Raw genomic sequence first — 144,179 nt, 5'->3', positions numbered from 1 at the left:
TGTTTTTGTTTTTTGTTTTTTTTGTTTGGTATTGCAGTAATTTATTGCTGCTGTTTTTATACTTCTCTGTCGAGGGCTGTTACTGCTATAGTTCTGTCCTGTGTTTTTAAAAAGATAGAAAATAAAGCTTTATTAAAGCAATAGCTGTTTCTGTTTTATATTAAGGCCAGAGAGCACTGTTCATTCATATTATAACAATGGCTTCTTTGCCTGAGCCAATAAGATGATAAAAAACTATCAACTAATTTGACTATTGCTTTGAATAAAACTACACCAAGAAAGACATGTGATTATGGTTCTAGAGAAATCATATTTAGGGTTAAGATTAAATAAATATCAATTCTATAATATAGAGCTACTCTGTTCTCCCTATATGCATTGTAGCTGACAGGGTCCTGGGTGCCCAAGCACTCTGTCTGAATGAAACCAGTAAATTTTGAGATTTGTTGTATGAATCCTTTCAGTGATGGGCAGTTGCTTATGAGGTTCTACCCCTTTGAGAGATATCTCCCAGTCATCATATGGAGAAGCTGTGCACCCAGGCTAGAGAAGCAAACGCCACAGTATCCAACAAACCATATTAAAACCCATCCGGCTACACTCCTGTTTACATTTACAGGGTGAAATGATGCAGTTTAAAAATGTCATATAGTGATGGAAAAAATGCCTGCTTGGGAACAGAATGAAACCCTTTTCTTTTTTTATATTAGACCCAGTTCTTAAAGATCAGCCAAGTGTCAAGCCTATTTTTCCCACTGATGTGAAAGTATGCAAATAAGAACTTTAACCCATGGTATAGGAGTGTACAGTATGAAACATCAGATTATGAATACCAAGGATTAATTGTTAACCCCAGGTGATCAGGATCAGAGCATCTCCAAAACTGCAGCTTGTGGGGTGTTTCCGGTCTGTAGTGGTCAGTATCTATCAAAAGTGGTCCGAGGGAGGAAAAGTGGTAAACCGGCAACAGGGTCATGGACGGCCAAGGCTCATTGACGCACATGGGGAGCGAAAGCTGGCTTGTGTGGTCCGATCCAACAGACAAGCTACTGTTGCTCAAATTGCTGAAGAAGTTAATGCTTGCATTGTGCATTGCAGTTTGTTGCGTATGAGGATACATAGCCGCAGATCAGTCAGTGTGCCCATGCAACAATGGGCACGTGAACATCAGAACTGGAAGAAGGTGGCCTGGTCTGATGAATCACATTTAACTTTACATCATGTGGATGGCTGAGTGTGTGTGTCACTTACCTGGGTAACACATGGCATCAGGATGCACTATGGAAAGAATGCAAGTTGGTGGAGGCAGTGTCATGCTTTGGGCAATGTTCTTCAGGGAAACCTTGGGTCCTGCCATCCATGTGGATTTTACTTTGACACGTACCACCTACCTAAGCATTGTTGCAGACCATGTACATCCTTTCATGGAAATGGTATTCCCTGATGGCTGTGGCCTCTTTCAACAGGATAATGCAATAATAATAGGACAATTTCAATGTTATTTTTCTTGCTCTATGGATGGTGGTGTCATCAGCAAACTGATTACTGTGTTAATGTACTGTATATTTTTGGAGATCATACTGGAATTCCTTTTAAGTCTTTATGTCTTCAGAGGAAAACATTCTAGTCTGTATTTTCTGTGAAATCTAAAGTTTCTGACTGAGGTGTGAATTAAATGTTTTTTGGGCACACAGTTATTAACACAGCTTCAGTTATTAACATAGTTTCATCATGAAGTTTGTACTCCACCTTTGGTGAAAAATACTGTACTGTTCTTGTCGATGGTTCCTCTTCCTTAAAACTTTACCCATAAGCATAGACATTTAGAGTGTCCAGTAAACTTCTCTGTGTGGTGTGTAACAGTGAGTGTGTTGTCCCCCCTAGTTGGAAAGATGTGCTGGTGATATTTGGGGTACTTACTCCTAAAGTTGAAGTGATTAAAATTACCTGAGATGATAAGCAGACTGTCAGAATATACCTTTCCAAAGGGGACAAATACACTTGTACAGCTCTCTCATAGCATTGTTTGTGTTCACTTGTGGTGAAACTCCCTGAGCAAATAGAATGGCTTGCACTTGACCAATAAATACTCCAGATACAGAATACAGTTCTGTGAAATGATTTTCATGTTTGTATACCAAGTAATGCTGATCAGAAAGCAAACACCACCTCCATTTTTCTTCTCAGATGATTCGGTCCAATCAGAGTGGTAAAGTGCAAAGCCCTCCAGCTGAAGTATATGATCTGGTATACTTGGGGACAGACATGTTTCTGTGAAACAGAAAACACAACAGGACCTGTTCTGCTGAATTAATTTATGAAGCCTGTATCAGGATATGTTTTATATACTGAATTTAGTGTATTGTTTCATTCCCAGTCCACACCCTGTAACTAATACTTTGTTAAAGCACTTTGCTTGTAATACAACTCTCAGTCCGTTCAGGTAAAAGTCTACCAACTTAACACATTTTAATTTGCTTAATTTACTGTTTCTTTTCCTGGAACAAAATGCTCCAGATCTATCAAATTGCATGTATATCGTGCTACAGTACAGATCCTTTACTCTCTGTTTTCATGTCAAACCATTTCGTTTTGACCTCACCTAAATAACAACTAAGTCACATTTTCAGGAATTTTTACTCCGCTGAATAATATTTTTTATCAAACTGACTCAAAACAACTTCACCCTCTATGTGGATTACATTTTATGAAGTTTGTTGGGGGGCATTACTACATACAAATGAGCTGGGCTGAGAATGTGCTTTGCCCAACGTTTGCTCAACATGCACACATAAGTATGAAGAAAATAAGTGCTTCCAAACCTTCTGGCAGAAATTTTTGTTTGGTTTTGCTTGTGCAAAAATTAACACACAACTGTGCTAAAAGATTGTTAAATAAGACCTGCTGTTACAGCCAGGAGTGTGGTATCTGTTCCCAAATCTAGGCTAAATATAGCAAAGTACATGTGGACTTTTTTGGTACTGGCAAGTCAACTCATTGCGTATCCCAAAATGCACACAGGTTTGTTATCTTCAGCCAGGTTACCTCTGCCTGCGGTTTGACTCCTTGGAACTGCAACTGAAGGATGTAAAGCTGTCCAGAAACATTTCTAAATGCAAGGTAACCTAGTATAAGGGTCTTGTAAGCTTGAGACTTGAGAGTGACCTTGTGGTTAAAACCAGGGTTTACCCAATTTTATATACCAATCTATTGACCTTGCAGCATTCTGTGAAGCTATTTCTTTTGTGCCCGGTGCACAACTTACAAATGCCAGTAAAATGGCCTGAAAGCAGGCAGGACACCCAGCCATTTCTTTGACCTGCCACTCTAAAAAAAGTGTCTTCTCCTCATTGGCATTACTTGAGCTACCTTGACAGTTATTAAACACCTTAACCAGGATATATACGATTAACAGTTAAGAGATGAAATAGAACACCACATTCCCACCAGGGCTCCTTCTCATTTAGAACTAGCAGTGAGAAAGGAAAGGAAAAACATTCCTGAAAAAGGTGTAAAGCAATGGTATTTATAATAAATACTAGAGTGCATGTCACTTGTTGATTTAGGGTCTCAGTTATCAATAATTCATTATTGTGGGTAAACTAAAAATTTCAGAAATGCTGATGTGGAATGCCAAATAAATCACAAAGCATTTGTATGGCACAGCCATTTAGTGGCCTTCACAAAATACCATAAACGGCACATTTTACACAATAAAACAGCCAAAAAAAAGAGAAGACTTTCTCAAAGGTAGAATTTCAAGTTATTTTAACCCATGTCTACGGTACATGTCTCTTAACAGCATAACACACGCAAAAAGTGCAAAATCTGCAACAAAAAGGCAAATTTGATGTGAAACATAAATAAAGCAATATCTATTGTTCACAGGTGATTGTGGCCACCAAGCACATCACTCACACGGGCAACATGTGTTGAACTTGTACCAATTGGGGTCCACATGTGTGCTCCTGTACATGGGCACTTATGGGGCCCAGTTGGGCTGCCCAGAAAACATACATTGGATTAAAAAAAGTCTACAAACCCCTTTTAACACAGCAGGTTTTTGGTATAATGAAAAAACGGAAAATCATGATAACATACATCATGAAAGATAAATCATCACCCTCAATGTTATAAATTATAACATATAAAAGTGAAGTGAATCACATTAATTTTAGAAAAAAATAAAAAGTTACAATATCCTAGTTGCATAAGTGTGCATATCCGTTTATAATTTGGGGACGTGGCTATGTTCAAAATGAAACAATCACATTCAATCTCATGTTCAAAAGTTATTATACATACAGATTAAAATATTCTAACTAACCCCAAATAAAGATCAGCTATTTCAGTAGGATCTTCATCTGAGTACAGGAGCAGTAGTCCTCAAAGAGCTAAAAATGCATGCATGGTATCTATTTTGGTATTAATCATGAGAGGGGCATGAAAGAATTTCCAAAATTCTTATAATGTCACAAACATAAGGAAATATAGCTAAAGGGAAGCCCTAGCCCTAGAAAGTCTAAAATATACATTCAAAATAAAATATTGATTTAAACAAAAGATCAATGTTTGTAAAAAAACAAACAAAAAACAACAACTTTTTTTGTCTTAATTTCTTGATTTATTTTTTTTATTCAATGGATAAATATTCATTACATTTCTGTGTGTATAGAAACACATAAGCTATGTAAACTTGACAGCATAATAAATATTTAGAGTGCAGTAGAGTGAAGCCACTCAGTTGACAAAAGTTACTCTTCTTATGCCTACACGTGACATTCACTAAATGGCTCGTCAGAGCCCAAACATCCCTGTCTGTCAGGTTTCCAAGATGAGCTTTAAAATGTCCAATGCATTTATGCACAGTGATGTTAAAGACACTGATGAAGTCCATCCCACTTAATACTTTCTAACACTTTGTCCATCACATCACACACTGCCAATATGGAATACTGTTGCCATGAGGGGTGTACTTGGCCTACAACATGTTTAGGTAGGTTGTACATGTCAAAGTCCACATGAATGCCAGGAGACCCAAGGTTTCCAAATAGAACACTGCCCAGAGCATCACACTGACTCCATGAGCTTGGTTTTTTTTTTCATAGTGCATCCTGGTGACATCTCTTTCCCAAGTAAGTGGCGCACCCAGCTGTCCACATGATGCAGAAGAAAACGTGATTCATCAGACCATTTTCTTCCATTAGTCCATCGTCCAGTTTTGATGTAAATACTAAAAAATAACTACACAAGTTTTGGAGATGCTCTCATCACCAGTCACTCAGATCCTTAAGCATTTTTCTGTATTTCAAACACATCAACTTCAAGAACTGATTGTTCACATGCTTCCTAATACATCCAATCGCTTGACAAGTGCAACTGTAACATGATAATCAATGTTGTTCACTTAACCTGTAAGTGGTTTTAATGTTATGGCTGATCTTAGTAATTATGCAGTTGGAGATGCAACAAATCGTTATTTTAGCAGGAAAAATTTGTCCATTTTATTACTGAAAATAATATGTACCCTAATAATTTTTTTAATGTGTCTTGACGCTGTGACCCACAGCAACATTTCAAACTATTACAAAATCTAACTTTGATATTCTAACATTTATTTAACTTATGAAACAAAAAAATAATTAACTCTACCCAATTTGTAAATAAAGTGACCCCACCTGGAGTCACCACCACTAATTTAGGAACCCCTGATCTAGATGTTCATAAAGCAAAACCAGAGGAGGTGGATGTGGAATAATGAATATTGGCAGGTAGATGCCACTCAGATTTTTTTGTGTGGTGTGGTCATAATTATTTTCCTAAGTTGAAGTCACATGCTTAAATCAGTAAAGGACAGAAAAACCTAATAGCTAAAACAGATTTTTGGCAGAATTTGCCATCTGTTTACTTCATATCTTCTTATATTGCAAACACAGAAATTAAACTGACTTTTCCTGCTGATTGGCCATCATTGTGCTTAAACAAAACTGCATTTAATTTTTAGCATTTTATATACATTTAGTGTAATTCATGTGTGGCCCCACCTCCCATGTTATTAACTCTGAACTACAATTGACAGTCATTATGTTTTACACACATCATCAATGCTGTAAAGCCTATTAGCATATGTAACATACTCATTGTCACATGATCACAATAAAAAGAATAGTTCACATCTGATAAAACTTTTTGTATGCAGTAAAACACTAAATGGCAGTTACATGAGACAGCACTAAACCTAACTTTAATCCATTTTGTTAAACCAGAAACATATGCAAGCTGCCTGCTCAAAGTCAAGCTGGAAGGAGGAAAGTAGAGTGCACACGAACCGGACACTTACCTTCTTTTTGCTACTATCAACAAGCACCCCATCAGAAATGTGTACAAAATTCATCAACACAAGATGCAACATTCAATCATGAATGCATGTAAAAACACAAGCGTTGTGGAAGGTCCTCTGGCATTTTCCCCATTTTCTAGCACAAGGATTGCTCAGGTTGTTAGGTTACCTATAGCTGCCACTGTCAACCAATATAGTCTCACACATCCACAGCTCTGTTTAGGCTTTTGGAGCTTATTTACAATTATGCAATTTTCATAATTAAATTGTAGTTAATTATATTAATTATTTAAATGTACAATTAATAAATGCTTATATAAGGAGACATTTTCAAAGCTAATGAGAAACAATATATTCAGCATGTTTTTAATCTCCTGCACTTCACTACATTTCACTATTCAACTAGACAGCTGTCTGTCCAACATCCAGGCTCCGAATGGCTACATTTTAGATATAAAAACAACTTCACAAACGGACTGTCAGGAGTTTGGTTGCTGCCAGAGACTGTTCACTTTACTGATAAAATAGTGCCAATTTCTTCTGTTCTTATTTCATTATGCATATATGACCAAATATATAAATACATTAAGCAAACAGAGGGTCAACAGACATTTTATTTTTCAATGGCTCAAGAAATTGCTGCACATGTACAGAAGTTGACAATGGTTTATTTGTATGTTTATAATATATTTAACATCCAGTAAGGGGAAGGATACAACAGAAATGCAGAGACAGAAGCACCCTGCAAAAGAACACAGACATTAGAATTAGGATTTCTTTTCTACCCTCTTTTTGAGCAATATTCATATTGAATTGAACATTCAAGCTGCACACATGTACAAGAGATTTCAGAATTGCGCTATAACATTCTTTGAACAAGTCAAGAACACATGATAATACATCAAATTTCAATAGACTATATTTTGTGACAACAGGAGAATACTTACATCAATTTATTCACCAGAGGGCCTCACGCTCTCAAAAACCCCAGCCTCCTTCATACTGTTAAACTCCTTTATGGCATCATACTGCTTGTAAAAGTCAGCATAAGCCTGTTTCCGTGGCTCTGTGACTGTGAACTAGAGTTTAAAATGAAATGAGTTTAAAATCAAAGCATCAAAAAAAAAGGAAAAAAATCATCTTCCTACAAATATCCTGCATTTGTCTCTATTGTCAGTGAAAACATTTCATTCTGAAGGTGTCCTTCAAAAGCAAATGGCTAAAATTCAAATAATAATAATAAAAAAATTATTCATTGTTTTTATAAGTGAGCAGCTTTGACTACAAGGTTTTACCCAAACTACTAAAAATTAAATAACTAACTTCATTTTTTATTTAAAGGGAAATGATATGACTGTTTGCAGCCTATATTTCCTTTAATCAGTAGGTGGTGTCAACCATGTGTGTGGTGGGCCATTTTTAGCATATCAGTGACACCAGCATGGTAGTGGTATGATAGTGGTATGCATCATGTGCAAAAGCGTTATTAAAACCCCACATTATTTATAAAATATATGGCTAAACGTCTTTGGATTGTGTGTGTGTGTAATAAATGAGGTCAGACACTGATGTCAGGAAGGGAGGCCACACGAATCTTGGTAAACCACCATGTTACTATGGACCTCTCTTTGTGCATTGTCATGCTGGAACAGATTTGGGATTCTTAGTTCCAGTGAAGGGAATGTTTAAATCTACAGCATTTTAAAAAAATGCTATACAATTGTGGGCTTACAGATTTGTGGAAACAGTTTAGGGAAGGAAGATATATAGACAGAAACTTTCCACAAACTTCCAGTTACATAGGTGCCAATCACACTGGGCATTAACATGCATCTTGGTTGATCAGATCATGTTATGATTTAGCTTCTCAAACCATATTCGGCAGTGGTATGGGAATAAGGTCTCAACATAGTTGCAGTGTGAACGTAAATGTGCCCCGGACGGTAATGAAGGTCAAACTAATCAACTGCATAGGCAGAAAATATAACATCTGAAACCGTCCATAAAGGTACATGAGATATGGCATGCAGGGCAATTTCTGCCTAAAAACAAGTGCAGCAAGAAACAGCCATATAAATGCATATGACTGCATTTCTCCAGTGGAATTGTATGAAATCCAATCACAAGTGATCACCGAAGACGCATTCATAACGCCAAGAGTGAACAGCTATACCTCTTGGCTGTCCACTTCTTAATGCTAGGTGTGAACTGGGCCATAATGTATAAGCTACAGTCAGCAATTATATACCAACAAAGTGAGGTTTGTTCAGTTTATCGGTGCAACATCTACAACTAATCAACCAGTGACTTTTACGCTTTATCTATTAACATTTGCACCAAAAGACATTCCTACTGACCTTGAATGCAGCGGCTGCAAACAGAGCCAACCCGAAAGCAATGGGCAGATGAAACCTCAACCTTTTCGCAAGGAGACCTCTCATCTGAGGCTTTGGAAGAGACATGCTGAATAATCTGTAGATCACACAGAAAATCAGGAGGGGGTATTAGACATAGTGAAGGTTGAAACATGAAATATTTATACTGAAAATGAAATGTAAAGCACCCAAAGTAACATTATAATCAAACGAAATCACCAAGTTAACGTATGATCGCAGTATTTCATATAGCTTTTCAAGCTAATAAATATATCAGTAGCTGTTACTTTTATTTATACCCGTCTCCTAAAGCTCTTAAACTGCGACTTGGATTAAAATCTCAGCAGATAGAGAGAGAGACCCTACAGGAAATGCGGAGAGGAATTTTCCTGCTGTAGAAACAGATTAAGCATTACGCATACTTCTATTAACAATACTAAAGTATCGAAAATGTCATTTCTCTCGGGAGAACATTATATGAGAGCGAAGAAAACTAGTGCCGAATAAGCTTTAATATCATGCAGGTAAATAAACAAGACAAAAACAACACAACAAAAAAACCTTACACAGCCTGTACTAGGAAACCACTAGCTGTTTTAACTACTAGCTACTAAACCACTTTATATGCCTAAAAATAAACAAATGGAGACACAGATTAAGGGGTTGAAAACATCCTCTAATCGTTTTACAAAGTAAGAAACATTCATTAACGAAGCCTACAGTAAGCTCTCCATCAATATGATGAGAAAACGCACGGCTAACAAATTAGCTTGCTAGCTGCTAGCACAGGGTACAAGGTTTAGAGCAGGCACATTTCGTTAAATGTATGATCCAATGTAACAACATATAGATATATATATATAAATATGTGTGTGTATAATTCATATTAGAGTCCACATACATTACAATATTGGAAAAAAAACGTCAGTAAAAAGGAACTAAAATCAACCCAGGAAACGTCACCTTTCGCTGCACGACCTTCACAGAAAGCTTCCAATAATCGAGGCCAGAGCGCTGTGCTACGGAATACTACGGCACCTCGCAAGGGCCAAAAAACCCAAAATGCAAAGTATCACGGGAAGTGACAAGACCCGCCCAGTTCTTTAGTGTCATTTGCTCCAGAAATAAATACCCATTCTTCTTCTCCTCTTTCTTCAACTTGTGTCCATATTGCCACCTACTGTGCTGTATTACAATCAGATGAAGCCTGGTACTGCGATGGGGTACACAGGTTGGGGGCACAAAGGGTTTGGTGGAGCTCTTTTCTCATCAGGGAGGTGATCGTCAAAATAAGTGATCTAAAACACATCACATTTTAGAGCTCAATAAGGCTTTCTTTGTAATTCTGCCTGAAAACTAACATAAACCTCAGCCACACAATCTTCTGTTCCAGGCAAAAGTATTGGAACAACAAGAGCAATTTTTGGGGGTTTTGCTATACACTGAAGAAATTTGGGTATGAGATCAAAAGATGAACATGAAACTATAGATCAGAATTTTTAGTTTCAGTCTAGTCTGTGACCAATTAAGTTTTACCTAGATGTACAGCACTGGGTTATCCACTACCTGGGACAGAAAGGCCCCTAGCCCCTTGTTGGTCTGCAACACAAAAGAAAAAGTACCAAAAGAAGTCAAAATTTGTTGCAAAATGAAGCAGTTTTCCTTAGACATTGACGACAATGGAATGTACCAATAGCCCTTGGGCGAATCCAGGGTTGAAAAAAATGAGCTGTTCCCAGCTGATATAAGAGCTTTTCAGTAGGAGGCATTGAATAGGCATAAAATGTATGATAAAATGTAGAAATCATATTCACCTTTAAAAGTCCACACAGAAGCTGTTTGCCCTGTCTTCTCTGGGAACTAGCATGAGAACAAGTGTTCTAATAATCTCGTCTCCAGCATTTTCCCTAATTCCTCTTGAAACAATTTTTGTGTTCAGATAAGTGATATGGTTGGCTACATACAACCACGCTGAGAGGAGTCACTATGCAAATCTGTATGTGATGTTTCTGCAGCCAGGCAGGGGAGCGAACATGTCTGGAAATTCAGATTTCAACCTGGCAACCTCTGCCCTCTTCTAATAATGAAAGACTCAAACTAGGACCTGAGTCAGATCAATTGTTTTTGAACACTACAACCCCAACTCATGTGTTTCTGCCCCTACTGTCACCAGAATAAAGAGACTGCCTCCCTCCATTAATTTATAAGGGATAGATAGATAGATAGATAGATAGATAGATAGATAGATAGATAGATAGATAGATAGATAGATAGATAGATAGATAGATAGATAGATACAACTTTATTGTCATTGCAAAGTACAGGTACATAGCAACGATATGCCATTTAGCATCTACCAGAAGCACAAATAGTAGAAATTGTGCAAATGAACAAGTGCAGATAAATATGTAAATATGTGCATCAGTAAATAAGGCTATGTCAGTGTGTGCATAGAGAAGAATGTGAAAGTTGTATGTACAGCAGATAAAGTGTTAAGAAAAGAGTAATTATATATTTGTGCAAAATGTGTGCATTATATACATTGTATGTATGTATGTAAAGTGGCACAGTGGATATAAAGTGTTCACACCCCTGTTAAAATGTCAAGTTTCTGTTGTGTAAAATACATTTAACAAAGATAAATCATGTCAGAACCTTTTCCAACTTTTATGTGAAATTTCAACCAATGTATTAAAGTGAAAAACAATAAGAATCATTTGGCAGGGGGTTAAAAATAAAAGCTTGCACACCCTTTTATAATTAGGAATGTGGCACTGTTCAATCAACCAATCACATTCAAAATCATGTTAAATACTAATTTGTATATATCAGTTAAAGTGACTGATTAAACACAAATACAGCTGTTCCTATAGGATTTTACTGACATCTTCTTGGTAACATCTGACCAGAAAAGCCAATTACTTACAAAGCAAGTACAGGATCTCATTGATGGGGAAAATCAAATAGAGAGGATTACAAATAAAACAAGACATTGAAAATACCATGAAACACTGTAAAGACAATGATCAACAAGTGGAGAAAATATGGCACAACGGTGACATTACTAAGAACAGGACATCCCCCTAAAATTGATGAGAAAATCAGGAGATTTGTCAGGCAGGCTGCTAAGAGGCCTACAGCAACATTAAAAGAATTGCAGCAATTTCTGGCAAGTACTGGTTGCTCTCACCATGTGACAACAACCTCCTGAATTCTTCATATGTCTAGGCTACACTGAGAGGGTGGCAATACGAAAGTTTTTTTTGACAAAAATAATAATAATCCAACCCAAGCTTGGCTAAAGTTTGCAGAAAATAATAAAAATACATCTAATTACAAAAAACCATGTGGAGCTTAAACAAAAGTATAAGTTTTTTTTTTCTTTTAAGTTTTTATGTTTTTTTGCCCATAAACACACAGCACATAAGGAACACCATCCCCACATTAAAGCATGGTGGTGGCTGCATCATGTTTTCAGGCTAATTTTCTTCAGCTGGAAGTGGCTTTAATGAGGGTGGACAGAATAATGAATAGCTCCAGATACCAGTCAATTTTGGCAAAAAAACCTTAAGGTTTCTGCTAAAACACTTAAGATGAAGAGAAATCTCCCCTTCCAGCTTGACCCAAAAACCCAAAAGACCCAAAGCATACCCACAAATCAAGAAAGGAATGGCTTCACCAAAATAAGATCAATGTTTTGGAATGGCCCAGCCAGAGTCCAGTTCTAACTCCAACCGAAAATCTGGGTGGTGACCTAAAGAGGGCTGTGCACAGGAGATGCCCAACCAATTTGACCAAGTTAACATGTTTTTGGAGGATAGAATGGCAAAGTATTGGTAAGTCATGATGTGCCAAACTGATCGACTTTTAGCCAAAAAAGATTGAATGCTGTGATAAAATCTAGAGTTGCTTCAACTAAGTATTATTTTAGGGTTGTGCACACTTATGCAACCAGTTTATTGTACACTTTTTTTTATCTTTTTCCCCTTAAAATGATTCTTATTGTTTTCCACCTTAATATATAGCTTTCATTTTCACAGTAAAGGTGGAAAAGGTGGAAAAACTTTTCCCAATAATCTATTTGAAGAGATTTAAATGTCCTTAAATGTTTGATAAACATGCTCCATTAACCTATCTGTTTAAGGATGATAGACACTGGTGCAGATTGCTTTAGTCTCTATTCTAATTGTTTTAATAAAATTTTGTAAAGTCAAAGTGGATCTCAGTATGAGCAAGAGAATGCAATGGCATGTTTGGGATGGCTGGCAGATCCCCTAGCTGACATTTGCAGCAGGACACACAACACTTATAAACATCGAAGCAGATGCCTGGTTAGTAAAAGCAAGCCATTAACTGGACTACTGTTTTTCCATCCCAAGGTGCCCTGCCATGGGGTTATAATAAGACATGTAGAAAAGCATTCCCCTATGGCTTTTTGGTACCAACAATGTGGTCATTGTTTTGTCTGTTTGATCTCTAATAATAGTAGAGTGGGAAATGGTAAGCACTGCCCAAGCCTGAATCATTTCCATGTCAATCTCTGCCACCTGCTTGAATTCTCTCTGCTCGTTCATGGTCATGTGCTGTTCCCAGAAGTGCATTAGGTGCCAGGGCAGTGCAGACATCACATAATGCTACCCACCCAGTCTTTAATCTGTAGCTAATTCCTTAAACCAGGATTGTTATATTTTATCTGCAAAGGGTCGCTGTGGATGCAGGTTTCATTCCTACAAAGCAGACTGTTACAATCCAAATGCACATGCACAGAACTCAGATTTTTCCATTCAAGTTTTGACAAAGAACAAAGGTCAGCAGTATGTGTTATCAATGAGTCAATCTCATTTCGACATTGTTAAATTTATGCCCTGATAACGCTCTGATGAACTGACCAAATAGTGAATGTTGATTTAGAATTTGAAATTAATTGACCACCGATACAGCAAAAAATATACGTTGAGGATCAAATCAGCCATGAACTCAGATTTGGGTTTGTCCCAATTCTTCTTCTTCTTTCTTTCTTTTTTTTCTTGCATTTTATTTTTATTTTTAGTTTTTTTATAGAAGTTGGTAAGACTTTTTTATTTAAGCCCTGATCATTTTATTAATGACTGTACAAGCATGCATATAAGGTATCCTTTACATTTGAAATTTGGCAGGTTCCATAAGTAATAGCAAACAGGAAAATTGCTATTTTGATACTAGTAAGAGACGGGAAATGCAATTGTTGTTCTATTTGAAATTTGAAACTGTAATATATACGATTTGCATTTTCATTTGAATTACACTATATTGCCAAAGGTTTTGGGACACCCCTCCAAATCATTCAGGTGTTGGTTTTCAGGGGTTGGGCTTGGGACCTTAGTTCCAGGGAAAAGAACTCTTAATGCTTCAGCATACCAAGACATTTTGGACAGTTTCATGCTCTGAACTTTGTGGGAACAGTTTGGGGATGGCCCCTTCCTGTTCAAACATGACTGCACACCAGTGCACAAAGCAAGGTCTATAAAGACATGGATGAGCGAATTTGGTGTGGAGGAACTTGACTGTCCTGCACAGAAGGCCTGGCTCGCAGTCTCTGCTCTAATTCATCCCAAAGGTGTTCTATCGGGTTGAGGTCAGGACTCTGTACAGGCCAGTCAAGTTCCTCCACACCAAACTCACTCATCCATGTCTTTATGGACCTTGCTTTGTGCACTGGTGCACAGTCCTGTTGGAACAGGTAGGGGCCATCCCCAAACTGTCTCCACAAAGTTGGGAGAATGAAATTATCCAAAATGTTTTAATATGCTGAAGCATTAAGAGTTCCTTTCACTGAAACTAAGGGGCCAAGCCCAACCCCTAAAAAACAACATCTGAATTCAATGATTTGGAGGGGTGTTTCAAAACCTTTGGCAATATAGTGAATGTCACAGTTTATGTGTACACAAATATAAACGGCAATTTGCAAGTTGTTTTGTAATTTATCTGGAAAATACTTCCATACAACATAGACAAGCAGAGTTATATAAACAGAGAAATGTCCTATTGCTGTTATACTAAATATCAGCACTCTGCACCACATGTCCAATCATATCAGCAGAACTCTTGTATAAAACACTAATTTAGAGTTCAGGGGGACTTTACGTTTGAAACAGAAACAGCCTCACAAAAGACTGATTTTTCAGGCCTTTCTCATGTGTCTGCCACGTGATTGGACATAGTGATGACGTGATCATCGTGAGGTCAAGAGAAGAAACATTTTAGACATCTGATAAACTGCCTCTAGTGCAAATTGTTTATAGTTTCCCGAAATTAGGACAGATCTTGTGATCTGTACATATGTTATGCTGGAAGAAGTTCCGAAAAGAATAATTTATTAATATCTGCGAAACTGCGCAAACATAGCGTTAGTACTGTGCGTGAACACATCCATTATTTTGAAGCAGGCGGAAGTTGTAGCAGGATCAGTTTCAGCGTGTGAAAACATCCTAATACACATTTATTTCGTTTTTTTGGTGGAGAAAATGGGCTTGCTTTCAGGTGGCTTGAACTGACTGGAAACGTCGGGTAGGTGATCGTTTACACAGTTGCCAGGTTTGATCAGAGGCTCGTGTTTGTAGCTAGCTACTAAGCTATCGCTAGCTATTTTATTTGGCACTGGGGCGTCTGAGACACGGGCCTTTGTTACTCAGCGTGCAATAAACCAGGCGTTTTCAGATATTTTGTTAAGTTGTGTAAAATTGAACGAGGGAATATTTTGTTAATAACTCGGCTAACACCTGTGTGCAACAGTGACTTAGTTTAAGTTTAGTGTCGGGTTTAGTTTCATTTTAATTCGTATCAAACTCTTAAAACCCTCACTGAACCCATGATCTGGGATGCCAGGTCTAACAATTACACAGCAACTGTGTTATTACTGAAAACGATCATAAAAACTCTGCTTGTTTACTCTATTCTCTGTGAAAACTATTTAATTTCAATGAGTACATTCATAATTGTTTATCATAATCACAACTATCCAAACGTCAAAGATATCTACCTAATCTTAATTGGGGGAAAAAATATTTTGCATATTTAATTAATCTGTGAGATCACAGTCTGAATCAGGAAGTCTTTTAATATGCTTACACATGTTAGATGTCTAAATACAAGTTGCAGCAGTTAAAAGTATTGCATGGCCATTGCAACCAGGCAGAAATAAAATAACAGAATAGCAGCTGGAAATGGATTAATTAGCCCAGGTTCCAGTATAAATTTATACCACAACATGCTCAAACCCTGGAGATTGAATGCTTGAATCTGATTGGTCAGAAGGTGTGTGTTATTTTCTTATAACAGCACAAGGAGTTCCAGCTGTAGCATGAATGTTATTGACCGTTATTATTTTATTGAGTGTGTTTTTTTGTTCCTTACTCTGTATTGTTAAGATACTTTACATCAAAATGTTCATTAATAAATAAAATAAAAATAGAACATTGGCAAGTTGCTGTTGTATACACAGAATAACACTCCAGACTGCACTGTTGTACAAAAATAATGCAGATTTTTTTAAGAAATGCATTCAAGTGAATGAAAATGGCACTTTGACAAAATTGTATTTCAAAATTGAATACTCTGTATTCTGTATGATGCCTCAGTTTTCACGTGAGATATAATGCAATGTTTTACTTTCAGGGTGTAAAAATTTATTAATTATATTATGGATGTGAGAGAATATTTAGAGATTTTCAGTTGTTTACTTAAATGATTAATATTGTCAGTGCAAATAAGTGGGCTGTTCATTTGTTCAGCTTAATATTTGACATCAGCGGAGCTCCGTTTGTAAGTGTATTTAGAAGAAAATTTTGACTGAAAAGTCAAAAAGTCATGGCTATGATTAAAAAGGATTGCTATGGAACAGTGAGCTTACTTAAATGTTTGCCTTTATGCATTTTAATTATGTAATTTCTTTTGTTGTCTTTCTGCAGGTACCACACTGAATTTGCAGATTGCAACAGAAGTCTGATCTGAAAACCTTTTTAAAATCATCAGGCCTTGAACTATATTCAGGCCTGCCTTTTCTGGCCCACACATGAGCACAGGCTACCTTTTTGACTGTGCTGAGTGCCATGCCTGACCGGGATAGCACGTACCTGGTAGGTGGTGGCGGGGGCAGCAGTGGAGCTGGTGCTGGCACAGGTGTAGGAGAGGAAGTAGGTGCTGGGTCTGGCTTGACTGGGGGTGCAGACGGTCGAGGGGGAGTTGGGGGAAGCTCAGCTGTTGGTAACACGGGTTCTGGGGCCATGGGATGCAGCGGTGCCCTGGGAAATGGCCACACCTGCAGTGGAGCCAGTGGCAGTTTTGGCTCTGGCTCACCATCAGATGGTGTTTGCCGTGACTTCTTAAGGAATGTGTGTAAGCGTGGCAAGCGCTGTCGTTTCCGCCACCCGGACTTCAATGAAGTGCCTGACCTTGGTGCACAGAAGAATGAGTTTGTATTCTGTCATGACCATCAAAACAAAGAGTGTGTGCGTGCAAACTGTCGCTTTGTTCATGGCTCCAAGGAAGATGAAGACTACTACAAAAAAACTGGTGAGCTGCCACTTTGGCTACGGTGGAAAGTGGCAGCAGGCCTGGGCCTGTCGCTTACTGACCTGCCACAGAATCGTGGTGAGGCACCCATATGCAGAGACTTCTTGAAAGGGGAATGTCAGCGGGGTAACAAGTGCAAGTTTCGTCATGTGCGAAAGGACCATGAGCATGAGGCTTCACGGTTCAGTGCAGTGGGGATGATGGGTGTCTCAAGTGGGGTGGGTGGAATAGTGAATGCAAGCGGTGGAGGTGTGGCTTGTGGTGGGGTTTCGGGATTGGTTGGTGCAAATGGAGGGAGTCTGATAGGGATGGGAAGCCCCAACATTGGAGGGTGCAGGGATCAGGGATTGTGTGGAGGAGGAGGAGGAGGTTCCATGGGGAGTTGTCTATCCCTGGGGGCTGCTGGACAGCGACGCTATGACCGGGGTCCGTGCTCAGTTTATGAATCATTGTTTGAGAATGGACTGTTTGATCCTGGCCCACTGGAGAGCTCTGTTGACCATGCAGCTCTACAGCTGAAGAGAAGACGATTGGAAGGGCTTCGACTGGCTGATGGGACTGGAGGAGGACACTATGATTTAGGGGTGCAGGCTGCTCTTTCCACCAGGCCTCTGGAGTATCGATTATTAGAGGAGGAAAATGCTTTGCTGAGGAAACGAGTGGAAGAGCTAAAGAAACAGGTGAGGATAAGAAATTGTTCAGCTTTAATGTATCATCCTTTAAACCTGCAATATCCCTGCATTTACACACCCAGGTAGAGTTTGACCTCCAAATGAGCAGATGAATTAAGACAGGTATGCTGGAGTAAGAAAGACTTGTCTGGCATGCCGGGATAGTCTAGGATCAGACTCAGGAAAGACTGGTCTAATGGAAACTTACCAAGTTAATGGAGTTATGGAAGTTGGAAGTTACCACTGTCCTTAAAATATTTTCAACTGCTTCATGGGCTCTATTTATCAACTGTTCATACACACAGTTTTGTGCATAAACTATACATACACATATGTATTCTATGCTTTAACTAAGATTTAGCAAGTTTTGCTTATGCTTGAGAATGTGCACATACACTATATTGCCAAAAGTATTCGCTCACCCATCCAAATAATCAGAATCAGGTGTTCCAATCACTTCCATGGCCACAGGTGTATAAAATCAAGCACCTAGGCATGCAGACTGTTTTTACAAACATTTGTGAAAGAATGGGTCGCTCTCAGGAGCTCAGTGAATTCCAGTGTGGAACTGTGATAGGATGCCACCTGTGCAACAAATCCAGTCGTGAAATTTCCTCGCTCCTAAATATTCCACAGTCAACTGTCAGCTGTATTATAAGAACGTGGAAGTGTTTGGGAACGACAGCAACTCAGCCACGAAGTGGTAGGCCACGTAAACTGACGGAGCGGGGTCAGCGGATGCTGAGGCGCATAGTGCGAAGAGGTCGCCAACTTTCTGCAGAGTCAATCGCTACAGACCTCCAAACTTCATGTGGCCTTCAGATTAGCTCAAGAACAGTGTGCAGAGAGCTTCATGGAATGGGTTTCCATGGCCGAGCAGCTGCATCCAAGACATACATCACCAAGTGCAATGCAAAGCGTCGGATGCAGTGGTGTAAAGCACGCCGCCACTGGACTCTAGAGCAGTGGAGACGCATTCTCTGGAGTGACGAATTGCGCTTCTCCATCTGGCAATCTGATGGACGAGTCTGAGAACGGTACTTGTCTGACTGCATTGTGCCAAGTGTAAAGTTTGGTGGAGGGGGGATTATGGTGTGGGGTTGTTTTTCAGGAGCTGGGCTTGGCCCCTTAGTTCCAGTGAAAGGAACTCTGAATGCTTCAGCATACCAAGACATTTTGGACAATTCCATGCTCCCAACTTTGTGGGAACAGTTTGGAGCTGGCCCCTTCCTCTTCCAACATGACTGTGCACCAGTGCACAAAGCAAGGTCCATAAAGACATGGATGACAGAGTCTGGTGTGGATGAACTTGACTGGCCTGCACAGAGTCCTGACCTCAACCTGATAGAACACCTTTGGGATGAATTAGAGCGGAGACTGAGAGCCAGGCCTTCTCGTCCAACATCAGTGTGTGACCTCACAAATGCGCTTCTGGAAGAATGGTCAAAAATTCCCATAAACACTCTCCTAAACCTTGTGGACAGCCTTCCCAGAAGAGTTGAAGCTGTTATATCTGCAAAGGGTGGACCGACGTCATATTGAACCCTATGGATTAGGAATGGGATGTCACTTAAGTTCATATGCGAGTCAAGGCAGGTGAGCGAATACTTTTGGCAATAGAGTGTATTTCTACACACTTCTAACCTTGAGCATGCAAGAACCCCTAGTGGTTGAAAAGTGTTTATAGCAAGTAAACTGACTACACAGTGCTTCTATAGTGTAGCGAGTGCTCTCTATTATATCAACACAACAACACTGTGGTGGTGTACAGAGGCAGAATAATAATGGGCACAACTGTATGCTGGCATTTCTTTATGCAGTGGCTATGCACAAGCACCTCAGTTTATAATAAGTGGGACTGACAATGGCCATTGTTTACAACTAATTTCTCATGCATAGGGACAAGTCTTGCACACAGCTTTAGCTCTTGTTTTATGAATGCTTTGATTAAACGAGACCGCAGATTAGTTTATAATGTGTGAGATTTGATGATGGCTATTGTACAGCTGTGCATATGAATGCTTTTATGAATGCTTTGATAAATTAGACACCAGGTCTTTTTAAAAATTGCAGTATCGCTGATAGCAACTGGGTGGCACAGTTTTTCCCACTCAGTGTATTGTTGCCATGTGAACCAGAGGAGTGTGTGACCATTTGAATATCCACAACTCACTGATCTGGTGAACTACTTAACATTGCTTAGAAATATTTTTTAAAGGAAGCTAAAAAACACACCAATATAACATTAATTCAACAGTTGCTTTATTTATTTTGCAGAATTGTTGCAAGTCATGCAACATTTTTGTATTGCTGTTTTTCAGTTATCACTTTGTGTAAACCAATCCTTTTCTGGTTTTAGATTAAAAGAATTCTTTTTTTGTTGAATATTCTAATAAAATTGGTTGATTTAAGTTCAAGTAATCCAAATAATCTGAATCAGTTCAATCTTTGTTACATTCTGTCAAAAAGCATCATAAGGACTAATTTTAATTGAGCTCTGTGCGGTTTTCTAAGTAATGTCTGTTTATGCAAATAGTCATGACTAACTGTGAATATATTTTTTTCCCTTCATAATATGCTCCACTTCTTAGGTCTCCAATCTGATGGCAACCAATGAAGTCTTGCTGGAGCAAAATGCTCAGTTCCGCAGCCAGGCAAAGGTCATGACCTTGTCTTCAACACCTACACCATCAGAACAGAGTCTGGCTCCACCAGTCGGTTCAGTGAGCTCCTACAACCATGGCATTGCACAGACTCGCACAACTTTGAGCAGTGCTGGACTGCAGCCACGTGCTGTAACCCAGCAGGAACTGGTGGCACCTGCTGGTGCCCCTGCTGGTGCTCCTCCAGCCAATGCTGCACCCCCACCTGCTGCACCGCCTCCTCCTCCGCCCCATCTGAACCCTGAGATTGCTCCACTCTCAGCTGCACTTGCTCAGACTATTGCACAAGGTATGGCACCACCTGTTTCTATGGCATCTGTGGCAGCTTCTGTGGCCCCAGTGGCTGTCTCCATGGCACAGCCACTGCCAGGCATCACCATGAGTCACGCCACCACACCAATGGTGTCATACCCCATTGCCAGTCAAAGTATGAGGATTACTACCATGCCACATTAACAGAAACCAAAATACATGCAATAATTCCCGTAAACATTTTTTCTCACCCAAAGTTGGGGTGCAATTTTACAAATGAAGTACTGTATACAGTATTCACATAAACAGTTTCTCTGCTGAAACTTCAGAAATGGAGGAAATGGAAACTTCAGAAGACAACACCAGCAACTTGAAGAAACTTCAAGTACATATATATATATATATATTTTTTTTTTATTTAATCAGACTCATTGGTAATCTTGAACAGTTTCTTTTATTCCATTGAGTTGATTAAGTGCTAAGTGTTTGTGTTACAGGCACATATTTTGCTGGACAACATGGACTGTCAGGAAAAATGTGCATTGGCTTCTTAAAAGTTGTGACCCAGCTTTGGTCAGTTGTTTTATTGATTTTGCTCTGTGTGGTGTCATTCTTGATCTTTTTTCATAAATGGAATAAAGGATCAACTTGTTTAAAATTTGTGGTAATTGTTTTGTGTGGGGGTTTGTATATTGCATATATAGTTTCAGCACAAGCTTGGAATTTGTTTTAACTGCTGATCATATATGGACACCTGTTGGCCTTCCTCTAACTTGTTGCCACAAACTTGGGAGCACACAATTGTCTTGAGTGTCTTTTGTATTCTAAAAAATTTAGATTACCTTTCACTGTAACAAAAGCCCACACATGTTCTTGCAAAACCATGGCCCAGTGTTTTGTGAAGGATGGTGAAGGAAGGCCCTGTACAGAACCCTGATCTCAATTGCAACAAACACCTTTGTAAGAAATTGGAATTGCAGTACCTACGTTTTTGGAATAGGATGTTCAATACTCATGTGTCCACATACTTTTGGTCATATATCATATATAATGGATGAAGATACCTACACACACCTGTTAAAATAGTTAAAAATTACAATAATGCTTAATAATGTAGTTACATAAGTTTTGGCACCTGTGGCAGCTTGTGTGGCCTCAGTTGCTGTCTCCATGGCACAGCCATTGCCACTCTCCTAAACTAATACTTTTTGAAACACCTTTTGATTGCATTACACCACTTGGTCTTTTTGGGTGAGAGTGAACATGTCAGTTCTTTTTTCACCTTTAATGTGATTAATGTGACCTTTAACAAAAATAAAGTGGAAAAACAAATAAAAATGTTTTTGATAATAAGCTGTACATTTGACAATGTTATTGCAATTTATTCCATGCCAGATTTTGAGGGGATCTCCTGTGGTCAGCCTTCTTCAAGACATTTAACAGTTGTTTAACAGGATTTCGATCTGGGCTATTCTAAGTCAGTCCTTTGTTGACTTGGATTTATACTTTAGGGCTTATCGTGCTGTACTGTGAAAATTCTCCTTGTTTTCAGCTCTGTAATAGAGGCCTTCAGTTTGTGTGCTATAATAAGCTGTTTTTTAGATCAACTTATCTCTATATTGATTAGAGCCCCATAACATGAGACTACCACCACTGTGCTTCACCATTAAGCTGTCGTGATTTTACACCAAACTTAGAATTATGCCCCAAATTTCCTACTCTTGTCTCCTCTGACCATATTGCATTTTATTACATGATTTAGAGTGTTTTAGGCCTGGATGTTGAATGTTTTTCCTATGAGAACACATTTCCTTCTAACCACATTACTCCATAGCCCAGTCATGTGAAGAATACAAGAGATTTTTCTCATGACCTTCACCAGTATTTGTCAGTAATTCCTGCAAGTCCTTTAAGGTTATTCTCTTGGCATGCCATTAACAAGTTTTTCTTTTTGTCCTTTTGTCAATGTTTGAGGGATGTCCTGTTCTTGGTAATGTCACACTTTATATGTATACAATACAAAGCACCCTTATTTGCAATAAAAACCACACAGACATACTGGTATTTTGTTTCTTGAAGTATATTGTATTGTCTGAACGGTCTTTGTCTTGCACTGTTTGGAAAGGTGGCATACATACACTTTATAAGACTAATTTTTACTTTTTTAACCCTAGCTCTGTGTCTTTATGTAGCATCGGGGTCCTAGAGGAATGTTGTTTCATTTCACTCTGTACTGCATCAACTAAATATGAAAATCTTCTTGACTTCTTCACTGTGATGCCCCATTTTCTCAATTTCATAATGGCATTTATGGGTGTTCCATTGTAATCTAATATTTTGTAAAAAATTTTGTACTCCTCTCCTGATTGACAGCTTGATTACATACATGTTTTGTTAGTGCTTTGCAGACTATGATTTCAGCAGTCTAATGAATCCTAGAAAATCCTACTGAATCAACTAATCTATATTTCAGGTTAATCAGAATCACTTCACTGATGACAGGTGTATGATTGTTCAGGTGTGAGCACATTATAAACATGTGCCTTATGACCCATTATAAAAAGTGGAAAATGATATGACATTGTTTATTTTGGTTAATTTTTTGACATAAAAATCTCCTGTAATTTTAATAGTAATGTTTAGACATTTTATATCCAGCATATACTGTATATGTGCACTTCTCTTTTGGATCTTTTTCAGGGAATCACTTTTTTATGTGACTCATCATATCCTGATGACAGGGCACTTTGGAGAGGAGAAAATGCTAGCCTGGCTATTACTTCATATTAGTTCTGGTGGGCTATGTGGTGAGATATCACAAAGCTGTGCTTTTGAGGACGATTTCCATGAAAAGCATAAGGTAGTGTAATCTCCTTAGTTGGGAACCCAGTAGAGATCCAAGCTGACCAAGGCAGATTATTAGGGATTAAAGTAAACTACCCATCTGCAAATGGTCACATGTGGATGTGATTTAATGTGTTTTAAGTGTGATTTAACACTTAAGAACATGATTTGTAAGGTTTGTAAGTGAGCTTTATTATTTGCCTTCATGGGGTTTTCCCCTTTTCACTTATTACATGGGCAAAATGGGGAGGATGGTCTAATGGGCAATAAAAAATGAGATGCAAAATATAACTTTGAAACACAGATACATAAGACACTCGTTTTCTATCTGAAGTCATAGCCCATAGCCCATAGCCCATGGTAGTGACTGATTTTCCCTCCCATCAGGGGAAGTTGGTTGAAGATTCCAGCTTGCAGTGGGGGTACTGTGGCAGGTGGGGGCATATTTTAATGGGAGTCTACAATAGTAGTTGAGAAGAATAAGAATAATGCGGCACACCCATTTTTTATTTAATATGCTGCTCTCTCTCTCTTTCTCTTCCTCAATGAGCAAGTCTGATGTGTGTGTGTGTGTGTGTGTGAGAGAGAGAGAGTGAGAGAGAGCACAATTGAGCTGAACTGTACTGAACCAGTGGAATGCTGACAATTTTGTTTCGTTTTTGCTTTTTGCCTGCTCACCCTGACTCTGCTATGTACTTGAGTTACATTCTGTTAGACACAAATTGTCATTATTACACAAATGTGCAAATCTGGTTATTGCACATATTATAGTTATTGCACAGATTTTGTTATTACGCAAACTGCAATTATTGCAAAACCTCTGATATTTTACACTTACTGAGGACACACCCAAGACATTTTGCCACTGATATTGCTACAAAGACACTCTCAAAAGCCTCTCCACATGTTTATTCACATGTATATATTGCGGTAGTTTTGTGGTTCCAATTATTTTGGTGGTTAATGTCCATAGGAAGTCACTAGAATGCTCATGACATAATTCTCCTTAGTCAGCCAAGCATTTTGATATGTCTATGTATTAGTAGTGTCATCGTTACAGTCAGTTTTGTGCCTGTGATGCCATGTGACCCATAATGCAATTCAGCACATTGAGTCAAGGGTATTGTCAATGCAATTCTCCTTATCAAGCGAGTTTTGATGTATGACATTGCTGCAGTAATTTAGAGATTACACCCGTTGGGTCCTGCTACTGATTTCTTCAGGGGGGTAATATGATAAACAATTTCCCATGACACATACATGGGAATAGTAAGAAAAATTATTACACACAACTTATGTGAATTCCAAGTGATTGAAGTATGTCTGTGAGTCAAATGATGCAGGACTAGTTAGGCGCCAAGGATTCCCTATGTAGCAAGTGAATATAAATAGTGTGTCTATTTGCTCCTTTAGGTTCACTTTACATTAATTTTACATTTGTGGGTATTGTGAAACCGGCCAGTACATTTGATGTGACATGCAAGTGTTTAAGTTTGAGCTGTTGATGAGGGCTGTTTGGAAAGTCAGAATTCAAGCCCCAGCACTGCCATACTGCCACTATTGGACTCTTGAGCCAGGCCCTTACACCCTCTCGGCTTCAGGGAGGCTGGCCCTGTGCTCTGACCCCAACCTCCAAGCTGGAATATTTGAAGAAAAGAATTCCACTTTAATGTAACGTGTGGCAATAATAAAGGTTTTGTCTTCTTCAAATGGGATTTCATGATTCTCTGGAGCATGCCAAACACTCCATTCATGTCTGTGCCAATGACAGTGAAGGAAGTAGGGGTGTCCAGAATATCTGACTGTTGTAATGCCATTTTCTGGACCTGAAACTCAATGTATATATGCAAGGTCTACTCCACAAAATGTATAAGAGGATATGTGGTACTATAATGAATGAATTCCAAGTTGTGACATATAATTAATAATAATAATAATAATAATAATAATAATAATAATAAATTATTATTATTATTATTATTAGTGACAATAATAACAGTTATGCTCGCATTGTATAGTAAGCACCACCACCACTACCAATAATAATAATAATAATAATAATAATAATAATAATAAAAAATCTGAGTGGTGTTTGCCCTTTTATGCAGTTACAATGCCGTACAGTAGGTGGCGCTACATATTTGTGTGTGTGTGTGTGTGTGTGTGTGAGAGAGAGAGAGTGTATGTTGAAGTTTTTTAAGTCTAATTTGACATATCAGTAGCCAATACTGACTGTATATATTTTTATACAAATTATAAAGCCGCTCAGGGACTTCTAAGCTGGTTTCGATTCGTGGTAAATAGAGATTTTGGGCAATTATTCCCCAAGTGGCAGTCATGCACGAAAGCTTCTATGGAGAGAACACATTCTCACCATGTGCTAATGTGTTACCTGTTAGCCTTCTATGACTTACATCAGCAAAGATGGCTACTGTTAATAGCTCAGTTCTAGCATCATAAACAGTTACTTGATACATTATCATCAAATGTTAAATGTCAATGTCAGAAAATGTGTTTTTTTTTACGTTACTAAAATACGACGAGTTATATATATATATATATATACATATATATATATATATATATATATATATATATATATGTATATATATATATGTATATATATATACACCACACACACGCACACGCACGCTCAACTTTTTGGGCGTTTCCTTCATGCAGAAAGTTCTGCTTCTGCCTTTAGACCAGCGGAGGGCAGAGAGGGACACCAGCAGTCTCCACGAGCCCGTTTCAGGTTCCATTACCGAGTGAGGAGGGGAAAAAAAATCCCAATTTTTTCCAGCTGAGTCACGACTCAGTAAGATCCGCACTGCGACGCTGTTTTTCCTTAAACGCGAACATCGCAGGAGAACTTCACGCCAGATCCCGAACCAGGGCGGATGCAGCGTTTCAGCGCTAAATTGTTTCACTGCATTGCACGCTATCTGAAATCTAAAGCAACTATTTAAAAATCGCGCAAGTATGTCAGAAAAAGATACAGGGCCGAGTTCTTCATCAAAGGAGCAGCCAAGCGAGAACCAGAACCCAGTCCCTGCAGCCAGGGGTATCGATGCCGTTGGCATTCTGTGGACTTTTGGGAAATGTCTCACCGCGCTGCTGCCCGTTTACCTGGCTGGATATTACCGAGTGAGCAGCAGCCTGGTGGTGTTCGGACTCGCGCTTTACTCGGGATGGAAACACACTCGGGCAGTCAAAGAGGCGAGGTTGAGGTCCGCCATACAGCTACTGAACGAAGAGCATGAATCATCCAGTAGCGTGTTCAGAAGCCAGAAAGACTTACCAGCTTGGGTGAGAAACTTAAATAAAGCTGAACAAATACGAACAAACCAAAAAGTATTTCGCGACAGCTCTGCGTCTCCGAGTGACGTTGCAACACAAACTACTGCATTTTAGAGGAAAAAGAGAGAGCACTTAACCGTTATTTGGTGCAATTAGCCAGTAATTTATACTCTCTTCTGAAATATTCATCATAAAAAAATAACAACGCATAGGGTAGTATATATTTTGACTATTTAGTACAATAGTATGCGCTAATATTTTACATAACACAGCATTTACTATGGGAGTGTGTGCTAGAGGTATGCTAGTGGTGATTGTGTTAAATTGTCATTAAATTGTACTTTGGTAATGAATGCATGGACAACTTGTGTAAGAAATAATAGTCCTCTACCCGATCCTGTAAACAACGTTTACACTTTATCCTATAATTGCCCCTGTTCGGAGTAAATGACCTCACTGCCAGCTGTCCCTCACTATCTGTCTTGGTGACCCAGCCCCCATCTTTAGTGTATTTTATTGATCCTGTTTGGGCAGTTCTTGTTGTTCATTCGCAAATGTCCCAGCATGTGTTTCTATGAGGGCGGGTACAATTCCTTCTGAGCAGACTGGGGAATGTGCCGTTATTCTATCCATAAAAGGCATGTTTGTTTGTTATACCAATGAATGTTTTGGGTCTAAGTGGCTATGGAAGAGTGTATTTGCTACAACCACTTAATTTAATGCATCTATTCTGGTGCAGCCAAAGCAATATGACATGATCACCTTTTCCCCTATATCCCACAGGTCAATTTCCCAGATGTTGAGAAGGTTGAATGGCTTAATAAGGTATGTTACTTTATTCAGTTTTGTGTTTTCTGCCTGTAGCAGTTTTCAGCGGTTAAAAGGAACCACAGCTTATGCCCCACCTCTAACCCTCCCACCATGGCAGAAGAGAGAAATGTGCTACGACTCCTACCATCTCACGATCTTTTTTTTTGTTTATAAATATAGAGCCTCTTTATTTGTTTATTTAATTTTATTTTGTCATACATTACACCAACAGTGTTATAAGCCAACAAAATATAAGGTAAAAAAAAAAACAATAAAAAAACATGACAGGTTATTTTTTCTCCTCTCCTGTACAGTTTTGTAACCCTGCCTAAAGCTAAATGCTCAGGAATCGGGGCAGCTAGTTCTGTAAATGCAATCAATTTTGCTGCGCACACACACACACACACACACACACTCAGGCACACATACTTGGGCACACAGCCAGGCACACAACCACTTCCTGGCATAGATGTGTTTTGCTCAAGATATTTTTCAGTTGTAGTGTTCAAAACCAGCAACTGCCTGATTTTCCAAATTAGCATTATATGAAAAAGGGGAGCCAGGGAGAACACACACCATTCCCTTGGCCAGAAGCCAGGCTTGTGCTAAAAGAGAACAGACTAGCTGGAGTCAAATCTGAAATCAATGTGTAACATGAAATGCATGGTCAAACATTTTTAAGTTTGTCAAATAGTTGCCCTAGGCTCACACCCCTACCACACCCCATGAGTATGCTAACCTATGTTCTGTTCACTGCTTATAAATGTCTCATAAAAGCAATAAACTTCGCATTATCCTAGGCCATGTACCAACTTTTCTGATTTTATACCAATACTAGTGTAAGCCTTTTAAAACATATTCAGACTCTTGGTTTTTGCATTTTTGCAGTTTTTTTGTCTTATGGACTTCATATAAGATAGGTTAAATTGGTCTTTTGCCATATATATTGCATATACACTATATTGCCAAAAGTATTCGCTCACCAATCCAAATAATCAGAATCAGGTATTCCAATCACTTCCATGGCCACAGGTGTATAAAATCAAGCACCTAGGCATGCAGACTGTTTTTACAAACATTTGTGAAAGAATGGGTTGCTCTCAGGAGCTCAGTGAATTCCAGCGTGGAACTGTGATAGGATGCCACCTGTGCAACAAATCCAGTCGTGAAATTTCCTCGCTCCTAAATATTCCACAGTCAACTGTCAGCTGTATTATAAGAATGTGGAAGTGTTTGGGAACGACAGCAACTCAGCCACGAAGTGGTAGGCCACGTAAACTGACGGAGCGGGGTCAGCGGATGCTGAAGCGCATAGTGCGAAGAGGTCGCCAACTTTCTGCAGAGTCAATCGCTACAGACCTCCAAACTTCATGTGGCCTTCAGATTAGCTCAAGAACAGTGCGCAGAGAGCTTCATGGAATGGGTTTCCATGGCCGAGCAGCTGCATCCAAGCCATACATCACCAAGTGCAATGCAAAGCGTCGGATGCAGTGGTGTAAAGCACGCCACCACTGGACTCTAGAGCAGTGGAGACGCGTTCTCTGGAGTGACGAATCGCGCTTCTCCATCTGGCAATCTGATGGATGAGTCTGGGTTTGGCGGTTGCCAGGAGAACGGTACTTGTCTGACTGCATTGTGCCAAGTTTGGTGGAGGGGGGATTATGGTGTGGGGTTGTTTTTCAGGAGCTGGGCTTGGCCCCTTAGTTCCAGTGAAAGGAACTCTGAATGCTTCAGCATACCAAGACATTTTGGACAATTCCATGCTCCCAACTTTGTGGGAACAGTTTGGAGCTGGCCCCTTCCTCTTCCAACATGACTGTGCACCAGTGCACAAAGCAAGGTCCATAAAGACATGGATGACAGATTCTGGTATGGATGAACTTCACTGGCCTGCACAGAGTCCTGACCTCAACCCGATAGAACACCTTTGGGATGAATTAGAGCGGAGACTGAGAGCCAGGCCTTCTCGTCCAACATCAGTGTGTGACCTCACAAATGCGCTTCTGGAAGAATGGTCAAAAATTCCCATAAACACACTCCTAAACCTTGTGGACAGCCTTCCCAGAAGAGTTGAAGCTGTTATAGCTGCAAAGGGTGGACCGACGTCATATTGAACCCTATGGATTAGGAATGGGATGTCACCTAAATTCATATGCGATTCAAGGCAGGTGAGCGAATACTTTTGGCAATATAGTGTATATATTGTATGTGTGTGTATATATATATATATATATATATATGTGTGTGTGTATATATATATATATATATATATATATATATATATGTGTGTGTGTGTGTATATATATATATATGTGTGTATATATATATATATATATATATATATATATATATATATATATATATATATATATATATATATATATACACACACACATTTATTTAATGAATATATTTATATATTCACAAAATGAAAATAGGTTTTGGGCAAGTTTATTATTACTTATTTATATAAGACAAGCAAGCCTGGGTAGTTTCTCCCATTCCTCCTGGCAGATCATTTCAAGCTAAGTCATATTGCAACTATGAACTGCCATCTTCAGGTCTCTTCACAGATATTCTGTAGTGTACAAGCCTGGGCATTGTTTGAGACACTCAAAGAGATTGAGAGGCTTGTCTAGAAGCCACTCCAATCTGGTCATGGCCACCTTTGCCTCAGTCTGGAGTTGAGTACATTCGGGAGCAGGGTTTCTTCAAGGACCTCTCTGTATGTGGGTGTATTCTTCCTTCCCTCAGTTTCTGACATATCTACTCATCTCTCTTGAGGACAAAAAAAAGACAAAACTGACTATGAAAAGTTATGAGGACATTCCAGACCAACTGCATATATATATTTGTATTGGCTAAAAGAATCTGAGTATTAAGTGATATATCTGATATTAAGTGAGTAATAAGTCCAATAAAGGGCAACATTAAGTAAAGGTGTCAATCAATTAAAAATAACTAATTGCACAATTTGTTGAGATTAATCACAATTAATCTTTTAAAATAATTAATTTTTGGAACATGTAATAATGGATATTTATGTAAAATCACAATTAAGGGAGAATCAACTACTACACATGTTTTAATACTCAAAATATATGTCAAATACTATTGTTTAATAGAAACTTGTAAAACAGATTCTCTTCTGTGAACAACAGAATTCCAATAAAACCAGCAAGGTCCTCAAAATGGACTGTTAGTTTGAAAGGTATATTCATTTTATGCTTTAAGAGAAATGATCACAAAACCCAAGCCTATACACACATTTTATTATCATGTGCAACATGATATAAAAAAATTAGGACATGATATAGACATGCAGACCTGAACGTATAATAACTATTAATTATATAAATAAAATAAGCTTATACACTCAACTTGTTTAGAAATATAAACATTTCTGCAAATAGTCTTTCAACCTATAGATGGATGGAGCTGTCCTGCCCTGATATACCCTGTGTTTTTGTGGTAAAATTGTTTTCTCTCTGCCTGCCTGCCTAAGTTTCCTGTTAGCAATAATGACATATCAGAATTATTACAGAAAAGTAACCTACATTTTTACATTGGAAAATTTTTAATTGTTCAATCTTTGATTTTTTTAATTGTTTTAATCTTTGAATCATGCTTAGAGCATTTTTACTTAAGTTTGTTGTCTATTAAAATCTCATTTAAAAATATGATAAAAATCACCTTGTACAGGAACCTTCTGTGGTTGGTTGTTACCACACTCACACATAATAAATATAGGAGTGCATTGCTGTGGCAACAAAACAAACACATTTGACAGGGTTATATTATCTCTGTGTTTTTAACAGTGTGAGGATGAGAGAGACAGAAATGCTTTGGCTAATTAGTTAAGTTTACATCAGTTCATTTGATAATAATAGCGACAGTGACAGAGAATGGGAGAGAGGAATGTACAGGGGATAAGATATACAAGAGAGATGTCTAAGTTTGGACATGTGGATGTATGTTACAGACAGTTACACATCACACCTCCACCCAACTGTTTGACTGTTGAAAACAACTGTTTGTGAGCACATGATGTTTTTACATTTAACTCCTAAAGTCTGAGGTCATCATAAAGACTTTTTGCACAGATCAGACTATCAATGTCATGTGTTAATGCTAACAGCAACAGTATATGTTTTTTTTTATCGTTTTCATAATTTAATGGCAGGATTTCTTGCTAATGCTTTTGTCTTAATTGTTTAATTAATGGAATTATAAATAATAGACACCTCAATAAACTTTTTGTTAATAAAGACATCAAATAAATACAGTTATTTTTAGCGTTATTCAAACTTTTTTGCTGTACATTTGTTTTGTTTTGTATGTCAGTTTTGTAATGTTACATTTACCGGAGAACAGTGTATGCCTAAATGTTGTTGCATGTTTGGGAAGGCTCAGGCAAAGAGGAAACTGGAGGCAGGTTTGGGATAACTCACAGTGTGCTTTTATTTATTAGTTTCCCTTCAGTGCTTCTAGTATCGACACACACACACGTGCACACACAGACATGCGTGCACGGCTCTGTGTGTTCGTCTCTCTCTTGGCTCTCGGCTTTCCCTCTTTTATCCCTGCTGGCTCACGGCAACAGAGAGCAGTCATTAATATAATTAGGCACAGGTGTCTGATCCTTGCCATTCACAAACCAGTGCTCAAACATGGCCTTGCTTCCACAAATGTCAAATAAATTTCTGTAGCAGGAGAATAGAAATATGTAATAAGAAATAAGTTGAATAAATAAGTTGCTCAAGAGCTCGGGATTACAGACTCGCACTCTGCAATGTACAGTTGTAGAAAGGAAATTACTAATCATCACACTCTCGAGTGTCAGATGAGGATGTGTTCCCTTTTGAGTCTGGTTCCTCTCAAAGTTTCTTCCTTTTATTGTCACCCTCACCTCTAGCTTGCTCATTAGGTATAAATATAAATTAAAATTTAAAACTTTATCATTTTTATTATGATTTTTTAATTATTTCTGTAAAGCTGCCTTGCAACAGTGTCCATTGTTAAAAATGCCTTACAAATTGAAGTTAATTTAATTATTAAGTTAAAAAGTTAATTGAAATTAATTGTCAACTGAATTGTCCAAAATCACATTAGTTATTTAATAGATGTTTACTACACTGAAATATTCTCTCTCTCTTTCTCTCTCTCTCTCTCTCTCTCTCTCTCTGCAGGTCATCCAGCAAGCATGGCCATTTATTGGTCAGTACCTGGAGAAGTTGCTAACTGAGAGCATTGCACCATCCATCCGAGCATCCAGTGTACATCTGCAGACCCTCAGCTTCACGAAGATTGACTTTGGTGACAAGGTTTGCCTCACTCCAAGTTACACCCCTTCTTACATGCACACTATTTTCTTTTTTTTTTTTAAATAGTAACAAAGACATTAACATTATAAAATCACAGGTATGGAATTATATACTGAATTATGCTAAAAGTGCTATATATTTAAGAACTAAAATGATTTTATATTAGGCTCTTAAGCCATTCTTGATGAAATAGGAATAACATTTTTTGTCTCAGAACTTTGTAAGGAATAATATGTATATTTCTTAAATTCTTGCATTGCTGTAACAGACAGTGGTAGCTAGAGTTTCCCCAGTGGATTTTCATTTTCACTTGAATGGTAATAGAGAGCACAACATGTCCTCTTAAAATTAAAAGGAAAATGCTCAAATGGAAAATGGTTAAAAGGAAGTGCCTGCTCAAATAATTGAACTGATAACGACTCAGTAGGGACATGAGGATGAAATTTGGTCTTAATAAACACTCTTCATATGTGTCATTGTTGAGTGGGATTGCCATTTGCAGCCATGACTCACTTGCTCCATTGTTTTATGTAATTGGGAATCACTACATAGTATTATGTATGGCCAAATTTTGTTTGTTCTCACTATACAAGTGGGCATTTGGGCCACCCCCTCCTGATAAAATGTCTCAAGGGGATACATTGCTGCGATGATCCATCCACACTTACCCAGTTGCTACCTTATTAGGTGGTTCTCTGGTTGGGGAGCATGCTGTGAGTCAAAAGACCTGTGCTAATTACAAAAGACCTGTGCTAATTACAAAAGACCTGTGCTAATTAGTCAACATTGTTATTCAGGTGCACACTGTCATGTGACATTGTGCATGCAGTGAACATGTGAACTGGATTGTGGGGACTGTAATATGTCAAAAGGTGGGATATGGTAGGCACTAGGCATGCCTTGAAGTTTATTTGTTGGAAGGAGGAAAAACCAGGAGTTGCTGCTGCAAGTGAATCATGCACATCTGTCTTGTGTCTGGTTGACTGCATCACAGCTGACGCTGCTTCCGGGGTTTTGTGTGTTTGTTTATATGGCCATGTGTGTTTTGTTCTGGTTTATATCTTGTCATTGACCCATACCTTGTATCCATGTTTGTTTCCATAATGTCTCATGATTACTTTGGCCTGCTTTTCTTGTGTTTCTTTGTTCCATTGTGTTTCATGGTTTCTCTATTTTAGGATTTTGTCTGTTTCCATAAGTATTTGGAAAATGACAAATAAATTCATTATTTTACCTCTGTACACCACCACAATGGATTTGAACAGAAGTATGAAGTAAATAATCATTTAGGAATTACAGACATTTTTTGCATAGTCCCTCCATGATCACAGGCTCAGAAATATTTGGTCCGTTAGCAGTTTCATGGCCAGCTGTGGTCTTTTTCTTTGTTATTTCACAAATTAAGAAGAAAAAAGTCTGAAGTTGATCACAAGTGTTAAATGTGTATTTGGTATCAGTTCATAGGAATTCCATATGCAGCCCAAAGAGGTGCAAGCGATGGGCTCCCTGTCTATCGTTAGGCTGAAAAAACAAAACAGACCTATCAGAGACATAACAGAAACTTAAGGAGTGGCCAAGTCAACAAACTGAAAAAGAAGGAATGCAATGGCAATCTTCGTAATACCAAAAGGCCTGGAAGACAACAGAAAACAACTTCTGATGTTCACAGAATTCTTTCTTTAGTAAAGAAAACCCCTTTCAACAATATACAGCCAGGTCAAGAACACACACAAGTAGGTAGGCATATCATCGTCAGAGTTTACTATCCAAAAACATCTTCATGAATGTAAATACAAAGGTTTTACCTCAGCACAGAAAGTCCAGATTGGATTTGTACCAGAACGATGAGAAGATAAGAGTATGGAGGAAGAAAGGAAAGGCTCATTATGATCCGAAGCATACCACCTCATCTGCCAAATATGGTGGAGATAGTGTTATTGCATGGGCATTTATGGCTGCCGATGAAACGGTCAGTTGTGTTTATTGATGATGCTGATCAAAGTAACAGGATGAATTTTGTGGTGTATAGAGCTTCTGCTCAAATTCAGTCAAAAATGTTAGGACATGTGAACATGTGATAGGACACACTTTTGCAGTATATATGGACAATGACCTAAAACATACCACAGTAACACCCCACTAGCTTCTTAAGGAAAAGAAATGAAGAATCCCAACCCAATTGTGCATTCTTTTCACTTACTGAAGACAAAACTAAAGGCAGAAAGACCCACAATGAAGCAGCAGCTGAGGCCTGGCATTGCAACTTGGGAGAGGAAACTCAGCATTTGGTGATTTTCATGAAATCCAGGCTTCAGGCAGTCATTCACTGCAAAGTATTTATATCCAAGTATTAAAAATAAAACCAATATTTATAATTATGTTAGTTCAATTACTTTTGAGCCAGTGGAAATGGAGGGGCCATAAAATAAGTGTAATTTGTAATGGCAAATGAAATATTTTTAACTTCATGAAATTAATCTCACTTCAGTCTCCACTTCAGTCACATTTTGTTTGCTTCATTTCACATCTAGTACTTGTTACCTACAAATAAAACGAATTGAACTTTACTGAAAACTACTAGTTTTATTTAAAAACTAAAAAAAATCATTTTGAATACAAATATGTATATTCAGCCATGGGCATTAAATTCACTATTTTTTATATTTGATTAAGAAACTAATTTCAACTACGTGCCTTCATCAAAAGGGTTTGAACTGTCAGTACATTAATATACACATATAGATAGAGAATACAGAAATAAAAAGTGCAATAAGCAAATACAGCATAGGATATGCACAATAGTTAGGTATGTATGTTTTAAATTTACAGATGTTCTGTATTGCTACAATATGGATTTGAATGATGAAGCAGATTTGGACCCTTATCTTATTTATACAACATTAACAGTAGCATGGCTTCTGGGGCAACATTTTTGTTCTCATATGCAAAGTTCTATGTTTTTGCAGGCTATGAAAGTTGTAGGAGTGAAGGCTCATACAGAGAACGAAAAAGGACAAGTGCTACTGGATGTCTACATCAGGTGAATCTAAAATGTTTTAGAACAATATTTTGTAGATTTTTTGTAATATGCACGGAGAGGAGTACTCTCTATGGACATTGTCATGGTCTTTCCTTTCTCCATCCAAAAATTAACTGTCACTTCAGTGACAGTCTTTTCTCAATTCGGTGTCAGTCTTTTCTGCAGTGTGTGAACCTCAGCAATTATGAAAAATGTGTGCCCCCACAGATCTTCTTGTTTGTTTTATGCATTTTTACATAACTAGGTATAGAGGTTGTGTGCCAGTTCTTAAAAGGAGACAGTTCATCTACTACACACATTGTTTGAATAGTAGGGGCAAATCTCTGATGTAAATAGGCCTTTGGTATGTGTATGTATTTAGCCATTAGCTAACCGGAATCATCCATTTGTACTGCCATTTGCTGTGGGAGTTAGACAGCTGCCTTGGGCAGTCACTTTTTAAATATTTTAATTCCAGACAAATGGGCTTGCTCATCTAATAGCTTGGATATTGTTTCAGTGGCTGCTGAGAGTACGATATGCCAGGAAAAATCTGGCATATACAGTATGTCAGCAAATATCTTATTTAGGTCTTATTCTCAATACGTTTTCACTTACAAAATTTCTTACATTTCACATTTCTAACAAATTATTGTTGCCAAAGAGTTTAAACAACATAACATTTTCTTGTTATATAATATTATTTTTGAATCACTTTCTATATCCCTGTGAAACTGTATATCTCACTTTTATGCAGCTATGTGGGGAATGCAGAGATAAATGTGGAGGTGAAGAGGTATTTCTGTAAAGCTGGAGTGAAAGGGATACAGGTGAGCTATAACTTGCTCTGTGCCTAGTTTTGAAACATCAGTCTATAACAAACTATAATTACCTTAATCATAATAAATATACAGTTATTATAGAATAAGACATCATTACAGTTCCACAAGTAGAGTAATACCTGAAGGTGTTATAGAAGAGTTACCTGAAGGTGAAGAAATACTCTTTGTTTTTCTCAGCTGAGCGGTATGATGAGAGTGATTTTGGAGCCTTTGATCGGCAATGTGCCCATTGTCGGAGCGATCACTATGTTCTTTATCCGTAGGCCCGTAAGTTCCTGTACACTCACATCTTCTTTGCAGCTATCTGTACCTTTCTTATTTTCATCACAATCATTTTCCAGAAGTCTTGATTGAATTTAGTCTTTTAATATATCAGTGTTGCACTTTCATGCTATTATGCACCTACCTTGATCTTGTTAATATAGATTATTCTGTTCTATAAGTGCCAAATCTCCTTCATCCAACTTTCTCCCTTTTCTGTTCTTCATCAGAAGTTGGACATCAACTGGACTGGTCTAACCAACCTATTGGACATTCCAGGACTCAAGTGGGTGAAGTAGAATTTATTGTTTTATAAGGGAAAATTTTATTGAAATATTTTGTATTTTTTTCTTATTTGTATATTCTATTTTATTTATATTAAATATTTGTATTTTGTTTAAATTATTATTTTAAAAATTTAACTGGTTGTTTTTTAAAAATATGAACTAGTATGTTCATTGTGCATATTTTTTGATGTTCTTAAATGATTAATGATGTTATAAAATGATTGTTATGAAAAGAAAGTTGCTTCATGAAAAGAAAATTCAAACTTCATGACAGATACTGATAGCCTGCAGCAACATTTCTGAAATCTTTCTGGAACATATTAAACTCAAAACATTAGTATATATTTTGGTAAAATATTATTATGTATTGTCATCAGCTGTAAATAACAGTTTATTGATTTGGGAAATATCATTGCTTTGAAACATACACTACCAAGTTTGGACACACCTTCTAATTCCATGGTCTTTCCTGATGTTTATTTCTTTCTGCATTGTAAAACAATGCTGAAGGCGGACGAAATACACAATAATGTCCTTTGAACAGTTGATATGGAGATATGTCTGCTACTGATGCTCTGTAAAGCCTTCATAACGGCTCTAATCTGAGGTGCTGTTAATTGGTGATTTCTGAGGCTGGTAACTCTAAATGAACTTCTCCTCTGCAGCAGAGGTAAGTTTTGGTCTTGCTTTACTGGGATGGTCTTCATGTGAGCCAGTTTCATCATGGTGCTTGATGGGTTTTGCAAATGCACTTGACAATACTGTTCTTGCAAGAACTATCCCAGAACACCTGACCTTCGTGTCTTAAAATAACAACTGACTGTTGTTTGTTGTCATTACATATGGATTACTTAAGTCCATGTGTGTTATTTCATAGTTTTGAAATCCAGTATTGTTCTAGAATGTAGAAAATAAATCCCTAAACAAAAAACACTGAATTAAAAGGTGTGTCCAAACTTTTGACTGGTAGTGTATTTAGCTTGCTTGCTTAGTCACTTTATATTGGAAGTAGAAAGTTTGCCAGAAAGTTCCAGTTTTGATCTGCAAATTGATATTTATTATTATGATTTGTGAATAAAAAATACTTTTTTTAACAGCAGACAGTTCTTTCAGTGTTTTTTAATGTTTTCCAGTATCTGCTATGGAATAGTTGTACTGAATAGTTAAAAAAAATAAAGCCCCTTTTGGTGTAGACCCGAAATATAAATATTTTGAACACAATATAGATAATGATTTTGCTTTACACCCCTTTTGTAAGGTAGCATAAGCAACATTTGAAAAAGATATGGGAGCTTGTGCAAACCTTAACCATTCTTTGCTGGCAGCTTTGTTAGGGGTGAGATAACTATGGGTGGGAATTGGTAATTGAAAAAGAGTGTGATAAATAAATGTAATTGTAAACGTGTCTGTATCTATTGGAGTGATTGAATCTCTGCAGTATTGCAGGTAGCTAAAAAAAGACCTTATTTATTACTTTCTCTCTCTCTTAGTTTGAAGACAGACACTATGATAATGGATGCTATTGCCTCCTTTCTGGTGCTTCCTAACCGCCTCACCATTCCATTAGTGCCAGATCTACCAGTGGCACAGCTTCGTTCCCCTTTGCCCAGGGTAACAGACAAATGCACATCCACACCATTCACTCATATATAGCTGCTCTCACACAATATTATCTGTACATACTCCCACAAGCAACATTATTACCTGTACCTTCATGCATTTATACAATCAGCCAGTCATGTGCCAGCAGATACAGGTGAAGAGCTTCAATACACATCAGCATTAGAATGGTCAGAAGTGTGATCTCAGTGACTTCAACTGTGGCATCGTTTTTAGTGCCAGATTTTGGTTGGTTTCAGATTTCCTAGGATTTTCCAACATAGAATTCTTTTACAGTGCAACAGTTCTGCGGATGAAAACAACTTGTTTATAAGAGAGGTAAGAGGAAAATGGGTTATCATGGGTTCAGACTCATAAAAACCTGGACAGCTGTAGATTAGAAAAGAAATCACTTGATCACTTGCCAGTGTGCTGTGCAGTTTTGGTGATTCTGTGCCTATGATAGCCTCAGATTCTTGTTCTTGGCTGATGAGTGGAACCTGATGTGATCTTCTGCTGTTGCTTTTGTAAAGAGTGCTGTTTGAGTGCTTTTTTTTTATTGGTAATTTTCCTCTATTAAACAAGGTTTTGCAGCCCAAAGACCTTCCACACACAGGATTTTTGTTTTGTTGCAGCATTCTGTGTAAACTCTGCAGATTGTTGTGTATTAAGCAGTTTCTGAAATACTCAAACTAGCCTAAGAGCCATGCATTTCTTAAAGTCACAGAGATCATATTTTTCCCTATTCTGATGTTTGATGTGAACATTAATTGAAGGAAGTTCTTGATCTGTTTCTGAATAATTTGGTTGATTGGATAATTTTGTGATTGTGCCGTTGTAAAGGTGCTCCTAATAAAGTGTATGATTGTACATTTCTTATACACACTTTCTCTTTTCCTGTTTCTCTGCCGTTTTTCAGGGTGTGGTTCGCATTCACCTACTGGAAGCTGAAAGTCTGGCTGCTAAAGATAACTATGTGAAGGGTGTGATGTCAGGCATGTCTGACCCTTATGCTTTGATCAGAGTCGGCCCACAGACCTTCAGGTCCCAACACAAAGACAACACAGACAGTCCAAAATGGGGTGAGATATATGAGGTAAGATACCCCCCCCCACACACACACATACTCAGCCATCATCCACCAAGTTTTAAACAGAAAGTCATATGTAACATGTAAGCATCATGTTACTGACATGTAAAGTAACCTGTCTCTGCTCTAACAAATCTTAGAAACTTAGAAATCACTGCTGGAAAAAAAGATTTTTTTTCTGTGAACCATACTATGTTTGACCTTGACTGTGTTGTGTGTGACTTTCAGGTAATTGTTCATGAAGTACCTGGCCAAGAGTTGGAGGTAGAAGTGTATGACAAAGATCCAGATCAGGATGATTTTCTGGGCAGGTACGATCATTGCTCTTTGTTGTAGATGCACTTATTGTTGCAGAGGATTTAAAATTAGTTTTTTTTTAATTTATATGACTCAGATTCTGTTTATATTTCTCAGTTTTTTTTAACTTACAGCTCTAGTAACCAACTAACTTCTCAATGGCTGTTTCTCAGTGGTGATATAGTTGTACAGCTTCATTTACAAAGAATCTGCTAAAGGCACTACAAAGGGTATGCAGTACTCTTTCCTGTGCCAGGTCACACAGTAAGGTAACACAGTCTGAGTAAATCGCTGGCAGTCCTGTTCTGCATATGTGAGCTCACAGATGCCCTTGTGTTGCTTTATTTGACAGGAGAGAGACAATCATGCCATCCCTCTCAATCTGAGAGCGCAGCCAATTTTTCTCTCTTGAGGCCTGGCCACAGATGGCTGAGGCACTGTTGAGATTCAAATTTGGAATATCCTCATGCAAATGTTTTCCACTGTGCAACTTAGGCACCCAACACAGTCTGAATATGTTTGGCCGATTGTGTCACAGTGACCGTTTTATCTGGGACACCATCAGTAACGTCAACAACATGTAAACCATAGCCTCTTAGGCTACAATGGGTCTGTCATCATTGGTTGTGCAGTATGTTGGATGCACAGGTACTGAATAATGTGTGTGGTAGTTAGCACCTTTTACAAGACACTCACTTGTGTAAGTGCTCTTGAAACAGCTACACACGAATAACACAAAAAAAACATAAGGAAACGTTCCAGATTCCATATTATGCAAAAACTACGAAACACAATAAAAGCACAGAAACACTGCTTAGAATTTCAATATGTTTCAGCATGCTTCCTTAGTGTATGCCTTTTTTCAAAAAGATGAAGTAGAAAATAGTTAAACAATGAAGGGTTCAAGGACCCAACTTTAAGAATCTTAGTAAAAGTAGACATAATGAATATAATACAAAAACACTCACACATTATACTGTTTGAAAGACCGATGTGTGAACAGTAATTGGTCGTAGTGCAATTTTACTATTTCATGTGGAGAACAATAGTGTTCTTTTGTAACAATAGTACTAAAGAAGTGGATTGGCTAGAGTTTCTTCAGGACTGGATTTTTTTTGTTAATTTTCAGAACCAAGTTGGATTTGGGAATAGTGAAGAAGGCTAAAGTTGTTGATGAGGTGAGGTGCTTTTGGAAGATAATATAATTCATACTGATTTGATATCCATATTGATGATCTTTTATCTGTTGCTCTTTGTATATGTGTGTTATCTCATTTGTATATGTGTGTACATGTAGAGTAACTGATGACAGCACATCTGTATGTTTTAAGTTATTAATTATTCATTATTGCACTTTCTCAGTTTATTCAAATTTAATTTCCCAAAATGTTTTTCCTTTTCAGTGGTACACTTTGAAGGATACTCCCACAGGACGTGTTCACCTTAGAATGGAATGGTTGACATTGAAGGACACCACTAATACCTTGGAGGAGGTGAATCCATGTATACACATTCGTATGAACACATATTTTAAAATTGTCTTTAATATAAAGCACTAGTAGATGCTTTTCACGTTTGAGCATTAAACTGTAGTGAAGCCAGAGTTTTAAGGTTAGGGCATGCTTTTGCTTTTCACGCACGCACACACCCACACACACACACACACACACACACACCCACATCCTTTCTCTGTTTCAGGTGATGAAAAGAAATGAAACCGTTCTGAGTAGTACAGCAGATCCCCCCTCATCAGCCATCTTGACAGTGTATTTGGACAAGGCAGAAGCACTTCCTGTGAGTCACAGTTTTCACTTCCCTTTTCATGTTCTGAAGTTGTTTTACAGGGTATATAACAGTTACTTCTGTCTGCGTGGCTGTGCTTCTGACTGTTCTACTAATATATAATGTTAGCTAGTGTTTTTTCAAGTACTGGAGAGTATTATTTAAATGTTGTGCATTTTGACAAAAAAAGGGAGATCCAATTTAATTTTTCATCATATGGAAACATAAAGCAGCAGGAGCCTTTTTACAGAAAAATAAATAAACAAGCAAACAAAAAGATGAGTGAAAAATTAAATAAAAAAACAACATTTTTAAAATGGTATTTGATGATGTTGGTAGAGAGCTCTGTCTTACATATCGGTCCAAAATCTCCCACAAGTGTTCAATTGGGTTTAGATCTGTGAAGGCATGTAATTTACATAATTTTCACACTGTTCAAACCACTCTCTTGTGCTTTGTGGATGAGAGTATTGTTATCCTGGGTTAGATAATTCTAACCAGGATAGAAATGGTACATCATAGCATAAAGCTGATCAATCAGAATAATTTTGTATTGATTTGTAGTGATCAAAGATTAGCCAGACCAAAGTGCCATTAAAACAACATATCAGAGCCACCAGTTTTGCTTTAAATTGTCATTCATTTGTACTTCCAGAGCTTTAAAAGGGAAGAGTGAAATATTATATTTAAATCAATAGAAAATATTGATTTTCTTCCCCAAGCAGACAGATTTTGGAAACTATACTCCAAAGTCTGGGGTAATATAGAGACTGTTATTAGAAGAGAATAAAACACAAATGGGACAATGCAGTGACTGAGGATTAACTGGAACATGAGCTTGTAAAACTAATACCATCATGCCGCTTCAGAAAACATATAGTTTGGTTGTGTTCAGATTTTGTTTAGATAATATAAAAATTCCTATTGTTATCTCTTGTTATCATTTCAGATGAAAAAAGGCAATAAAGATCCCAATCCAATGGTGCAGCTTTCTGTGCAGGACATAACTCGAGAAAGCAAAGTATGCTACACAAACACACACACAAACATATATGTTGTTGTTGTGGTTGGGCTCAAGACACTGTGTTTGCTTTCTGTTGGTATTTTGTGGTCATAAATTAACATGCTGTACTGACATGTCAGGCAAAATGGTGTGTAACATTCAACATCCACTGAGACATTTGTATATTTGTTCAGATCAGTGTATTACCACCTCTGTAGACCCCCTGTGTAGATAAATAAATATGCTATTTTATCCAAATAATACAAGAGACTTTAAAAAGCATTTAGTCGAGCAATTCACACTAGCTATAAGGCATAAAGTTATTTTATGTCCAGTAGATCATGTAAATCATGTACCAAGCTGTTCTTTTTGAATGTACTAATTAAGATTAATGGTGAATAATCAGATGCACTTTCCATTTCTCCACCCATTTTTGTGTTTACTGGCCACTTTTGCATATTGCTGGGTGCATGACACATAAAGTGAGCCTTTACTCTCCAGTTGGATGTTTCTATTTAAAAGCAGTTTGTTTCTTGTACTGGAAAACATATGGAAACAGCTAACTATATCTGGCCCATTTCATAAAGGGAATTCTGGCCCAAGAGGAACCATGTTAGATGAGATGGTGCCATGTTACCACCTGCACTATATTTGCAGTCATTAAGACACAAAAATATGTGGAATGATGTCTGTTCAGCAAGCATGCAAAGATAATGGTTGCATTTTACAGCAGTACTGGTTTATTATCTACTATTTTTACTTGTAAGATCAATTATTTTTTATGTCTTCCTGTTTTCATGCAGACCTGCTGGAACACAATTAATCCTGTGTGGGAAGATGCCTTTACATTCTTCATCCAAGATCCACACAAACAGGACATTGATATCCAGGTAAGGAAGTCCATTAAGGCATTGTTTAGCTGGACTAATGCTACCATAGTGCACTGAAACACAACTCTAAATCCACTCCAGTATAAACAAGACATCACAGGAAATATGCTAATAACTTCATGCATTAAAATTGCATGGAGTAATTTCTGGTGACTTTCATTCCCTGACCTACTTTTCATGCCAGAAAAATCACAAGACACTCACACAGGAAAGGTTTTGTGAAATTCTTTTTGTAGTGGTTTGTTTTGTTGTTTTACTTTATAATTCCTCTAAGAAAGACATAAAATGATCATAAAATGACTAGCTAGAGTAACTCCCACAGGAGTCCATTGTGTTGTGTTAAGATCTCTCCATTTTTTAAGCTCACATTCCGTGCATTTATTTGCCTTGCAGTGTTCTAGAAAGATCAAGTATGCAGACTGGTCCCTGCTGTGTCCAGCATGTACAGGAAGTAGGTCTAGAGACGATTAACAATCCATTTAGAGTAATTGCATATAGATTTCAAGTATCGCAGTGGTGATACAGTTGGTGTTAAAACATGGTTTCGTCAGCTTTAAGATTAGTTAAGATATACCTAAATAAATTGTGTTGTATCTCATAATCTGATTGTACCTGGTTTGTATACTTTGTACAGTATAGTATTCTATGTTGTATCACTTTGAAACAAATATAATTTTCTGATGCATCTTAGATAAAGCAGTCTTTGTTTACAGAACATGAATACGGGCTTAAATTATGATAGTGAAAGGACCTGTTGTTCATAAGGGCTATACAGGAATCTCGAGTTCTTGATACAAGAGCATTCCTGAACTTGTTTTTCAGTAATGAATAAACGAATCTGACTGAAAGATAATGTAATCTCACAAGGCTGCTTGATAGTAATGTTTGAACCTGACTGGTTATACATCTGTCATGGTGCAAGGACATATGATGAGCCATTGAATAAGGAGAATTTGGCCCACTGGTTGACACTAGTTACTGTATGTAAAGTACCAATTCATATGGTATTTTTCATCCTCATTGTCACTACTGAGAAGCGTGCCACTCCATTCTCCACACAAGGTATTCCTTCTCCAGATACTATGTTGCCCTTCCTAGTCAAAAGTTTACCAGTGCCTTGCTTAAGAGTGGGTGTATGCAGGTAATAAACACCATCCTTTGGTGGTTAGAAGGCATGAAATAGAAAAGTAATTACAGATATAACTTTGAATCTATAAACACTAGATTGTTGTGAGGATTTACATCCACCGGCAACACAATAGACATTTATTTGGAAGAAGTAAAATGGCCTTAAGGTATTTAAAACAAATACTATGTCCCTGTCAGTTTTTGATTTAATCTAGAGGATTTCATCATTGTAAACACCACTAGCAGTTATCCTGTACTCACAGAACCACTGTTGGATAAGTAAATAGCAATATAAATGTTGTATTCCAGGTTTTAGACTTGTTCTGACATTGTTTATACAAAGAGAAAAGACTAAACGAAAAAAAAAGAAAATTGCACTGCACTAATTGAAAAACCTTTTATAATGTTTTGTGAAATGGAAAAAGGCCAAATATACCATTCTTTAATGAACGTAATCTATAAAATCATAACTAGAACACCAGGCATTTAGCAATCAGCACTGTTACAGCCACAAGCACTCAAAGCCATTTTTAGCACAACATGCTAGTCATTTCTAGCTAAATACACAACAAAAAGTGTATGTATGATATATTTTGCATTATGGTTCTGTTGCCACTGAGCATAAGTGATAATCTTCTTGTATTTTAATGATGATTTAATTTACACTTTCTTATTTGCTTCTTGTTGTGTTTCACAGAGTGATTCTCAGCTGTTAAATGTTTTTAACTCTCATGTTCTCTGTGTACCACCAGGTGAAAGATAATGACCGTGTACAGCCCCTGGGCAGTCTGTCTCTCCCTCTCTCTCGCCTTCTTTCGAGTCCTCAGCTCAGCCTTGATCAGTGGTTTCAACTGAATAATTCTGGCCCAGCCAGCCGTATTCGCATCAACTCTATACTCAGGGTAACATCATTTCTAATATTTTGCACACTGCAGTATACTAATACAATTTGCCTTAAGGCTGTGCCTTAATGTTTTATTTTACTTAAATAGAAAAGGCAAAATAATGACCACTAAATATGCTCATATCTATCTTTCCCCATTTAGTTTTTTTTTTTTTTTTTTAAAGTACTGAGAAATCAAAACAATGTATAATGGCTCTGGGATTTTGTGTTTTAGGTGCTCTGGATTGATGAAAGTGCTGTATCCGCCTCTCTTCTCTCAAGTGATCCAGTTTCTTCAAGACCTCAGCATACCTCCACTGATGACAGTTTTGCCACTGAGGTAAACCAAAAGCCAGCTGTTTTTTTTGCTTTGAAAGCATTGTTCCTTCTATTTTACTCATATTTCCTCTCTGTAGGGGGTGCTGCGTATTCACCTGCTGGAAGGACAGAATTTGGTACCCAAGGACAACTTGATGGGAGGCATGGTGAAGGGGAAGAGTGATCCCTATGTTATCATCAATATTGGGGGAAGCACCTTTAAAAGTCGTGTGATTAAGGAAAATCTCAACCCCACCTGGAACGAGATGTTTGAGGTAGAAATGCTGGAATGTGTTGGCTTACTCTAGTCTGGGATGCCCATCATTATTTTTAATTAACTCATGAATTTCTCTTTTCAGGTAGTTTTGACCGATCTCCCTGGTCAAGACATGACATTAGAGATATTTGACAAAGACATGGACATGAAAGATGACTTCATGGGCAGGTGATGCACTAAGAAACATTACTGGGTTTCTGTTTTACTGTGTTTACACAGTGTGGTTATCATGGGTTTGGCTAATGTTAATGTTTTCCTTCCAGATTAAACATCCAGTTAAGGGACATTATTAAATCGAAACATATGGATGAGGTAAGTTTTTGCTGATCATCAGACAGTATAAAGGTATATAGTCTATAGCCTGAGAAACTATTTAGCTGTGGCCGAATTCTGACAAACATCTTTTTTTTCCTTTGTTTGTTTTGACACACCTCAACTTTTTAACTTTTTAATCTTGCCTAGGCTGTATTTGCAAGAATATAGCATAGGCAGGATTAAAAAGTAAATAATTACATTTCCATTTTCTTTGGTGAAATAAATTTAGAATGACTTAAAGTTGAGGTATGTCAAAACAAACAAAGGAAAAAAGTTGTTTGTCAGAAAAAAAAAAAAGAATTCAGTCTCTAAGCAGATAAATTAACAAATGCAGTGGTTATTCACAGCCAGTAACCTCAAGTTGTTGGATGGCTACAAACCATAGTAAAACAGATACATGCCTATTCTGTTCATTTTGACATTAGAGACCAGCTGTTAAAATATCTGAGATGCTCTTGTGGAATTTTTAAATGGAATTTTTTACTTTTCAAAGTAACCAGACTTTAAAATGTCCAGACTTTGAAATTACTTTAAAATACCCTTACTTGCAAAAGTAAGACAGATTTAAACACTGTTCTTTCCATCTCAGTGGTTTACTCTAAGTGACGTGAAACATGGCCGTGTTCATCTGGCTCTGGAGTGGCTGAACAGAGTTACAAATGTGGATAAACTGGAACAGGTAAGAAGACTTTCCTTACTCTAACTTCAAATTAAAATTTACATTAGCTGGTCAGCATTATTTGTAAAAGGAACATGTTATGATTCCTTAATTAATTCTCATTGCAGGTGTTGCCTTTTCAGTCTAAGAGCTCGTACATGAACAAGGCAGTACCTGCTGTGGCCCTGTTGTTTGTATATCTAGAGGCTGCCCATGATGTCCCTGTGAGTGTGTAAACAAATCAATTCACTAATTCTCTTAACCTCTTAACCACTTATAACCAGTGACATTTATTCACCATGAAATGAACCACCAACCAAAACAGTGTTCACTACAGGTACTGTAGAGACATGAGATTGCACAGTTAGCTCCTAGGAGGACAGCATGTGAGTCTGAGACAGCAAGACTTGATTCATTTTAACACAGATAAACAAAAGTCTTCATTCTTTTTGTGCTGTTTTTTAATAGTATGGATAGATGTGAATAGAGCCCACAAAATGTGGGTAAATTCCAGCTAAATTTTGACAGTAATATTTATGCGTAAACTAATGTGATAATCACATGATATCTCAGTGTGTTTTCCAATATATGTGGCTAGAATTAGACTAGTGGCGTTTATTTGAATTTTGCCATCTTTCTCTTATAGTTCCAGTCTCAACTTTATTTAAATCTCTTTTTTTAAATAGAAACATTAAAAATAGAGTTTGCTTTGTCAATATGCATAGAGCCAGTGTGCATCTCCCACTTTGAGTTTATGAGCAAGTACTGTTTTTAGATTGAATGGCTGAAGAGACATAGCCAGGAAAAATATATAATATTAAGAACATTCATAAGATGAGTCTGAATAATTTAGCTATGTAATTTATTCACATATAGTTTGACTTAAGTCTCCAACTTTTATGCGTAATGAGACTATATCTTGGTATAAATACTGAACTTCTATCTGAACTGAGATTCTATCTGAACTAAACATTCTTACAGTAATAATATTTAGACGACAATCATATTAATTTGATTGAGTGTGTGTATGTGTATGTGTGTGCGTGTGTAGTTAAAGAAGAGTGGCAAAGAGCCTAAGGTTGGTGCTGAAATTGTTCTTGGAGGGACCTCACACAAAACAACGGTGAGAATCTTTGAGAATTTTACTTTTGTTATTATTTATATTTATAAATAGAGAGAGAGAGAGAGAGAGATAAGTAGTTGTTATTTTCTGTGTGTCTTAAATGATCTGTATGATAAATGTAAAAATCAGTTGCTAGTTTGTTTGTTCACTGCTAATATATTTATACTATGTGATTGCTTACTGCCATGCTACTTTACTTAATGATCTTATTCTGTATATTATTTATTGAATGCTTTTATCATTAAATGTCACTATTCATAAAAGTAATTTTCCCCTTCTGGTTTTGCTTCAATTAAAGGTGTGTGATCGGACCAGCTCACCCCAGTGGAATGAGGCCTTTCATTTTCTGGTTTATGACCCCAAGAAGGAGGAACTTATTGTGAAGGTATAAATATATTTTTTTATCCCAAATGAAATGTCCAGTAATGAAAGATTACAAAAAAATCTCTATTTCTTTCTTAGTTCTTAGTTCTTTCTTATAACTGGGTGTTCACTGGGTGTCTGAACTGTTTATTTTTTCACATAATCCACTGTGACCTTACAGAGCTAAAATTATTATAAATTTTAACCATTACTCATGTCCATAGCAAACCCTTTTTCCTTATTACAAAAACTGCTCTCTGTACTCCCTTTCAAAAACAATATAGTTAATAACATTGACCCTTATTTTCTGTTCAGGTAAAAACCACCCAGTCAATTTAACATAATTTAAATCAAATTGCATTATGGAGATCCCAAAGTCATTTTTATTTAAATGTGTATTTAGACTTTTACATTCTCTTTATATTTTATTTGTACTCTCACCTGTGCATACAAACACAAGAATATCAAAAAGGTAAAGAGTGTTGACATTTATTAAGATCTACCATTGTATCTAATCAGTTTATGCAAATGACATTTACTGCCAACTACAGACTCTTACATAGTTTCATTTTAAGACCAAATTCACTATATGGCCGAAATTGTACTCCCCTCCTAATTGTTGAGTTCAGTCTTAATTATTGCTACTAGGTATTTAAAAATAAATGCACAGCTATACACAATGCTACAGTATACGAAAACAATTGTATGCTGTCAACTTTGTGGCAATAGTTGGGGAAAGGCCCTTTTCTTGTTCTAGAATAACTAAAGTCTCTAAAGTCATGGTTTGGTGAATTTAGTATGGACGAACTCCAGTGATCTGCACAGAGCCCTGAATTCAACCCCATTGAACATCTTTCAGATGTACTGGAACATTGATTCTGAGCCAGTCCAAAATCAATGCCTGACTTCACAAATGTTCTTTTGATTGAATGAGCATAACTTCTGTGCGACTTCTCATGTTCATCAAACCACTATGTCGTCAGTCTTTTCTGGGTATAGGTGCACTGTCATCCTGATACACAGTACCACTTTCTAGGTGCAATGGTTGAACCATTGTTTGCACATGGTCCTCTAGAATGGTTCGGTGATCCTTGGCAGTGACATGCTCATTTAGTACAAGTAGTGGGCCTTAGGCATTGCACAATATTGTAGCCCAAACCATCATGATTCACCCTTCTCTGTGGCTTCTCAACACTGTAACTCAGATGTGGGAAAAACAGTGAAGGTGGACTAATCAGAGAATAATACATGTTTCACATTTGGCATTGGTGTGAGTGACCAAAGGTTTGGCTATATCAGCCCTATCATGAATATGTGGAGCTCCCAAAGAAACAGTTTTGTTGGAAACAGGAGAGTTGAGGCATGCATTTATTTCTGCAGTTAGTCGGTTGTGGTTTTATGTTTTTTGAGAACAGTCCAGGTTAGTACCTGGATATCCATTTTAGATAGCTTCCATTTCATTCATAGGATGTGGATGGTCCTTCTTGATGGTATGCTGACATTACCCTGGATACAGTGGCTCTTGATACACCACAAGCAATTGCTGTCCTGTTTCCTAATATTATTGACTCATAATAGTGCCTTTTCGAACCAGTATCATGTGGTGGCCTGCACTGATCACTGTTATATGTTGAATTTTCCTCTGTAGTTGTCACACTGCTGGGAGTTCCCACTAGGCTCTGTGGTGATTCCTATAAGAGATCTTCTCTCCCAACCAAATCTGCTGCTGGACCAATGGCTTGATTTGGATGGAGCTTTACCTCAGAGTCAGATCCTACTGAGAGCACAGCTTAAGGTATCTATCTATCTATCTATCTATCTATCTATCTATCTATCTATCTATCTATCTATCTATCTATCTATCTATCTATCTATCTATCTATCTATCTATCTATCTATCTATCTATCTATCTATCTATCTATCTTAGTTGATTTGTGTAACTTACAGGACTCACTAATCCATTTGCAACATTTATTAACAGAGGCGTACAAATCATAACACAGGGAAAAGTCAAACAATGAGAGACACATGCATTGTGCAAATATTTTTTATTTTATGTCTGTCAATAGTAATGAGCAGACTTGTTTTTTATTCATTAAAATAGGCAGTTCAATGAATTCCAAATATAAATTATAATTAAAGGTGTATTGTATGGTATTATTTTTGTGCTTGAACTCTACCTGATAGTAATCTATGAAGGAAAGAAAACAGAAAGCCTTTGTCTCATATATATGTATGTGACATAAGCCACATTTTATGTAACTACAGTTGCATGTCTAACTATTATTTTATGATGTGAAATAGACAATAACTAGTAAGGAGGTTTAAAAATATCTAAAAAAAATATTTAAAAATTGATATTTTATGTATTTTAATGTTTAACGTCTTAGATCCTGTGCCCGAAAGTGACAGAGGGCTCCACAGAGACCATAGAGACTTCTGAACTGAAGACCTTTGCCGAAGAGAGAAAACCGGAGAAAGAGCTAGTTCAAAAGTGAGAACTGCCCACAATCAACTCCAACCCCCACACCAACCCAGTAACCCTTATTAACCCTGCTATTCTGTTTACTTTTGGAGTCATACAAAAATGAGGGAACATTTATTCATTTATTCTTATGGATAAATGCACAGATATTGTGTGTGTTTTTTGTTTGATTCTAAGGTCAAGTGAGATATTGGAACCAATCACTATAACCTCTTCTGTAACTGCTTCTGATGAGAATGTGGAGGATAAAGAGATTGAGAAAGAGGAGGAGATTGAAACACCTCCCGAGTACATTGCCTCAACTGATGTTCGACCTCCACATACTAGTCCACATCCCAGCTTTGGCACTGAGGTGAGATAAAGTGGCAGGAAAGCTGGTAATTTTACAGTGCTTCAAACAAGGACTGGTGAAGAGAACACAAAAGAAGGTTCTTGTGTCAAAAAGCAAGAGAAATTTGTAAATGAAATACAATATGCAATATAAATCTCAAAAAACCTGGTGTAAAATCAAAACACCTAAATCAGCTGTAACTGGGTCAGTTCCCTTGCCTGTAAACCGTCAGTGTGACAAGCTCAAGCAGATCACTCCAGAGAGATTCTCCTCTAATGGCATCAACATTATGTACACTCTATCACCATCTTCAGTATGGAAGTATACACAAGATGCTAAACTGAAACGAGTTCTCTGAAAACTGCCATTTCCTAGCGGTGACTTCAACAAAACTGTTGGTTGAAAGATAAGCTGCTTTGGTGGCCATACAACACTGGAGTGAACATATGGTTGAATCCAAGATCCTTAGTAAAGGTTATATCACTCTATCAGCTAAAATTCAGCTTTGCTTTAATGCATATATGCATTGTAAATTGCAGATATACTGTAATAAAATTATTACAAATAAGCCAACTAGTGGTGGTAATTTTAATTCATCCCAGTAACTTCAATCTTTTGATTTTGTTCACTGAAAAATTGTTCAGATTTGTCTACTGATTTTTTCAGTGACCCTTAAGTTACACTTTTACACTAGTAGGTGGCGCTAGTTAGTGTTTTTTTAAATATTATGAGTCAGCCAATGTTTCATTCACTTAGGTTTATTTAAATGTATGATATGTATTGATATATATATATTTTTTTGCATATATCAGCCAAGCTAACATTCGCTCACCTAAAAAAAAAATATTATTCATTTCGTTCCACTTTGCTCAGAATGAATAGGCCTCCACCCGATTTCAGTCTCAATGTAAGGGGTGTATTCAGTCAGTACTTCCAACCAATTATGTTTTCCTTCACAGCCCACACTATAATGTAGTCCTTTAAAAGCAGGAAAAACGTTCCCATGCATTATGCGGGTGGGACACACAATCTAGAGCACCTAATTTAAAAATATGTGTTAAAAATAATCTTATTGTAAATATCCATAAAGCTATTTAAAAAGCTTTGCTAAGTAAGTGGGCAGTGTGGTGGTGCAGTGGATAGCGTTACCATCCTTACAGAATACAGAAGTGTGAATGAGTGCATGAATGTATGTGTACATGTTTATAGTGACCTATCCAAGGTGTATTCCTGTCTTGGGCTACAGTATTCTCAGGATAGGCTCCAGATCCTCCTCAACTCTGATAAGGATAAGCCAGTTACTGAAAGTGAGTGAGTTAGTGAATGAGTTCTGTTATAGATAGTAATGATAACAGCAGTAGTATCAGGAAAATCCTAATTATACCCTGCTCTATAGTAATATGAAAATCATTATATTCTTACACATTAAACCATTTTACTATTACTGTTCAAACAGTATTATTAATAGAGACGCTCATTTAAGTGTGTTACAGTTTTAGTGGACGTGCTTATTAAGAGAGCACACAAGCCTTTCACTTTCTATTAATGATATAGTTTAAACTTGTGCATTTTTGTAAAATAGGGAAATAGGGAAAAATCTCTGCTCAGTTGGGGTTTTTTTTTTTCATTTCGTTTTTCAGGCTGTTCATTTTTCTTTCTTTTTTTTAACCTTTAGGGTGTACTGCGTATCCACCTGCTGGAAGCTCAGAATTTGATTGCGAAAGACAACCTAATGGGGGGCATGGTGAAAGGGAAAAGCGATCCCTATGTTAAGATCAACATTGGAAACAACATATTTAAAAGTCATGTCATTAAGGAGAATCTCGATCCCACCTGGAATGAGATGTATGAGGTAAGCAGGCTGTGTTCTTGATATGGTTATTTTTACTAAATAACAGATTTCATGATAGAAGTAAAGTAATATGGTCATGTCTAAGATTAGTTTTTCAATGATTCTTGCAGTTGGTTTTGGCCCCTGAGTCAGCTTCAGAAGTCTTCATAGAGATGTTTGATAAGGACATTGATAAAGATGATTTTCTAGGAAGGTATGTAGACTATAATTAACATGTATAGAAAACTATTGACAGGAGTGCAAGGTTTTATGTTTGCATATCTTAAAGATTGTTAATGCAGACCAACATAAATCTTTTGCAAACATTAAACTGTCATGTTATTTCTTCAACAGGGTCCACATCAGCTTGCCTGAAATTATTCAGTCTCAATACACTGACCAGGTAAATCTTTAATTGTATTGTTGAGGCTTTAAATGACTTAAAGTTGGAAAAAGATCTGAAATTATATATCTTGTTTGACATCACAAAAACAAGTTTTGGAATTTTAACCGAAGTGTGTTGAGAGTTTTTTATATCTAAAATAGACACGCACACAGAAACACATATACTCATTGTCTGTTTTATTACGAATATCTGTACACCTGCATATTTATGCAGTTATCCAATCAGCCAATTATGTGGCAGCATTATATTGTATAAAATCATGATTGTAGGTACAAGATGAGTTGATTTGAGTATTTCAAAAACTGCTGAATTCTGATTTTCACACTTTCAGTATGTCACAGTTCTGTGGGTATAAATGTCTTGTTGATAAGAGAGGTCAAAGGAAAATGGCCAGGCTGATTAGAGCTGCTGGGAATAGCTGCTGCTATTACCTTAAATAATTATTTATAATTATTTACTTTACAACCATGGTGAGCAGAAAAGCATCTCGACATGCAAAAAACATTGAATCTTGGGGTGAGCTATACAACAGCAGAAACCTCATTGGGGTCTACTCCTGTTAGCCAAGACCTGGAATCTGAGGCTATCATGGGCACAGATTCGCTCTTACTACTAAAGCTACATGATCTATGGAGCAGGATACACTGTCAAAAGATCTTTCTGTCTATTGTACACATTTCCTTCTCTGCACACGTTGACAGCATCCTCATCAAATATACCCTCAACCAGGTTACCTTTGCCTGTGGGAATGTCGCCACTGAGTGTAGTGGAGTTTGAGAACTGGTTTAGGACCCAGTTTAGGACTGGGTCCACTGGATTTGGACACCATCACTATGGTTACAGGAAATCCAGAAGCTAGGCCAGTTCTGTAAAATGCCACTCTCAGAGAAGTGTATCAGGAATTCTGAGCTGCTGCTGATTTCATCTAAGAAAGCACCACTGGTTTACTCGTTTGTTTATGCCGTGTTTTTTTTCCAATTGTTTCTCAGTGGTTTACTCTGGATGATGTGAAACATGGAAGACTCCATCTAATTTTGGAGTGGCTTTCCACAGTAACAGAGCCAGATAAACTACAACAGGTAAATATGGAATTTTAAAAAGTTTAATTTACACATAATTATAATTATATATAAATGTTTATTTGACAATTAAAATTAATTAATATATTTTTAGGCATTGCAGTTACAGTCCATCTCCTATGAGAATAAAGCCTCACCCTCTGCGGCCTTGCTTTTTGTTCTTGTTGAGAAAGCTCATGCACTGCCAGTGAGTTAAACATACGCACACACACACACACACACACACACACACACACACACAGAGTAGTCAACAGACACCTTATCACAATTATGTATAGATATCCATGAATGTTGCAGAGTTTACTATTTATTAACCTTTTAATTTATTAGGCTTACATACACTCACTGAAGACTAGGAACACCTGTACAACAATTCACACAATTATCTAATCAGCCAATCATGTGGGAGTATTGCAGTGCAAAGTCATGCAGATACCGGCCAGCAGCTTTTTGATGTTTACATCAACCATCAGAATGGGGGGATATAATTTCATTCTGATCTGATTTTAACTGTACCAGGAATGTTGGTGCCAGAGTGGCTGGTTTGAGTATTTCTATAACTGCTGATCTTCTGGGATTTTCTTGCACAACAGTTTCAGATTTAGTACCCAGATTGGTGGAATAAAAAAAAAAAACTGGATGGAAACGCCTTGTTGATGAGAGCGGTCAAAGAGCGGTCATAGATAGACCAATCGTGGATCATTTGAATGCCACAGATTATTTGTAACTTAACTTTTTATTGTCCACCTTGGAGGCAATTTGTTTTACAGAAATGGAATATACCACATACAAAGAAAAAAATGTAAATACCTTTTGTGCATGAAACATGTAATACACATTAAAAGAATGGATAATGAAAACCAATTTAAAAAATACCTAATCAGAGAATTAGCATGTTGTGCAAAACAAGATCTAAATCTATTTGTTTTAGCTAAAGGTATTCTATACAAAAACCTGAATGCAAAGTCTGGAATGCAGGGGATAACATGTTTCAGATATAATGTAGGGGGATAACATGTTTCAGATATAATGTGGTATGCTTTCCTAAATACCTGCTTAGTAAATTAATCTTACAACCCAGGTAGTTTACAACCAGCATCAGTGCCTCAGAGGATAACTAGTGAATGATGTATCTGCTGTTGAAGTTTCAGTACACTCTTCTCAATGTACTCAGTCACCACTTTCTCCTTTGGATGAATATAAGCCGAGACGCAAAAAACTGGTGAACTTTCCTTGGCAAATAATATAGACACAGGGTACCTTCATGTCAGCGTCCCTATTGCATAGTTGCTGCTGCATTTGAGTATTGGTGTTAACCTTGGGAATCCCTTCATTGCCACAATTTACCCATGATAGTGCATCATGTCACAAAGCAAAAGTTGTCTCAAATTGGATTTCTTTCACTTCAGTGGCCTTACCAGCCACTGATTCTGCATTACAGCATTTTTTCACACCTGACTAAAACTTTAGCACTGAACAGTACTAACATTTACAGAAAGTGGATAGAATTGCATGGATAGTTGAGTTCAGTTCAGTTTAATAATGTGTATGTGTGTAGATGGTGAAGGGTGGGAAGGAGCCTAAAGCTGGAGCAGAGCTTGTAGTCAGTGGAACCTCTTATAAAACCAAGGTAGGTGTTCACCCATTTTTAAATATTATATCTAAAGGGTTTGTTCATTTTATATTTTAACTTACTTTTGTTATATCACAAAGTTGTGTGATCGCTCTACATCTCCTCACTGGGATGAGGTTTTCCACTTCCTGATTCATGATCCTAGAGAAGACATTCTTATTATTAAGGTAATTTGGTAATTCTTTTGCATGTTGAATTCTTTAGATGAAGAATGTCAAAAGTTAACTTTTCCTTTTCCTTTCTTCCCTCAGCTCTCCAGTGGGTGGGATCAGCCACTGGGTTCCCTTGTTCTTCCAATTAAAGAACTTCTGTCACAAGAAGAGCTGGTGCTAGACCTGTGGAAAAATCTAGATGGTGCATCGCCTGAAAGTCAGATCCTACTTAGAGCACAACTCAAGGTAAAACACACTGAAATCTATAGAATGTATACTATGCTGGTGTTGTCTGCATGTATACTAATGTTGACGTGTCACCTGGAGTGAGGGTGACATGCTCAGTAAAATTACACAGTGGCACATAGGGTAGCATTGCTGCCATGTTGGTTTCCTCTAGGCCCTCTGCTTTCTACACTTCTCCCAAAATATTGCTTTTTGGGATTAGCTAAAAATGGTCCATTATTGTGTGAATGGTGTTTATGGCATTCTCTCCAGGGTATATCCTTATATTTCTCCATGTCCCATGTATACTTCTAAGTTTCCCACACTTTGCAGCGTATATTAAATAAAAGCAATAAAATCTTCTTTGTGGTTTCAGATTTTGGCATCAAAGATAGACAGAAAAGTACTTACTGAAAAACCTCCTGTAAAGTCTATTGAAAAGACTGTTGAATATCCAGCTAAAAAAACCAATGGAAAAACTCCTGAAAAGTCTGATGACCCTGCAGAAAAGTCTATGGGTGCAAACAGTTCTACGGGTGGGCAAAGTGGAGGAAAAGCACCAATCAGTGCTGAGCAGTTGTTGCCAACAGCCACTAAAGACTTCAAACAGGAAACCAAGCCAAAACCAAGGTACGTTCTAGAGCCTGGGTGATAAGTCATAATATGAGTTTATTTATGTGTTTATATGTTTAGATACAGTATGTTCATGTGGAATTTTCTCTTCAATTCAAACCACATGTTTTTCAGTTCACATCCAGACTTAAATAGTGCAAAACACTGAATAATTTTAGTTCTTTCAGGGACCATGGCATGTTAGAGAGGTCTTTTTTCTAAGATTAGATTAACAGAAAAGGTGACAATAGCAGAGATGCACTTTATAGATTTTGTTGTTCCAGGTGTACAAATACACAGGAAGTGTCTGTAGGAAAATCATTTTTTTCTGACTCACAAGACAAGCACATAGTGATAGTTATTCATAAAATATGTCTTATTCATCCAAAATGTATTAATAGTTTGCCAGTATGTATGGGCTGTCAATCAGTGTCAAACAGTATATAAATGTTTTTTGTTTTTTTATTGATGCTGATATTATTTTTGTGCTGACATACAGTTGTTGAGCTATTAGGCTAAATCCAAATATAACAATGACTAATTAAATGACTAAATAAAAATAATAGCAAATGAATGCAAATTAATGTACATATAATAAATTCTAACAATAATTCTTCCACAGCACATTTATCCACCCAAATAAACCAGCAACATAAACAAACATGGATTATGTATGTATGTATGTGTATATGTTGGATGTTGAAATGTTTGTTATGCTTACATAATAACTAATAAGCACATGCATGTATGTGTCTTCTTTCATCAGGCTTAATGAACTAGTGGCTTCTACAGTACCAGTCGCCGTATCACTTTCTGAAGACACACAGAAAGTACCAGCAACAGATATCACTCATGACACAGGACATGAGGCAAAGGTGTGTGTGTGTCTGTGCGAAAGAGAGAGAGAGAGAGAGAGAGAGAGTATATATGAAATTTTGTAAACCGAATGTACTATGTTTACAGGAATCCTCTGTGGGTGGAGCCAGTAAGGTTGTGAAACCAATCACAGTAAAGGAATCAGCACCTGCAGCCAATAATGAGCAACACTTGGATAAGACAGCTGATAAGTGAGACTTTACCCGAGTTTTCATCTCTTTCATCATCTTTTCTTTTCAGAGTACTTTGAATTAAGTTTTGCATTGTGGCCCTTGGCTGCTACACTCTTTTTAACTTGCCCTTCTTGTTATTCACTTGACCTGGATGAATGGTCATGTGTAGTATAAAGAGAGGAGGGTATAGCCGGAGCAAATTTGAGTTACCTCAAGGCACTGTATAGTTGATATTGCATTGATTATTTCCTGTTACCTATGTACTGAGTGATCAGATGCTAAATAACATTCTTATTACCCAGCTAGCTGGTATAAAAATGTGAGGGAACTGTCCTGACGGAATGCTGATTGGCTAGTACAGTACATAAATTTGAAGATAGCAAGTAAATGTTAAGCTTTTTATTTGCTTTCATTTGCCCTTTGGTTGTTCTTATAATAGCATCTACTTAAAGCGGATAACGTGTAGCATGCTATTAGAAATGGTTTTGGATTTAATTTGGATATAATTATACTGATATATAATATTGATTTTATTTAAAAAAATTTGTCATTGATCAAATTTAAATCTCTCTTTGGTCTTGGTTTTGACCGAAAAGTGTCAGTGAAGAAATGAAAGTAGTAAATTAGTTGAATCTATATATTCCCTGCATTGTCTTAATATTATATGACAAACCATGTTACTGTAGCACCCAGCTCATAATATGTCTGATAAACAATTACACATGAAAAATAATTGAGCAATACTGTGTGAATGTAAGTTATGAATTTTTGGTATGCTTAAAAAAAACTTTCTCACACTGTTATGCACTGATCAGCAGATTGGTTTTGAAGACCAGACGTCAAACATTGATTCCTATAGGTAAAGAAATGGTGTGTTTTCTGTGTATGTGTTTTGTGTTTTTCAGTTCTCATGAAAAGGCTCATCCAGTTCCTGCTGCTGAAACAATTACAGAAGTAACACATGTGTTACCCAAGCACACAAGTTCTTACCCTGGCTTTGGCACCCAGGTGAGTAACTATGAAAATATCTCAAAGAAGGGAGAAATTCATTTTCAAATTCGCCTTCTTCTTTTTATCTAATAAAACTGTTTGTGCAAACCAAACTGTAGCTCCTACAAATATGAAACTTGGTCAGTATGTAGTATTTGCTACTCATGATTTCTTGCTACTCATGCAAGAGAAATGAGCCTCGAGCCATTCTTGAATGCAAATCTGCTGAATCAGTCATGCTTTCTATCATTTAAGGGGAGTTGAGAATGGATGAAAGTGCATTATTTACAGCACAAAACAGTCCCGCCAAGACCTTGGAAACAAGAACCATAAACTTGAACAGTGGAATCAAGGCAAAAACATCCAGACTGCAAGAGCGCCACAAGATAGTGTGGCTTGACAATGAATCATAACTTAGGGTTTCTACTGAAGAATACCATGATACTGGTGCGAATGATCAGCAATGGTCAGATAGTTTGCTGGGGCTTATGGGTACTGTAATTCAGTCCAGATTTCAACATAACCACATTATTATTATTATTATCACTAGTAGTAGTTAGGCTTGCATGATATAGATTTTTTGCTAATTGTGATTTTTCCACTATAAAAAAAATCACAATACATTTTATAATGATTCTTCAGTACTGCACAGTAAACATAAAAAACAAACAAACAAAACAACAAAAACCCACATTTTGATATACATGGATGAACAGAAGAAGCCGAACACCGGAAAATACCAAAAAAAGAAAAACCGAAGCATTTAATCACTTTATAATTATTGCCACTTTTTTATATATATTTTTTTATTTTAAATGTTATTTAATTTAAAATGAATCTTGTTTTTAAAAATTATTAAAAGTTTTTATCTTTCTCTGCCATGCCTAATATATAGGATAAAGTAGTGTTAAATAAATAATTGTCTAATGTTAGCTAAATTGAACATATAATGACAGATTATATTTCAAATTAATAAACTCAAAACATTCTCCATTTATGAGGCATGATAGTAGAAGTGGGTGGGGTTACCAGGATGTCTCTTCAAAACTTTGTGGCATTTCATTTTAGATTCACATCTAAAATTTGTTGCTGGGTCCATTTTATATTGTGGAGTAAAAAGATCTTTTTGAGTGATAAACAAAAAATCAAGTGAAAAGTGAAAAGAGAATGCTGCTAAATGGGTGGCATTTAGTCCAGTTGGTTTAATTTTCATAGACAAAACAAAAAGAAATGCATTCTAAGGGACTATAAATAGGATGAAAGTCTTGAAAGACTTGCCTAAATTTTCCATTGATTTCTCTCTGTAGGGGGTGCTTCGTATTCACCTGTTGGAAGCTCAGAACTTGGTTGCTATGGACAGTTTGATGGGTGGTATGGTGAAGGGAAAGAGTGACCCGTATGTGAAGATCACTGTTGGGACCACCACCTTTAAAAGTCATGTGATCAAAGAGAACCTCAACCCCACCTGGAATGAGATGTATGAGGTAAGAATTCTGGTGCTATATCAGTATATTAGAATGTGTATTAATTAGCCTAAATTTTTACTGGAGACCAGGGGTCTAATTTATCAAATGTGCATACATAAAATTTTGAATACACAAATGTCTATGAATAGAATCTATTAATAAAATGGGAGTTATTTTATATTGAAGTTATTAGAAGAAGGAACCTTTTCATGAACACTATACTAAACCTCTGTTTGGTTTCAAAACAGCCTCAGATCTTTAGCCTTTGATTCTATAAAATGTTGGCTATTCATTTGAGTTTCCTGTCCATGTTAACATGATTGCATCACACAATCCTTGTAAATTGATTTGCAAATCTCCCATTGAACCATATCCCAAAGGTGTTCTATTGAATTCAGATCCAGTGACTGAGAAAGCCACTGAAGAACACTGAACATCATGTTCATGAAAACAGTTTATGACGACTTTTTCTTTGTGACATTGTCTATTATAATGCTGGAAGTAGCCATTAGAAGGCTCTGAAGCTATGCACATGGTCAGCAACAAACCCTAAAAAGTTGGTTGATTATGATTATTTGGTATTAACATGCCTGAAGTGTACAAAACACATTTCCCACAGCATTCTTGACACAAGGCATTAAATGAGTAAATGCTCCTTTTTTTGATGCCAGTTGCCTTACACACAAATTTAAAACTTATTAAAAATTAATAAATGAGACCCCTAGTCCAGAAATGTCCTTCCCTGTATATTTTGCCTTTTTTAGACCATACAAATATTTTATTAGTACAAGGGTATAGATGAAAAAATATATAGAATTATATTCACTTGAAATTTCATTGTTTTATGATGATTTTTTTACCAGATGATTTTGACTCCTGACCCCAGTCTAGAAGTGAAGTTTGAACTGTACGACAAAGACATTGACTCTGATGACTTCCTTGGAAGGTTAGTGGTTGCACCAACTAACACTGTAAAAACACGCATGACAACATTTTATTATTTATTATTGTTATTTATTAAAAAATAACACAATAGTGGTATAATTATATTTTTTATGATATTATTGTATCATCCAAATATGTAACATATAAAATATTAGCATATAAAATACGTCTAATTTCTAAGACACATTTGTTTTCAAACACTGATTTGTGAAATTACAGAATAACAGTGTCACCCATTAAATTGTTCAGGCCTAACAGAAAAAAGCATCAATACAATTGGAGAATAGCAGCTGACATGTAGTCAACAGTGTAGTTTAAATTTTATTTCCACGTTTTGTATATAATGGAAGAAATACATATATAAATACACTTCTGTTAGTAATTAAGCCTAAACAGTTACGGTCCATCACTAACTGACATAATATACTATACACTTTCCTGAGATTACGTGGTTCTGTATTAAGAGGCCAGGTTCCATTTTTGGTCGTGCATACCCATGTACAGTTTAAATGAAATTATATTTGTGTGACTTTTGACATTTCTCTACAACAGGTTCAAAATTAAGCTTGGAGATATTATTAAATCCCATTACAATGATGAGGTGAGTATTACCAGAATTTTACTAAAGCCTGTTAGTTTGATAGATAATTTCATGGCAAGAACCTAGTAGTAGTTTGTCAAATGCATGTGTTGCACATTATGTCAATCTTAAAGAGTTGGTATAAAATTCTAATGTGTAACAAGACAAGACATAGATTAGGATTAGACACTAGTGACTAGACAACACAGGAATGATTTAGCAGATATAACTCAACCATGAACCAAAAAACATACATGCAAGTTAAGCATCACAGTTAAGATCTAGCAATAATAAACTGAAAATAAACTTTGGAGCTAATGTAGAAGCAGACACATATTAAAACAACAACTTAAAACACAGTCTAGAAACCACCATTAACTTTCAACATATGACTTGGAGAATGGAAAATTGAGAGCACAAGGGATGTCCAATATTTTCTGACAGCATGAACTTGGAGCAGGGACTTGTATAGTTTCCTTGATTAGCTAGGTAATTAAGCTATAGGTGTTAATAACCCACCCCTGGATGCATGCTTAAATATGCTTTTTGCCCTGCACCTCTGGAGGAACCCTACCTTTAAGAAATTGTCTAGAACAAGTGTGTCAGGGATTGAAGAGTGATCATAACCCTTCAGGAGAACACTCATGGCGTTGGCCAGAGATTGATTAATCGTCAGAGATGATAGTGGTATAACAAAGCGGACAGCCTTTTGAACTGTCCTGAAAACACATTCCAAAAGGGAAAGTAAGAAAAAGACATTTACACTGAAGCAAATGCTGGGCAAACTCAGTCCAGGTGACCAGTCACACCAGATGACACCAGTCATCTTGCTCGTCTCTGCAGTAACTGTATTTTGTAATAGATTAGTTGCCAGACCTGAGGCTCATGTCGATGTTTAGAAGCATGCTGTGGAGCATTTGCACCATTAATGCATGGCTGAAATACAGCCAGGTCATAATCCAAGCCATACAGCATTACCAGACATGTGACGAACAGCGGAATTCTTTCAGGCTACAATTTAGGGCTTAAATGTTTGTGCATGGGGTGATGGAGAACATGAGAACAACATCTTGTGGAGCTAGACATTCCATGATATTCTATGATATATTCTGCAGCCCCAGAGTTGATCTTGTATTGTAAACTCCAAACTCACTGAATCTTTGATGTTAAATGTAAATGTCACATGCCGTATCTGGCATGTTTTTCAAGCAAAAGTTTGTTTCAATCCACCTCCATAATATCTATGTAATGGCAAGGTGACGTCTCAATACCTAAGCTTTTGTAGCAGCTAAATTGAAAGTGAGAAGCTGGTTAAAGGGCTATCACTTTAAAAACCTTCCTAACAAAAGGATTTTTTTTGTTTTTATAAACAGCAGGTCTGAAATTTACCTACTTATAAAAAAAAAAGAAGAAAAAAAAAGTCATTTATGATTTTTGACATCTATGACAATACAGGAGATACCTGAAGACTTCTTGAAAAAAATTAAATAAATTACGGCAGAAACCCTAACATCTCACAGAAGGTGAATGTATACAGTATATGAAAGAAGGACGTTGGTGTATTGTAGTGGTTTATCTAGTTAGTAAAAAAATGGAGGAGGAGCTGTTAGTAAGTAGATGTCACACTGAACTGTTTTCTTGCAATTGCAATCAAGAAAAAAATCCAAGGCCATTTCTTTTTGCCGCTGTTGGCACTCCTGTCTGTGATTATTATATAATGATGAATGATGAGGATAAATGAAAACCACAGCTGAATTGCATGGTTGTCTTTCTATGTTGCAGTGGTTTTCTCTAAATGATGTGAAACACGGCCGTCTTCATCTGGTTCTTGAATGGCTGCCCACAGTAACACAACCAGACAAACTACAACAGGCAAGTAGTAATGAATGTGTAGCAAAATGGATTTAAAAAAAATTTGTCCACTCTTGTGTGTGCATGATTTAAAATGGTTTATTGAATTTATTTTTAATCAGGTGTTGCAGATGCAAAGTTCCCAGTCAAGCCAGAATAAAGCTGTCCCTTCAGCTGCCCTGCTGTTTGTCCTTGTTGAGCGAGCACATGCACTGCCTGTGAGTTAGACACAAACACACACACATATGCACAAGCATGCATTTTGAATATGTAAATGCTTATGCATTTTGTTGTGTGTGCATCTGTAGTTGAAGAAGAGTGGAAAGGAACCTAAAGCTGGAGCTGAGCTTGTGCTTGAGGGAACTTCTTACAAAACAAAGGCAAGGAATTTAATAAAATAATTATAATTATTAATATACATTCTATATTCTATGTTTGTGTGTGTGTGTGTGTGTGTGTGTGTGTGTGTGTGTTTGTTTGTGCGTTCATGTGACATGTGTGTGAAGAAAATATGATGCAAGATTAGTGAATTAACTGTTTAGGAATTACAGACATTTTAACATAATATGGTAAGGCCATTTTTAATATTTTGCAAAATATCAAATATAAATTCTTTGCAATCAGAGTAGTCTGAAGTCTGGAACCCACACACATCAGAAGCTATGTTTCTTCCCTGGCAATGCTTTGAGCATTCAACTGTCCAACTTACTTTTGCTCCCATAAAAAGGGTTGACCACATACAATGATTAGTCATAACATTATGACCACCTGCCTAATATTGTGTTGGTCCCCCTTTTGCTGCCAAAACAGCCCTGACCCAATGAGGCATGGACTCCACTAGATCCCTGAAGGTGTACTGTGGTTAGCAGCAGATCCTTTATGTCCTGTAAGTTGCACGGTGGGGCCTCCATGTATCAGACTTGTTTGTTCAGCACATCCCACAGACGCTTGATTAGATTGAGATCTGGGGAATTTGGAGGCCAAATGAACACCTCAAAATCGTTGTTGTGCTCATCAAACTATTCCTGAACCATTTTTGCTTTCTGGCACGGCGTATCATCCTGCTGAAAGAGGCCACAGCCTTCAGAGAATACGGTTTCCATGAAAGGGTGTACATGGTCTGCAACAATGCTTAGGTAGGTGGTACATAAAGAAACATGGATGGCAGGACCAAAGGTCTCCCAGCAGAACATTGCTCAAAGCATGACACTGCCTCTGCCAGCTTGCCTTCTTCCTGTATAGCATCATGATGCCATGTGTTCCCCTGGTAAGCGACACACACGCACCCGGCCATCCACGTGATGTAAAAGAAAACATGATTCATCAGACCAGGCCACCTTCTTCCACTGCTCTGTGGTCCAGTTCTGATGCTCACATGCCTATCATTGCCGCTTTTGGCAGTGCACAGCAATTTGAGCAACAGTAGCTTGTCTGTTAGATCGGACCACATGGGCCAGCCCTCACTCCCCACGTGCATCAGTGAGCCTTGGCCGTCCATGATCCTGTCGCCGGTTCACCACTGTTCCTTCCTTGGACCACTTAAATATATACTGACCGCTGCAGTTTGGGAACACCCCACAAGAGCTGCAGTTTTGGAGATGTCCTGATGCAGTCATCTAGCAATGACAATTTGGCCCTTGTCAAACTTGCTCAAATATTTACGCTTGCCCATTTTTCCTGCTTCTAACACATGAACTTTGAGGACAAAATGTTCACTTGCTGCTTAATATATCCCACCTATTAACAGGTTCCATGATGAAGAGATAATCAGTGTTATTCACTTCACCTGTCAGTGCTCATAATGTTATGGCTGATCGGTGTATAACAAGTGCTACAATTCCTATACCATTTGCCTGATTTGGATGAAATGCCCTCAGATTAATTAGTAGACAGCTAAAATAACAATAGATTCAATTCAATTGTGATAAAGCAGCTTTACTGAAATCCAGATATAGATTTAGATTTAAGTGCATAAGTGAGACTATAAATAGCGGTCTTTTGGTTATCCAAGTTAGACCATCAGCAACACACTAAATCTAACACTAAACTTCACATGATCCTTTTTGCACTAACATATACTGCAAATTTTTAATTGCTCTTTATTTTACAGGTGTGTGAGCGTTCAACATCTCCTCAGTGGAATGAAGCATTTCAATTTCTGGTTCAAGACCCCAACAAAGACATGCTTGTTATAAAAGTAAGGATTTATGCTTACCTAAGGGTAAATAATTAATCTGGTGATGATTTTACAGTTTGTAACCTGTCAACTTTTTCTGCATAGCTCTCTAGTGCATGGGATCAGCCGCTGGGTTCCCTGGTTCTACCAGTCAAGGAGCTTCTCTCTCAGCCAGAGCTGATGCTGGACAAGTGGCTGAGCATCGATGGAGCTTTAGCTGAGAGTCAGATCCTACTGAGGGCAGAACTCAAGGTATGAAATATTTCCCATCTGAAAAAATTTGGATCTTTCACACTTCCAGTATGACACTGACATGAAAGTCATTTAAACAGGAAAAAGCAAATATAGATAGAATGTAATCATTTGTGCTGCAATAGTTTGTATAAAAGAATATGCAATAATTAAACCTGACATTTTCCCAAACTCCACTTTTGAGAGCACACCTACAAACCTGTCTGCTCCATATTTCACTTCCCAGAAACCATAGCATTTTACTTGCTCCAAATCAACAGACCTTTGATTACATCTGTTTTGAGTCTCACACACACTCACACACTATATAAAAGACGCTCATTCACTACATTCTCTGTGAAATACACTTTCTGACTTTATCAAGACTTTTGCCTATAGTTTTTGGAATATTTTTCCTGTTTCTTGATTTGTGCTTGTTTTGCCAAGTTTATCCTGTTTGCTCAACACATAATCCACACCTGAGTTTTGACTTTGCCTTAAGTTTTGTATACCTCTGCCTTTGACCTCATTAGAACTACAATGAACTACATTTGCGCCCATGTCTGCATGCAGCTTATGACACATGCTGTTTTAGCCAATTTCTATTTTATAAAAGCTGTTTATTTGAATTAATTGACAAATGATGTTATTAATCATTGCTGTGTGATTAAGCTTTATTTATTGGGCTAACATTTGCCTTTAAGTCAGTCTTTCATTTTTACCGGTTATCATTTAAAGTTGTCATTTACATTTTTTGTAGCTTTAATAACAGTGATATTCATTTTGCAGCAAAAAAGAATTGTTTCATTCACTCAGAGGAGGATTGCATATTCAAAAATAATGTAAATGTAAAATGTAAAAATGATAGTACTAATACATTAATCATTATTCATGTTTGTGTTTTAATGCAGATCCTGAACTCTAAGATGGCAGCACTTTTGGCACTTGGTGCTGGTCCTGTATTAAGCAATAAGCAGGTGGCCACCACTGGACAGATCAGAATTTCTCTGTCCTATCAGAAGAAACTTGCTGTGATTATTCATTGTTGCAGGTCTGTAATTTTTCTTTTAATTGTATTCATAATGCCACATTCATTGTATTCAATCAATTTACAAAGCAGGTTCAATTCAGCGCTATAGTAGAGCGGTACTGATAATACACACCCCATGTCTCAATAGAGGCTCATTTAATATGGTCATGGACTTGCAGACTCAAGCACTGTGTCACTCCCAATACAAAAAGACAAAATGAAATGGTGGAAGGCATTAAAGAATTGTTCAAGATTGTGTTATCTTGAGTAAAGCGTACTGGAGATGCTTATATTTAAGCAAATGCCTTCAGTATATACAGATTGAATTTTTAAGTAGTTTATGAAATACCTAATACCTACATTAAATATATACATATAAAGGTCTTATGCCAATGGAGATGGAACAGTACATGAAGAAAATACATGCTCTGCTTCAATATGTATATACACAAGTGTAAAATAAATAGTACTTGTCATTATAAATACAATAAAAATAAAAAAAACCTGAACATTTTCAACTAAACTTGGGACTGAGGAAGTCACCTTGTTCAAAACTGAGGTGCTAAACTACATTACCTCTGCTTTTCAGTGTGAATTCTTTCTCACTTATATTCTCATTCCTTACTATTTTTCCAAAATTTCATCAAATCAGCTGATATAGCTGATCACGTGAATAAGGTTTTTTTCTTGTAGTCGTGATGTGAACATACTGGAAAAACCTCCTCCCAACTATAGAACATCATGCTAACACAAACATTAACAACTCTTGAACACATACAAAGATGTTTGAAATGACTTTAATATAGTAATCTTAGAATTTCAGGCTGCCAACCTCACATATTTGTATAATAATATTTTAATGGCATATAATAAGAGTGATGAATATTGCATGCATTAAATTGCTATATATTATGCAACTATATACCAGTTTATGCAAGTTACTAAAAGAAAAAAAAAGGAGTATTAATTAAGCAAAGCAGTATTATAGTATTATTATATTATCATATATGCTGAATATCTTTCATTTAAAAATGAGGATCTGCTGTTTATGATTGTGTGTGATATTTTAGAGGTTTGGTGACATCATCGAAAGAAGGTATAGACACTTACGTCTCTCTGATTCTGCTGCCTGATAAAAGCAAAGCCACGAAGAGAAAGACTGCTGTGAAGAAAAAAGATCTGAACCCTGAGTTTAATGAGAGGTGTGTATGTGTGCATAAATCTGAGAGAACATAAAAAGGACATCTCTTTCTTTGGCTTTATTTATGAACTTATATTTCACAAATCATATATGTTTATTCATTATTATTATTTATTTATTTTCTTCATCTTCTTCTTATTATTATTATTCAATCCCTAATTAAAACAATCACAGTTAATAATTAAAATCTAACACGATCTAAAACTGTTTCTCAGGTTTGAGTTTGATGTGAGTGTGGAGGATGCTCGGCAACGAGTGCTCAGTGTGTGTGTAAAGCACAGCTCATCCTTCATGAGTCGAGAAAAAGACATCATTGGGCAGGTGAGTCAGCAATTCACGAACTTCGGAAAAAGGTTGCCATTAAGTCATTAAGCTATTCAAGAAGTATATTGATGTAATAAATACCTTTTATGCCTATAGGCAGAAATTGATCTGGCGCAAATTGACTTTCTCTCAAGTGTTACAGAATGGTAAGTTCTATGATGTACACACATGCACACACACACACAACCACACACACAGTGTTGTTTATGTGAGCTTGGTCAAAATCAGGCAAGGTGTTATGGTGTGTCAGCTGTACACAGCAGGATAATATTTTGCATCATGAGTTTGTTTGTGTCTGATTTTTATAGTGTGTATATGCATGAGAATGTGTGAGTGAGTCTAAGTGCAGTCAGTAGTCAGTTGGAGAGTGATGTGGAGCATGAGTGTTCAGAGGTGCAGCCTGTGGCCAAATAGTTACGCAGCATTCTGTGAACTGCTCAACACTGGTTCTAGCATGGACATGATAGTATAGCTTACCATCTTTGCATCTTGAGTTCAGGGTTTGTGTAAGCTGGTTGTAGGTCTATGTCTATAGGTGGAGGAAGTGATAAGGGGGGAACTCTGTCAGTCAGTGGACATAGGGTGGCAGCAACATAGTAGATCCAGCTTGTATGAAACATTGTTTAGGCGCTGTAGAATCTTAATTGGCCTAATATACTGGTTGCGTCACTTTTGTGACAACCAAATGTCTCAAGTGGCGAGCCATACCAAATGTTCATTTTTGTACTTTGCTGCTTCACTTCTATCACTGTCCAGTTTCTTCAGAAATTGTGCACCATGTCACTCACTATGTCCTCCCATATATTTTTTTCAATTCATTTTATTTGTATAGTGCTTTTAACAATGGACATTGTCTCAAAGCAGCTTTACAGCTTTACAGAAGCATAGAAACAGAGAAAAAATGAAGTTTAAAGTTAAGTTGCTATTTATCCCTAACATTTATCCCTAATGAGCAAACCTGAGGAAACAGTAGCAAGGAAAAACTCCCTGAGATGATATGAAGAAGAAACCTTGAAAGGAACCAGGCTCAGAAGGGTGACACTGGACAGTAAATAATGTAAATGTTGATAATGTCCTTTCTTCAAACATGTGGTGGTTCTATCCATAGCAGTCCCACCACTGAGAGAGAGAGAGAGAGAAACAGAAAGGAGACAGAAAAATATTATGTATGCTTGTGTGCAAAGTGCTGGCAGAGACTCTGGCAAGACTAGCTATGACAGCATAACTAAAATGGAGAGCCAGAAGGTGACAGACATGAGGTCTTCCTGGGACATAAAGCATCCACTTCAGTCAGCAAACCTGAGTGAACATGTGAGAGTGGTAAGGTGACAGCATGCAAACATCTCAGTTCATTGAACACTCTATGCCCATGAACCAGATCTGCTCCTTTACCAAATTAAAACTATACATAGAAAGCTTGACTAATCATATGTATTTTCAGCCTGGACTTAAACACTGAGACTGTGTCTGAGTCCCGAACACTAATTGGAAGGCTGTTCCATAACTGTGGGGCTTTGAAAGAAAAAGCTCTGCCACCGGCTGACACCAAACACATGGTTAAAGATGGCAGGTTTGGCAGAAGAATGAGTCTTAAGGTCTTGGAGAAACAATATATGATTACCATGATCATTGTATTGCCCTTTAAGATTGGGAAGTCAGTGAACTGGCCAGGTGTGAGGCCACAGAGGACATATGATAATATGAGTATGTTAATGATCATATGGGGCCACTGGTATTTAGATATGTTCTGTAAATATCCAGGCTTTCCATGGCAGGTGCGGTGCCCAAATGATCAGTTTATCCTGCTGGCTTTACCTTCTGGGCATGTATTTGGCAATTCTTGATATCCTGATCGATGTCTCAGGATAATGCTCCTACTATGCATGACTGTAGGAGAATGATCACTGTGTGCTGTAGGGGCAGCAGCACTACATTGATCTTTCCGTGAACTGGTCATATACAGTGATGTGCTCCCCAGTTAAGACTATGAGACTGGTAGCCCAGGCTAGCACCTTATCTGTTAGCATTGACTGTTTTTTGCTGCTCAGAATCTCTCTCTTGACCAGAGAAGTAGATGGAAAATTATAGAAAGAAATCTTTACACATGGCTGATGGCTGCACCTCAAGAATACTTGTCTGGATGAGCATTAAGTGGGATAAAGAGAAAGAAGAATTTCCTGCCAGTGCATTCCTATTGCATCCATGTTATGACAAAGTATGCTGTCAGGCACCAGAGTTGGCTGCAATTGCAGATAAATGCTTTATTCATAAATGGCAGGCAAACCGACCCAAAAGTATATACTAGAGCATAGTCAAAAACAGGCAAGGGTCAGGCAATGATCAAACAGAGTTGGCTAAGCGAAAATGGATTCTGAAAACCACAAAACAATCAGGATAAAAACTATAATGTCGTATATGAGAATAACAAGATTTATTTTGTCAGGAGGATGAAGCGTGACATGGAGCATTGTGTACATGCATGTGTGCCATTGTGTACATGAACCCAGTGATTTTCCTTGCACTATTGTTATAACTTCCTTAGGTTGACAGAGCCTGTTTATTCAGTAGTTGTCAGACTCATTTAATGATACAGAAGTTGCAGGTTCCAGATAGTAGTTTAGAATACGACTCTGTATCTGATTGTGTTATAGCTGAATCCCACCTCATTGCTAAAATCTGTGAATGCCTCAGTACTATAGGGCTCTAAAGCTGGTATTAAATCTCCCTGTATTTTGCTTGTGATGTGTTAGCAAAGGAATGCTTAATATCTCAAAAACACACAGAATTCTAATTAGTTACAACACTATCTAGGTAGCTACCTAATTCCACCTAGAGATTTGTAAGCTGACATTACTACATAGTTCATAGTAAATAGATCTTGTGTTTTATGCTGCTGTGTTGATTTTGAATATTTAGTAACAAGTTGTTCATGTTTTAGCTAATTGGTGCTAATTGCAAGCCTGTAACTGTTTCTTGTCTTAACAAATTTCTCCATTCTCTCAATGTAAGGTTTGACTTAAAAGATCACAACTAGCTGGAGTGTCTGAATCTTGAGGTCTTTCCTCGAAGTGACCATAACCATTCATCAGTTCAACTATCCACACAGATGCCTTGCTGTATATTTTTTTTCGTTTCCCTCTCTTTTTTACTCTAGCTGATATCTTTAGTGCACTAGGCGTGCTGAAATTGAATGATGGAATCAATATTACTTATAGACAGAGTTTTGTTAAAGTTTTTCTAAGTTTATTGACAAGACATAAGTGAGCTTCCAGGAAATGTAATATATCTACATCTATATTTTACTTTATTATTATTATTTTTACAATTGCCAATATCTACTTATGCAATTGCCCAGGGATGAAAATTTAAAAAATAATTATGTTTTATTATGCAATGATGATATTTGTTATGGCATCAGACATTGGAATTGCCTTTGTTCTAGTCTGTTTCTTGGCCAGATACTTTCAGATATCACTGTGTTTTTACAATTCTAATGATTGTATCGGCTATTGTTATTAGCATAGACCAAAGTTTAAGTTTTAAAAAGAGATCACACAATAATGTGTTAAAAAATAGTTAATATACAATTACATTGGCTACTGGTTACATAATGGGCAAATTAAATCACAACATGGTGCCTATGGAATAAAGGGGAATGAAAATTAGGTTAACTAAAATCCATTTCCAATATAAAGCTTACACTGAGCATTTTTTATGTACCTTTGCTTGCATCTTTCACTTTGATCAACAAACCTCTTCTGTATATCCAAATTTATTGAGGTTGCTGCTAAGGTGTGGTACCTTTACTGCCACTGGATTTTTGCAAGCTTATTCGCCAAAATTAAATAATGAATTTGTTAACAGTCACCCATGCAAACTGCTGCACATAGATTAGAAGATATAGTACTACACAATAGGCCTAAAAAGCTGCTTCAATGGCCTTCATCATAATAATATGACAGCTTAATCCTGACCAATACCAGGGCTGCATTCCAATACACTTATTGTTTCTATACATTGTTTGATAACCACTATTTGACTTCCTCCTTCCTACTTCAGTATTTTACTAGCCAATTGAAATTCCTTCTGAATTGGGTGGATCTTATATGTGTATTAAAGCTCTAATTGTTATATTTTTTTGTTTTGATCAACTACTCCACGTCTACATGGCAAACAGTGTTATTTCATTATTTCAACAAGAACAGTGTGGCACAATCTATTTAGCTAGTTTGCAAATTTATACTAAAACATAATTCAATAACTTGATTTAGAAATTGCCAAGGAAATTTCTGTTTATTGCCAAGGGAATGGGGGGTTCAGATGTGTCCACTGTACTCCTTGTGCTGCCTATGCCAACTTCCTGCAATATAAACTCACCATCCACTTTAATAGGGAACTCTCACACCTGTTCATTTTCAACTTGCAGTTATCCCATCAGCCAGTTATGTGGCAGCAGCACAGTGCATAAAATCATGCAGATACAGGTCACAAGCTTCAGTTAATGGTGTCATTAAACATTAGAATGGGGAAAAAACCTGTAATTTCAAAACAAAAAACAGTAAGTGATTAGAAGTGATTAGAAAACCTTTTTGATTAGAAAGATCAGAGTAAATTGAGCAGATTTGTCTAAGATGACAAAGTCTATAAGTCTGTAAATCTCCGTATAAACAAAATGGCAAACCCTGAGATGCATGGGCTATAACAACAGAGGGCCATATGGGTTCCCTTACTCTCAGCCAGGAACTGCCATCTGAGGCCATCATGAGCTCAGACTCACCCAAACTAGACAGTTAAAGATTAGAAAATAAATCACCACAGTTAAAATGGCCCTTTTCCATTCTGATGTTTGATGGGGTCTTGAGCTGCATCTGTATGTTATGTTCTGTGTTGCTGCTACTTGACTGGCTGATTTCATAACTGCATTTAAATAAAATTAAATAACTGAAAATTATAACCAGGTTTCTGAAAACCTGCACAGTTTGAAGACTGTGTTATCTGACTGCAGAGGTAAGATCATTTGGGGGTTTATGAAAATCCAAAAATCAAAGTAAAATGAGCTTGGTGTGTTTAGGCCTATAGTCATATTAGAATGTATGTTTATGCTTGCACTCAACCTTGAATGGCCTTACATTTATGTGCTATGAACATATCACTTTTTGGCTTTTATTATTTTGCTGATTATGTGTTTATAAATTGGATTGTATGTTTGTTAAAATTTTAACATTAACATTAAAAACATTAACATTTTAACATTCAATCTGTCATTGGGACCCACCTGAATTTGTGTTTTGTATGTTTTATTGTATGTGATTCTGTTGCAGATGATAAAATTGTTCAATTTCAGACAAGTGGATAAAATCTATGACCTTCATGTTTTTCCAACATTATTGCTTTTTAGCAATAGGTCAGGGGCTTATTCATCAAGAATCTTAAGAGTGGCTCCTAACTAGATGATCTGGACTACACCCAAGTCAAACATTAAAAAGGAATTTGCAGGAATATGCAAAATCATATTGCATATAATAATCGATCCAATTCCTTTTTAAGGAATTGGACCAATTATTATATATTAGTATTACATCATAGACATCTTTGGAAATACAAGTTTACACAATGTCCTCTGCTATTAACAATGCAGTCATTGCTACAGAAGACCATCAATTTGTACAGTGATTGTTTCATGTAGAGGAAAACCTATAAATGAAAAGTCACAATTAATTGCAAAAAAATATATAATTATATGAAACTGAAAATCTCAACTTTGTTCTACACTGAAACATATAAGTTCAATTTCTTACAAGAAATTTACTTTGTTTGAGATCCTGAGAAACGATAAAGACAAAAATATTCCTCTCAGCAGTTTTGTAAAACATTTTTAAGGAAAAACTCTTGGGAGACCTCTCAGTGATAAGATTCTTTGTGAATATGGCATTTATTGGAAGGTATATATTTTGTTTGCCTACTCTTTTTTTTTTTAATTCTATGATGCAAAACCTGCTTGAATGTAACTGCTGCATAGATGAACATGAAGCAAAACACCAAAGAATGAAGCAAACAATAACTAATAGACTGCATTTTTCACAGCTATGCATTGTTCACTATTCACTCTGTGCTGGCAAACATTTGAGCTTGAATATTACCACATTAAAATGCCAATAAAGAACACATTTATTCACCAGATGACGTATTTGAATGTGAAATCATTACAAAAATAGTGCTTTTGTGACCTGACATTTTAACACACTGTAGGAAAAATGAGCATGAGTAGGTGATAAGGTGAAAGTGTTTAGTCTGAAAAGAACTGCAGTGCTGCATTTAAAAAAGATATACAGACACGTTCATACAGCTTCTACAGAAGTAATCAACACTGAAAAGTACATGTAGAGTCATAATTATTAATATGTCAGAATTAGTAAATTAATTTTAAACATATTATAGCAACATATAATGACTATCTGATGGATCAACATTTAAGCTGGTGAGTAATAAAGTGCTGATGATTGTGATATTCCTGAAAACAACCAGATGTTATTTAACACAATATCAATATTATATTGTTGCATCTCTAGCTTAAAAAGGTATTGTTTTGCAAGTGATATGAGGAAATGACTTGAGGATAGGCAGAAATTCTCCAAACATCAATGCGAGTGTTGATCAAAGTTTTAATGATGCTGCAATTCGTTGACACAATGAAAGTGACATTAAAACTCTTAGCTTCATGAATATTTTACATGGTAAACTTTTTTGTTTGTTTTTTTTTACCTTGGTTCTGCTGATTTACCAGTAAAATGTAATGTTGGAAACTGGATTTATCCAATATATTTTAATTACTTTTAGCTTTACATCAGTTTATACAATACAAACCGTGAGAGTGGCAAAGAGTGTATTATGTGCATTCCTAGAGATGTGTCCAGAACGAGGCAAAAACGTTGCACTTGATGATGATGTCCACATCCTGGTCTGGCATTCAATCCATTTCCAAAATTTTTTTAAAATGACGCAGAATTTATGTGAGGCTGGAACACAAAATAAAAACATTCCCATTAACACTGGATACACATTTTCACAATCATTGCTTTTCCAATAGACCCAATTGTGTGCTCTGTCCCAAATGTAAGATTTTATGTTACTAGTCTTCTTGCCTTTTTAATCAGTGTTTTATAAAACATTTTGATAAACAAATAAAAACAGAAGGTTATGGAAAATCACTAAAACTGTGTATTGTACCTGTCTATAAGCGAGTCCCTCATGGTTGTGGCTATGGTGCTTGGTTGAGTCTCACTCAGCCTGAACACACTCTCAATGACAGACAGCTCTGTGCTCGTGGTATCCAAACCACAGAAGGCACACCAGTCATTCACCACCATGCCAGCAGCAATCACCTCACTGCCACGGTTTACAGTACCGGCCTAAAACAAGATCCCAGTTACTTGCACTGACCAAAGATGAGTTGCATTAATTCAAATAAACAGAAGTATTTAAACAAAAATATATTAAAACTGAGTTATTACAGTATTTTAGAACAAATATTCTCAGTCTAAATGTAAAATAAATAAATACATATAAATAAATACATACATACAATGTAACAGAAAACTGCAGTTTATTAATATGATATTCATATATGAGTTTTAAAAGGAGGAGCAGGACATTCACTCACAACTAAAGGCACTTGCAGGAGTGATGAAAGCTCATCTTGGTCTTCAATAGATGTTTTAGGGTGCACAAGCCCTCCCTGGTTACTGAAGGCACAGTAACTACCCACGAGCACCTGCTCAGCAACCGTCTGCCTGAACACCTCCACTTTAAGGCTGTCAGCCAGAATCTCTTCTGTTTCCTGTGCAGTACAGTAGCTGTTAATCACACTGGAAATTAGGTCATAAGACACACCATATTGTACATCTGGGCCTGCTTATCCAATGATTTAAGTTTAACTCCAATTTGGATTCTGCTACTGTTCAATAGTGCACATAATGGCAACTCTTTACACATTCTACTATTAACAAACATTTACACATTCTACTAAAACCTGTTAGGTGCTTTTAATACAAATAATCAGTTTGGATTCATTTTTCATCTTTGAGCACAAAATTATTCTGACCCTGTCAAGGTCGGGGTGAACTAGAGCCACATAGTCATTGCAAGCGATGACATTGCCGAGTGCAGAAAGTCGCTCCTCTACTCTCTGAATGCGCACAGCATCTGGCAAGCAGTTTCTTATGTGCTGCAGCTCCTGATCTGTCGTGTTGTTGGGCACGAGAAGTCCGTGGCGGTTTCCTATGAAGTAAAGGTAAGATTTGTGGCAAAAATCAGGACCTCTGTAAATTAAGTTATAAACACATGGATTTGTTAGCATACACTCTAAAAGGTCTAAAAGGTCAGATTCCTTTGGAGGTTTTTTTGGGGTTAATCAGAATAATTTTTTGGGGTTAATCAGAATAATCTCATTTATGAGAGATATAGGACAATTACCTCTGAGATTGAATGTGATTGGTTTATTGTGACCACATGTCCAATTATAAAAGGGTGTGCACAACAAGACAATAGTACTTTTTTCCCCTGAAATGTACGGTTGTTTTTTCACATTTTTTTATAATTTACTTTATTTTTTACATAACACATAAGTATTTGATGGTGAGGTGTCCACAAACTTTCGCCATGTAGTGTGCATATACACTCACCGCCCACTTTACTAGGAACTCCTCTACTTATGCTCATTTATGTAGTTATCCATTCAAACATGCAGATACAGATGAAGAAAGAGCTTCAGTTATGTACATGGGTTCCTAATAAAGTGGACAGTGAGTATATACCCACTTAAATTTTTCACTCATTTTCTGTATTAGTCATTTGCATTTGTTAGAAGAACGAAAATATCAGGGGCTCTAACCATCTAACCATTAGAGCAATTCTGAAAGCTTTAAAGTCTTTCAGCCACCTCTACAAATCTCGATTACGAGAATTCTGTGGGTTACTTTTTATGTTTTTGGTGCGTTTTTTTTTTTTTTTTACTTTTTATATTTTTGTTATACAACTAGGCTAAGGATTACACAACTGCAAAAAACACTTAGAAGACAGCTATTCTCTGAAGGGCAACACAGCGATGAACAGGTTCAAACTTACCCACACACATCCTCCCGATGATCCGGCAACCTGCTATAGATGCATGCACCACTGGGATTGTTTCTGATAGTTCACCTTCGAAGACACTGCAAAGATTGACCTTTGTTTACTTCCCGATTTTAAACAGACTCATGTTCAGGACCTACATTTTGATTAGAATTACATGCAGCCATTTACAGACTGACAGAGATCTTACCTGTAGAAGTTTTCAGAGCCACCTATTGCGACTAAGCAGTATGTGTTGGTAAGCTTAGCAAAGCAGCCGATTTCATTGTTCTTCTCAAAGGATGTTCTGACGGCCATTTTGATACAGTACTGCCAAAGATGGGATAACTCTGACCAGAAACTGTGGAAGAGGGCAGATGTTAAGTGAGGTATGAAACTGCATTTATAATAACAAATATAAGGGGATGGAACATTTAAGATAATGTTGTTCTGTAGCTGATGCATATTTCATTTTATATTTACACAAATAATATATCATAGGAGTTGTTTTATTTTATGCTGGTGTAAATATATACAATATTAATTAATATTAACAAAAATTATGGAAATGAAACTGTTTATTAAGTCTTTATTAATACAGAGATAGCCCTGGTGTATTCAAATGCACTTGGTGAGTAATTCAAGTAGAATGCATCTACATTACTTACTGATGAGATTTCATTGAGATGTTATTGGCTGCATTTCTAATCAGTAATAAAGCTCGATTCTTGTATATTGCGGTACTTCAGATTCGTTCTGTAGCTAACAAAAAGAGATCTGGAAAACATGCTAGTGGAGCCCTCCCACCACCTCTCACCTCACAACAGGGGAATAATAACTGGGTGTTTATACAATACTGTTCAATGGGATGTCCATCAGGTGCTACAATATCTAACTGAATATAAATTATGACAAATACTGTATGTCCCCATGTCAAAGTTACTGATGTTGATGATTCTTTGTATATGGAACTGAAACCTGGATTCTGGTGAATCCCAGGCTCACAGTAACTCACAAACGCCGCTTGATGAAACCCACAGAGGCCCTGAAGTTATGCCTTATATATTTAGCTAGCTCAGATAGTTAGCCAGCTATTGATCAGTAACTAAACTTGACTTTAGAAGTCGTTCCGGTTGATTTCTTATACTTGACTATTATACGATTCATACACACCGACTTCTACTATACTGAGACGTGTAGATAATAAGATGTATAATATTATATTTACCACGGAGTGGGGCGAAGCTTCCTGAGAAGTATGGACTCTCGTAACCCACGTGTTCACTTCCTCAACAACGTCTGTACGTAACCACGTTTGAGTTTACTACGCAATTTTGCCAGATCCTCCATTTTGGTATTTCACAACCAAATACGCCTCCCAGGGTTTGTTTTGTCTGTAGTTGGAAGGTAGTGCACACATTATACCATTATATTTAATCATACACCAGCGGTCACGCCAGCTGTTCTCCTCTCTTGCCCGACTTCTGTCGTCAGACTACTTTTAATTGTCCATTAGACTGCCATGATGACGCGGGATATGCGTTCGCGACTGGCAACCCTGCCTACGCAGACCGCTGTGGATGATGGGATACGTTCCTGTTTCGCTGTGTTTACCAAGGTATGTTTATTTATTTATTTTTTTAAGTCTTATAATTTGGAATAAATGTTTACAAATAAGTTTACTTTGAACAATGACAATGAAAATGTTCTTATTAGTTTATTAGTTACTTATTTTATTTCTCATTTCATTTTAAATGATTTTATAGAAGAAACCGAGGGTATAAATATGAATATTAATATAATGGTTGTGAATATAACATTGCTAGACTGAGAAGTACAGTTAGGAACACAATAAAGGCAAATACACACACACACACACACACACACACACACACACAATGTTAGAGCTTAAACACCCATCCGTCCGCATAGCAACCACTTCTGTTAGCTACGCGGATTTGTTAACCAATCAGGTTAAAACACACGTTATGACGTCTTTTTTTCCTCCAAGTCTTTGATTAGCTCACCACCTGTTCAACTGACGTCACTGCAGCAGCGACACGTTTTCTGCCTGGAAACACTGCAAGCTACTCGGAGAGGGTTAAGAAGTAAGTGTGTGTGTGTGTGTGTGTGTACCATTTCACACATCAGCTTTCGTCAGCATTCTAACATCATAGCAGCGTTGCGTGTACATTCACATTTATTTGGGATTCTTGTATGGCAGATGTGTAGTGATGTGTATAAAACCAAGCCACCAGAGTTACTCGAAGCCGTAAGCTGCCTTGTGACTAGATGAGTATCTTCTGAAAATGAAAACTGAATGTGCCCTTTAAGGAAAGGGCTTGATTGGATTGATATTTATTAGTAGCTTTCTCCACTTGGGGGTGACACTGAGAGCTAGGGAACTGAGGCCCAGACTGCTCCCAGCATTTAAATGCTTTCTCGAAGAATATTGCCCTCTTACATAGCATGTTAGATCATTCAAGTTCATATCATCCCATGAAACAATCTAATGCTCAGATCTCTTTTCTTACAGTCATGGATTCAGGTTCAGGTTCCAGTTCCTCAGATCACAACCAGAGGAATCAAAGTGAAAAGAATCAAAGCTGTCCATCAGCCCAAGGAAAGGAAGCGCCAGTCACACAGGATCTTAAAACCGAACACAGGACTGATTCACTGGAATCAGTGCCTGAACTTCCTCAGCGCAAAATGGGTAACAAGAAGGTAGACGACATGAGCTTCATGATATCGTGTACGAACTGGTATTAGGGGCATGTGATATGTGATCACTTCTCTGAGTGCCAAATCAGTAAAGTAAAGAAAATGGATGATCTTGTGGCATATGTAGCATTTATAAACATGTTTCTTGTTAATAAGCCTGAGTTTGATGGGTCTGTTTGAAGTTGACAGCTTAAAGGGAAAATCCATCTTGAACAACTTGCATATTAACCTTTAGAATGAATGGCTTTTCATTTATAAGGATTAACTAATATAATATAGTTCTTAATTGATTTTTTTTCATTGACCTGTTGGTATATACAATTCACTTTGACTACATTACCCTCATTGCCATTTGACTGAAACTGCTGATAGTGATGCCAGTGAGATCTACTTAAAGAGCAGCGTTTTAGTTTTTTAGACTGTCCAGCTGTCTCTCAAACAGTTAAGGCTCCAAAACTTTAAATACAATGCTAATTACATTGTCAACACCATTGTGTATGAATGTTAAGCTTTTGTACCTGTGTCAGCAATTGCTCTTTGTGATGTCAGCGTGGTACACAACCACTAAATTCTCACCAGAATATGAAAAAATGCATTGACTGAAACTAAACATTTAAAGAATGGAAGATCAGATGTTGCTTTTCCAATCTTTGAGTCATTTTAGTGAGTTTATTCTCATTGAAGCCTCAGATTCTTGTTTGACAGGAAAGGTCCATGATGTAGCCTATTAACCCCAAGGTTTGATGTGTTTTGTGTTCTGAGATGTTCTGCTCACCATGATTGTACGGAATGCTTATTTGAGTTACATGGTTGTTATAGTAAATAATTTGCATGATTTTCTGGATTGCGCTGCTCCCATGTGTTCCTATTAATGTGGCTGGTGAGTGTTTTTTTTTAATGTGTTTCAGAGTGGAACTTCAGAATTTTAGGCCACACAAAGCTTATTTTAGTTGACTCCTGGTGAGTGGTACAGCATGCAGCTATAATTATACAAAGGCAAGAACATGCACTCTCATATGCAAACACTTCTACTGTGCATGCTAAATGTTCCATATTATAATATGTTTTTTATATATATATATAAACTGAATTTTATATATATATATATTTATAATTATAAATATATAACTTTGTTAAACCTGAATTGTACTATTGCATACTGTTGCACATTTAATATATGTTACCCACTGCAGTTTTAACCAATAAAGTGAGCTAATATAAAGGACTACATAACCACATGTAAATACACACACACACACACACAAAAAATCACATTTCCAATAAGCAAGTATTCAATAACAGATAGTTTTTGCTTTTATTGAAATTTTGTTGTTAATAGGACATGGCAATGATTTTTTAGGTACATCTTGTAGAACTTAAAATCAAACAAAAACAGTTAAATCCCCATGGAGCTAAAAAGGCAAACTTCTGCAAATAAAGCTTAAATATTGTTAGATCAAGATTATGTAAAAATGACTGCCATTGTTAGGAATGGCATCACTGTATATGATGTGTAAAATATTATATGCAACTCTTAAAGAGTGAAAGAAAAAAAAATACAAAAGTCCTCTATTAACTGTTGTATTTACATGATCCATGCGTGAGGCTGAGCAACATTTGACCCGGGAAATTAGACAATATCAAAAGGTCTGTTGTTTTGTCGAAATAACTGTTCCCTTCATAAATTCATTCAAATTAAGCAAAGATATATGTACATTAAATACACTGAAACTTTCAAAAAAATCAAACAAATAACTTTAAAGCTTTAGATAAAATTTCAGTTGTAATCAATCCTCTGTAGACAAAGAACATAAATCAATTTGTGTAAAGTTCTAAACAAGCTCTGATATGTTTGTTTGCCCTATTTCTTTATTGTTAGTCTGTTAAAAGGAGTACAGAAACCAAAGGCAACAGCAGGTAGAGGTTAAGAGTGGCTGTCATCCAGTGCCACCATCACACCATAAAATGAGGCATTATCAGCAGAGAATATTCATATTCCCATTTTTCTTTGTATATTTTTATTTCCCAGAACAAACCTGTACTGGCATGGCTTCACCTTTAATTAAATCAAAATTTTCCTATAGAAATTAAATATCTTTTTTTTTTTTTTCTTTTTTTAATTCCTTTAAAAATTATGTATTATGTATGTCTCCTGGTCATGATTTGAATCTCCAGTGGCATGTCCAGATCACTTTTAGCAGCAGGCCCAAGAGTAGCACAGAAAAGGAATAAGTGGCATCAATGAATACTGAAACCTGGTCATGATTCCAGTGATCAGGATCCCTGCGGTCAATCAGTCATTTGTAAAATAATTGACAAATTTAGAGGGTAAATATTTCACACAGAGGATTATCACAAAAAAACCCCTCTTTTGTGTCCTTATCACAATAAAATCCTCTACAAACAAGGAGAAAACATGTCAAACATGAATGTTACAATTCATTTTAACTGAATGTTAAAAGACTTTAAAATTCACCAAATGTGACCATGAAGATGATCCTGCTAAATATGCACTTAATTAAATGTACATTAAATTAGATTTAGTTTTAGACAAGTGGTCATTTAGCTTTAATTAATTAAATTACAGCAAAGTTATATGTGATTTTTTTTAACCATTTATAGTTAGATTTATTGTTCTGGGAGACATTAGTTTCAATTATTACTTACGTTTATAACAAATATAAACAGTTCCTTTATCACCCTCTCCTTTTCTTTCTTCCTTGAATTAATATTGAATTAATATGTTAATGTCCTTGAATTAATATTGAATTAATATGTTAATAAGACAAAAAAGTCCTGAACCCTCTCCCATGGAGGGATGATTACTAACTGCTTCAAAGGTGGACACAGCCTCCTTCCAAAAATGTTAAATAATTTCACTATGTCAACAATTATATGTTTTCCTTTTACAATACATTCACTGTTGGTGTTAAATTATGTAGAGAATCTTCCATGCAAGTTCCTTTGAAAAAATATGTAATGATATGGAAACAATAACATATTAATGTATTAATATAAATCTGTGATTTGAATTCTAGATAATTATTCACAAACTTTTGACAAATAAGGATTGAGTATAGCACTGTGTGCTGTGTAACGTCATTATACCTATTCTAATATTCCATCCTGCCCATTTTTCCTCAAAGGTCCATACAAATCTTTTCCTGTTAATCAAAACAATATCACCTAAAGACATCATAGTAATGGCTTACTGGTATTCCTCCATAATTGGACATTAAACAGTTCTCCTCTTGAGTTATTCTATACATAAATTTGTCTTTTTATTCATTCACTTTAAATATTTGTTAACCACAGTTTGTTAACATGGATTTCGAGAATTATATTTAAAGTCATATTTTTCATATATTTAAATCATTATTTGAGGCAGTTCTCTTTTTGGGTTCTATTTTATTACAAATCTGTGTGTGAAATAACTCAAAATTCATTACTCCATGCCTGCCTGTATTTCATTAACACATGGGTAGAGGGTCATTATGTAAATAAAAAAATAAAAAAAAAAGGACAGATATTTGTATATTAGGATTCATTTATAAAAGCAAGTGTCATCCAAACGGTATTATTTGTGTGTCTTGGTTGTCCTAATTATCATAATGGAATGACATTTGACCCTCTTCAATCAGAAAATGTAATGGTCCCACCATCCCTCAGGGTACAAGGTAGGCATGCCTCAAGACTCTTCTCTGTTCTGGCACCTTGGTGGTGGCATGAAAGTCCCCTAGATCTCTGAACAGCTGAACAGTCTTCAAACGACAGGTGAAGACCTACCTCTTCCTGATATACTTAAAACTAGCACATTTTTTTGCTTGTTTATTAAAAACAAAACAAAACAAAAAAATGTTTCTGTGTGCTATATTACCACCATCCTTAGTCTGAGACCTAGTGAACCAGTGTCGATGTATTCATTGATGAAACTTCAAAGCACTTTTGTATGTAACTCTGGATAAGGGCATCTGCCAAATGCTGTAAATGTAAATGAATAGAATATTGAAACAGTTATGTTTTTAATTCATGACCCTCTGATAATCACCTGCACCAATCCAAGGGATTTATTCATGAATGAATATACAAAGTACCTGGAGGTTTCATTTAAAAAAAAAAGTTTTAAACATTTAAACACACTTCTGTGCTACAACTCAACCCAATCTGCCTATTGTCTTTTCATTCTTTACACCCAAAGCCAGTTTATCAGACCATTCAAAGTGGAGGAAGACAGTCAGTACAGTGTGTTCCATTTAAATTAATCCTGCCTAGGATTTCATTAACCCATAATATAGAACACCTCCTTGCCACATTGCAGACTGGCACTGCCAGGTGCTTGAACTTTCATCTGCAGGCCAATAATGTGGAATCTGCATCATGCAGAACCAGCGTTTACTGAATTTGTGCCATTATGCCATCTTCCCAAAGACAAGCTCTGAATCTAAATTTAAAAGCAGTAAAGTATGTGATGGAGAGATGGACATCTACCAAGAGGAGAAAGGGCAAATGTTTTGGTAATCATGCTCATTTACATTAAGTGATGCACAATAAATTATAATTTAAAATTGTATCCTTGTAATTCATTTGAACTAACTAGGCCATGGCAAAATTTAAGACGAGGCACAAAAAGAACGCCTAAGGCAGACAAACAAACAAAAAGATTGTCAATGGTGAAAAGATGTTTGGAAGACAAAAACATTTTTCCCCCAGATATATCTAATGCTAGCAGAATGTGTAGTATACCCAAACCCAAAACAGAACAATTTACATTTACTCATTCACCAGATGCTTTTACTTAAAGTCAGTTACAAGTAAGGCAGATTCTATTCTAAGCACATAGCTGAGCAGGCGAGGGTTAAAAACCTTGCTTTTTTACTTGTGCTTTGGGACCTGTACTTACTGTACACGCTTCCACTCAGTGTAACCTATACTGTCCAGCTACCACAGCCATTTACAACAGACCTTAGACTTTGAGAGAACATTCATATGAACTAACATTCATAAGATGTACAACAACCTTCCTGTGCCCAATTCCAATGTGGTTCCAGTCCATTAAGTGTGGACGCATGAAAAACAGCATACAACATAATGTGTGTCTAGCTGTAACTAGACACAACATAGAACCTGGGTGGCAAACTGTACTGAAAAATAGACAAATCTAAAGCATGTGCAGATCCATGCCTCACTGAACTGTAAATTGAGCATTTTAATGATTTTTGTGGGAGTGGCATAACAGTAGAGCATTCAAAGAAAGGCCAGGAGTCAAAATGGTATAACTTTTTCATGTCGATCAGTGACACTACCCAGGAGTGGCTATTAAAAAAGTAGAACAGGACAGTTAGCACTTTACTCCAGCTGATAGCATTCTCCTCCAAGTGTGATCTGAGTGTCTTCAGATGCCCTCTGACATAGCACAAGTAGCAGTTTGAAAGATGTCTTTTGGAGGACATGTACTATCCCTAACCTTCCCTAGTTGGTAGCCTTTGTGTGATACTTGAGAAATAGCTAGTTGATAAGAATTGGTAATGATAAAATTGTTAAAAATAGCTGTATTCTTTTGTTTAAAAGGCAAAAGCCATTATGTTTAGGCTTGCAAGAAATGACAACAATTCAGAATAAAAGGAAAGCTTTATCTCATCAAAAATCTAAAAAAGAGGTATTTCTTACTGTATTTTGACAACACAGTTTGCCAATACATACTGCTTTATATATGCTTCAAGTCATTTCAAATGTTTCTTTTATGTTTTATATGATTCTCACACCAGTGACAAATATTGTAATTAAAACTTATATTTCCTCCCAACAGAGATTTAGGCTGATGGTATCCTAAGTCTGTAACCTAGAGAACCAGTATTGATGTATTCATTGAGCCTTCAAAGCACTTTTGTATGTCGCTCTGGATAAGAGCATCTGCCAAATGTCAGAAATGTAAATGTACCAAAATAACAAAAACACGACAATGCAAATACAATAAGCAGAAGCTCAATTAAATCTTTTTCAATAACCACTTAAACCATTTGGGGGAATCTGAAGCCTATCCCAGTAACACTGGGCACAAAATGGGAATAAATATTTTTACTGGCAATTACTGTAGCCTGTCCATCTACTGGCCGGTGTGAGAAAACCAGAGACACGGTTTAAAACTATGTACTATGGGTAGAACATGCAAAACTCTACACCGATAGTAACCTGAGCTCAGGATCAAACCCTAGACCTGTAGCAACGATATTTTCACCTTTTTTTCACAAGGTACAGCAACTGAAGGTTCCTAAAAGTAGTTTTAGGACTTTTGCAGAACGTTAATATCACTGAATAAGTTGAATTTAGATTGGATTAGATTAAGCAATGTTTTATAATGCTCACCAAATTAGTACACTCAAATAAAGTTACACATTGAGCCTGGTTACACATAGAAATATGCCATGACTAAAAAACGTTATAGAGTGTAGGAATGAACAAACCAAGGACATATACATTTTTTGATAAGGTTAACATGATCACCACAACCTACACTTCCCACATTTTGTTATGTGGATGTGGCACAGTCAGTACCACATGAAAAATCCAGCATATTTGGAAAAATATTCATGTCACATTAAAAACTGGCCTTTTAGCCACTAAAATGTTCCAGGTCAAACATACTTGCATATTTGTAGGGGGGAGGTGCATTAGCAGTGCTGATATGAAGTGACAGCAACCAATACATCAGTGAAAAACAAATCTATAAAATCTATAAAAACTCACCCAAAGGACACTTGATAGTGCCTGTGCACTGCATTCAGGTATAAGAAATAGTGGTGGCTTAGGACATCAAAATAATTTAACGAATAATTACTAATATTCAGTGTAAATGAATAATGGGCTGATTGATCTATGGCATGTCATATTAGCAAAATTTTAAATGATACTCAAATGTGAACAGGCTGCACTCATGATTTTTTGGGTCAGTTAGTTATCATCATAATAATAGCATTACAGACCAGAAGGGAATTATATGCATAAAAGTGTTTTAAATCTTTCAGAAACTGTTTAGATTTTTGGATGCCTCCCCACTACACAATTCAAACCCTAAACAAAAGTGATACTGTACTTGCATGTTCCTTAATGATGCCACATAAAATTCTCTCTCCTAGGACATACAGTGGGGTCCAAAAGTCTTAGACCACTAGTAAAAATGCTTCTATTTCGCGTAATGTTTTATTTAATTCAATTATTTTCATGATATTGACAAGAACTGAATAAGTGCTGAATAAGAGTGAAAAGTAGAATCTTAAAAATATTTACACAAATTTCAGTTTCCCCTTTTTGCTTTAATGACAGTGTGCATTCGAACTAGCAGGGACCATGTGCAAAATTCGATCAAATCCATGTTGTCTGAACACATGCTTCAATAGAAGACATTAGACATGAGGAAAATCCTTTTGTTTAAAGCAGTTAACATGCTTAAATTTCACAAATTTGCCTTACATTTAAATAGGAACCTAGAAATAGTGCAGAATCTTTCATATTAAATATTCAATATATTGAACATTTACTTTCTATGTTTTAAATATTTAAAAATTCTAAAACTGTCTGTTTATTTTCAGTTTTAAAAGGAAAACAAACATAAAAAAAACACATTTTAATGTGGTCTCAGACCTTTGGACCTCATTAATATATATATATATATATATATATATATATATATGTATATATATATATATATATATATATATATATATATATATATATATATATATACACACATATATATATACATATATATATATATATATATATATATATATATATACACCCACATACATACATATACATACATATACATACATATACATACATACATATATATATATATATATATATATATATATATATATATATATATATATATATATATATATATATATATATATATGTATATATACACATATATATATACTATAGTTAATGTTAATGCTTCTTTAATGCTTCAAAAAGTGAGATGTCCAAGACATGATAAAAGATTACAAGATACACAAAGCCCCTTTGTATTATTCTTTTCTACAGCCTTTCTACCTATAATGTTATTCAAGTCTTTAACAAAGAATCACTCTTTTGTTCTTCTGACATATTCTTTCAATAATTCTTGAAATTCCTTTACAAGTCCATGTTGAGCGCATATATAGGACATATATTTGCTGGCATCTGACCATCGTTCCTCTTGTGTTCCTGGGACACGTGATGGTTAGAATTCACTGTGGTGGTCCTCAGACTCCCAGGATGTGAGAGAATGGGAAAGAAGGTTTTACAGTAGCAGTGTAAGGCCAAAGCAATGGTTAAGCTCCTGTCTCTGCAATCCACCACTCAGTTAAAGCCTAGCAAACCTGTGCTTTTGGCTCATTAAAAAAAAAGAAAGAAAAAGAGATTTTGTTCAAGGTTAAGTTCCAGATGGAAGGACATGGACTCAACAATGTTTCAATCCCCACCTCTCGCATTACAATGCAGTAAACAGGCACTGGTTGTGTAGGTGCTTCTGAACATTGTCATGTTAGCCCTCACTAGCATTTTTAGTGTTTAACTTTGCAGTGTCCCCTAGTGTGTCATACCCATTCCTGCACTGGCTGTTTGTAGTAGGTCACAGGTTGAGGGACACTTTTGTTCTTAAATTGGAAGATGGTGTAAATGAGGACCAAGATGCACAGAGACAGAATGCATGGGATTACCACAGCAATCGCGTTTACGGTGCTTGGCACATCATTTATGGCAACCATGATGTCGACATCATCGTGGGGGAGGCGTCTGTCTTTGTTCTTCTCTGCTTCTGTTTGGTCGCAACCCATCCAATCCTTAAGGATGGACTTCGGGTAGCCAGGTTCCACTGTTAGCTTCTGGTTGTCAAACTTCCAGTAGTCCTTTCCTTTGTAGAAGTAAGTGTGAACTGAAAAGAGGATCAGGTAGACATAATATGAGTTAGTTGTCAGATGTAAAAAAAAATAAAAAATCATATTTTGAGAAATTATCAGAAAAGTAAAATAAATTAGATAACACCTTTCTAGAAAATATTCCAAAAAATTAGTTATGTCAAATATTTGCAGTGCTTTTCCAGTACCAGTATATATATATATATATATATATACACACATATATATATATATATATATATATACAGGGGTTGGACAATGAAACTGAAACGCCTGGTTTTAGACCACAATAATTCATTAGTATGGTGTAGGGCCTCCTTTTGCGGCCAATACAGCATCAATTCGTCATTCGTCATTCGTCATCAATTGGGAATGACAGATACGATACACGGCACCGCCTTCAGGATACAATGTTTGAACCATTGGGTGCACATGGTCCTCCAGAATGGTTCGGTAGTCCTTGGCAGTGACGCGCCCATCTCAAGTATTGGGCCTAGGGAATGCCATGATATTGCAGCCCAAACCATCACTGATCCACCCCCATGCTTCACTCTGGGCATGCAACAGTCTGGGTGGTACGCTTCTTTGGGGCTTCTCCACACTGTAACTCTCCCGGATGTGGGAAAGACAGTGAAGGTGGACTCATCAGAGAACAATACATGTTTCACATTGTCCACAGCCCAAGATTTTCGCTGCTGGCACCATTGAAACCGATGTTTGGCATTGGCACGAGTGACCAAAGGTTTGGCTATAGCAGCCCGGCCATGTACATTGACCCTGTGGAGCTCCCGACAGACAGTTTTGGTGGAAACAGGAGAGTTGAGGTGCACATTTAATTCTGCAGTGAGTTGGGCAGCTGTGGTTTTATGTTTTTTGGATACAATCCGGGTTAGCACCCGGACATCCCTTTCAGACAGCTTCCTCTTGCGTCCACAGTTACTCCTGTTGGATGTGGTTCGTCCTTCTTGGTGGTATGCTGACATTACCCTGGATACCGTGGCTCTTGATACATCACAAAGACTTGCTGTCTTAGTCACAGATGCGCCAGCGAGACGTGCACCAACAATTTGTCCTCTTTTGAACTCTGATATGTCACCCATAATGTTGTGTGCATTGCAATATTTTAAGCAAAACTGTGCTATTACTCTGCTAATTAAACCTTCACACTCTGCTCTTACTGGTGGAATGTGCAATCAATGAAGATCGGCCACCAGGCTTGTCAAATTTAACCATGAATCCTCCAACACTAAATTGGCCAGTGTTTCAGTTTCATTGTCCAACCCCTGTATATATTTTACAAAAATGTAGGAGTAGTTGTTTGGAACTTGGCAGTGATTTTAATGGGGAAAGACAGGTAAAATATTAAAATTCTAAATGTGCAAACTGACACTGACAATGAAAGAAAACTGTTCTAATAAGACACAGCTAGTTTATTGTAATGGTTGTTATGTGCACCCATATAAAGTGAGATATTACAATAAACATTAAAATAGAGATCATTTTCTGGCCTTTGGGAAATGACCATAACAACAAAACAAAAACAACAAAAAAACAGGATTCACTATTTTACTGTGACTGAATCTCAAATGGTGTTCTATTAGGTATGTACCACATTGCTATTATGTTCATTATATGTAAATGAGCAATCCAACTAAGTAAAAAAGGATCTGCCCTGACTGAGGATGGCGGAATTGACACATGTATCAAAAAAAAGTCAAATCAAGCTAAAAATCAGTGACATGAAAATAATAATGTAGTCAAATGAAAAACACTTTTCAAAACATTTAAATTATATGATAAAATTGTGATGTTGCTAAAGGTGGAGGAATCTTTAGATTATTACTAAATATGTCTGCATCATATTTTGTTAATAAAAAAATTATAGCCAGATACCAGAGACCTTATCATCATCTGTGGCAGTAACTAGAGTCCTTTATGTTCATGTGACAGTGGACACACTCACATTATGCAAGTATGAATACATAACCCTGTCTGAGTCCTGCAGAGACCTGCATGTGTAAATATAAATCAGCCATTAGTCACTTTGTTCATTCATTCTTTCTCTCTTCTACACCACTTGTATTGAGCCTCATTGGAAGTGACGGTGATAGAAATATTGAGAGCTACAAGTTAGATAGTTTGGCAAAGTCAAAAATTGTTTTGTAAATCCACAAGCTCCTCATCCTTAGTGAACACTTGGGATGAATTGAAATGCCAACTGTGCCTAGGCTTCCTTGCCTAACATATGTCCCTGACCATACAGAGTAGCTGACTACTGGATGCACAGTTAGTATGGATGGGGCGTTACTGTCCCGTGTCACCCAAATGAGGATGGGTTCTGTTCGAAGCCTGGTTCCTCTCAAGGTTTCTTTCTCATATCAGCTCAGGGAGTTTTTCCTTGCCACCATCGCCTCAGACTTGCTCATTAGGGATAAAAATAGTAACATAACTTTAAACTTTATAATTTTTATTCTATGTTTCTAAACTTCTGTAAAGCTGCTTTAAGACAATGTATATTGTTAAAAGTGATATACAAATAAATTGAAATTAATTGAATTTCCTTTACTAAACGTTACTACCTTTACTTATTTTTACCTAAACTTGCAAATTAGCTGGGAAATATTTATATACAGTTGACAGCAACAGGTTTTTTAAACCTTTTATGCTCAATAAGTGTAGATAAATCATAGCCCAAAGCTATGTAACTCAACCATATTATATGTGCTGTACTATAAAATAACCATTAAGAGTGACTCACACCCCGAAACAAGCGACAGCAATATACACAGCTGCTCACTGTGCAAAATATAGACTAATCACTTGTTCCAGTAATTTCACGAATATGACTATGACTCAAGTGTCATCATCATTAAAATATTTTTTTATAGTGAGGCTGACTTTCTAATTCACTACTTTTATTTGCCTTATAAAGGCTATGCAGTGCATACCATTTGAGATTCAGTCAAAATGTGGTGGAAAAACAGAAAAGGAGATGTGCCTCTCCTTTTCAGTACCAGTTCTTATTCAGCTACATTCTGCCTCCTTGCTGTTTTCTGATGCTTGATCTAACAGCACTCATTATTTTGTATAATAGCAATTACATTTGCATGTGTTTGTTCTGCAGTCCTATTCTAAAAACAACCTCTGCATACACACAGACAAACACACAGCATAGAACTACAGCACGAGAAAGTCTGCTGATGTGACACAAGCAATACAGTCTTGAGTGGTGGCTATTATTAGAAATTTCTAAGCTAATCTTTTAGTGCTGCCTTTCAAGATGTTCATAATAGAAACTTTCCTCCAGCTCTCTCACTTACATCCTTCACGGCTGACAAAGGCTCCTTGAGGTGCTTCAGGAATGCCCTTCCACACAGTTATGGGTTTGGGATAGCCTGGGTCAGCTGCATGCTTTTCCTCATTGTAGCGCCAGTACTGGTCACCTTTGAAAAAGTAGGTTTTGCCCACAGGCTCCCAGCGTAATGCTGTGTCAATGCCCTCGCGGGGCAAACAGTTGCCCAACTCCACTAAGCTGTGGGGGTAACCTGGCTCTGCTGTCACTTCTTTAAATACCCAGTACTTGTCTCCTTTGGGACAGAAAACAAGATAAGACGTGATATGATATCGACATAACAGAAAAAACAGGACTTACTCAGCATTACATTTACTTTCATTTTAACAGAATACACACACACACGCTCACACACACACACACACACACACAATTACTCCAGACTAAATGTGACTGTATTTAAGCTGCTTGTATAGGTAACTGCCCAAAGTCAATATATCTATACTGATTGTGAATTCTGTTCTTTTGTGCTCTATCCTCTGAGCCTGTTTTTGGATAAGACTCAGACATCCAGAATCTTGAATTAAAAATAGCCTCCTTCTGCAGAAGAAGATTAACCTGGCCTAATTTACTAAGGCAGACGGGAAAAAATAAAGAAAGTGAAGCATTGGAGAGACAGGGATTAGTATTGTCCAGAGGAAGCACTGAGCTAAATGATAGACAGATTCATGGCTAGGAGTGAAGAAGAATCAATACTGGGTTTTCTTGAGATTAGGCACTGCTTCTACAGCCACTAGAATTCTTGGAGGAGTGCTACTGGTTTAGTGCCAGCTCTCTCTTTACATAATGATTTATGAATATTGTTCCTAGTCGTGGAAGATGCTGTTCTTTCCATTTGGAAACTTTCAATTAAGCTTCAAAAAGAAACTTACAGTCCCCTCAGAAATTGCTGGAACGTCAAGGCCAATTGCTATGCACTGAAGACATTTGGGTTTGAGATCAAAAGATGAATATGAGACAATAAATCAAAATTTCAGTTTACATTTCCTGTGTTTTTTGTGATGTGTTCGAACCCTTTTTCAACTGATCAAAAATACTGGAACACATGATGGACAGGTGTTTCATGTCAATTATCTAAATGAAAAATCAGGAAATGAAAGCTGGAAAACAGATCTATCATTTTATAATTTAATCTTAAACCAAGTGAAAAAATTTCCTTTTCAATACTTTCAGAGGGGACTGTCATATTGTGGGTAATAACTGATTCACACACCATGGCATCTTTGCATATTTGTAATCACAACAGGTAAGAAGTTTAAAAAGAAGAAAACCTTTTCAAATATATCACACGAAGCAAATGAAGTAAGGATTCGATATTTTTTAAAATTACCATTGTGTAGAAACATTATTTCACTTCTCAGTGCATTTTCTTGTTCTGGGCAAACTTTCTGATATCTAAACAATTATGATATTACAATAATAATATTACATAATATTATATAATACATAATACAATAATATTATTAATATTATTACATTATTTACCCTAAACTCATATTAATTATATAAATGTTTGTACCTTTAAAGAACACAAATTTGCCATCAGATCTCTCATAAGCAGCATCAATGCGGGAAGGGAGACCTTTCCAGAACTGGTCAATCAGCATGGGGTAACCCTCTTGAACCTTGTTACTGCGCAAACGCCAGAACCACCGATCCTATGACAAGAAAAAACCTGGCATAATAATTAATGTTTACATAATTCGCACAAAAAAAAAAAAAAAAAAAAACTATGGCTAAGCCAATGAATCCAAAACATAATAAACAGACAAATATTTCCAAATGAGTCCATGTTTATCATTCTCAAATACGGTACCTGAATTAAGGTTGTTAATTTATAATGATTACATTTGATCATATATTTTAGTCAAGTCATTTATATTTCAGTATTATATTTAGAAAAATATATTTTGCTGTGCTGTATTATGGTAATTCAGCATTTTAAATAACAATTTCAATACTACTACTACCACCACCAACAACTTTCATAAAAAATACATTTTTAACCCTGACCAGAAACTTTAACATGTATTCACCAATGCAACTACATCAGTAATTCTGATTAAACTAAATATGCTTCATGTTACTCTATTAAACAAATACATTAAAAATAACAATCAACATTGTTGATGGCAGGGGTGCTAAAAAAGGCAAAGAACAAAGAAACTCACCTTGAAAACAAACATCTCCCTCCTGAAAAAGGCCACTGTGTTAAAATTGCCATCACAGATGTTGGGTTTTCCATAGCCAGGAGAGGGCCGGTCACCGGAGGGAGGTCGAGGAGGACGGGATTGACGGTCATTTTTCCTGTCAGAAGGAGAATAAGTCCGCCGTGGTGGGAGGGTTGGGAGAGACCGAGTTGGCTCCAACATTGCAGTTGGGACACCTGGGAAGTATTCCAAAAACAGGGTTTGATAAAAATTTTAACTTGAAACTTGAAGTCTTTATACAGTGAACATAAAGTCATCATCAGTGTAGACCTAATAAACGGATTCATAATGGAATTTGACAAAAAAAAAATGTTTAGCTCAAGGGGGTCAAACATATAGACTGCAAACCAAATCTGTCCCAGCAAATGAATTAAAAATCATGGGTGTTCTAATTAAAAAATTATCTTGAGGGCCATAATTAAATCAAAAGATTAGAAAAAAGCTAGTCTTTTAATGTACATAAGAGCAATAACTCTTAACCTTCTAACAAAATTATATGAATTCTTCATTTAGCCATCTAAAAATTTTTGTCACTTCAACTGGGTTTCATAACAATAGCAGTGAATACCTATGCTATAACTTTTATACTTTTATTTGTGCATATCAGATAAATGTAGATAAATAAACACATTAATGAGGAGCTGTTGATGTATTATTGGTCGACTAAACTGATTTTTTTGTCTGGCCCACTTGACATAAATGTAATGTGACCCGTTACCTGAAATGAGTTGTAACTCCTGCAATATATTGTTGTATTTCTAAATGGAGGCAATAATACTGTTGTCTGTATGTGTAGGCTGAAAAGACATTTTAAGCATGGAAATGAACTTTAACAATCACGGGACCATGATTTAGCAAGGAAAAGAATAGGATATCTACAGTACAGTCCTATTCCATAGCTACTGTTTTCCTCTCTACTCAGGTATGCAAGAATGTAATGTTTCACATTTATATATATAATCTAAATATCTAATCAGCTTTTTCCAGTATATTGTTTGCAGTATCTTTTCAGATAGTAAGGTTCTCTACCATATATTTTCTGGATGCCTTGAAGGTCATCTAGTGGCAGTTTGAAGTTTTGTGTCTCCATGTATTGGTAGAAAGGCGCCATGATTGCACTTGGGTCATTGGAATGTTCCAGACCCAATGCATGGCCCAACTCGTGCACTGCCACCAGGAAAAGGTCATTACCTGAAAGGGCCAAAAGTCAAAGTTGCAAGCATCTGTGAAGGTACAAATGATCACTTTGAATACAGCATAACATGAAGTATTTTCTTTAGCTGAATTCTAGGAATTCTGAATCAGAGCATCAGAAATAGTAACATAAATCTCTCCAGCCTGTGCAGAATACAAACAAATGTTTGTGCATGGTCTAATTTGCATATATCATTATTTGCCTACCTCTACATACCATCAAATTTTCTCCCCCTCTATTGTTTCCTATATAATCTGACCAATTCCCCCCATTTTTATTTTATTAACTTAATTTTTTTTAACCCACACTTCAGCCCTACATCTCTTTGCACTCTTTTCTTGATTTTCTCTTATCTGTGTTTTTTCATCTCTCTCTCTCTCTCTCTCTCTCTCTCTCTCTCAATAAGGACCAATAAGGTTTGATGTTGATCCATTCTTAGTGGAACACAAAGGAATATATGCATAATGCTGACAGTGTACAAACAGAGATCATCCTTTATATATATACTTTATGTACACAGCACACCATGGCTGCTGATACAGTGCTCTGCCTTGACTTTCAAAACAGGGTGAAGCACCAACTTATTTTAACTATGTATAATTAAATGTACAGTGATTCTGAACAGCATGATGGTGAATCCACTGCCTGCTCACATACCATCATGGTTAGCGTTGCCTAATGTCCAAGGCTCATCAGAATCAAAGTGCGTGTCCCCTCCGATTCCAGGGCCAGGGAAGTAAGCATGCGCTAAAAAACCTCCCTCGCCGTCAAATGGAGAACTATCACCGTGAAACCCTGAGGCAAAGAAAATCATGATGTCTGCCTCTTTGCCCTCTTTCTTTATCTCAGAGTAGGCCACTTCCTGGAAGGTCAGTGGGGTTGCTGTCTGCCACACATCAAATGCCTGCCGGATCGCCCTTTGCGTGTCCTTCTCGCCTACCTTAGGAGTGAAGTTGTGTATGCTGACGAGAAAAGGAAAAAAATAAAGAAATAAAATATTTAAAGTACATACTATATAATTTTGAGAATCTCTGATTCCACATAGAATGTATAAAACTGGTCAAGGACGAATTTTAATCACTGATGCAGCTTTTTTTTAGATGCTAACTCTGCCAAAGACTCCATGTATAAAGATTCCATGTTAGATAAAACATAGTGTATACTGGAATTCGTCAATAAAAGATTAACCATTTATTTGACCACCAACCAACCATCATCTGATTGTATTTCAAATGTTTTCCTTTTAATAACAACTGTTTGCTGGCAAAATTTGTATAGTTAGAGGTAGATACAAGACCATATAACATTTAATAAGTGAAACAAGCCCTACCAAAAACTTAAACTTAAATAGCAGCTTACAATGTGACTCAAGTGTGCAGAAATATAAGTGCTGGGGCTGATTGGAAATGCAGTTCTGCACCACTTTATGCACTGATTTAACATTTATAGTTTGTTGGTAAGTGCCCTTTACAATTATATAGTTGTAAAATTAATTTGAAAAGGTAATTTGGCATGAAGTTATGCAAGCTTGTAGAGCTGTATGTTTATTCAGTTATTTGCAAAATAGTCTTAAAACTATTGACTGTCATGCAGCCCGAAAAGAATCTTCATGTAATATTTTAGCCACCACTGTTTCATATATCCATTCTTAAATATGTCTAATACTTAAGTGTCCTTCAGTTGTCCCTCTGAGGGAATCCTTAAAAGTTTGACATATAACTGTACAACAGAGTGTATCCTTGTAAGAAGAACCCCTTAATGAACTCTTGAATACATTTTTCTTGAGGCAAAACAATGCAGAGGCAAAAAGAAACCTTAGCTCACAGTTTCATCAAACAACAAAGATTTAAATTAAAGTGCATAATTATAAAAGATAAAAAAAGAGAGTTGTTTTAGAATAGGAATCTCAGCAGGGCATTACTATAATGCAACATTCATGATATAGTATGATCATGACCTCTATAATACAATTAGAAATGATGCTAAATTGTAAAATTTTCTGATAATGTAATGAATCATTTAAGATTTTAGGCATTATAGTGTCTCTTTTTGTCCTGCCATCCACACCCCCACCCCACTCTCTCTCTCTCTCTCTCTCTCTCTCTCTCTCACAGACACACAGTTATGATCCTGTTCTTTTAAAAACCTATCCTACTACACTTTTTCGTCTTTCTGTATCACACTACTTTTTCTTTTTTTCACTTGGGCTTTTACAGATGGCTCAACAAAGAAACACTCTAAATTTCAAAACTTATACTTACTACACAAGCATAATTGTGGATGGAGTTTAATCTCAATAAAATTATGAATGGCTGTCAAAAACATGTAGAGAAACTGTATATAATGTATTATAGTGTAGACACATGTACGTTCTATTATATGAATAAAACACCTTTTATAAGTCCTCTTTAAATGCCACTGTGCAGAATGTCTATGGACTATGGTGATCTTTAAAAATGCTAACCTTTAGTAGAAATGGCTTAAACTGCAATGGAGAGAATGCACTGTAGATGAATTATAGCCATAAATAATATTCTCTCTAATTAATTCACCTAACACACCATTTTTCTTCCATCTTTATTTTTATTTTGTAATACCTACATCTAATTAAAACATGCTTTGTTATGAAACAGTACTTGTACCTGTAGGTGATTTTTTTGTCCCTCCATTTTTGACCAGTAAGAGCATAGCGCTTATTTCTCCTTCGTTGAGGGTGATCAGGAACCCCACACCGAGGTTTCTTCATCCACCTAAACAATGAGCAGGCACAAGCAACAAATGATCTTCTTCCAAAATCAGAAAAAAGCACTTTTAATAAAAACATTTACCAAAAAAGGGCTGGACAATTGTAACAGTAAATATTTGTACAAGCACATACCCTTAAACCCAAAATAATTAGAGAACTGAAAATGCTGACCCAAGAAACTGATTTTATCAATATTATCTCCTCAGTACACATACATAACTCTGAATACAGCCTTAACGACCCTGGTGTTACTCATCTAAAGGAGTTGTTCCTTGCCACTGTCACCTCGGCTTGCTCATTTGGAATCGAAACCTACATCCGGATTAATTTTACCTTTGATGCGCTGTTCAGACACAACATTAAACCACCTGCCTAATACTTTGTAGGCAATCAAAACAGCACTGATCTTTCAAGCCATATTCTACATAAGACCTCTGAGGGCCTTATGCATACAGAGCATACAGCATATAGTTGAAATAATATTTGAAACATTGTCAAGTCCATTGTGTTAATTTCTTTGTGGTAATTGTTTTATTTTGTCATCAGGCAACAGAAAAATGATAACCATGCCAAATAATGTCTACCTGCCAGTATGAAAATGTGTATGCAGAACATTATGACAAGCAGAGCCAAAATGAAATTACCTTTAAAATATTTTCTTTAAACTTTGTCTTTATCTGTGTAAGTACTCACTCTATGGTTGTTTGGTCAAGTACTCCAGTCACTGGGATGCCATAGAACCGCTGCATAGCAGCAACTGCTGATTGCATGGCTTTCTCCGAACGCAAGTCTGATGTCCGGATGTCATGTGGGAGTAAGTAGCCATAGTTCTTCAACCACGTCTGAACAAACATACAAAGAGGGAATACATGGTAAGGCAAATAGAATGGGCAGTTTCTCTCAAAATAAATAGCAAAATAACCCCCTAAATACATGCCTGAATCATGTACAATAAAAGACCATAAATTGTCCACACTGAAAAAAAAAAGTAAGTAAAAAAAAAAATAAAAAAAAATTCTGGCAGTATATTTCTTTACACTGTATATTTATATTACATTACGATATCCTCCACTCTTCTAGGAAGGCTTTCCACTAGTTTCTGGAGTATGGCTGTGGGGATTACTATGGGGCAAAGTCTGTGTTTCAATTCATCCCAAAGCTGCTCTGTGGGGTTGGGGCCAGGGTTGTGTGTGCGCCTGTCAAGTTCTTCCATTCCACACTTGGTAAACCATGTCTTCATAGACCTTAGTTTGTGCACAGGTGCATTGTTATGCTTAAACAATGTTGGGCCTCTTCGTTCCAGTGGATGGAAATTGTAATGCTACAGCATACAAAAACATTTCTGTGCTTCCAAATTTGTGTGAAAAGTTTGGGGAAGCCTCACATATGCGTGTGAGGGTCAGGTGTCCACAAACTTTTGGCAATATAGTGTAAATAATTGTAAAAAAAAAAACAAAAACAAACAAACAAAAAAATCAACAACAACAAACTAATAATAATTTGCAAACAGTGAGCAACATCTGCACTTTGAGTGACGCCCATCCTACAGAGGGCAGAAACAGCAATTCAACAAATTCTCTAATAAAAAACAAAAAAACAATATCAGTAGTATTTATAGTATTTTATACATGAGATTTCCAGAAATCATCTGCCCTTGTGAAGTGACCAATAGCTCCAGAACACAACAGCCGATATAAACTATAATTTATATGGCTATACAACCACTTTATAAGAGCTATTCAGCAACTTTCAAAGAACAACAGCCCCATGCCACTCCAATCTACAGTGCCCAAGAAAAAGTCTGCAGAATTCAGGCATTTCAATTGACTTTGGAGATCTAATGCAAATTAAAATATCAAATCAGGTGCTGCTACAGAGCTCATTATGTTATCATTTACCCCTGGTTGAAGACTGTCTTTATTCAGTCTTTTCACATTTACAAAATTTGCTTACATTTGATTGAATTATTAAGTGTATAAGAATGACAATTAAAAATGCAAACAGAGACAAAACACTTCACACAAAGAAGACTGAATAGGGAAATGGAACAAGACAAGCAAAGACAAAAGAAAGCAGAGATACAGTATGAACAAAGAGAGTGAGCAGGAGAAAGATGGGAGCAGAGAGTGTACAATAGATAGAGGATGGGGGATGGGAACTGTAAGTGCATCAACATTGGAGGAGAGAAGCACAGACAAAGAAAGAACAGCTGCCATCTGCTTCTTTTGTAATGCAGAGTATATCAAAATAACATCAGTCCAGCAAACTTTTACATTTTTACACTTTTTCATTAATGTACAGAGATAGTTTTTCGTTATGAGGTTATGTTCAATTTATGTGCTATCTGTTTTGCTCAGCATGTTACACTGAAAACATTCACTACTAGTAATTTTTAAAGGTTTGTTGAAATTTCTAATACATTCCTGGTATCCACGTTTGTTTTCTAACACCATACTCACACACAACCTGCCACACAGGCGTACACAACCAGATATAGACCAGAACCAGACTTGCAAGACAAAAATCAATAAAGTATTATGTTACCCAGTGAATAGCATGCTGCCTTTAAGTGGTTTAAATCTTTTCCCCATGATCAGAGGTTATAGAAATTGGTTAAATTCTCAGAAATTCACATGCTGTATTAATCTGTTATGCTGTAATATGACCAATATATGCACAAACAGGAGTTAAACCCTGATTCAGACTAATAATTGCTATAATAATTGCTAGTTTTTAGGTTTAGTACGCTAACATTATGAATTTTACGTAACAATTTCATCAGCATAAAGCGTGAAGTTACCTGGATTTCCTGAATTGCCTTAATACCTCTCCTGAATACTATAATTTATTGAGAAGGAGAATAACTTGATGTGTTGATACTACTCCCTTTTAAGAATGTGAAGTGCTGTTACTGTTCTTTATTCCGCCATTGTTCTAATCTGACAACAAAGATTGCTTAGAATTCTGCATCATTTGTCTGCATTGTGGATAAGAAAAATAGCTTATAAAAAGTTCTTATGTTCTTATTGCTTATATATTGTTCTTATGCTGTTACTGAGGATAAGAATCACCTTGTTATAACACAGACTCATAGTTGGATGCAAGTGCAGGTAACAATATTCTTATTGTCCAAGCAAACAAAACCAAATCATTTGGCAAATTCAGGATTATAAGTCAAGCATTCAGGTAAAACAGTAAACAAAACCAAAGCAGAGATCACAAACCACTGGCACAAACAAAGGCTTGGTAATAACGGAACACAAAGGAAACTTGCCAATTTCTTTGAAGTGAAGTTGTAACAAAAAGAGGCTTGTAAAGGTGCACAGTAATTTAATGTGTAACTGAAAACAGTTGAGTGCAAATTGGTGCAAGTCTGGTCACTGTGAACATGTATCTATGTTATGGGCCATGGAGTCCAGTGCTGGGTGCACGGCTACCCTGGTTCATGGGGCAATAGCCTTCCCTCACAATGACGATCTAGACTGCTGGGCCTTCTACATCAAGGGGAAAGGAGCTGGTAAACAGCTAGGGGGCATAGTACCACAGGTTTGAAGCAGGACACATGGAATGAGGGAACTATGTGCCAGTGGCAAGGTAGGTCAAGCTTGTAAGTGACTTAATTGACCTGTTGAATTCAGAAAGAGCCTATACACCTGGGACTGAGGTTCTTGTACATCTGGGGCTGTCTGAGATGCTTGGCTATCAGCAACACCCTGTCACCCAGCTGGTACTGAGAAGTAGGTTCCTAGCATCAGTCAGCTTGTGCTTTGTGAGTTTGAGTGACCTGTTTAAGCCTCTGGTGGGAGGCTTCCCACATCTGTTTGCTGAACTTGAACCATTCAAATTGTTCAAAGAGAACAAGGAACTGATGGCTGAGAATGCAGTGGAATATCATGAGCTACATGGGAGTGTGATGTAGGTAGTTTGGGGCCCAGGGCAGGAACTGTGACCCATTTCCTGACTTGGAAATGCATAAGATATGCAAGAAGCAGCTGATCTCTTGCTTGACTCATTCGACTTGGCCATTGGATGCCCTAGATACCCTGGGTGTAAACCGTGGACCACAATTACTGACTCTGTCCTCATGGAGCCCAAAGTAACGAAACACTTCAGTACATAGAAGTTGGCTGTGGTGAACGCTGAGGGAAGGCAATGGGATAAGGCATGGGGACCACAACAGCTAAGATGGTGGTGTTGCCTGAAGACTGGGGAAGATTGATGACGAAATCAATAGCGTTATGGGACCAGGGACAATAGGGTGTGGGCAGCAGGACTTTCATGTCAGCTAGCAGGGCTCTGTGGTACTTGGCTTCAGCCAGGCTGTACATGCGGTGACCACATGGTGGATGTCATAGAAAATGTAAAGTCAGCAATATTTTGCCCACAGAAAGTGGCAGGTTTTCTTCTGCCTGCCTGGATTGCCAATGGTGACTGTAGGCCGAGGCTCTCAGGTGGGTGGAAAAAAAAACATCTGTTGGAATGGCACGAGGCAGGTACTAGGTGTCTGGAACTGCATACTATGGCTTGGTCAAGCTACCACAGGAGGGGAGGCCAGGTGTGCCTATTGGTAGTGCTGCCAATTGTATTAAGAAGATATTATAATGTAATATAATGATTTTGAATAATTTATAATTGTAATTAGCCATTTTTATAGAAAATAAAGAACATTAACATTAAACATGGAATGACTATATGGCCAGGACCTCTGGACAGCCTGTCAGTCTTTGGGCATTTTTAAGGCTGCTATGAAAATCTGTCTCTCATTAAATTCTGTATATCTCACTCTTAATTAAAAATAAAATAACACTTTGGAGTTGCTCAGTATGTTGTGGAAAAGCAATTTTCTCTATATAAGTTTATCTGTAGTTAAGATATATATACAAAAAAGAAACACATTTCAGTTCCGGAAAGCCACTAGTTTTTAAAACTTTATGCAGTAGATGTGCAGACAAAATTTATGCAGACCACGTGACACATTTACAAGACCTTTATACATCTGTATTCACATAATCCAGTAAGATATTCACCCTCATTACTTTAAGATTTAACAAACTCTGAATCTCATTGACAGGGTGAGAAAAGCCTTAATTAAATGATACTGGCAGGTCTTTAAGAGAAGAAGCCAAAAGAAAAATACAAGACACACTATCCATTTCTCTCTCGTCTCTCCTGCTTGGATCCCAAAGGTCCCTGTTCATTTTAAGATGCCCCAGAGCAGGTGCACCCTACTTGGCTCATTATTTCTAACATTAGCTGATTTATTTTATGAAATGCTTTCTCTAAGGTACATTAGTTACCTTGAATCAAGTAGGGTTGCAGTGAAGGAGTGTAGGGTTTTTGACTTCAGAAAAGCACATCTGTACATCTTTAAGTAAAGTATATTTATTGTCCTCATTATGTTAAAACCCCTCAATGTCAAGTAATAATAGTGGCTGATTGTCAAAAACAATATACTTGGTAAGTACTTAACTACTGTTTTCACTGCAGTCAATGCACGCTGGCGGGTTTGTGTTCTGTCTTATGTTTAAAATGCTTTATCATGTTTTTAGGAAGCTGCTGTAGTACCTCTTTTTCCTCGGTTTTTCCTCTGTTTCTCCCCTTTTCCAGGGAACATAGGTTGCAGTCTGCTTTGCTTTGACTGTCATTATTAATTGTAAAATACAATAAAATACTGTAGAATAAGTATGAATAAATGAGCATCCTATCAGACAGCTACCCAATACCAGTGTCAGGATTCAGGCATCGCCAATCAGTGATCATCTTCAATCTGCCCATCCCTGTAATGTAAACATTTACACATGCTGTGAAGCACACATTATAATGCTACATAGATACATACTATGTTTTTTCAACCTTGTTATGTTAAATGTTTTTTTTTGTTTATTTTTTATGTTTCCATTATGCAGATTCCCAAGTTGTTTGTTGTTGCACTGCGCACACAGAACTGGAATAACAGCTTAGCTTGATAACCTGGTCTATGGATATGTTCTGCACACAAAACACCCACACACACCCCAAGGAGCATGAACTTAAACATGAATCCAGAATTTCACCCAAAACACCTCCAATCGCCTAAAGATCTGTTCAACAAGAAGCAGTGCTGCTTCAAAGCCCTCACACTAGAGCATGCTGAGAGCCTTTGGGTGCTCCAGAAGCTACAGCAATATTTCTCCTATCCCCTGCCACTTTTATCCCTGTGATGCTCAACTAGATGGTCCCCAGTGATGATATGAAGGCCTTCTTGGAGCTTTTCGTGCATGCTGTAGCTGATTGGGAATAGCTGAAGGAGGAATGGGGTCTCTGACTTCTCCCCTTGTTTTTGGAGCTAGCCTGATGACTATAAAGAGATTATGACCTGCTCACTATAAAGGCAGTACTAGATCCAGTCCAGTAGAAAATCAAATTTCACAATCAAATGCACGCAATAAGTTATAAAGAAATAACGCAAGATCACACACGAGTTCTCGCGCGAGACTGCAAATAGTTAATCTACGCCTGGTCAAGCAAATGTTTCTGCTTTATTTCTGTTTTTCTGCTATTGTAAAGCTTATTTATTCTGATATTTTATAACTATATTTAAGACATTTTTTCTGATAAAAACCTATAAACTCTGTTAAACTATAATATTGTGCTCCAACCAAAGCCATATTTGCTGATATTGTGGTCTATAACTCCTCCCCGAAACTCCTGCTGCCTTGTATCTTGCTCTCTCATTGGCTGTAGGTCATCGCTGATGTTTTTCAGTCAGAACTCCTTTCACACTGCAGGATTTTGAGTCGCCAACAGGTCCAGATATTTAGCATGCCAAATATTTCACAGGCAACAGCGACTGATTCTCTCAGTTAGTGTCTTTGGTAATTCACACTGTGCGATTGTCACTTGTGTGCACAAGCTCCGATTTGCATTCAATTTTGGGCATTTGTCAGCGACTGAAAATCAGGGCTAAAATTGTGCAGTGCAGGGAACTCGGCATTAAGGAACGAAAGAGCGAGCAACATACAGTCAAGCACACAGTCATTCACAGACTTGGCTGGAATATGATGTGGAATACTGCTGAAGTACATTTTCTTCAAGGACCTCTCTGTATTTGGCTCCATTTACACATTACCAGTTGATGAGTAGTACCTGGGGTTCAACAGTTTAGCCCAAAGTTAATATTTTATTACACTGGACCAGAGAATCAGGTCCTTACACTCTCAGAGTGCCTTTAGAAGACTTTGAGCACCTGCCATACGCCTTTTTCTCAAGAGTGGCTTCCATCTGATGATTATACCGTAAAGCTGAGAAGATCATCGGAGTCTCTCTCCCCTCAATCACGGACATTTACACTACACGCTGCATCCGCAAACCCAACAGCATTGTGGATGACCCCACACACCCCTCACACAAACTCTTCACCCTTCTGCCATCTGGAAAGAGGTACTGGAGCATTTGGACCCTCACAAACAGACTGTGCAACAGTTTCTTTCCTCAAGCCATCAGGCTCCTCAACACCCAGGACTGAACTGTACGAAACTCTCTCTCTCTCACACACACACACACACGCACACTCTCTCTCTCTCTCTCACCTGTGTGGACACACATAACTTATATTGTTCAATACTTATTGCACTACCTCAACCCTTGTGTTTATTATATCTGCTGCTATATTTATATTCATGTTTATTTCTATTTTGCACTCTCTCAACTGCTGCTATTGTATTTTTGTACAATACATGTTGTCAGGTCTCAAAGTTGTACATCATCTCATTTTATTTCATTTCATTTACATTCCATTGCACATTCCATTCTTTTTCTTTTTTCGGCGCTAAGTGTCCTGTGTTTTTGTGTTGTCTTTTTGTACTTATTATTTTTGCACCAGTCTTGTCGTTGCTTTGTTTGCACCTAGCTGCACACTTTGCACTTTGTGTGGCTTGGACAAACTTCGGTCCTAGCTCTGTGTTGTTTTTTGTGTTTGATCTTCATGATGCATGTTTATGTAGCACCAGGTCCTGGAGAAACGTTGTTTCATATCACTATGTACTGCGTCAGCTATATGTGGTTGAAATGGCAATAAAGCTTCTTGAATCTGGAAAGGCCTGATTGATAAGAGTGTTTCTGAGATTATACATCTGGTATGTTATTCCATCTCCTGGAAGCTCTGTTAAAAGGGCCATTGGATTCTTGGTTACCTCCTTGACCCAGCTTCTACATTTGGCTGGACAGCCAGCTCAAGGAGTCTTTTCCCATTTCATAATAATGTAGCCTACTGTGCTATCGGCAAACACTCAAACCTTTAGCCCCGAGTGTCTTAACACCATTTGATTGCAGAGGTCGATTCCTCAGACTTTTATGGCTTGAATTTTGGTCTGAGACTCTTTTTGATTAATTTATACACACATGTATGTGTCTTTATAAATCATATCAATAGAATTTGGCACAAGTGAACTTCAGTCAAGTTATAGAAACTAGATCTAAATCTCAGGATAATTAAAAACGGTGCCTTAGCTAAGGGTATATATGAATATGCAAATATAATTTTGGAATTTAAATGCAAAACATTTTAAAACATGGTTTTATTCTGTCATGGAGCATTGTATATTGGAGATTAATGGCCAAAACCTTGTTTAAAATAGCAATAACAATGGAAAAAATACAAGGACTGCTAAAAAATAAATTATTTTTTCTTCACAAAATATAATAACAAACAGTAATTTCTAATACTGAATTTAGAAAGTTCCATGCCTTCATTCAAGTTCTTAATCAATCTTAACTACATGCCTTGTGGACCTAATAATGTTATTGTTTTAGATTTACTTCAGGTACTGAGTTGCTTACATCCCAGAAATGTTTACTGGACACACTCATGGAATGTACTATGAGGCTGCAGCTTATCATTACAATGCCTGTATAATTTTTTTAAAACAGTAGAGAATGCTTCTAAAACAATAAGAAACATGTACAATTAACAAACGTTACCATTTTTTAAATAAATTGAATGATTCTATTTTGGAGAAGCAGAAATGTGTTGTCCTGTGCAGTGCACATAGTCTGTGAGGGTTGTATGGAGCAGTAGTCCTATTATTTAATACAAATTTCTAGTTTGTACAGAACAGTCTGTCTCCTATTCACATCATGTTAATCAACTTGACTTGAGTGAATCACATGAAACAGGCGTATTGCATCATATCAATCCTCCCACTTGTGAAGCTTTCTTCACAAGAAGGTTTCTGTGAAACTCTGAAAAAAACCTTCAGTAGGCTGATCTGTACACTACAGTGACATGAAAAAATATGTGAATCCTTTGCAAGTACCCAGTTTTATGTATACATTTGTCTTAAAATCTGGTTTTATACAGTTGTTTTAAATAATAATACAAATTATTGTGCACATATATCTGCACATATTCTTTTGCACATACACCATATTGCCAAAAGTATTCGCTCACCTGCCTTGACTCGCATATGAACTTAAGTGACATCCCATTCCTAATCCATAGGGTTCAATATGACGTCGGTCCACCCTTTGCAGCTTCTTCCAGAAGCGCATTTGTGAGGTCACACACTGATGTTGGACGAGAAGGCCTGGCTCTCAGTCTCCGCTCTAATTCATCCCAAAGGTGTTCTATCGGGTTGAGGTCAGGACTCTGTGCAGGCCAGTCAAGTTCATCCACACCAGACTGTGTCATCCATGTCTTTATGGACCTTGCTTTGTGCACTGGTGCACAGTCATGTTGAAAGAGGAAGGGGCCAGCTCCAAACTGTTCCCACAAAGTTGGGAGCATGGAATTGTCCAAAATGTCTTGGTATGCTGAAGCATTCAGAGTTCCTTTCACTGGAACTAAGGGGCCAAGCCCAGCTCCTGAAAAACAACCCCACACCATAATCCTCCCTCCACCAAACTTTACACTTGGCACAATGCAGTCAGACAAGTACCGTTCTCCTGGCAACCGCCAAACCCAGACTCGTCCATCAGATTGCCAGATGGAGAAGCGCGATTCGTCACTCCAGAGAACGCGTCTCCACTGCTCTAGACTCCAGTGGCGGCGTGCTTTACACCACTGCATCCGATGCTTTGCATTGCACTTGGTGATGTATGGCTTGGATGCAGCTGCTCGGCCATGGAAACCCATTCCATGAAGCTCTCTGCGCACTGTTCTTGAGCTAATCTGAAGGCCACATGAAGTTTGGAGGTCTGTAGCGATTGACTCTGCAGAAAGTTGGCGACCTCTTCACACTATGTGCCTCAGCATCCGCTGACCCCGCTCCGTCAGTTTACGTGGCCTACCACTTCGTGGCTGAGTTGCTGTCGTTCCCAAACACTTCCACGTTCTTATAATACAGCTGACAGTTGACTGTGGAATATTTAGGAGCGAGGAAATTTCACGACTGGATTTGTTGCACAGGTGGCATCCTATCACAGTTCCACGCTGGAATTCACTGAGCTCCTGAGAGCGACCCATTCTTTCACAAATGTCTGTAAAAACAGTCTGCATGCCTAGGTGCTTGATTTTATACACCTGTGGCCATGGAAGTGTTTGGAACACCCGATTCTGATTATTTGGATGGGTGAGCAAATACTTTTGGCAATATAGTGTATATCATTTAAATATTCATTATATAGGTGGGAAACTCTTGCTAATGAAAAAGCTAATGACTTTAACAAAAGCTGATTAGAGCTGGTAACTGGCAAACTTTGTATCCAAATAATGAAATGAGATTGGAGGTGTTTGTTTAATCTACTTTGTCCTAAATAAGGACCAAAACATTTTGAACTTGCTCTTCACAAACAGCATCTGTGAATGTTAAACATATCTCACAAAAAAGAGCTCATGCTGTCAAAGTAAAACTAAGGTTGAGCTGTTCTGAAAAAGTATGCAGCACCATATCTGATGTGAAAAGGGCACTGCACACTGCATACAGTACAGTGGAGGGAACCATCATGATAAGAGGCTGCTTTTCTGCTTCTGCACCTGGACCACTTGCCATCGTTGAAAGAAAAATGAATTCCCAAATATATCAGGATAAGATAATATCAGGATAGCTATGTGGCAGCTGAATCTTTGTAGAACTTGTGTGATGCAGCAGGACATTGATCCTAAACATCGAAGTAAATCCAATACATAATGTCATAAAAAAGAACATTAGTCATTAGTCAGTCTGAGCCAAGTGCTTAACATCATAGAGATGCTGTGGAATGACCTCAAGAGAGCTGTTCATACCAGACACCCTAATAACATGGCTGAGCTGAAGCAAGAAAGAGTGATCTAAAATTCCTCCTGAACATTGTGCAGGTCTACAGCACTGTGAGTGTTTAAGGGGATCTGTTCAGTAAAGACATGAAAGATTATAATTGCTTGTGTGATGTTGGCTTAATCATATTGTGTTTGTCTATACCTGTGATTTTGATAAAGATGACATTTTATGACCAATTAATGCAGGGTTCATATAACCTCTACACTTAGAACATAATACATGTCCTATCTAAATTTATTGTACAAATGGCAGCACTGTTCTGTTCACAACATGGTATGTGAATTCTGCCTCTGACAATTTTGAAGGAATTTAGTTTGCTCTTTAACTATAAACATATCAGAAAAAACAAACATATCAGCATCAATTAAATCATCATCATCAACATCAACATCGTCATCATCATCAGAACCAGCATCTTCAGTAAGTGTTTTATCCTGGGAATACTGAGTTACATACATCAGTTATGCCTTCAATTTCTGTCATACAAATCACTGTGCAACTAATGATAGAAAAAAAGCAATACCAGCCTACTCCTGGAGAAAAATAAGTGACAGAAGAGCTGAAAGAGCAATGAATTAACAGAGGGTTAGCTACCAACCACTCTAACTTAGCTACCGTATCTAGTCACTGTATCTTTCAACACATGCTGGTGGGATTAACCAGGGTAGTAACTTTAACAATGTGCACAGCTAAGCTTATCTTTGCCAGGGGAATTGAAGGAGAATGTGACATTTGAATCACAGTAAGATAGAAAAGATTCTTACGTTGCCCTGGTGGTTTATGTACCTGTCCATCACATTGTTGGAAAAGGCTCAGGATGTGACAATGTCACAAAAACGTAAAAGAATGATGTACTCTTCTTTTTTCTTCTCAATAGGGCAAGGATGTGCTCCTGTCTATGTAATTTCAGGTATGCTTTAGACTGTTCTTCTTCAGAGCTCTCTTTTACCTTTAGTTTTAATTTATCTACTAGTGGCAGTTAATAATCATTTCAGCAATCACTGGAGATGCCTATATTGATCTACCTAACCTTAACAGGGTAGCTAGCATTCTCCAAGAATCTAGAATCACTGTGATGCATCATGTTGTCTACTCGCGTCAGGATTATGGCCAACAGAGGTGACAGGGCTGTCTTCAACCTCTGCTCTAGCAAAGGCTAATGGTAGGACATCGGCTTGAAATGTATCATTGAAAAGGCAACACTGAAAGGAACTGTGATCCTGAGCTCAAAGCATGGATGAGACTGACTGCTTGGTTTGGCCCAGTCTAAAAGACAGGCTTATAATGCCTCTTATCTGTTTATTGTGGTCCAGAGGACCACTGGCCCTACAGAAACATGTAGAATCCCATTCTCTGACCATGGAGATGTAGAATCCCATGTAGAATCCTATTCTCTTAGCATGGCAATTGTGTCTCTGCACAGACAAAAAAAAAATAACTTAATTGGGACAAATGGCCTTTGGCTAGAGTTGGAATTTGGCCAGCCCTAAGCATCAAAGGCTGGGTCGATAGCAGAATTGAGGTTTATTCCACTGCACTTTAATAATCAGTATCCCTGTCTCTGTGCATTAGGGTGAGCTAGCATTTCAGTAGCTTGCATTCTTGCTAAATCTATCTGCAGTCCTCCAAATATGGCAGCATCCTCATACTCTATGTTCTCAGGGGCGAACAAACTGCTTGGATGCATATTGTGAAAATCCTCTGTGCTAGAGAAAGCCAGAAGGATAGAATTTGAATCTGGAATGTCTGACCCTGAGAGGCAAATTTCAAAAAACATAATTATTCTGGAGCAATATGAACATGAAAGTATGTATTGTGCAGATCAACCACAACAAACCAATTCTGTGGTTGCACTGCTATAAGTACAATTTCTTGTTTTTCTGATTCAGGCAGTATGTTCTGTAGAACCTAAAACAGTACAACCGCTAGATTTTTTTTTTCTGGTGTGTCCGTGTCCAGGCGCGAGTACAATGATTGGGACAGATTGTATAATTTGCCTCTATGTAAGGAGGCAATGCATACTGCTGCCAAGCTGGCAATTATCTTAATGGTCTTAATTTAATCTTTGTACTCTAGCTTTTAGCTAGAATTGGTTAAACAAATTGTAAAGCATCTGCCAATCCTCTGTGAGACTCAGAGAGCCCAACCATCACAGCTAGATCATCCTTCTCCTCATCAGGTGAGGAACAGGAGATAAAAGAACCGTCCACCAATGGCCATGAGTTCATTTTGCATGTGGTCTCTACTCTTGCATCAAATATTTAAATTACTAAAATGGGAAGAAAATCCAAAAAGATGCCCAGCTTTGTTCTGGCTTTTCACTAGCCTCCTTTTGTTGTTATGCTTGACCATTTGCAACTAACAGCCTTCCTGGGTGATGGCAGGTCATTTCAGACTCCAAACTGGGTTCTACATAAACCAGACAAGCATTTGGCATTACAGCGCATTGTGTACATGACACCTGTTTTTATTGCTGCACCTCTGGCATGATAAATGCCTAGGCATCTAATTCTGTATTAATGTCTATATTTGACCTCTATAGAGCCTAGGTATTGACCACATAAGTATTTTTATGAAAAAGTTACTATCTCGGAAGTAAGCGCTAAAGACAGATAAAGTACTCCAATATATTAAGTAATAGGGCTGGAAATTTCAAGGCCTTCTTTTGGGATTAAATAGGGTTACTCATACACAACTGTATATGCCAGTTAGTGAAGCTCATTGGAATTATGAATGATTTGTTTTTTTATCTTGTTCATAGCCATTTAGGACTGAATGCCAAAATACAATACTGGTTATGCTCAGAGGTAGTCTGTTTCGGAAAAATAAAATTTACTTAACTAGATATTAATTAAGACGAAGTAAATTGGTTAGTAAATGGGGACTATGGGTTCACCAGTACATTTATGGAACCAGGTCCACTAGCAGCCGTACATGCCCATGCCATAAGATGAGGTAGTATGCTTCAGATCATTAGCAGTTCCTTCCCAAAGTCCATATGCTTCTCTTCCCATCAATCTGGATGTTGTCCCAGGAGTGTACAGACTGTTATTACTCTTATCTGGTCTTCCACATTTTGAAGTTTACCAATGGATTACATTGTGATCTACCCACTGTGCTCATTTTGGTAAAGTCTTTTGGCTGTTGACTTTGACACAGATCTCTCTGAGGATGTTGTGTTGTGAATGGGTTTTTCACCCACCTGGCCATGGTACAGCTGAGCAGCGAATGTCCAATTACTTCTGGTCCCTTAGAAAAGGGGGAACACATAAAAAGTGCTGTAATTCCTAGACCATTCAACCTACATGAAATACCCTTAAACTAAAGTCGGCATTTCAACTTCAATAGACTGTGGAAGACAGCCAAAATAACAATAACTTTGACAATGATGAAATATTACCTGACTATTTGTTGCAACACAAAATGTGGAAGAAATGTTATCTAAGAAATTGCTTACGTCTGACTATTATTGGCTTACTTGCGTGTCTGTGAGGAAGAGAGCAAAATGGACAACTGAAGAACACCTGGTTCATAAAACATCTCTCTGTAACAGATTGTGGAGACATTTTATTCATTCAGGTTCTAAATTTGCCCCATGTTTCTTGATTTGGAAAAGATACCATTATTTTACATATTTATCTTGTCACATTAGATAGTAGATAGAAAGAATGTCAAAATGTTCCACAGGACATCTGGATCAGGATACGTAATAACGTTCTGCAAATTGGATGAGAAATTACTATTTTTCCATCACCCCTTTTTTCCTGGGGTAGAGAACACCATTCTATTCTATTATATTATGCTTACCTCTGGTTTAAATCTGGATATAAACATCTGAATATTTTGAATACTAAAAAGATACAGATAATGATACTTACTCAAAATTGTGATGACAAAGTATAAATATGCAATGCAGAAATGTGCAGACTTTCCAGAATGTCCCAATACAGCACAGCACTCACAAAACCATTTTCAAGTGGCATCACTTACTATAATAAACCATTTCACATGATTAATTAAAACACTGAATCAGGTGAGTCAGGTAACAATATTCCCTGCCTCTTTTTTTCAGCAGCCCTTATCTTAGTCTGTTCATGAACTTGATCTCAAATGTGCCTACAACCTGCTTCGCATTGATGAGTGTGATGAGTGTAAAATGGTCTTTCGCACCTCTGGCCATTATAAGTACAGTGTAATGCTGTATAGATGCTCTAATGCACTCTCGGTCTTCCAAGTGCTAATCAATGTTATTTTGTGGAACATGTTCAGAAAATTTGTAACCGCCTGTATAGTGTTATCTGTTGCCCTTTCTCAGAAAGTCATGTGCGCTATGAAACCAGTGCTGACCAAACTCCTGGAGAACAACTTATTTGAAAAAGAAAAGCTTGCATTTGGCAATATATTCTCAGCAAGGCATTGTGGATTAGTGGTTACCACATTAGCCTCGCATCTCCACAGCTGGGGGTTTGATTCCTGTCCTAGTCCAAAGACATGGTAGGCTGACTGGAATCTCTAAATTGGCTGTTGTGCACGAATCAGAGCATAAGTGTGTGAGCAATTATGCCCTGCAATGGTTTGGCAACCCAAGGTTGCAATGGTTTAACTCCTTGTGCCCTGATTCCCTTGGGATAAGCTCTGTATTGGTACAGAAAATGAATGGATAGATAGATTATCAGCAAGAAGGGAGTAATCAGGGACAGAACTCACTGCAGTAAAAGAAAGGCTAGTTTATCTCATCATCAAGGTACACCATTTGGCAGCTTTTATTGACAGCTCACCTGCAGGTTCAGCTCCATTGCAGTTCCACTCACCTACGTTTTAAAAAAAGGCCAAGTAAGCACTAGTGAAACAAATCTGCTGAACAATCCGATCAAATCTGAAGGAGGTGCATATGACAGCCTATTCTGAAACACCCTGATCCCTCACAACCTTTCATCATTGTGTCAGAATCTGTGGCCCGGCTGTATTATCTCAGAGGCTAGGGTAGAAACCAAAACTCCACCCTCACAAATGCAACTACATTTCCCAGCAGCATCATGGACTACAAATCATATCACATGATACAGCTGCATGCTCAAGCTCACTGGACTTCTACACACACTTTTATCCAATCACTCTTATGCTATAAATAACCTGGATGTTCAAACGCTCCTTGAGAAGTCTGGCTCTTAGCCTGTTCTGCTAATGATTCCAATTTTTTGTTCTTGTGTGTTCTGGGTTTAACTCTCTTTGTTTGAGAGGCTGCTTTTCATGAGTTCCCCTGGTTAAGTTTTAGTGTTTGCGGATCGCTTTGATCTTTGCCTGTTTTTCACTCTGCTTTTTGGAATCGTGTTTTGGATTATCTGCACTTGCCTGCATCTGAGATACATATTCTACTCACCAAACCTAACGAAAAAGCATTATCATCTTTATTTCCCATCTGTTTATGAGCTATATTCTGTCTCTATAGGACATTAGATAGTAGGTTCGTGATCGGTCATTTTTTTTTTTTTTTTTTTTTTAAAGTAAATTATAGTAAACCATGCAATGTGCAAAGAAACATTTTGGAGTAAACAATTCATCACCAAAAATGAACAAGAAAATTCTAATGACTTTTCATGTAGTATAATCAATGTCCGTAGAATTTTGTCTGAAATCTAGTCTTACTTTTTTTCTAGTATCTAGCTAAATGGCCAGATTGCAACTAAACACATTTAACTTCAGTAAAATGACACATTTTGTTTCTGAGATATTTTGAGGATCTGTGGCACAGGTGACTTGATAAATAATAAGACAATGCAGTCGACTAATGTTAATGTAGGTTAACTGTTAAAGGTCAGTCCATTTTTAATGTTTAAAAATGATCTATAATAATAATTATTGCGTTTCATTTAAATAATAAACAAAATAATTGTACCTTACTCCATTTCTAACAGGAAAGAAAGCAAATAAAATAAAACTACTATACGACATCTCATATTCTGTAATATATACATAACTGCGACGGCAACAACAACCTATTGCTCACCCAGTTTCTGATATGCCACACCAAAATAATTTTCCCGCAAATACGGAAACACTTGTTCATTATACCCAAATAGATATAATTAAAAATAAAAACTGCTTCGTAAAACCATCATGTGTCAAAACAGAGCGTCGCCGTACGCAGGTGAAACATTATTGTGACACATTATTTATTACAGTTGTATTCGCTTTGAAATGTACCCGAGCTCCGAGGCAGCCACAGCATCGCCATCAATTATGGAGGATGCTATATTTGGAGCCATTAAGGACAAAAGAATATCGCTTAGTTTCACATAAAGGTAAAATACAAACGATAAATATGATTTTTTTTTAAAGCTGGAATATAAACAATGAAAATGATGAGCAGGTTGTACGCTGCTGGCCTATAAGTAAACACTATGTTAATTCAGCATCAATTCATCGTCTAGAATACGGAAGTGATACATAATGATTCAGTAGCAAAAATATAAATATTGTGTTCAGGATCTTTGAACAGTGAGAGAAAATTGTACATGAACCTGTCACTCCTGTTTACCGTAAAAAAAAGCAGTCGTCGGCGATGGCGTACCCTGCTGGTGTTTGTAGTAAATTATAGATAACGTTAATTGGTTCAGTCAACTAATATAGCACACAAGCCCACTCGCGAAGCCATTTTCCGTGTGTTTTTTTCGTAATTTTCTTCTCAAAAGACATCAAAGTGATGCACAACAGGCTACAGGGAACTGATCGATTCATCTATATTCGTCTACATTTCCGGCTATTTGTGTAAAATGTTGAATATTTATTTGTTTGATTGATTGTTTGTTTAACCGACCTCTTTTCCTTTCTATTAAATTACATCCGGGATGCACCAAGAGGAGGTGATGCTCGGCAGAGGCTTTGCACCTCGACATAGCCAACTTGGCGTGTTCATTCTGTCACCTTACCTCCACCACAAAGCTCTTCTCCTCTCCACAGACAGACACGACCCAAAACACGACGTGAAAGTAGCAGGTTTTCCAACATAATCCCGGGAGCCCTGTCCTTTTCCCCTTCACTCCCACCTCCGCCATGACTGTCCCCCCAACAAATGTCCCCCAAATCCTCCAGCAGTCGAGCACCAGTCTCTTTTTATTTAAGCTGTCAAAAAAAATAACAAGCTTTTGTGTCCTGTTTATTTCCAACAACCAAGCCGACCGTCAAACTCGGGGAAATCATTGCGCAGGCGCGGATCCATACAAAGGGCGTGCGCGCGCGCGCGGCTTGATGCGTCTGGAGGGGCGCGTGTGCTCGCGCTGTCAAAACAGACACGGCGCGCAGGATTGCGAATCAATTTAATCATTAAATGCAAGTTGTTGAATAGTAATTTCTATAATTTAAATGATGAATGAAATGTAGTTCATTTGAAGTAGTTAGTTTGTTTGTGTGTGTGCGTGTGCGTACAACACAGATCACTGTATTTTATGTAAACATTTGAACAATATAAATTCTAAATAATGTTAATCATAATGCAATATACATGTTACATTGTTTTATTTATCAGACTATAATGGTGTTCCCATGTACCTAGAAATCCAATTTTTGCCTTACTATATGTGACACACACTGTTAATGGCACCATTGTTAATAGGACCAAAGACCCATTAGGGTGGAGATGTTATTGACACATAACAGGGTATTTATCTATATAGTGTGTGTTTGTAGTGTATGTGTGTTTTAGCTTTTAGCATTATTATTCAGTTTGGTTTTAGTGATAGAAATATTGATATTCAGTGTGTATCTCTTAAAGAATGCCCTTAAGTGCATCTGAGATCCAGAGGCATTACAGATTCAGCTCCTGATAAGAGGAACCAAAACCTACAAAACAATGATTTACTGTAAATGTTGAAGCACTGTTAAGGTAAAATGCATAAGCCCCAATGGATGCAATAAATACTAACTGATTCTAAGCTGGTTCATACTATCATGTCTACTATCATCATTATCATCATAATATCTAAACTAAATAATAGTCAAAAAGATAGATAATGTTTGTGTTGCACATGATGAAATGAAAAGACTTTTAATCAGTTATGCACATGCACCTAAAAGAGTGGACAACTTGGTTGAGCCTCTTCATTAAGGTATTTATAAGGTAAGGTTTCATTAAGGTAATGCAATAATATGTTATGCTTGAACTTGGATTTGTTTTGAAAGTTTTAACATGTACCATGAATTTTTTTTTCTGATTTTCTTATGTTCAAAAGGCACTGAACATTTTCTTTTATTATTTTACAAGTCCAAACCACCTCCACTAAGGGACCTCAGTGAATTCCTCTACAGCTCTGTGTTTTTTATTGGCTCTTTTCTGAAGACCTGGGCATATTTTAGTCAGAGATGACATTATATGACGTAATATGTGGTAATAGGAGCCAAATACATGATATGTGAAACTGTCCCTCACCATGTTCGCACATAGCAGCTAGGTGACACTCTGCTGACGAAAACACTATGTGACAGACTTTGGGATTGAAGCATTTATATATAACAGCCAGCCAATACCAAACCACAAAGAGAATGCAAGCTTGTAAACTTGCAAAGATAGTTCCATCTTCACCTAACCCACCAAACGTCTCGACATTGAGTATGCTGAGGCCTTTACATAATTTGTATTCTAGTCAGCCATTTGTACAGTATATTGTCTGTATTTTTTTGTGTTATGAACAGATCTGAAGATACACAAGGTGTAAATCCCTCTCATTAGATCTGAAACCCATGAAACATGCACTGAATATGGGTCACAATGTGCTGAGCCACAGTGTGAGCCAGACTAGCTGTGGAGGATGACTGCATCTCACACTGTTTCAATCTGTAGCTATAGTGGGGTCCATATACACACATTACCAAGGTACAGCTAATGTGAATCACTTTCACTGAATCTGAAGCCCATGAAACATGCGCTGAATCTGGGTCACAATGTGCAGAGCCAGAGTGTTAGCCAGATGAGCAGTGGGGGAGGACTGTATCTTACACTCCTTAAATCTGGAGCTGTGTTGCAGCATATTACATGCATAACTAAACACTAACATCACATGGGCATATATTATCTCAACTGTGTTCATTGTATATATAGTACATATATCAATATATTTAATGTAACATTATTAGTTTCACTCTCTTCCCAGCCCAATGTGAAAAAATGTTAAGTTATTGCTCTGAATGCATCTAGAATATTTCCAGTCTGGTGTGACCAAAAGTATAGAACAAATAGTGCAAAGGGTTTATTTTTTAAATCGTTTACTCAGTTTCTCAATCATTTGATTATGGTGAGTCAAATAAATTGCTCACATGAATAAATAGACACCAAAAACAGACATTCTCAGGTACAAGCATGGCTGCATCACTGTTTGATTTGGGAATTGCAAAAAAATCTCTGATGCATTTTTAGTGAGGATCCTGCAGCGGATAGTGAGGACAGCAGAGACGTTCATCAAAGTATCTTTACCCTCCATAACAGACATTAAACCACACATTGCATTTGCAAAGCAAACAGCATTGCGTCTGACTCCATGCACCCCTCACACAAGCTTTTCACCCTCCTGCTGTCAGGAAAAAGGTACCTCAGAACCAGACTGTGTAAAAGTTTCTTCCCCCAGACTTCTTCATTTGCAGAGACTGGACTGACACTAACACACACATACTGCAACTATACATCTCTGCAGTCACACTGTAATTTGTACACATCACTTTTTAATGCTGCTACATTCTGCTGCTAACTGTTTTATGTTTACAGTTGTAGCATCTTTACTTGCACTTACTCAACTACAGAACTGTACACTGGTTGGTGCTACTCTGTGTTCACTATTGTAATGTAGTGTATTGTACTGTCTGTCTTGCACTGTTTGCACAATTTTGCACACATGGGCTTTATTAGATTAGATTAGATTCAACTTTATTGTCACTGCACATGTAGGTACAAGGCAACGAAATACAGATAGCATCTAACCAGAAGTGCATTTTCTGATTATATATGCAAATAATTTGCATATATAATCAGTATATAAACAAATATAAATAATTTGCATATATAAACAGTATATTAAAATATATAAATAATTTCCATATATAAACAGTATATATTACAGTATACAGTATTTATGTAGAACTATGTTAATATTCTCAGTTGTCAGCTCAAATTTCTCATATATCTCTGTGTAGTACACAGCATCATGGTCCTAGAGGAACATTGTTTCATTTCACTGTGTACTGCACCAGCTATATATGATTGAAATGACAAGAAAAGCTTCTTGACTTGACAAAAGAGACACACACATGCATACACCAGGCACCGGGCCATAGTCAAGTGATCAAAGAAAAGGATATTTGAATAAACTATGTACAATATACAATACACATTATAGTGAAAGAAAGATAGGATGCTATAGAATACAGCACAGATGGGCTGTTTAAATGCTGTTCAGGAGCCTGATAACCGACAGGTAAAACTGTTTTTCAGCTTGCTGGACCATGACTGTGTTTTCTAGATGGCAGTGTAGAGAATAGACTGTGGTGATGGGTGACTGAGGATTGAGGATCTGGAAACTGTCTAATCATTTCACACTTTAGTTCCAGCTGTTCCACTATGAACCTGTTCTCCCTTGAACTGAACCCTTTCCATTTTGCATACCACTCCAACAGAGCTACAGGCAATACCATTTACGTTTAACTTCTCCTTCTGCTTTCGGCTTTTCCCTTCAGGGGTCGCCACAGTGAATCATCTCTCTCCACCTCTCCCTGTCTTCTGCATCCTCATCACTAAATACCATTTGCGTTTAACAATAAAATGAAAGTGGCGACTAAACTGTTACTGTGTTTTTCTTCAGTAGTTAATGTTTATAATAGTATTGGCTTTACAATCAATTAATATACACAGTACTTTGTTAAATCTACAACACTAACCAAACCTATTCCTGTTTTTAAAAGTAATCATCAACATTATTTGCTAAGTTATTTGCTATTGCCCACTGTTTTTGCCATTCTGCAATTTCAGTCTTAAATGTTGCATTGATACTTGATGTTTACTATAGTAGGACAATACCAATAGCCACTCAAGCCTGTTACTTTAAAAGTGCACTTAAATATCTTTATATGACCTTTATGTGCCCTGAAAAAACAACACATGCTTCCCTGTAAACATTGTTTTTTTTTCTACTTCGTACAGAAAACATGATGGGAAATGACGTTTGAAGATGCCTCTAAGGCACCAAACAGCATAATGTGGAGTTGGTGGGTGTAACAGCCTCACCTCTTTTAGGGAAGGCTTTAGACAGCATGGAAAACACTAACTCCCTTATAGACCATATAACCAGTAACATCTCAACGTTATGAATGCTTATTCTTAGAACAGCCAGTAGTGGGAGACAAACTGCATTCCCTTTATTAAATTGACATTAAATTTCTTCATTTCATTAAATCTTAACTGTACCTGAACACTACTGTTAAGTCACATCCTTCAAAAAAATTATTGCATGATTATATAAATATAAGTAATTATATAATATCTTTTATTATTTTTATGCCAATGATAAACAGTTGCAACCCCCTCTAAAACCTGGTAATGGCTCTATACTGTCTCTCCATGACTATTCTGAGACATATTAAGCTTTAGATGGCAATGAACTTGACAGCAATACAGAAGTAATTTTAAAAGCTAAATTTTAACCCTAAACCTAAATACTTGATATAAGAGTATCTATCTATCTATCTATCTATCTATCTATCTATCTATCTATCTATCTATCTATCTATCTATCTATCTATCTATCTATCTATATCAAATTGATTTTGATAAGATTTTAACAGAAAATAGCTATAATACTAAATATTAATTAAATTGGCCCTCTATCCGACCAGAGGTTTTGACAATCATGTTGTTTGTATAGACAGAAGATATTAGAGCATTGAAAGATACATTTTTATCTGAATTCCCCTCCATAAAGGCAACTATAAAGTGGATGGGTAAAGAGTCCCATGCTGAAACTAATATTTACTAATATTGGCAGTCCAATAACCATACAACCATAAGGCACATATAAGGCTCCCCAAACTTGCTTCTTTGATATATATACACATCTGTTTTAAACTGCACTTCATTAGCTTTAAAACCTTGGACAATAGCTTTTACTTCATCTCATGATTTACAAGATGAACAAAAGGGAAAAGTGATGGTGCAAATTAGTGCAAAAACACGTCTGAATAAATTGCCTAAGATGAAAAAAAATGATGGTTAGTGTCAATTTGCAAAAGAGTTGGAAAGATCTAGCGTAAGAGGTGATCACTTCTTTGAATATAAAGTATCATCTTACTCCATTTCGGCCCTCTTTAGACAAATTAGTTTAGATTAGTCTGTCTACAGAACAGTCTTCCAATAGGCTCATCTTGGTCTTCAGCAAACCTAAGATTTTCAGCAGTGTTCTTTTTGGAGAGTAGTGGTTTCCTCCTTGCTATTGTGCAATACACACCATTCTTCAATATTTCAATATTTGCCTGATGGAAGATTCATAAACAATGACATTACGCATAATGCAAGTGTAGCCTTTAGCTCCATAAATGTTCTATATGACTTCCCATTATATTATATGCCATGGCCTTGGAATGATTTTTGACAACCAGTGATTAGAATTTGTATATTATCTAACAGTGACTTTTTTGAAGACCAAACTCTTTAGAAATGGATTTGTAACCTTTTTCAGCCTGGTGAGCATCAGTAACTCTTTGTCTCATGTCCTCAGGAACCTCATTTGAGGTTGAGACATGGCATACTTCCAATAACCTGCATGGTGAAGACCAGATTTTAATAGTGAATATCCACTATTATATTTCTGAAACATGGAAGAGCCTGCTAAACTCATGCCTGTATGCCATTACCCCTTTAAATGAACTTCTAGAGGTTCACATACATTTTCTGACAAAGATATATAATTTGGGACCACTTTGCTCAAAAATAAACAAAAATGTTTTTAATGTGCCATTTCTTTACTTGCTTCTCTCTCATCAAGGTATGGCATATTTTAATAAACCGGTGTGGGGAAGACCAGACTTTGAAAGAAAAGACCCATGTTTATGTTTATGAGAACAGTTTGCTCATGCGGAAGATCACATGGGCAGAGTTGTGGAGACTGGAACCATACCGCATATCTTTCCTGCTGTGCTCTGTGTATGACACTCTCCCTTAACCAGTACACTTGCACACTTGGGGGCTGAGGGAAGACCCCAACTGTAAGCTTTGTGGTCAAAAGGGGACATTAGCTCACATATTGTAAAACGTCTCTTTCCCAAAGTCAATATAGATGGCACCATGACATGGTGCTCTTGTCCCTTACTGACACAATAGAGTGGGAGAGGTGCAAGAAGAGGCAATGTGGCATAGTTGGAAAGAAATTCATTAAGGAGGGGACAAGATCATTCCAACATAGGAAACCAGCAAAGCCAAACTTGCTACAAGTCGCCAGCTCCTGGGAGAAGAAAAAACTGCAGTTCCCAGAAGTGGTCCACACAGCTCTTTGCCCTGACATTGTTTTGTGGTCAGTTTGAAGACCGTAAGATCATTACCATTGAGATAATTGTGTCATGAGCGAAGGGCTGTGAGGAGGCAAACCTCGAAATACCAGCCTTTGATCCAGGAGTGCAAAGACAAAGGGTGGTCAGCATGGCTGTTCCCAGTGGAGGTTGAGTTTAGAGGTTTCCCTGCAGAATCAACATGGCAGTTGCTATGAGTTTTGGGCATGGACAAAAGGAGCAAGAAACAAGCTGCTCAAAGGATGGGAGAGGAGGCAGAAAGAGCCTCATGCTGGATTTGGAGCAAAAGAGAGGAGGAAAGCTGGAAGCCAGGAGCAGAGGGGCAGTGATTTGGCCACCACTGCCGGCCCACCAACTAGAGAGTGTTGTGAATGGTTGAAACACTCAATGATGGTTGGGTACCACCTTATGACATCTCTACAACTTATTGTGAATGGGCCAACATCCTCACTCCTCTACTATCTGGAGAAGCCCAATTACTGTATCATGCACTCTTGCCATAGTAGGCTGCCACATTTTGAAGGGCGAAATCCTGGTGTGCTGTGGCTGGTCTCCAAAAGGTGTGGCAGCAGAGTTCCACAAGTGGGATTACATCTCAGGAGCCAACCTCAATTTCAAATAGATAGTCTGGATTAACTAAGCAATGGCTTCAAGTTTTGGCTCAACATAGATACTGAGGTCATAGCTTTCTGCCAGTGTTGTGCCCAATCATTGACATTCCCTTTGAGAGGATTGGCATTGACCCTTTGGGACCTCCATTTTCTGCATGTTCTCTTCATTGTTCAAGAGACCAACCCTCAGTCCAGAGAGAGCAAGAACGAGTGTTTAACTGCCTTGCTCAACCCCACAGATGCTCCTCTTCATGCACAACGCCAGTTGCAAGTTACTGGCATACTTTCCAGGCCTGTACACTGCCCTCTAGATGAACTACCACCTGCACCAACCCATTATGCATGCAGACACGCAATCAAGAACTCATGAAGTTGGTTGACCAGTTTGTGTACATCTTTTCCTCCACTCCAGGACTTACACACCTGGACCACCATGAGATCAAAACCCCTCCAGGAATGGCAGTCAGACAGCAGCTGTACAGGGTCCAAGAAGTCTGCCCTATAGGCTATAGAGGAGGATGTCACCAAAATGCTATGGGATTGCATCTTCAAAGAGTCTGCCAGCCCATAGTCCAGCCCCATTGTCATGGTGCCAAAGCCTGATGGCTTTCTGAGGATGTGCAATGACTTCTGGAGGCTCAACCAGGTTTATCTCAACCTTGGACATAAAAGGATATAGGCAAGTGGCCCTGGCTCCAGACTGTGTTTAGTACTGCCAGTGGGCATTGGCAATACTGGGCTCTCCCTTTTGGCCTAAATGGAGCTCTCACCACCAATGGACAATGGACATTATTCTCAGACCCCGCTGACAATTTGCAGCTGTGTACCTGGATGATGTAATCCTTCACTCCACCACCTAGTCAGACCATGTGTTTCATCTGTGTGAGGTCCTGGAAATGCTCCAGAAAGCAAGTCTGACAGCTAACCCCACAAGTGTCACCTAGGGCTGACCAAGGCACAATACCTGGGTTATCGCATTGGGCAGAAAAAGACAGAAGCTGTCAAAGAGTACCCTCGACCTACTATGAAGAAACTAGCATGCGCCTTCTTCGGTTTGGCAGCCTATTATACACAATTTGTGCCTAGTGTTCTGCTCTATAGCCTCCACCCTCACCTCCACCTTGACCAAGAAAGGCCAGTCAGACCAGGTGCAGTGGACCCAGACAGAATAGGCATTCCAAATCAAGAGTCAAGTCAAGAAGCTTTATTGTCAATTCAACCATATATAACTGATGCAGTACAGCGAAGTGAAATTAAACAAAGTTTCTCCAGGACCCTGGTACTACATAGACAACATACAACATATGATTACAAAACAGAAACAACAACACAGAGCTAGGGACAGATGTTTGTCCTAGCTACATAAAGTGCAACATGTGCAACCAGGTACAGACAGTGCAAAGACAAGACAGTGCAGAAATAGGAAGTAAAAAACACAACACAAGACAGGACACATAGTACCGAAAAAACATGTGCAACAAAACAAAATGGAATGTGCAAACTTGAGAAACTGTAAAACCAGATATTTAATAACATATAGGTTTATAAACATATATATAGCAGCATGACAGTATGAGACAGTATGAAGAGTTCAAAAATGCAGTAGCAGCTGTTGAATTAGTGCAAATAAAATGTAAACATGTGTAGTGTAAAGTTAGTGTGTGTGTGTGAGAAAGTTGGCAAAATTTCAGTTCTGATGGCTTGAGGAAAGTAACTGTTGCACAGTCTGGTTTGTGAGAGCCCAAATTCTTCAGTACCTCTTTCCAGACAGCAGGAGGGTGAAGATTGTATATGAGGCCTGTGGGGTGTGTGGGGTCATCCACAGTGTGTTGGCTTTGCAGATGCAGCATGTTGTGATAATGTCCGTGATAGAAAGGAGGGAGACTGCAATGATCTTCTCAGCTATCCTCACTATCCTCTGAAGGGTCTTGCTATGTAATTCCCAAACCTGGCAGTGATGCAGTTGCTCAGGGCACTCTTGATGGCCCCTCTATAGAACATGGTCAGGATAGGGGGAGGGAGATGGGCTTTCCTCATCCTCCACAGGAAGTAGAGACACTGCTGTGCTTTTTTGGTGATGAAGCTGGTGTTGAGTGGCCAGGTGAAGTTCTCCACCAGATGAACACCAAGAAATTTGATGCTCTTGATCCACAGTGGATCCTTTGATGTACAGTGAAGAATGGCCACTATGTGCTTTCCTGAAGTCAACAACCACCTCTTTAGTCTTTGTAAGAAAAATAAAATGATCTGTAAATAATAAAACGGTTGAAGATCTTGATGTAGAAGTTTATTGGATGAGCTCTTTCAGATGTGTACTGTGGAGTGGAATCTGGGTTGAAGCAGTCTGTAGTTTCTTACATCTTGTTGATGTTCAGAGACAGGTTGTTAGCTTTATGCCAGGCTGTTAGCTGTTGCATCTCCTCTCTGTATGCTGCTTCGTCATTCTTGCTGATGAGACTCACCACGGTCGTGCCATTGGCGAACTTAATGATGTGGTTTGGTGAGTCAGCAGAGTGAACAGCAGTGGGCTGAGCACACAGCCCAGAGGGGCCCAAGTGCTCAATGTGGTAGTGTTGGAGATGCTGTTCCAAGATCCAATTGCAGAGGGAGATGTTCAGGCCCAGCAGGCTCAGTTTCTCAATCAGATGCTAAGGGATGATTGTATTGAATGCTGAACTGAAGTCTATGAACAGCATTCGTATGTGTGAGTCCTTATTGTCCAGGTGGGCGAGGGCCAGATGGAGGGTTGTGGTGATGGCATCGACCATAGAGCAGTTAGGATGATACACAAACTGCAAGGGGTCCAGTGATGGTGGTAGCTGGATCTTAATGTGCCTCATGATGCCTCAGTGGTGCTGCTCAGGGAAATGTTGAAGATGTCAGTGAAGACATCTGTTAGCTGTTCTGCACTTTCCCTGAGCACTCTGCCAGGAAGACGTCCGTGGGTTAACTCTGCAGGGAGTTTTCTTCACATAAACCATGGATAGACAGAGCACCTGGTCATTAGGAGGAGGGGTGGTCCTCCTCACTGCTACGTTGGTCTATACCTCAAAATGAGCGTAAAAGTTGTTCAGCGCATCTGGGAGGGAGGCGCCACCGTCACAGGCCAGTGCACTCAAAACAGTCCTGAAGAGCAGAGGTGGCTACTGCTGGCCGGCAGAACCTATTTGGAGCATCGGACGAGCTGTCTGTATGCTGGAATTAGCATAACGGAGATGTGGTCTGATAGGCCGAGGTGGGTGCATGGCTCCACATGGCAATGTTTGTGTAAGCAAGATCCAGCGTTTCTGCCTCTCTCTTCGCAAAGTCCACATGCTGATAGATTTTAGGGAGCAATGTTTTGAGATTTGTATGGTTAATAATCTGGTGAGCATTCTGCAGATCGCTAATAGCCCCGTAGAGTTCACATAGAGCTTCATTAGCATTAGTGCAGTACACTCTGACAGTGACAGCAGTGGTGAATTCACATGGTAAATAAAATGGCCTGCATCTAACAGTCACAAACTCCATTAGCAATGAACAGTAACTAGAAACAAACAGTTCTTGCACCATTCCATTTTGATGTAAATACACACACCTCCACAGTGAGTCCTACCGCACAGAGCTGCATTTCTTTCGGCACAAAACGATGTAAGCCCGGCTAGCTGAATGGCGGCGTCTGGAACTCTGTTGCCGTCTCTGTGAAAACAAAGATGCAGCAGTCTCTGAACTAGTTGTATGTAGTCCAGTTTATTATCCAGTGAGCAAATGTTATAATGGACAGAATAATGGATGGGAGAGAGACGGTCAGCTAGGGTTTGTTTTTAGCCTAGCATGGACACCACCCACTTTCTGTGCTTGCGCTTTCTTGAGCCCTGCTTGCAACGTCCTCTCTTCTGGGGACCGGCATCAGGTGACACCGAGGACTGAAGGCCTGGTCTTTGCAGCAAGCCGAGGTAGCAAAGTTTTTTGAATATATCATTGTGGACTTATACATGAAAAAAACCTTTGTCTTGTGTGTCCATGCACTTTGATAAAAAACACACAATAGCACCAATTTAGATCCGGAGTGGCCGCTGCATGCTACTGCCATGCTACCATCTTGGACAGATCCCAGACCTTCTTCCAGGACCAAAAGAAAGCGCTCACCACCTTCCCATACTTAGGAACCCCAAATTCAGCCTCCCCATGGCACACACCGTCCAGTCCCTAATCTCTAAAGGGGAGGAGCACCTGGTCATCTTCATCAGTCACAAGCTGATCAATCAAATGGGCCATAAAGGAACTACAATATTACCTGGCAGGTTATTGGTTCACTTTGGTAACTGACCATGCACCTTTGCAATGGTTGGCCAGAGTAAAGTACGATGACAGTCAGGTAACTCAATGATTTCTTTACAGGACTTTTGTGTCAGGTCTGGCACAGAGATGGAGTCCACCACGGCAATGCAGATGGCCTATCCTGCAGCTACACCCTCTGGGCCCAGCGCTTGATGCACATGGACCACCACACACAAGCAGCAGAGAATTGCTTCTTACCCAAACACCACTCAGGTACTAAAAGAACAGTGCCATTTCAGCATGAGTGAGTGTGGATGCGAGGTGGGGTGGCAAAAGTAAGAATTATTTCTTGTTTCCTTGATTCCACCAAAGACTTCTACAATGAAGCGCCGTCTGCGGAGCCTCTTGATGTCCTCCAACAAAAATGTAGCAAAACCTGGTGGACCATTCAGAAATGCTCCAAATGCTCATCACTGCTCCTCATCACCTGCTCACCACGCTCCAGAGCTCCAGTTTCCCTGCACTGCTCTGCCCATTCAGCTATTTCTGCACTGCATCGAGAGCATTCCACTCTTTCATTTCACCTTGCAATCTCTCTACTCACCATATAAGTACTGTTACAATTAAGGATGTACCTATGAAACAATTTTTTTTAGAAATAGTATGCTAAAAATACACTTTATTTAGTGAAATTGAATTTAAATTTGATTAAAAAAACTTACAGTCTCCTCTGAAATTATTGTAATGGCAATGATTGTCCTGAAAAAGAAAGGAACCCCTGGTGAAACCAGAAATGATGAAAACCAGACATCAAACAAGAAAAACAACAGCAGATGACATTTTGAAAGCTGTGAGGAAAAGTCCCAAAACAACAGTCACATCACAAGTAACCTCCATATGGGGTGAGGGAATCACAAGCTGTTTTATCATTTCATATTCATCTGAAAATATCTCCAGTGTAAAGCAAAAAGCAAAGAATTAACCTTATTATTCCAATATGTTAAGATGAGAATTTATGTGTACCTTAACCAGTCACTTATGACAGTCACCCACAGACTTCATTAAACAGATTCAAGAATAACACCTTTCTTAATATTGACTTAACAAATGTTAATGCAAGTTAAGGATTGCCAACCCTGTGACCATAGCCACTGGGTGATATGGAATGTGGCTATAAAAAAGCCCAGATATTCAGACAATAGCAATGCTCTTTATTTACCCTTGGGAGGGTCTGTACACACCCATGCATGACACTCTAACCAGTTTACACCACATAGACTTTCAAACAGAAATGAGAAAAATTCATTATCTTAATTGGTTATTCTTTTTTGACCTTAAGTATACTGCAGTAACTTGCAGTACCACAGAAACTATACAATTAGATTTAAGTTATATTCTTCTACAATTATGCGGTCATTGTTCTTAATAAATTATGTGGTCATGTTCTTAACACTTTCACTGTCTCACTGACATCAACTAGTCACAGCGATGTTCCAACTCTTTGAGAGTGTTCTTTTATGTACCTTGTTCTTTAACCAAGAAAAACAAATCACCACATGAGGTCACTGCAGGCATTTTAGTAGAAATATGCAACTCTACAACATTTCAATTCAAATATCCATCTCTAGAGAGACAGGAGACACTTCACATAAAATTTGTGGTATAATAATGACCTTAATAGAATCCCCTTTGCCATTTTAAGGGCCTTTCCAATATTTGTTGCAGTATTTATTTACAGTATTTGGCGGTATATATTTACAGTATTTAGCGGCTTTCTTTGTTAGTCAAGTGAAACACGACTGCAGACATCAGGAATAAAACTGCTCCACAATGTAAAAAAACTATAATAAACAATAAATACAGAATTGTTTGAAGCAAATGTGCCATCTGTATAGTTTTTAAATAGCACTGACACCCTGGCCACTTGTAATAAAAACATTAAATAACATTCATACTAATAATGTTATTCATAATAATAATAAATTATGTTACATATTTTTGAACAAATCAAGGTAGATGAATAAGGGCTAGTATATAAGGTTTAAGCTTATATTAAATGCATTGTCAAAATGTAGTTGTGCAGTAGAGTACAGTGTAAAAAATAATTTTTGAGGTCAATAAATATAATACACATGAATTGCATAACGGTTAAGTGTTAATTAACATTATACATATTATTTAGTAAATATTTCCAGTAAATCCTAACACACAAAAGCAGTTTTGGTTTAGCAGCTAGCTTATCGAAATTAGCATAGCAAACTCTCCTGGCAAGTGAATCTTGGAATTATGCTAAAGTTAAAAGCCAAGCGTAGTTCTAAAAGTACACACACTTAGAGCCATTGTAAAATAGTGAACTAATGTAGACTTATGTGGCTTCGTGGTATTTAGCTAGTATGCTGCTGCTCCTTAGGCTACTGAAGTGACTACAGTATATTAGTAATACAGCCTATGTAAATACTGACACAGTTTGTTTGATAAGTATATTGATAAAATTAGCTAGGATAGATAAGTGTTTATTGGTTGCAAATATTTGTATATAAGTGCCACATTATCTTGTAAATGTTGTAAGGGCAGCAGAGCTGTGAGTATTAAGTTTCTGCTGCCCACCATTTTGAATTCAGAAAACGTTTTCAGTGATTCAACAACAAACTGAACTATAGGAACACTTTAAGCATGTGTCAAACACAGTAAAATGTCTATACCTATGTTATATTAACACAATCAATACATCAATATATGAGAGGCATGTCTCTAAGACTTCTGTAACGCCAGTAGATTGGATTTCTTTATCACTGGCACCAATAATGACGAGTGCTGGAGACTTGCCTATACAACTCATTTAAACCTCATTTAAGATGATTGTTTGCAAGACATGTTCTGCTGTGCTGCTAATTTCAATAAAATCTGACATGTTCAATATTAAACCATTTAAGTAATTAAAACAGAATGAAATTAATTAGAATTTAATGCATAGTTTAAAATATGTTTAACAATAATCAAAACTGAAATCATTCGGTACAAGAGGTAAAACAATTAGGTTAAAAAAATTCCCAAATTCCCAAATTCGCCTTGTTTACCTGAATCATTTAAACCTTAAACCTAAAATAAAACATGAAGAAAGTAGCTGGAAATTGCTGCCCTAATATTTCTGGGACAAATTCTATATGCCATTTTTTAGTATTACTTAACCCTTTAATATTCAAAGCAATGGAAAAATTATTACCTTGCATTTTTTATTCAATTCGGTCAATAATAACAAAAATATATACCTTTTTTTTTTTAACAGACCCCATTATTATTTAAATATAGGCCTCTACCAAATGGTTGCCCAATCAGCTTGGGTTAAGTTAAAAAAAATTATTGATGAAATATAGTGACTCTACCAAACAGTTGCACAGAACATTAAAGGGTTTATGACCATGACCGTGAATATGATTACTTATGATTAGTAACAAGTCCATAAAAACCCCTATCCTTATAGTTCTGGACAGAGTGTAGGATGGTTGAACTTCGAGGATAGTTGAGTTAGTTAAGTTCCTTGCAAGCCTCCACTAGTTTGGAAGCAACATCATTTGCTGTGAACAACTATTGCTCAGGGACAGGCTGTAAACTGGGTGCTCCAGATGCTGCTGCAACCAGCCATGCTTTCAGCAGCAGCTCCATTGCTCATGAACATGTCTTGCACAGATGATATGGAGGCATTCATGGATCTTTTTGACCACACAGCAGCTGCATTCAGCTTTCTCAATATGTAATCATCTACATCATCTGCATCTACAGAACTGTACAACATGAGCAATTATGAATGTATGTTTGATCATAAGTCAGGGAGTAAAATTGGTGCTAAACAATGTGTTTTGAAGCATTTAAAATTAGCAACGAATAAAATATCAGTCATACTTCTTTTTAATGGCAAAGATTCCATGGCAGAGAAAACACTGGTGGAAAATGTGAAATAACAAACTGTTGTTGTTACAAATTAAATAATATTATATTTTATAACATTCGTGTTAACTGTATTTATTTGGTAGCTCAGGGGTTAATACATCTGACTAATGATTGGAATGCCATGAAATTATTCTAGCTAGCATTCAGTATCACACCAAGTAGACTGTCATGGGATAGAAACACGAGTGGACGTTATTGCTTTGTCTAAATGTAAAGATTTCAATTTAAATTTCAAATGGGAATTCTTAAATCCAAAGTGACCTGTAAGTGAAGCCAACTGGAATAGTCAGCTGTTTCAAATACAGCAATACCACTAGAGTGTTGTAGGACATAGAGAAACTGGTGTAATGCCAAAACCCACTTGTTTCACATTTTAGTAACTATGTATGCAATGCAGTTGGAGTGGTACTTTGAAATGTAATGATGTAAAGCCATGTAAGGAAGGCAGCTTTTGAAAATTCTCATTCCATGACAGGATGGAGCAGATGGATTGTTTTCCACTAAAACCCCTGCAGGAAAACATTAATCTGTTCTGAAATGTTACTAGGAAAAATAGCAAGCAAAAGGGATGAAATGAGATCTCTAATGTGTACAAGTCTAGGCTGGTTTAAGACCAATTAGGTTGAAGTGTTTCAAACCATGTTGCAGAGAGTAGAATGGTGTCTCACAGTTTCCAGGGTCCCTGATTTGATCCTGTGCTTGGGTTAGAGTTTGTGTGCATATTCTCCCCATCTGGGGGTCTTCCCACCACCAGAAAAATAGCCAGTAGGTGGATTGGCTAAGAGAAATTGCCACAATGTCTAAATGCATTTGTCAAAGTGTGCATGATACCCTGCAGAATTCCTGGGATAGGTACCAGGAAAAAGTGGTTAATGAAAATGAGTGATAGAGTGTATACACATGTCCCTGCAGATGGAAGCTGCAAATCAACAATAAGTTATTCTGCCTGATCACTTTCCTGTGATCCTGTGATGAATTATATCTATTCTGATGGAAGTGGTCCCTTCTCCGATCAACAGGACATTACTCGCTGAATAATTTGATGAATAGGAAAATTATATGTAAATCATATGCATTTGTTTTTATCAACCAATTTGTATTAAAGTGGTTCTGCTTGCTGTTCAATACCTTACTGTGACACAATAATTTTTCCTCTTTATTTAACTGCAAACCTACTGTAGAGCTGTAAGTCACATATACCAAAAATAATTTTGTTCCTCTGAGGTACTTTGCAAACAGACATGACATGAACAGTATTATGTCACTGAATGAGCCTCCCCAGAGTTCATTCTCACACTACACTGCCTTTCCATCAGTCTTGCCATGACTCGTCATAAACAAGCAAGTAACTGTCTGGTATTTCCAGTCAAACAGAAAAATTACTCCTAGAATTTCCAGTGTTATGGCTCTCACTCAGTCTTGGTGAGCTGTGGATAGATTAATTTTGATAAGTATGCTCAATTTAATGCAATAGACATCAAGTGGATCTCATGATGCATGGATTTCTTTTTTGGGACAGAATGACAATATTATGCACAACAATACATAGATTTTAGAAGAAGCTCTTTAGCCTGCAGAACATTGTGGAAAATATCATGCAAAAACTAAACTAAAAATGACCTAAAGTTATTAATGCACAGTAATTCAGGTCTAGGTGTGTTTTTGTGAGTCAATCTGAAATGTACAGAGTGTAACTGGCAGAGTTTAAGTTTCACAATGCTTATATAATACTTAAGTAATTAAAAAGACACTAGTTTTCTAGTTTATGAGAACATAAGGCAAGACGAGCATATACTTGTTGTGTGTGAAAGTCTCTTTTAAAAGTATGACTGAGGGTGTGTATGCATGATTAAGAACAGTTGAGTCTTGTTAAAATTCCGGTGACTGTGAACGTGGCAGGGCATGTGTATCTGATGCCGCCAGGTTTGTAGGCTGTGGTGCATGATGGGAATTGGAGTTTTTGGTAGTGCTTGGTAACCCACAAATAGAGTATTTGCCCACTCCAGGGTCTTTCTGGGTCTCAACCGGGTAAAAAGACCTGGCACTCAGGGTGACTTGTGTGGAACTTGTGGCATAGATTGGGGTCAAGGATGTCATATGATAGTACCCAGCACTGTTGCTCTGAGCTATACCTCACCATGTCTTCGAGATATTTTATTTTTATTTAGCCATTCTTGAGGTATGCAGTCAGGATTCATTTATGGAGTATATCGAATGGCCCGATATATTGGTTTATATATGGTGCTGAGTTTTTTGCAGATGTAGGGTTGTCTTGGGTCTTGTGCGACAATCCTCTGTGTTGGTTGGTGTTGGCTTTGTAAATTCAGGCAGCCCGTTCAAGCCTGCAGTGGATGCTTTCCCCTGTTCACTTGTCTGAATCAATTCCTCCACCTCTGGAGAGTGAGTGGGGTTAGCATTCCAAGGGAATAGGGCAGGTTGAAGACCAAACACACACTGGAATGGGGTGAGCTGGGTGGCTCATTGAAGCACTAATAGGAAGAGGTGGGTTCGCTGCTGTTGCACACTTCAGTGCTTTGCTGGTGAGCAAGTTCTGGAAATTGTCTGTTGTTCCTATATTCCCTTAGAACTGGTGAAATATAAACAGAGGAGTAAGAAAACTTGACATCAAAACTTTTCAGATGCTACGAGGGCTTAGGAGAGATCACTGACATTGGTGTTGAGATTCACCAAATGTCACTGCTCCTCTCCCATTAGCTCCCTGTGAGCTGTGAGGGCTTGCCTGGAGTCTGGCTCTCCTGATGCATCCATGTTGTGGTGAAGTATTCATCGATGTGACTGCAGAAACAAGATTACCAAAGTCCAGTAATTGCTGAGATAGCTGAGGCTGAGATGGATGCAACTATATAAACAGGATAACCAAAATCTAGTAATTGTTCAGTACTCCTAACAACCTTAATCAGATTAATTTCAAGTAATATATTTTACTTACCATTTTCAGCATTTATCAGTTGCTCTTATTCAGAGTGATTTACAGAATTGCTTTGTAGTTTAACCAAAAACACATCCTCTTCAAGAAAAAGAATGAAACCCAGCCATTTTATATCTTATTGCCATCAACATCATAAATAAAAAAAAGCAAACCAACAGAAACCCAAATTACTACTGAATTAGTCATTCAATTATAAACAAAACTATGCTACCTTATATTCAGAGGATGAGCCAGTCAGTGAATATCTGTAATCCAAAAACAAATGCCTGGGGCTGCAGGAACATAAAGGTCACACTAATAAAGGAATGGTATGACTTTATTGGAGGATGACAGCTGTATTATAAATTGATTTGACATGTCATCTTTTTTCATGTTAATGCTGCGAAACACTTCCACCACATAGCCAAATAAACTATTTTAAAATAGCAGTTTCCTAGTCTAGCAGTGTATCAGTTTTGATTACATTTATTCATTTTGCAGAGAAATTTTAATTATAATTTAGAAAGGCTGAAAAAAGCAGTTAATGACCTTGAGAGGACTGTCAGGGTCCACAGAGCTTACAACCCTCCAATCAAAAGTACTTGAACAATAACTCTGAAAAACCACTCTATAAACACATTCTTGTGCGAGCATTCAGTCCTACAGAAGGTCAGGACCCCTTCTTTCCAAAGACTGCGTTTTGCAGCAATGCATGTTTGCAGCAATGCAGTCTTGTACAACCAGAAAATCAGGTCATTTACTTGTGCAGTTGGGTGTGGCAGAGAGTGCGCAGCACTGAAACGACTGCTGAGGCGAAGAAATGAAAATTAATTATTCAGATTGAAAAGACAGAGAGTGTAGAAAATTGGGCTACAATTAAACCAGCTATGCAATTGAGAATGACAATGTGCTTAAAAACATTTAAATAATTCCATACATCTTATATTTTTATACTTACCCTAAATTCCATACATATAAATAAAAATGTATTTTATTTTATTTAGATTTGAAATTATCCATAATGTACCTAAAAAATTATTGAGTTTTACAGTATGTTTATACAGATTATACAGTATTTTTTTTTTATTACATCACTGATCTTATTGTATTCCTCAACATACACAAATTAATCAGTAAATCAGTTGGCTTCAAAGATATATTCATCACATTAAGAATAAAAACATTATTCCAGCTATCATTTTACACAGCCTGACTTTGTTATTCACTTTCCTTATGCTTTGCAACAGTACAGAAATATAAAATGTTAATTAAACAATATTTTTTAAAGAGGATATATATTATCAATGCATTAAAACAGTTCTTATTACAATTCTTTTCCAAATTGATCAGCTGAATTACGTTGCTTCTGATGAGATGGGCCATCACAACCCTTCTTCGTGGTTTGTACTCTGATATGGTCTACGTCCGCCTCCACTGCTCCCAAATTCTGCATTGGGAGAGGCACTCTCTTGACTATGCAAATGTTGTGCAGCCCAGCTGTGGCACACATGATGGTGCATGCCCTCTCTGGTAGCCTCTTGACTTCACTGTGCAAGCTTTGGAATCTGATCATTATTATGTCTATATACAGTAGCTACACATCATTACAAAACATCCTCTAATAACTCTAATAACCAATTTAAGGTTAGGTTCAAATAAACAGTGAGTAAATGCGTTTTATGTTTCATATTCTTATTTCTAAACATAAGCTGAAATTAGCAAAGGCAGTGCTGGGCACAGTGCTCCAGTTATCGGTGTGATGGTCAATGATCCACAGTCTATTGTCCATATAGTGTATTTGTACTTACCAATTAAGGCTTGATGGCATTTAATGCAAACATCGTTTTTTCTTCATGAAAGAGTTATTCAGACTCAATTCAATAATAAAAATGTTTGTCTAATAATCTGTAACAATTTTGCTTGTCCACAAAACCTCTTGCATTACATCTTCATTATCTCTTTTTAAATACTGTACATTTTTATTTATTTTATTAATTCAGTCAAAATTGTTCATCCATAAATTCTAAGCCCATCTCAGGAACACTAAAGGCAGAGCCTTTAGGATACACCTTTGGTTGGGATAGAAAAGACATTACACGTACACTCTCATACTCATTCACACCTAGGAGAAAACCTGGCCATTACATCTGTATGAGCTTTTTGGTCATCCCTTGTGCAGGTCAGTGGAGTTCTTCAAACCATATGTTTATGGACTTTACTTTGTTCACAGGAGTACAGTCATGCTAGACCAGGAAATGGACATCCTAACAATTGGCCACTTAGAAGATTCTAAAAGATATAATTCTGTAATCTTCCACATTGTTTAAGGAGACAGCAAACTTACTTTAGTTAAACCTTTGATCCACTGAGTTCTGATATGGTGAATTATCTCATATCAATGACCTCTGATGTAAACAAAGATGATACCCTACTTGACTTGCCAAAAGTGATGTATATTGCCATCAAAAGTAATATATATTGAATGTCTTTGGTTGGTAAACTTCTGGCCTCAACTATATTTAAAAGAATGAAAGGGAGGGACTAGAAAAATGAATAGCGTGAAATGAGAAACACTCTTTGGTATTTAATGTGTTTGCTATTACTCATTGTTGTGTTTATCAGGAGAACACTGAAACTAGACTGCAATTGCAAAACACTGAAACCAGACATCAGTATTATGGAGATTAAAACAGAAGTACTGAATGAATTGCTGCTCTAAAAACTTAGGATTCATGTCTAGAATACTTAGTAAAATATCAAGCATTCTAGGAAAATGGCTAAAGACTACAAAAAAGAGAGAATCTGAACGAACAAGTCAGTATTTTCAGTCAGTAAGTACTTCTACAGGTATATTGCTGTCTTTGTGGATGAAGGCCTGTGTATATTACTATAATGTATGCTACCATAGCTTTAACACTAGTTTTATGTAAATATCATTTCAGTTGTAATTGTTTAATTTTTAGTAATTAGGGACTAACAAAAACAGCAGTATAATTGAACCATAGAATGCATGGCAGTATAAGACACACATAAAAGTGTAAATATACCATCTGATATTAAGACAAATATGAAACTATTATTTTTTGTGACTGAAGGCCTATTCCCTTAATAGCTAAAAAGAAATAATCTAGCTCAAAAGTCTTTGATGAATAATTTGGCTAATATTAGATTACATTAACATCATAAATTATTAACATTAGTCAGCTACCTGCTTTTCGCTTAATAAACTGGACGTTCCAGTGTAACAGAAGACAACTATCAAACTTGTGAGGCATGTTTGTCTGGTTGCATAGAAACATGTATTGTACATTCAAATTCATTTTAATATTGCCAAATCTTTTACATTTTTATATAAAAGATAAATCTTGTTGAAATACAAGTTTTTAACAAGTGAAATATCTTCTATTTTAGACCTTAGAAGGTACATTCAGACCAAAGAAGGATTTCATTAGATTAAAAGTATCCTTAATAAGAAACAAAACCAAAAAACAAACAGTATTTGATCTTGACAGAAAAATTTGATTATACATGTGTTTGGCCACTGTTTAGGGACATTCTGAGACTATTCAAAAGTAATTTTTAATGTAAATTTAAAGTCCATGAAAAAACAGATTACAGAAGTTCAGGGTTTTGCTAGCTGCACTGTCAATGTTATAATAAGGGCACAGCATACACTCACTGAGCACTTCATGAGGAACACTATACACACTATACAAATACTCAGTAGTGCATCAGTTTGCTCTCAAAACAGCCTCAATTCTTTGTGGCATTGATTCTGCAAGATGTTGCAAATATACCTTTGGCATTTCCCCCTGCAGAGCAGCTTCTCGGGATGTTTTTTCTTTATTGTACCATTTTATTTTAGAGTAAACTCTAGAAACTGTTGTTTGCAAAAATCCAAGATCAGCAGTTATACAAATACTCAAACCTGCCAGATTGACATCATGCCACACATAAAATCATGGACATCACATTTTTTGCCAGGTTGATGTGAATGTTACCCTAAGCTGAAGTCCAGTATCTGCATGATTTATTGCATTGCAATGCTGCCACAAAATTAGATAATTGCAAGAATGAGTAGGCTTACAGGTGTTCCTAATAAAGTGCTCTGAGTGTATATAGAATATTTTAGTGGTTCAAATGTGCAGCCTCGTGGCAGTGTGTGTGTTCGTCTGAGCAGTATAATAAAGATACCAGAGCCACACTACCATGTTACTACCATGTCAGTGTCACATGTCAGTATAGTGTTGAGAAAGATCTCTTTCCACTGATGCCTGATTGAATTGTATACAGGGTTTGGTGGGCAATAATACACACACTTAAATTGAATTGGATGTTTCTATGGCCACATGACCATGCAGACTAATTTTTCTTAGTCTTAGTCCATGTGCTGTGTGAAGTGCAACACTAGGCTACTTGTTAACCATCATTTCCAGGTCTTTCACTTTAAGGGTGGCTAATAATGCGGGCCTATAGCTGTAATAAGAGTGGTGGAGATAGAGTTACTTCCTCTGGTCTGTTAGCACACTAGCAGACAGCTACTAGTGTACAATTCTCTACTGAATCAATACAACTGAAGTGTATAGTTGAGATGTTAGAGTATGTTAGCTTTCACATGTGCATGTCCAGGACTTGGCTTCACTGTTGGTGCAAACATAGATTAACAATTGCACACTCTTTCCAAAAGAATCTCCAAAATCCACATTATATCAACAGTTTGGAAAGCTTAACCTTGTGCATTTGCAGAGTTTGGGATCACATGCTTTCCTGTTTTATTTACGTACTTTCACCCAAATTAAATCGAATGAAACGGATCATATTAAATGTGTGAGATCTGGTTGCCCTATTCAGTGAACTCCATCATATATAATATACAGTGTGCCTTTTATATACAGCTACAAATGTCACTTATTTATAGAAAATAATTTTAAATAGTAACATTGTTTGAATAACAGGAAGATACACACCCATTACTAGGGACTGCCATGGCCTGGTTTAATTGTTTTTGCTAACAAAAGTATGTGAACTACGGAAGAAAGATCAGACTTTCATATATAGCAGATGAAAAGCTTTAATGATTAGAGCTTAAGCAGGCATGCTACTGTATGCAGAATGCAATTTTTCTAGTCTGACTAGCATTCAACACATTACAGCAACAATTGTCCATGCATTTGCTATGCCACGTATGCTCAATGACACATCAACTCTGGTTTTTCAGGGTGCTTTGTTCTACATTTCAAATATTTATTTCCTCATCATGCATTAAAAAGCTAAACATCATTTACAATACTATTTTTCCATTTCCCTAAAAGAGTACTAATAGAAGGTGGCAAATACTTTTACTTTTTTTTGTAAAATACTTGCACTCTGTGCTCAGATAGAATTCAAATCAAAATACAATAAACATTGCAAAAGAGACAGCTGACAGTGGTTTGAACTGGACAAGAAAAGGACAATAATTTGATACTGCATATAACTCTCCACCCAGTACACAAATAAACTCTGTAAAGCATACCAAGCATAATAAAATGGGTTTGTAACTTTGTGAAGTGTGCACTACTAATAGAATTCTGTGTTTTTGTGACTACCATTCAATATAGTTTGTTAAACCCAAGACTTCGAAGCAGTACCTAATCCATGGTCAGGATCAAACAAAACAATGTGAATGGACATCTTGGACTCTTGGAATGGTCTCACTTCTTGTATTTCCAGCATAATCACACTATCAGCATACGCTATCAGCATTGTCAGATTGGCTTTTGAACTCTTATTTAACTGCTAAGCGAGTTACGATGCACATCTTAATCACACTGAAAGTTATTTATAAAGTAATCAGGTCAGTGTGACCTATTATTATAAACTGATTTTTATTTTAGATTAATTGTTTCAACCGCACATTAATAATCAAGTCATTCAATAGAAACACTTATACATGTTCATTTATGCAGTCATCCAATCAGCCAATCATGTGGCATCAGTGCAATGCATAAAAACTTACAGATACAGGACAAGAGCTTCAGTTAATGTACACATCAAAATGGGGAAAATGTGATCTCAGTGACTGTCTGTAACATGGATGTTAGCGCCAGATGCGCTGGTTAAAGCATTTCAGAAACTGCAGATCTCCTGGGATTCACTTTCTTAAGTATTTACAAAATCGTGGGAAAATAGCATGATTGTTTTAAACAGCCAGGAAGGACACAGTACCTTATATATTCACTATTTACAAACATGTTCAGCAGAAAAGCATCTCCGCCTACACAAAACATTGAACACCTTAAGGTGGATGGGCTACAACAGCAGAAGACCACATCATTCTACTCCTTTCAGCCAAAAACAAGAACTGAGAAGCAGTTTTTTGAAAACCAGCCGATCTAGCACCACAGCCATGCCACATTTAAAGTCACAGAGATTACACCATTCTGATGTTTGATATGAACATTAACTGAAGCTCTTGACTTATATCTGCATGATTTTATGCATTGTTGTGCAGCTGTGCCACATGTTTGAATAAACAAGCAGGTAAACAGGTGTTACTATTAAAGTGGATTGTAAGTGTATAGTAGCATGTTAAATGTTTGAGTGACTATAGTTTATTAAAGCATGAAAGTTTTAGTATGGGGAGTATAAATACACAAACATCTGGAAGTTTGGTAATGGAATATCAGAAATAAAGCAAAGAACTTTTCCATTTAATGGATTAATACCATCTTTTTACCATCATTCTGCACCAGTTAAGTAACGCTATACACCAGCCTCTTATATACAGCAATTTATTTTACAGTACTAACTGTGAATCGTAAACCTGGTAAAAAAAACAAAAAAAACAAAACAAAAAAAAAACAAAAAAGAACTTTACAAGCTAGTAACAAAGAGCATTCAGTTTTCTTTTCTTTTTTCTTTCTCTTCTTTATTCTTTATGTTGTGTAACAAAAAAGCACACAAAACTACATTCCACTAGAATAAGTCTGCAGAAAAATAATGTCTAGCTCAAGAGGTATTAAAATAGGTGTTATAAGGTCAATTGTTCTTCAGTTCAAAGCGGCTATACACCTGCTTTGATTTCAACTTGTTGTAGTGGTTGACCAGGTCTAGTTTGCTGTGTCCCAATGTCATGCGCTTCTCATCCCCCCGAGTGATTCTGCCATCTTGGCCTATTCGTTCTTTGGGCAAAGGTGCTGGTGGAGGAGGACTTTGACTACTTTCTGGCTCATTTTGTGATAGGTCTGGACCCCCAAAAGCTGCACTATATGGTGGTGGCCTATGTAACAAATAAGGGTCCTTGTCTTTGGCTGATGAGGAGAAGAGGTCAGTGAATTTGTTAAAAAAAGGACTGGTAGGACTACGTACTTTTGGTGTTTTGTTCTCCATTAGAGGATTTGGTTGTGCTTTGGCAGCAGTATGGAAGACGTTCTTTTGGTCATAGAGATCCAGTGCTTGAAATTTGGATGTTGATCCTGCAAGGTTAGTTTGGAAGGCTCCTGCTTTGGCCCATTCCACTCCAGACTTTGAACATTCCACAGAATTCTGCAGGGAATCATTGTGCGATGATCTGCCAATGTTA

The 144,179-nt window shown here is 37.3% G+C and overlaps 6 protein-coding genes and 1 long non-coding RNA gene across 10 annotated transcripts in view; 3 read left to right on the top strand and 4 right to left on the bottom strand.

The window, feature by feature from the left end:
- Positions 1-6,936: 6,936 nt before the first annotated feature.
- Positions 6,937-9,835, bottom strand: LOC131361118 (cytochrome c oxidase subunit 6C-1). 2 transcript variants are annotated; one of them, XM_058402036.1, is made up of 4 exons: positions 9,679-9,835; positions 8,698-8,812; positions 7,288-7,419; positions 6,937-7,082 (listed from the first exon to the last, which is right to left on the bottom strand). In XM_058402036.1, the coding sequence occupies exons 2-3, from the start codon at positions 8,800-8,802 to the stop codon at positions 7,294-7,296; spliced, it is 231 nt and encodes a 76-aa protein (XP_058258019.1). In that variant the 5' UTR covers positions 8,803-8,812; positions 9,679-9,835; the 3' UTR covers positions 6,937-7,082; positions 7,288-7,293. The 2 variants fall into 2 exon arrangements, with proteins under 2 accessions (XP_058258019.1, XP_058258020.1); XM_058402037.1 differs by having other exon boundaries at positions 9,617-9,766.
- A 5,075-nt stretch (positions 9,836-14,910) lies between these two features.
- Positions 14,911-21,509, top strand: zc3h10 (zinc finger CCCH-type containing 10). The gene is made up of 3 exons (XM_058403855.1): positions 14,911-15,261; positions 16,662-17,945; positions 20,528-21,509. Exons 2-3 carry the CDS (start codon positions 16,803-16,805, stop codon positions 21,053-21,055), a joined length of 1,671 nt encoding a protein of 556 aa, XP_058259838.1. The 5' UTR covers positions 14,911-15,261; positions 16,662-16,802; the 3' UTR covers positions 21,056-21,509.
- A 4,880-nt stretch (positions 21,510-26,389) lies between these two features.
- On the top strand, positions 26,390-76,042 carry esyt1b (extended synaptotagmin-like protein 1b). Its single transcript, XM_058403404.1, has 52 exons — positions 26,390-27,004; positions 27,779-27,820; positions 32,995-33,129; positions 36,096-36,169; positions 36,906-36,978; positions 37,168-37,257; positions 37,482-37,537; positions 39,029-39,149; positions 40,057-40,233; positions 40,456-40,538; positions 41,654-41,702; positions 41,928-42,017; positions 42,223-42,318; positions 43,256-43,327; positions 44,113-44,199; positions 46,080-46,229; positions 46,446-46,550; positions 46,627-46,803; positions 46,888-46,973; positions 47,069-47,117; positions 47,710-47,799; positions 47,907-48,002; positions 48,830-48,901; positions 49,200-49,286; positions 50,913-51,059; positions 51,656-51,759; positions 51,928-52,102; positions 53,757-53,933; positions 54,044-54,126; positions 54,267-54,315; positions 55,308-55,397; positions 55,492-55,584; positions 56,956-57,027; positions 57,111-57,197; positions 57,282-57,428; positions 57,784-58,037; positions 58,786-58,894; positions 58,983-59,086; positions 59,974-60,076; positions 61,366-61,542; positions 62,388-62,470; positions 63,022-63,070; positions 64,832-64,921; positions 65,023-65,118; positions 65,209-65,280; positions 67,011-67,097; positions 67,182-67,328; positions 68,219-68,358; positions 69,408-69,539; positions 69,754-69,859; positions 69,959-70,008; positions 72,872-76,042. The coding sequence occupies exons 1-52, from the start codon at positions 26,678-26,680 to the stop codon at positions 72,894-72,896; spliced, it is 5,532 nt and encodes a 1,843-aa protein (XP_058259387.1). The 5' UTR covers positions 26,390-26,677; the 3' UTR covers positions 72,897-76,042.
- Positions 76,043-76,510: 468 nt separating this feature from the next.
- Positions 76,511-79,657, bottom strand: eif6 (eukaryotic translation initiation factor 6). The gene is made up of 7 exons (XM_058403405.1): positions 79,639-79,657; positions 79,182-79,331; positions 78,986-79,071; positions 77,964-78,139; positions 77,523-77,699; positions 77,090-77,271; positions 76,511-76,878 (listed from the first exon to the last, which is right to left on the bottom strand). The coding sequence occupies exons 1-7, from the start codon at positions 79,650-79,652 to the stop codon at positions 76,869-76,871; spliced, it is 795 nt and encodes a 264-aa protein (XP_058259388.1). The 5' UTR covers positions 79,653-79,657; the 3' UTR covers positions 76,511-76,868.
- LOC131361824 (uncharacterized) lies at positions 79,220-89,174 on the top strand. 2 transcript variants are annotated; one of them, XR_009206097.1, is made up of 4 exons: positions 79,220-79,359; positions 80,487-80,588; positions 80,982-81,078; positions 81,507-89,174. It is a non-coding gene; the product is annotated as an uncharacterized LOC131361824 (long non-coding RNA). The 2 variants fall into 2 exon arrangements; XR_009206096.1 differs by lacking the exon at positions 79,220-79,359 and having other exon boundaries at positions 80,435-80,588.
- Positions 89,175-89,631: 457 nt separating this feature from the next.
- On the bottom strand, positions 89,632-118,539 carry mmp24 (matrix metallopeptidase 24). Of its 2 annotated transcripts, XM_058402078.1 has the most exons (10): positions 118,258-118,539; positions 114,531-114,577; positions 100,788-100,936; positions 99,991-100,098; positions 98,006-98,310; positions 97,183-97,344; positions 96,115-96,329; positions 95,463-95,601; positions 93,912-94,178; positions 89,632-90,608 (listed from the first exon to the last, which is right to left on the bottom strand). In XM_058402078.1, the coding sequence occupies exons 1-10, from the start codon at positions 118,334-118,336 to the stop codon at positions 90,271-90,273; spliced, it is 1,809 nt and encodes a 602-aa protein (XP_058258061.1). In that variant the 5' UTR covers positions 118,337-118,539; the 3' UTR covers positions 89,632-90,270. The 2 variants fall into 2 exon arrangements, with proteins under 2 accessions (XP_058258061.1, XP_058258060.1); XM_058402077.1 differs by lacking the exon at positions 114,531-114,577.
- Positions 118,540-140,115: 21,576 nt separating this feature from the next.
- fam83c (family with sequence similarity 83 member C) overlaps positions 140,116-144,179 on the bottom strand; it is a 10,314-nt gene continuing 6,250 nt past the window's right edge. The window contains exon 4 of the mRNA XM_058403765.1: positions 140,116-144,179. This exon is cut by the window's right edge and continues 396 nt beyond it. Coding sequence (XP_058259748.1) covers positions 143,636-144,179 — 544 coding nt within the window. The 3' untranslated portion in view covers positions 140,116-143,635.

This window comes from Hemibagrus wyckioides, linkage group LG11 (assembly GCF_019097595.1).
Source record: "Hemibagrus wyckioides isolate EC202008001 linkage group LG11, SWU_Hwy_1.0, whole genome shotgun sequence".
NCBI classification, from domain to species: domain Eukaryota; kingdom Metazoa; phylum Chordata; class Actinopteri; order Siluriformes; family Bagridae; genus Hemibagrus; species Hemibagrus wyckioides.
This window is presented reverse-complemented; position numbering and strand designations above follow the sequence as displayed.

Coding starts and splice junctions, on each gene's coding strand:
- LOC131361118 (XM_058402036.1), bottom strand. CDS start 8,802: ATGTCTCTTCCAAAGCCTCAGATGAGAGGTCTCCTTGCGAAAAGGTTG. Junction 7,420..8,697: donor TTGCAGCCGCTGCATTCAAG/GTCAGTAGGAAT, acceptor TTTAAACTCTAG/TTCACAGTCACAGAGCCACG.
- zc3h10 (XM_058403855.1), top strand. CDS start 16,803: ATGCCTGACCGGGATAGCACGTACCTGGTAGGTGGTGGCGGGGGCAGC. Junction 17,946..20,527: donor TGGAAGAGCTAAAGAAACAG/GTGAGGATAAGA, acceptor TCCACTTCTTAG/GTCTCCAATCTGATGGCAAC.
- esyt1b (XM_058403404.1), top strand. CDS start 26,678: ATGTCAGAAAAAGATACAGGGCCGAGTTCTTCATCAAAGGAGCAGCCA. Junction 47,800..47,906: donor ATGTGGATAAACTGGAACAG/GTAAGAAGACTT, acceptor TTCTCATTGCAG/GTGTTGCCTTTTCAGTCTAA. Junction 59,087..59,973: donor TTGGATAAGACAGCTGATAA/GTGAGACTTTAC, acceptor TGTGTTTTTCAG/TTCTCATGAAAAGGCTCATC.
- eif6 (XM_058403405.1), bottom strand. Junction 79,072..79,181: donor GGCTCTGAAAACTTCTACAG/GTAAGATCTCTG, acceptor CAATCTTTGCAG/TGTCTTCGAAGGTGAACTAT. Junction 77,700..77,963: donor TTCACCCCGACCTTGACAGG/GTCAGAATAATT, acceptor TGTACTGCACAG/GAAACAGAAGAGATTCTGGC.
- mmp24 (XM_058402078.1), bottom strand. CDS start 118,336: ATGTTGGAAAACCTGCTACTTTCACGTCGTGTTTTGGGTCGTGTCTGT. Junction 100,099..100,787: donor CTTGACCAAACAACCATAGA/GTGAGTACTTAC, acceptor CTCATTGTTTAG/GTGGATGAAGAAACCTCGGT. Junction 90,609..93,911: donor CTTTGTCAGCCGTGAAGGAT/GTAAGTGAGAGA, acceptor TCCTCTTTTCAG/TTCACACTTACTTCTACAAA.